At 43.2% G+C, this 144,179-nt stretch overlaps 2 protein-coding genes and 1 pseudogene across 2 annotated transcripts; 1 reads left to right on the top strand and 2 right to left on the bottom strand.

Annotated features, from left to right (window-relative positions):
• The first annotated feature begins 1,856 nt into the window (after positions 1-1,856).
• On the top strand, positions 1,857-44,063 carry LOC113898048. The gene is made up of 18 exons (XM_027550851.1): positions 1,857-1,908; positions 3,013-3,367; positions 15,083-15,114; positions 16,976-17,020; positions 23,286-23,327; positions 23,672-23,701; positions 27,275-27,319; positions 28,373-28,420; positions 28,581-28,627; positions 28,724-28,773; positions 29,299-29,516; positions 29,630-29,880; positions 33,184-33,318; positions 36,070-36,208; positions 37,598-37,651; positions 37,913-37,993; positions 40,489-40,758; positions 42,570-44,063. The coding sequence occupies exons 1-18, from the start codon at positions 1,857-1,859 to the stop codon at positions 42,587-42,589; spliced, it is 1,914 nt and encodes a 637-aa protein (XP_027406652.1). The 3' UTR covers positions 42,590-44,063.
• Positions 44,064-50,168: 6,105 nt separating this feature from the next.
• Positions 50,169-58,088, bottom strand: IL12A (interleukin 12A). Its single transcript, XM_027542487.1, has 7 exons — positions 57,353-58,088; positions 56,579-56,730; positions 53,340-53,453; positions 52,950-52,991; positions 52,832-52,873; positions 52,588-52,731; positions 50,169-50,861 (listed from the first exon to the last, which is right to left on the bottom strand). Exons 1-7 carry the CDS (start codon positions 57,366-57,368, stop codon positions 50,706-50,708), a joined length of 666 nt encoding a protein of 221 aa, XP_027398288.1. The 5' UTR covers positions 57,369-58,088; the 3' UTR covers positions 50,169-50,705.
• Positions 58,089-66,518: 8,430 nt separating this feature from the next.
• On the bottom strand, positions 66,519-76,456 carry LOC113898057 (annotated as a pseudogene).
• Positions 76,457-144,179: the final 67,723 nt, after the last annotated feature.

Here is a 144,179-nt window from a genome sequence, read left to right on the forward strand (position 1 = left end):
GTTATATATAGAATCTAAGTCAGTGAATCATTCTTTTCACTTTGTGCAAAACATGGATATTTAAAAATACAGGCAACATAGCCAGTATTAAGACTTTCATCTCTGTGAGAGATACCCAGGAGTGAATCAGAGACTGACGGATAAAACCAGACCGACCTTTCTCAACTCATCTTCTCATTTCACTGGAGTAACAGGTAGAATTGTTGACACTGTAAATTGTTTTCTCTCCTGCTTTTGCAGAATGAATACGGTTAAATGTACCTTAAACTGCAAACAGTGTGATTCTACTGCACTAACTATGGGATCGTATTTCCTTTGTATTATTTTTTTGCTGCATAACAAATTACCCCCAAATATAACAGCTTAAAACAACAAATATTTATTATTTCAGAGTTTGTGTGGGTCAGGAATCTGTAAAGGGCTTAGCTGGGTGGTTGTGGCTCAAGGTCTGTCATGAGATTGTAGGCAAGCTGTCTACCAGGGCTGCAATGGTCCAAAGACTCAGGTGAGGATGAAGGATCCAATACAAGTTCACTCACGTGGTTTTTTCAGGCTTTAGTTCATTTGCTTATCATATTGTATGGGCCTCCTGGAAGCCAAAAAAACTTCTGGAAGGTGAAAAGAGTCAAGTGACATAGTAACATTCGGAAAAGGGGACTTCAGATCTGGCAGATGCAAGGTAACTTCCGAAACCAGGGTCTGCCAACAGGTGCTATGTCGGGCCACCTGGGGAGTTTATGAAAAATATACCAGTAGTATACACATCCTTATAGTTAATAATACTGTATTATATATTTGAAAGTTGCTTAGAGATTATATCTTAAAAATTCTTGGCATAAGAACAAAATTTTTGTAACTAGGTGTGGTGATGGATATGAACTAGACTTATTATGGTGAGCATTTCACATATATACACCTACCAAATCATTATATTGTACATCTGAAACTAATAAGATGGTGTATATCTAAATAAAAAATACCTGTTCCTAGGTCTACTTTTTTTTTTTTTTCTTCTTTTGCAAGGAAGGTGAACTCAAGAGAGTTAAATGACTTGCTCAAATGCCCATAGCTAGAAAAGGGCTGAGCTGGGGCTGGAACTCAGGCTCATCTGGAAGTCAGAGTTACTGGGAGAATGTAGCATACCAGCCTGGCTCCCCTCAAACCCATGTGAACATGAAGCCTGCCTCTCCACTGACAGCCAGGCAGCCCTGTGTGAGTTTGTTATATAATCTGTATGAACCCCAGTTAGTTTATATGTGAAGAGGGTGTAATAGTTACTTTGTGCTGTTATTATGATGACTGAGATATTTTTTAATGCTCTCTTGCCAAAGAACACTAGGAATATTTCCTATCATTTTAAGAGTTGAATTTATTACTCATTGCACTGAGGGAAATGCATACCATGGGAAACCCTGGAGGTGTGTCAGTGAGAAGGTATTAGAAAATATTATTAAAGGATTTGTTTTTTTGTTAGCTGATTGCAGGGGTGCTCAGGAAACCAGAGTTCATTCTACAAATGTATATCTTTGTAAATCTTATTCTTAGAAGGGAAGACCAGAGGGAGACTGAGGCTATAATTGGCAAAGAGGCTCTAACTGGCCAGAATGGCTGTGTGTCCACTGTGGCTTGGACGATGTTCATATTTTGTCTGTGTTTAGACATGATTAAGGAGTCTTGCTCTTGTCTTCGTACATCGTGGTCACAGAGGGGCCTTGTCTGATGCTGATGTTCTTGTTCATGTTTATGTTAAACAGAAGAACACCAAGGCCCAGTGATAGTACCAAGGCCATCTCTTTCCCAGGTATAAACCATCTAGTCATAGTGCTGGACTCAACTGGTGTTCCAGTCACTGAGCCATGACTTTTATTGTGCTCTCCCACACTGTCAGCACTGGACCTCTGAGTCACAGTGAGACACATAGGGGTGTTCTGAGGTGGAGACATTTGGAGGAAATTAAAAGACAGATGTCCCTTCAAGCGCAATGACTCCTGTTCTTCCCCAGCTTCAGGCATGCTGCTGCTGCTGCTAAGTCACTTCAGTCGTGTCCGACTCTGTGCGACCCCATAGACGGCAGCCCACCAGGCTCCCCCGTCCCTGGGATTCTCCAGGCAAGAACACTGGAGTGGGGTTGCCATTTCCTTCTCCAATGCAGGAAAGTGAAAGTGAAGTCGCTCAGTTGTTCCCAACTTGTAGCGACCCCATGGACTGCAGCCTACCAGGCTCCTCCATCTATGGGATTTTCCAGTAAGAGTACTAGAGTGGGCTGCCTTTGCCTTCTCTGGCTTCAGGCATGACATGAAGCCATTTCCATGAGGTCAAGGGCATTTCAGCCTGTGGAGAATTTCAGAAAGAGAAAAGAGGGGGCTGCAAGGTAGAGGGCTGGACTCTGCCATAGCTTCCTTCCTGCAGTAGAGGTGTACTCTGCACTTACTGTCAGACCTGGGCTTGATGCTGTGTGACACCCACCACCACGTGGAAAATAAACTAGCAAAGGACCACGCTGAGAAACGGGGTAAAAGAAGACAGGGTACCACGAGGACCACTGGCAGTCTAAGCAGTGTTTCCTATACTTTTCTGAATATTGGAATCACCTGGATCTTTCTGGATCCCACTGCACTAATCGAATTCATCTGGGATACCACTCGGAGCATCGAGATTTTAAAAACTCCCTGGGTGATCAAATGTGCAGCAAACTTGGGAAATCACTGGTTTAGCCCATCCACCCTTATAGTTTAGGGTGGAGGGGCCGGGGTCATAAGGCTGTTTAACCATATGAAAGCTGCGGTCCCTCATTCTAGACACTTGGATTTAAATATAAAATCTGAAAATAAATTTCGAGGGGCTTTCAGACCCTAGGAAGAGAATCTGGGAATTCCTCGAGGGAGGCGGGTTGTCTCGTGAAAAACGCCCAATCAGGGTGATTTGAGCTCCCTGCAGAATGGCGCTGGCCCTGCTCTTTCACAGAAGCCCCGGTATTAGCGTCACCAAACCTAGCTCCCGCAGGGAGGTAAGCAGCCACCGAGCAGCCGGTGTGCGCACGTGTGAGAGTGTGCCCGCCGGCGTGCACGCGCGGGGCAGCCGGCGAGCGTGCGTTTCCGTTCGGGAGCCCGGGCGGCCTCCGGCTGCGGCTGCAGCAGCGTGCCCGGCGCCCCCTCCCGCCCAGTCCCCTCCCCCGGTGGCTCTCGCTCGCCCTCGTCCCTCCCCCAGCAGCGTCCGCCGCCTCCGGGTGCGGAGGGCAGCGCACTGCACGCGAACCCCTCCTGCAGGCGCCCGGGCGCTACTCGAGCGCCTTGCCCCGGGCGCGCCTGGCGCCCCCTCCCAGACGCCTAACGACGATGAGCCAAGACTCGGGGGTCGCGGAGAGCAGGTGAGCGCAGCCGCGGGGCTGGGTGGGGGCCGGGGTTTGGGAAGGAGGACGGGCAGAGCGGGGGTGGGGTGCGGCTGGCCCGGACATCGCCGCGTGGAGAAGGGGCTTTGCGGTCTTCAGCACCCTCTATCGTGGGCTCTGCTTTTCCCGTTTTCCGGACGGGGCGGGGGCTCCACTCCCGCCCCGGCATCCCCGCTCGAGCTGCACAAACAAAGCACCCTTCGGTGGCGGCGCCTGCCTGGCGCGGGCACGGAGCATGGGGGTAGCGACTCGCTCTCCAGCCCGGACTCCGATTCCGAACCCGCCGGCAGGCCCCGAGCGGCTGCACCTGGGTCGGGCGGGCTGCGCCGGGGTCGCGCGCAGGTGCTCGCGCGGGAAGCGGTGGCGCGCGGCTGCGAGGCCCCGGGCGCCCGGCCCGGAGGAGGAGCTATGGCCGGCGCTACTGCCCCCTGCCGTCTCGGCTTGCCGGCGCCAGCAACCCGGCCCTTCCGCAGCGGCGGCGCAAAGGCGGCGGCAGGTGGGCCCGATTTGTCCACATTCACCCGGCGGCAGCGGCTGCGGGCGGCGGGCCGGTGTGGAGGGGGCTGATCGCCCTGTGGCATCCCCTTTGCTCCCAGCGCGAGTGGACTCGCGCCCTTCCCGCCTCCGCGCTGACTCCCCGCCGCCCGGGCCGGCTTCTGCTGTCCTCGTCTGCTCCCATCTCTCAAGCTTCAGCTCTCCGGATCCCCTGCGTCCACTGCACCCGTGTCGGGGAGGACTTGGAAAGTTTTTCTGAACACCACCGGCGCTTTGGCCCCTTGACTTTCAAATGGTTTGAGCTGAGAGCGGGATTATTTCCGTAATCCCCTTTTGCCCATGCGTGAAACACCCCCATCATCCCCTTGCGCCCGTCATCCCTTCTACGCTCCCAGGGGGCCCTAATAGTGTCTTTAGCACAGAAGGCACGAGATCAACATTGCTTTTAGGATATCTCCTATTACTGTAAAGGTAGCCAATGCCTCTGTTTGTCATCAGCGTCCCACAGACCTTTAAAGGCAGCCTCTTTTCACGTGGGAATGTGTATTCAGAGCTGGTTTGGGCTGTAGTGGTCGAGTTCTCCAGAGCTCTCATCTGCAGAAGCAGACTTTTGGCATCGGATGCAGTTTCAGCACAAGACACGTGACGGCTTGTTTGTGAAATGTATCCTTTAGGTAATTCTCTCATTGCTGTAAGCACATGCCGGAAGCCCGCCCAAAACAGTGCAGAAACGCTGGGCAAAGATTCAGACTCTGCAGAGAACTTGCTTATGAGACAGTCCCTGCCACATCACAGTTTATGCACGATCAACTAGAGAATACGGAGCTTTAAAGTGTCTCACGACTTCAGTGTTTCGTGAATTATTCTTTGAACATTAGGCTTATAATCTTTTAGGAAGGAGGGAAGGATTTTTTTGTTTTGTTTTATGTGTGATTTTTTTTTTTTTTTCTTTTTGTCTCTGTTCTTTAAAACACTGTTGCAATCAGGAAGACAGTGTAGAAAAGTTTATTGTGGGGTTCTGCTGTTCAATGTCTTGACATTAGCATTAATAAAACCCCACTAGGACAAGAACTGGGTCCACTTGGGTCATCAAAAACACTTCCTTAGAGGTGGTCAGTTAGCAGGAAGACTTGCAAATGGTGGTTAAAGTGAATGTTGAATCAATCAAATACAGCAAAAGTAAAGTTTTGTTCCAAAAGAAAAGGGAAGTGAATTGAAGTATAGTGTGTGGAATTAGCATGCACGGTTATTTACACAAACAAAGCAGAGCTAACTCAACTTCTACCTACTCCTTCCTAGTTCAGTTCAGTCGCTCAGTCGTGTTTGACTCTTTGTGACCCCATTACTCTGAAATATGGGTCCTCCCTACCTCTTTTCATAAAAACTTGCTAGCCTGCAATTGCTGATCTTTCTGGTCTCTTCAGGAAGACTTACTAATGAGTCGTTTGCACATTTCAGTGTGGCACAAAGTCTGTACAATTGTGTGTCAAACAAGGGGGAGGTGTAATTCTCAGTAAACTGTAAAGCACCCTACAGGTGTTTGCTACTGTTACTTGTAATTTTTAGTAGCTGCCCGGTATGCCACTCTGATACTTAGTCATTCCCACATTTTTTGCCATTTAAACTGTTACTACTGATTTTTAAATACTAAGGAGGTCTCTATATCTAGGGACTTCCCAGATGGCTCAGTGGTAAAGAATCTGCCTGCCAATGCAGGAGGTGTGGGTTCAATCCCCGGTCCAGAAGAATCCCATGGAGAAGGAAATGGCAACCCACTCCAGTATTCTTGCTTGGAAAATCCCATGGACAGAGGAACCTGGTGGGCTACAGTCCATGAGGTTGAAAAAGAGTCGGATATGATTTAGTGACTCAGCAACAGCAACTTTATATCTAATTACCACATTGTATCTGTCATTTATCCAGTGAACCTTTTTTTTTTTTAATAGTGCAAACCATACACCAAACGATGTGTTAGATGCTGAGGATGTGGAATCCTTTGCTGTACACACATACACACCCCTCTTGTTCTTTAGTTCCCAAGAGTTATAAACGACTTACAAAGTACAACGTGCATGTGTGCTCAGTTGTGTCTGACTCTTTGCAACGCCGTGGACTGTAGCCTGCCAGGCTCCTCTGTCTGTGGGATTTTCCAGGCAAGAATACTGGAGTGGGTTGCCATTTCCTGCTCCAGGGGACCTTCACTATCCAGAGGTTGAACCTGTGTCTCTTGCATTTCTTGAGCAGCACAATAAAGCCATTAATTTAGGTGTGCATCAGAGCAGGGCTCAGGGAGGTGAGTAGAGAAGGGATCCCTTCATCTGGGCTGAGTAAGGGAATCACCCCACCCCATCCATTCCCAGTCAGGCCAGCTCTCCTTCTTGCCTGCCCTGGGCACTTGTGATTTCATTCTTTTCCCTCTTCTTCCTCCTCCCCTCCTTGACCCCTCACTGATAGAAGTGTTCCAGTTGCCTCCCTTCTCCCTTAAGCCAGCTCAGTTCCAGCTTTTCCTCCTGGTCCCACTTCCCTTTGGAGTACAGTATGCAGAGATTTCATTGACAGTTAGTTATAGGAGAAAGAAGGAAGTAGACCTTGAAACTGTTCACCCTAATTCCTATCACCCCACAGCTGCTATTTGGGCCATATCCCAAATGCAGTCATCTCTTCACTTTGCCCCCTACCACCCAGGCTCATTCTCCATTCATAAATGTGGCCCGCAAAGCTAAAGGCCTATATATTTTTCCTTTCCCAAGATGCTGAAAACCCTTCCGTGAGGTGTGTGTATGTACAGTCGTACAGAAAATCCAGCATTTTAAGTGTACAGCTGATAAATTATCACCAAGTGAACACATCTGTGTAACTACCACCCAGGTCAAGAAATAGAACCTGGCATCCTAAAAGCCCCCTTTTCCTTGTACTTTCCTATCCCTTCATCCCAAAGGGACCAGAGATAGTTTTGCTAGTTTGTAAACTTTATAAAAATAGACTCATACAGCATATGCCCTTTTGTGTCTGACTTCTTTTGTGCCATATTGTTTGTGAGATTCATCCTCTCAGTTGCGTGTAAGCAGTTTTGGATTCTCGTGGCTTACAGGACTCCATTTTAGGACGGAATCACATTTTGTTCATCCATTTTTCTCTTGATGAACATGGCAGTTGTTTCCAGGTTTTGCCTGTTACAACTAATGATGCGTGAATCCTTTAGCCTTTTGATATCCAAAAACCTACCTGTTTGACCACTATTTTTTTTTTTTCCTTCTGGTATAACTGAAGAAAAGGAAGGGAGGGAATAGATGAAGGAGCCAGCCTGGAGAGCCAGGCCTGTGGGTTTTCACCTTTGCTGGCACTAAATGTTTTCCAAAGCATTTAAGGCTGTGCTCTCATTCCGGGACCTGAACATAGAAGAAAAAAGTGATGGGATGGCTTACATCACAGGTGAACTGATTATAGGTGGTGGTTATGGGATGCTTAGAATAAAGGAAGCTGGGTGATGATGGGAAGCCTGCCCAGCTTGGGAAGTGTCCCTTGGGAGAACTGACAGCTGGTGGCTCATGACTCCCACATCTCTCCTCCACCTTCCCCCACCTGTCTGCCACTTTCCCCTATGGAGTCCTTGACCCCCCCTCCCCCACCTCTCCTCCCCGGCCCCAGCCTGGTCCCAGAGGGCTTGGAGTACAGGAAATCCTTCTGTCCCTATGCAAGGGGCTGTGTAGTTGGCTTCCAGACCTCAAGTCTGTGAAGACAGTTTCCTTGGAGTATGCTTTAAAGTTACCTAGCCTCCTGTGGGGTGTTTGTCATCTAGTACTACAACTTCTTGGGCAGGGAGGTCTGGCTTTTGTGGCCTGGAGACTGAGATTTTCTTTGGGGAAATGCTTGGATCTTTTGGGCTCAACATAAGCAGTTTCTGGCGTGCTGCGATTCATAGGGTTGCAAAGAGTCAGACACGACTGAGCAACTGAAGTGAACTGAACTGAGCCTGTGGGCTATCAGGGTTGCACAGCGTCAGACATTCCCCATGAGAGATGTTGACGACAGCAGATTCTGTAACCCTGCATTGTTGACTTCCTCCTTTGTGTTCAAACTTCAGATCTTCCCAAGAGGGAAGATTTAGAGACCACTCGGTGGACCAGATGATCTTTATTCAGCATCCTGGGGTTGCCATAGGCTTGGTTACAGAGTTGGAACTTCTCCACCTCCCTGTCTTTCCTCATCTCCTCCCTTTCTCCCTCTGATCACGCTTGCTTTCCTCCTGTTCCTGGATCTTGATCAGTTCCTTCCTGCCTCAGACAGAAGCTGTGTGACCTCTACTCCCCCAGCCCCAATTCTTCTCTTGCCTATTCCTGCTTGTCTTTTGTGGCTGAGTTTAAATGTCACTTCCTCAGGAAGCTGCCCCCCCTGCCACCCACCCCCACCCCAATTTTTCAATCTTAGACAGCACTTCCTTTCTCAGATGCAAGTAGACAGTCTTCCCCATCAGGCTGATGGGTTCTTGAAGCCACAGCGCCAGTTGCTCTATTCATTCATGCCTGGCACATAGTCCATCTGTTTTGTTAAATGGATGAATAGATGGCTAAACTAGGAGATCTGAGACAGGTTGTAAGATTGTCTCTGCTTCTAACTTGCTGTGTGATCTTGGGTGTTTATTAGTTTCACCTCTCCTAGAATGCATCTTTCCCTCTGTGAAATAATGCATCAGACTGGAAGATCTTTATAGGTTCCTTTCCGTTTCAGTTTTTTCTGAGTCTAACAGTGAGAGGATCCTGAGGGGTGGTAGCTTTCTCTGAAAATGCAAAAGCTGACCTTTCCATTGAGGTTTAAGTGGTCTTAAGTTTCATGCCTGTGTTCTTGGCATGAGAGCTGCATTCTTCCCAGTTCACCATAGCCTGCTCTGGGCTAAAATGATAGCTTATATTGCTTTTATTGTGCTCTTCCCACATCACATACATTTTATTTCCTGATCTGTCTTCTCTTCCGTTAGTGTGCCCCTTGGGACCAGGTTCCTGTGTCATTTTTATATCCCCTCCGCTCATCACAGCGGATTTCAGTTGATGAAAAGAGATCTGTATTATAGAGAATAGTATTTTCATCGAGTTTATTCTCTGGAAAGTATAACTATTTTATGATTATGCAGATTAACTTTAGTTTGTGACTAACATAAACTCTTTTCCACTTTCTTAACCCATTTAACTTTTTTTGACCTATTTCCTGAAGGTTGATAGGAGCTGAAATAAGTAAAACACTAGTTGGTTTCATTCTGATGAAGAGTTAGAGGAGGATTTGGGCCTCATCATAGGTTTGTGCGCATGCATGCTCAGTCACTTTAGTCGTGTCTGACTCTTTGTGACCCTATGCTATGTAGCCCGCCAGACTCCTCTGTCCATGGGCTTCTCCAGGCAAGAGAATTGGAGCGGGTTGCCGTGCCCTCCTCCAGGGGATCTTCCTGACCCAGGGACTGAACCTGTATCTCTTGTGGCTCCTGCATTGCAGATCGATTCTTTACCTGAATCGACCCATTATGGGTTTAATTATGCCTAATAACTTTTTATTATTTACTGCAAGGTGACTCTAGTTGAGAATTACCTTCACAGACAGTGACACCTGAGGAACAGAGACTAGAAAGTATTAAGTGTTTTGTCTTTACCTGCTTGGCAGAATTTTAGGCTTTTTGTTGTGAAATGTACTGATAAAAGCTTGGGCTCTGCAGTCAGATGGACTGGGTTTGTGGATAAGTTACCCAGCCTTATTTCCTCATCTGTGAAATGGGGATGATACTAGTTCAGCATCAGGCACTAAAAAGTTTGTTGCAAGGAGCCCATTGATGCCTGCCAGGTCCTTGGCTCAGGTTCAGGCACACAATAAATATTAAAAAAAAGTATTAGCTATTATATTATGGTTTAAATATAATAAAATGTTATATTAGTAATTATATTGATACATATTAATATATATATTATATGGTGTGCTGCAGTCCATGGGATCTTGAAGAGATGGACACAACTTGGCAACTGAACAACAATTATGGTTTTATTTTCACTTTAAGGATTGTTAAAATCTTTAACTGGAGAATTATTACTCATGGAGCCAGATTTGACTGAAACCCTTCTGACGCCTACTATCCACCTGTCCAGGCTGCAGTCAGGTGGGAGAAAGGCTCCCTCTGGTTGGATTTTACAGTGCCAAGATGCAGCGTTTTTCTCCCCCCACTAAGGGAAAGAGACCTGTACTAGACAGGGCCTGGGAGCTGGTAGGCATAAGGCAGCATTGACATTACACCCAGTCATCACGATTGAGTCGGGATGAAAATGTAAGGAATTTTAAAAGTGATACTTAAGTAAATGTCCACTTCCATTCCCTACTGATCTTCAGCCCCTAAATTACACTGGGAACATCTGGAATGGGTCCTCCCTCTCCATGTTTAGTTTTCCTTTTAACAAACCACATGGAAAAGCAGACAGGAAGAAGATGTGGGGCACTAGCATCCATGTGGCGTGTCAGAGAGGAAGAAAATCTTCCTCCACCCTTCTGGGTTCTTCTAGTCTAAGGATTAAATTGACATGTGTCAGATTAACAGGAGAAAAACAAACAAAAGTTATAATAACTGGTGTACATGGAAGAGGGGCTTCCCAGGTGGTGCTAGTGGTAAAGAATTCACCTGCCAGTCCAGGAGACCTAAGAGAGCCCAGTTCGATCCCTGGGTTGGGAAGATCCCCTGGAGGAGGAAATGGAATATCTCCAGAGTTCTTATCTGGAGAATCCCATGGACAGAGGAGTCTGGTGGGCTACATACAGTCCATGAGGTTGCAAAAGAGTCACACATGACTTGGCGACAACAGCCATATATGGGAGATACCAAGGAAAACTTGAGTAACTCTCCAAAATGGCCAAAGCCCTCACCTTGAATACCGGCCTCAGCAGGCAGACAAGGATGTTGAGGATGGGGAGACTCAGTTCTGGGAGGTCCCCAGGAAGAGCACAGTAAACCCTGGTGAGGTTGTCCTGAGATTTCTGTCCCTGCCCTTTCACTGATAAGATACAGATTTGGACTTCTTACACATGGAGATTTCCCATACAAATGTTAATGTTTCTTCCAAAAGGCTAACTCCTGCTGGGTTTTGAATGTTTTTCCTTTGCCTGCTGTTTCTTAGAGAATAACCAGCTTAAAATAATTAATATGCCAAAGAGACATATTTTAGGGTAGCAGATTCTGCTACCTCTAAAGCAGATTCCAGAGCCAGTGCAAGGGCTCTGTGGGTCCCCTGGGTTACTTCCTTCACTGGGCTGTGACTTTGGTGTTGCCCAGTGGGCGGCTCCTTCACCTCGGGCTAAGCCCCTTCCCCCATAACTGTTGGGTGTTTTGATACAGAGAGCTGACCCTCTACCCTGCAGCCTCATTTTGTGGTGAAAATAAAGGTTTTCCATAAAGGTTTTCTGGTTTTTAGCAGAAGTTCTGATATCTATGCACATGCATATACATCTGGAAATAAAGATAAACAGCTGTAGAAAGGGGACTATGAAAGGGACAGTCAAGAGAAGTTTGTCACTGTTTTAAGCAGACATATTTTGTACAGTAAGGATGTCTGACTCTTAATACATGTTCTCATCAGTCCAGTTCAGTCGCTCAGTCATGTCCAACTCTTTGCAACCCCAAAGACTGCAGCACGCCAGGCTTTCCTGTCCATCACCAACTCCTGGAGCTTGCTCAAAATCATGTCTATTGAGTCGATGATGCCATCTAACTATCTCATCCTCTTTCGTCCCCTTCTGCTCCTGACATCAATCTTTCCCAGCATCAGGGTCTTTTCCAATGAGTCAGTTCTTCACAGCAGGTGGCCAAAGTATTGGAATCAGCATCAGTCCTTCCAGTGAATATTCAGGATTGATTTCCTTTAGGATTGACTAGTTTGATCTCCTTGCAGTCCAAGGGACTCTCAAGAGTCTTCTCCAACACCACAGTTCAAAAACATCATTCTTCGACGCTAAGCTTTCTTTACAGTTCAATTCTCACATCCATACATGACTACCGGAAAAAGCATAGCTTTGACTAGATGAACCTTTGTTGGCAAAGTAATGTCTCTGCTTTTTAATATGCTGTCTAGGTTGGTCATAGATTTTCTTCCAAGGATCAAGTGTCTTTTAATTTCATGGCTGCAGTCACCATCTGCAGTGATTTTGGAGCCCAAGAAAATAAGTCTCTCACTGTTTCCATTGTTTCCCCATCTATTTGCCATGAAGTGGCAGGCTTCAACATTACGTGAACTCTGAACTTCCAGATGTTCAAGCTGGATTTAGAAAACACAGAGGAACCAGAGATCAAATTGCCAACATCCGTTGGATCATCAAGAAAGCAAGAGAGTTCCAGAAAAACATCTACTTCTGCTTTACTGACAGAATAAATTCTTCAAGAGATGGGAATACCAGACCACCTTACCTGCCTCCTCAGAAATCTGTATGCAGGCCAAGAAGCAACAATTAGAACTGGACGTGGAACAACAGACTCGTTCCAAATTGGGAAAGGAAAATATGTCAAGGCTGTATGTTGTCACCCTGCTTATTTATCTTATATGCAGAGTACATCATGCAAAATGCCAGGCTGGATGAAGCACAAGCTGGAATTAAGATTGCTGGGAGAAATAGCAATAACCTCAGATGGACAGATTACACCACCCTTGTGGCAGAAAGCAAAGAACTAAAGAGCCTCTTGATGAAAGTGAAAGAGGAGAGTGAAAAAGCTGGCTTCAAACTCAACATTCACAAAACTAAGATCATGGCATCTGGTCCCATTACATGTTCTCATAATTACTTTTAAATTAAAAGGTACAATGCCTGCATTATAAGAGTATGAGTCTGGAGAAAAACAATGCCATGGCTGGTCTGCTCTTGTATGCATTTTGTTGGGAACCATGTTTTAGTCTTTCTTAATGTCTTGAAACATTTCCTAATTTCAGGCTTACCACCACTCTCTGGCCTTCTGAGCCGGAGGTTAAGATTAAAAAATAAGAGGACTTGGGTCTGAAAATGAAAATGCATAGTTTTCATCGGACATGAAGCTTGGGAAATACCAAATACTTGGGAATGTTTATCAGAAAAAACCTTGAGTCAAGGAGGTTTTCAAAATCTGGAGGCTCCTGACTGACTTGACTGAAGAAGAGAAAGGAAGGGACTAGCAGTTCATCTGCTGCTTTGGCTCTGTTCTTCCTTAGTTTACTGTCACTGCCAGGATTGGGTTCAGCCGGTGAAGTGGTGGGGCGTGAAGGGAGACATGGTCCCAGGGGCTTTGAAGTCCTAATGGCCTAGGGTCAAGTGCTCCTTTTCTGTTTGTTAGCTGTGTGACCTCAAGGAAGTTAATGAACCTCTCTGAGCCCCAGTCTCTGCATTTGTCAAATGGCCTTCATAGGCTTATTGGGATGATTCAATGAGAAAATCCAGAAAGATTTTAAACACCCATAAGTGCAAATAACACCATTGTTGTTTTCTTCCTGGTTTTTCATTTATTCATCAAAGATTCTGATTTGATGGGCCCAGAAAAATGGTTTTTAGAAAGCTCTCTGAGAGTTCTAATGTCTTCAAGTCCACACCTTGTGATGAGCAGTTTGGGCATCATGGTGGAGGGCAGGGCTGTTATATGCACAAACTCTACGTGTCAGTGGGGCACACATAGCTGAGCTGCACACCTGCAAGGCTCCTGGCAGTGACTCTTTTCGGGGGAGGGTGCAGAGGGTGGTGTGTATGTGTGTGTGTGTATTATGCAGGGTGTGCTTGGGACACTGAAGAACATTCTCTCTGGGGGAGCAGGAAGGGTGGGTGACAAGGGAGCAGGGTGGGGGTCCATGCGTGCGGTGCCAGGAAGCTCAGGCCAGGAAGTAGTGAGAAGCCACAGAAGGGCAAAGACATGATATGGTCCTGCAGAAGGCAGACCAAGAGAGTGAGACAGTAATTGTTAGAGAGCGCGAGAACCAGTGAGAGAGAGAGCTTGCAGGCAGGCAGAAGCGGTGTGCAGCGAGGAGGGGAGAAGTTTGAGAGATGGGTTGGAGGAAGCATAGGAGGAGTCTGATTGTGCTGCTTGCCAAGAAAGGGGGAGCAAGAGTTAGTGATGACTCGGAGGTTCCAGTTAGGTGACCTGGTGATTCTATGCAAAGACAGGTTGGGAGGAGCAGGTTTTCTTGAAGAGGAGAGGCAAGGACTAGCTTGTGCTGACTGTATATAAAGTGCTGAAGTGACCTTCGGGCCTTAAGTACCTTGAAGTCAGGGAGGAGGCCTGGGAAGGGGTCAGTGATCAAGGATCTGAAGCTTTGGCCTGAAGGCAGGCCTGAGGCAGTGTGTGGAGGGTGCACTGAGGTGGTCCTGGGACAAAGCAAATTGCCAGGAGCTGATGGAGCTGGGAGATGAAGCACCTGGAGGTGGGAGAGGCCACCGAGCAGAGAGGAGGGAAGAGACCAGGTGAGGGGCGCTGGAAGCCACCATGGAGCCTGTCACGTGCTTCATTGAAAGGGAGGTGGTCCCTAAGGATGGAGAGGGCCCCTTGGCTTTGTCGGGCAGGGGTCCTCGGTGCCTCTAGCTCGAGTGGTTTCCATACGTGGGAAAAAGCAAAAGGCTGGTGGCTTTGAGTCTGGGAGAGGATGGGGAGTGGGAAACGGAGATGGGGAGTTCTCCCTTGAGACCTTCCGTGGGACTGAGCAGGGCAGAGCCGGGGTGGGGATGCAAACACCAGGTCAGGCAGTGGAAGGACCAGTTAATTGAATGCGGGAGCTGTCCAGGCCCTTCATTTCCCGGAAGTGCTCTATGGGAGGGAGGAGGCTGGAGAAGCAGGTGAGGAGACCTTGGAGTGAGTGGGCGAGCAGCCCTCTGTAGGAACCAGGAGGAGGGATTGGAGGCCAGTGTGGCGGGGCGAGGTGGATGGATGGGCTGGAGATGTGGGGTGTGGGGATTCAGCACAGTGACCCTGTGCGCGGTGCTGCTGGTACCCGGGGTGTGAGCAGACTGGCAGGGCTTCACCTGCACACTCCAAAGTCACCTCTATCCCTGTGGTTTTGAGTCCGGCTGGAGTGGGGAGTGAGGGGGCAAGAAGAGCCTTGAGGAGGGAGAGAGTCATTCCACCTGCCAACATTTCTGGAGAAACATAGTATGATCATTTTGAAGACTTTCATAATTATTTGTATAAAATTAGTATCCGTTTATAAAACTGTTTTTCTTTTCTTGTTCTAGTGATGATCACCATGGCTCTTTAGAAGAAAAAGGTATGAACTCTAAGTCAACGTTGAGTAACTGAAAAACTTAAGCTGCACTGTGTGGAAATTTTCATTTTTAGAAAATGATTTCTTTATTCATTTTATTTATGGGCTGCAATTGCCTCATTACATTCATGCAGTCACCAACTTACAGAAATGTGTTAAAATAATCAGTAGGTTAGGATGATAAGATAATGACAGTTTTTTAGAATTTTCTTTAAGATTATTTGTCAACAGATATTTAAAACAATGAAGTGTAAAGAATTCATACCTTTGTGGTTTTTATAACTTAAGAATAGAGAACAAATACTCTTACATCTCTTTCCTTTTAAACTCTGGCTCTAATGTTCTTTTTAACCTTATTTTAAATTTAGTAGAGTAAGAATAGAGAAGCATTGTCAATGGAATTCTATAATTGTTCTATGCATGAGTAGATATTTTCTTTAATACTTGAGTGTTATCATCAATTATAGATACTTAATGAAAATAGTAACACCTAATTCTGTCCCTGAAACTGGATCAAGTAAAACCTCTGCTGTTAAAAGAAGGTCATGGTCTAGGTTTAGGGGTTGCTGAGGCTTGAGTCCCTTCTCTCAGTTTCTCTCTCTGACCAGCAAAGTGCTGGCGCCTTCCTTACTTTGATATGGTCCTAATTTCATTTGTCTACTGCGTGGTCCTTCCTTGTCCTCACACTTGCTGTTGGCTAGGACATGGGTTTTCTCCTAATTTCTGCAGAGTGCCCATCACGTGGTGGACAGTAAGTCAGTGAAGGGACAGTAGTCTCTGCCTGCGCCGAGGGGAAGCAGTCAACCAGTAATCGAGCCCCTTCTGTTCACCAGCCTGGCGTGGGTGAATGTTCCAGACAAATGAAATGAAAGAGTGCTAGGTCCTGTTGCATGAGCCATCTAATTGAGCATGGCATAAATACGGATGAGGGGCATGGTAACTAAGTGGCAGTCCTTCCCTACACAGAAGTACTCTTGCTCTAGTTGATATTGTTGGTAACTTCTGCAACACTTACCCCTTCTTGTCCTTTACTATAATATCTCCATTCCCATGCACCTACACTGGCCTCGGGTCTTATCACTTCATAGCTGAATCTCTGCAGCAGAGTTTTAGACTCTCTGGAGTCTAATGCATCCTGAACAACAGTACCCCCCGCCCACCGCCCCCAAAGTCCACCAGCATCTTTGGGAACACCATGGCCCATTTCAGCTGGAAGCACTCATGTAATTCTCCCTGTAGGAGAAACACCCCCCAAGGCCAGCTCTTCTCAATTGCGTTTGAGGTCCTCCCTAGTCTGGTCCCAACTTACCTGGATCCTCACCTCTAACCTATCTGTGTCATTTCACTAAATCGGTGATGGTTGTTTGCATCAATTGACTGTTCAGTGGGAAAGGACTCTGAGTCTTTTCTATAGTAACACTATTGTCTGCTCTTCAATTACAAAATCTAAAACCAGGTGCTTTTTTTCCCTTTCTGGTGTCAAGTTACTTAATCACCAGGGATGTTTTTGGGGAGCAGCTAAGTTGATCAAAGAGTGCCACTCCTTTGGCACAGAACTAAGAGGTTGCCAGGGACCCAACCAAAGGCCATTATAAAGTTTATTGGCTTTCTGTTTGCCTTCTCTTGGAAAAGGCTTAAGGTTGCTTGGTCTAAATCTTTTTTCCTTTGAGAATATGGCCTTGCTTACCATTGGTAACTGGATGTTAATTTGACTTGCAGTGCTGCTTTGGGTTTAAAGACGTGATTTATAGAAGAGGATACTTCTGTTATTTTTGGTTTAGCAATATTTTACAAAAATGAACACAAACTTCTACTTTATCCTTGTATTTATACTACTAAACTTGATTTCTTTCTCAAAATTTAGATTACCCCAGCCCCAACCTAGATACTTCAGGGGACTCTAAATCAGGTAAGAGATATGATTAACATTGGTAAATGCCCAAATGAAATTTTTATAAAATAACCAATTCATCGCAAGATAAATAACAATTAATTTTTCTGTTTCACTTCAAGCAATCTGCATGAAAGATAGGAACTTTCATCTTTCTACTTAAAAGAGCTGATTAAGTTTTAAACTTTCATGGTTACTTAGCCTAGAGAAATCAGTAACTTAAAATTCGGTGATGAAGCTGTACTTAATGAAACTGAGAATTTATCTGATGAGGCAACTGGACCATTTTCTAGATTGGTTTCACTAACCTAATACAGGGTCCTCTGTGAGCCAAACCAGGTGGTGGATACTTGGCTGGGGTAGTCCTGGGAGGTTTCCCTGAGAAGGTGATGGTTGACTTGAACTCTGAAGGATGCATTGCGGTAACAGGGCAAAGGTGGGGACAAAAGTTATCTGAGTTCAAAAGACTTGCAGGTGTAAATGTCCCCATGTGGGAAAGTGCACAGTGCTTGTTTGTGGAGACTGAAGAAGGTCAGATGACTGGAATCAGAGAGCGAGGGGAAGGGTGGCAGGGCCAAAGTGCGTTTATAGAGACAGGTGGGGGCTAGATTGCATAGGACCTTTGGATTAAAAAATCTTTTCTCCACAGTGGATGTACAAATGCCCAATAAGCACATGAAAGATGCTCAATATTATTTCAGCGAAATACAATTCAAACCCACAGAAAGATGCCATTTCACAGCCACTAGGGCGGCTACAATGAAAAAGATAATAGCAAGAATTGTCAAGGATGTGGAGAAATTTGAACCCTCATACACAAGCTCAGCATTCAGAAAACTAAGATCATGGCATCTGGTCCCATCACTTCATGGGAAATAGATGGGGAAACAGTGGAAACAGTGTCAGACTTTATTTTTTTGGGCTCCAAAATCACTGCAGATGGTGATTGCAGCCATGAAATTAAAGATGCTTACTCCTTGGAAGGAAAGTTAGGACTAACCTGCTGCTGCTGCTGCTGCTGCTGCTAAGTCGCTTCAGTCGTGTCCGACTCTGTGTGACCCCACAGACGGCACCCCCATCCCTGGGATTCTCCAGGCAAGAACACTGGAGTGGGTTGCCATTTGCTTCTCCAGTGCAGGAAAGTGAAAAGTGAAAGTGAAGTCGCTCAGTTGTGTCCGACTTTCCAGACCCCATGGACTGCAGCCTACCAGGCTTCTCTGTCCATGGGAGTTTCCAGGCAAGAGTAACCTGCTGCTGCTGCTGCTAAGTCGCTTCAGTCGTGTCTGACTCTGTGCGACCCCATAGACAGCAGCCCACCAGGCTCCCCTGTCCCTGGGATTCTCCAGGCAAGAACACTGGAGTGGGTTGTCATTTCCTTCTCCAATGCATGAAAGTGAAAAGGGAAAGTCGCTCAGTTGTGTCCAACTCTTAGCGTTGTGATGGATGTACAGTTGTTGTTGCTTAGTTGCTCAGTCGTGTCCAACTCTTTTCGAACCCATGAACTGTAGCCCGCCAGGCTCCTCTGTCCATGGGGATTCTCCAGGCAAGAGTACTAGAGTGGGTTGCCATGCCCTGCTCCAGGGGATCTTCCCAACCTAGGGATCGAACCCAGTTCTCCCTCACTACAGGCGGATTCTTTACCATTGGAGCCACCAGGGAAATGTAAATATATGAAAAGCCATTGAGTTGTACACTTTGAATTGTGTAGTGTGCAGACTTCAATGCGGGAGACCCAGGTTCGATCCCTGGACTGGGAAGATCCTCTGGAGAAGGAAATGGCAATCCACTCCAGTACTCTTGTCTGGAAAATCCCATGGACAGAGGAGCATGGTAGGCTACAGTCCATGGGGTCGCAAAGAGTTGGACACGACTGAGCGACTTCACTCACTCACTCACTCAAGGTTGTTATAGAAAAATAAAAAAAGTTATATCAGAAGAAAAAAATCCAAAGCTTGTCATCCAGAAAAAAATCCATGTTTTCTTGAAAAAACTTAAGCTCAATTATTTCTGTGATTGAGAAATCACAGAAGTCACAGGGCCGTTCGTCCCGAACCATTTTCTGGGACTGTGGTCTTTGCATGCTTGATTTACTCCTGTGATTAGGTTTATGTGCAACAGAATATATTTAGGACGGACAAGTAGCAAAAGTTGTCCCTCTAATTTGTTTCCTTGCCCTTGTCATTTCTGAAAACAGGGCCACCTGGCAATCTTGTTGCCAGATGGGAGTTTTTATCTTTATATCTGGAAGATTAAGTGTATTTCCCCCTTTTTCATCAAGGTAATTTTGTACTGGTTTGATGATTACATCAGTTATCTTTATGAGGTTTCCGTGTTCCTAGTGACTAAAGAAGATTGGTCCCTAAAGTTGTGCTAAATACCCTTTCAAATAAAAAAGTAGGAGAATGATGGTTTCGTAATATGCAACCAAAATGAAGACTGGAAGGAGACTGTGCAAGGACCGCTGTCTAAGGAAGGAGGAGAAAGCCTGCTGCTGGCAGCAGTGTCTGAAATTGAGAGTTACAAACGTTTGAATGCGGAGTGTAGTAGATAATTCAGATTCTCGAGTGAGGGGAGAGACACTTCAGGTCAGAGTGGGGTGAAGCCTTCTCAGCTGGACGAAGGGAGGCTGGTCAGGAAGTGTAGGTGGGAATCCCCTGGCGGTCCGGTGGTTAGGACTCCACACTTTCACTGCTGAGGACCGGGCTGCTAGCCCTGGGAGGGCATGGGACTTGGGATTTCAGTTTGCCTGCTGCCACATTGCCTCTGTTCCCTTTCCCACCTTTCTGTCCTTCCTTTCAATTTTTTTTAAGGTTTATTTTTAAAAGTTTAGCCTATTTTTAGTGGAATGAAATGGGTCACAGGGGTGTAGGTTTTGTCTGGATCTAGGCTGGCATTCAGGACAGCTGGGTGTAGTCAAGGTGGAACCCATCAGGATGAGAAAATGAGAGAAAAGAAACTCAGAGTTGGGGGCTGTTTGCATGCTAGCTTCCCAAAACAGGGATCCAGCTGCCAGAGCTCTAACCTACACAAACGTGGGGAGGGTTTAGTGCTGGTGGTAGCAGGCTTGGGCTGGCCTGTCACTAGAGTTTAGGAGTGTGACCTGGTAGTAAAAACCGCTACCGCTTAAAAATCGTGACTACTGTGTATGAGGCCCCGGGCTGGTCACTCTCCACAGACATCTTATTTAGTTCTCAGATATGTGCCATGAGACAGAAAAATGGTCCTGGGGGCTTGAGGGGGCTTGCAGGGCAGAGAAGCAGAAATAGAATAAGGAGTCTTAGGCCCCAAATCAGAGGGAAGGTGAATTGAAGGGATGGCCCCAGACTCCACTTCCCAGGGACCTGGAGCAGAAGGTGGGCCTCACCTGGGGCTGGTCCAGGCAGAATTAATCCCTGCAGAGGTTCTAGGGGCTTCCTAGGTGGCGCTAGTGGTAAAGAACCTGCCTGTCAATGCAGGAGATATAAGAGACGCAGGTTCGATCCCCGGGTCAGGAAGATCACCTAGAGGAGGGTACAACAACCCACTCCAGTGTTCTTGCCTGGAGAATTCCATGGACTGAGGAGCCTGTGGGCTACAGTCCATGGGGTCTCAGAGAGTTGTACACGACTTAGCATGCATGCGCGCACACACATACATGCAGAAGTCCTAGATTGCAAGGGAATTGGCAGATAAAGACATGGTGGGGGCTGCTCGGTTCTTTAAAGCTGGGCAAAGCATCTCATGGAGCATCTCTAGGGATGGGTGCTAGGGGGATCAGGTGGTGAGACATGGCCTCAGTCCTCCAAGGCTCAGGCACCAACAGCTCAGCAAGCGGCCACTGCTTGACAGAGGGATATACGGATGGATCGGAGAGAGGCACGGCTCATCTGACTTGGTGGAGCAGAGTGAGTTGGTCAGCAGAAGTGACTGGGCTAGCTTCTCATGGATACCTTGGGGTCTGGAGGTGGGGTCTGGGGAAGGGCTATCCAGGCAATGGGATGGTGTGTCTGAGACTTGGAGGAAGGAGTCATAATCACGCTGGGGTACAGCTTGGGGAACAAGGAAGTGATTATGGTGGGTTGGTTTTAGTCCATGGTTCTCAGCCCTGGCTGTACATTCCAGTTATCTGGGGCCCTTTACCAAAAATGCTAGCCCCGATTAGTTAATTAGTACCCCCTAAGGAAGCCGATGGCACCCCACTCCAGTACTCTTGCCTGGAAAATCCCATGGACGGAGGAGCCTGGTAGGCTGCAGTCCATAGGGTCGCTAAGGGTCAGACACGACTGAGTGACTTCACTTTCACTTTTCACTTTTATGCATTGGAGAAGGAAATGGCAACGCACTCCAATGTTCTTGCCTGGAGAATCCCAGGGACGGGGGAACCTGGTGGGCTGCCATCTCTGGGGTCGCACAGAGTTGGACACGACTGAAGTGATTTAGCAGCAGCAGCAGCAGCAAGGAAGCCAGAATCCCAGGCATGGCTGTGTGTGTGTGGAAAGCTCTCTAGGTGGCATCAGTGTGCAGCCAAGGTTGAGAACCACTGCTCTGTGCTTCAAGCCCTGGAGGTCCAAGGCCGTGTCTTATCACTTTTGATTTCCCAGCCCTGTTTCAGTGCCTCGCCTTCCACTCAGGAATCATCTCATGAGGAACCTGCCTCCTCCTCCCCTTCTTCCCACTCATCCTGTCCATCACCAGGTCCTGGGTGTTAAACTGCTGAAGCAATAAGAAGCATGTTTGCACGTGAAACACCATGGTTAAGAATGCAAGTTCAAGCTAGATTACCCAAGTTGATATCTTAGCTTCAGACTCCCTGGGTGGAGAGTAGGGGTAGTGGGGTTGGTGGTGGTGGTGGTCTTACATAAGGAAATTAACTGACCTCAGCCTACCTCATTGGGCAGTTGTGAGGGCTAATGTGTTAACGTATATAAAGCTCTTACATAAATATATGTAAATACAGATATGCAAAATGAGTACATAAATGTAATTAATGAATACACGTGAATGAGTAAGTATATATACTGTATAGTGCCTGGCACGTAGTGAACACCCCAGAAAAGCTGCTCTTAGGGGCTATATTATTGTTCTCATCTTTATTCTCAAATCTTTTCTTTCCTCCGTATAGCTATTGCCTGTCCTTGGTTTTGGTTGTTCGCGTGTGTATATCGAGGGAAGATCTGAGAATCATATTAATAGCTTCCCACATACTTACTCAGGGGATCCCAAGCAGGGTGAAGCAGGAGGAGCAGTTGAAGGGGGTGGATGAGGGAGAGAGAGGTGCCTTGGTGCTTGTCTGCTCTGTCAGGAACAGGTCAGGGCACCCTTGGAGGTGGGGGTTGGAATCCGCTTTGGGAGTAGATGATAGGTCCTTGTGGGGCTCTCAAGGTAGAAAGAAGGCTGGGTGTGTGTGGGAAGTGGAGCCTGGGTATTAGTAGTTGGGTGGGCTTCCCTGGTGGCTCTGATGGTAAGGAATCCGCCTGCAGTGCAGGAGACTGGGGTTTGATCACTGGGTGGGAAGATCCCGTCGAGGAGGGCATGGCAACCCACTCCAGCATTCTTGCCTGGAGAATCCCCATGGACAGAGGAGCCTGGCGGGCTACAGTCCATGGGGTGGCAAACAGTCGGACACACAGTAGGGCAGATGAAGACACACAGAGGTAGGTGGAGAACCAGGATAGATGGGAGAGCTGTGTGGACAGGAAGGGCTGCTAGATGCCTTTACCGCTGGGAACTATGGATCTGTCCCATGGGTCTGGGGTTAGTGGGCCTTTGGGGACATCGGGGAAAGAATTCCAAGCTAACTGTGGGAACAGAAGCCTGATTGCAGTGGACAGACGGGCTGAGTTGGGGGTGAGGAAAGGGAGGGAACATTCTTGGGGTCACTCCAGAAGTAGACTCTTTGTCCTGTGCTTCAGGGAAATGGCATTTTGCATTACAGAATTCTGCACTGTTGTATCATTGAACTTGTGCATGGAACCTTCTAGATGCACAGTGCAGAGGCAAGACGGGAGCAGTAGAGGCAGGTCAGGCTGGATGAGACTTGGATGACACCAAATAAAGTGGTTATTGCAGCCAAAGTATGATTTGGGCTCATATTTAAGTAATTAAAGTATATTTCATCCAGCTCCAAAGAAGGATAAGCCTTCTTTTTCGTAAACCAGACTAGTTTGGGACTCAGTGAGAATGGAGTAAAAGGAGGAAATTAGTTGAGTTTGGGTCTGTTTTATTATATGTACAATTTAAAAAAATAGTTCCTACTTTTTTATTCATTGTGTGCTTCTGTGTATCCTTTTTTTTTTTTTTTAAGGTGAGGACAGCAGCTTTGAGAGCGGTTCTGAAGCTGAATCTGGTGAGTTATCTGTGTATGTTTTTCTTTAATAACAGAATTCTAGTTAAACATGGACACCTTTATTTTTATTTTACTGTAAAGCCCATGTCACTGATATTGCTCGAGGACATAGTAATTACAAGTGTCCTTTTGGTGACGTACCGAAGAGTACTTATATGGTAAATAATTTCTAGTTGGCAAGTAAAGTGGCAAAACAGGATGAGCTGAGGAAGACAGACAGGAAATGGTTGCTATTAGTGAGGCAAACACTTCACCTATTCTTCCATTAGCCTGTGTGTTTTTTTCTTAGTTGTCATATGAATTTCATATGACATGATTTCAACCTTTTTTTTTTTTTTCCGTAGATAATGAAGAGGCAAAACCAGAAAAAACAAGTGAGTATATCCTTCCTTCTTCTGACTTTCTTTTTTGTTACTGAAAGGAAGAAAGAAGGATAGGCTTTGAGATTTTTAAGTTGCAAGTGGCTTGTTTATGATCTTTTTCTGTGTCAGATTGGGTTCAACACTGGGAAATGAATAAGCATTTTGAAAATTTGAGCTCAGTACACTTGGAATACAAGGGGTGTGTTCCTGGTCTTCGTGTGCGGCTTTGCTCTGCGGTTCCCAAAGGAGAAGAGATTGAGGGACTGACCAAAATCTACAGCCACAGCCTCTGCTTCCTCCCGTGGTGGGCACTGCTCACAGTTAATCACAGACTAGAGTGTTCACTGCTGAAAATGTGGTACCATATGTGGTTTAAAGTTTCTGGCTTGCTGTTCTGGCTGTTTATGAACAACTTGAGTCATGAAACCACTGTAAAGACATAGATTCTAAATATAAAATTTGCTTTTGGGCCAAAGTTTTGTGAAGAACTTAAGTTGCATGACTAAGCTTTTATTTTAACTGATTTTATTATGCTTTAGGATTTTTTTCCCTCCCAGTTCTTAGACTATTATCTGCTTATGAACACAAATACTATAACAAGGCAGTCAGGGGGTGTCTTTATAATATTTTAAAATAACTGAAGTCTTTTCACTCAGAAATCTTGTATTTAATCTAATTCTCTCTGCAGTTTCCCAGTGGGGAATCCATGAAGGTAACTGTAAGCTCCTTGCAGTCATGTTGTGTATAGATAAGAACCTGTAGTTATTTCTGTATCACACTTGTGGAGTAGATGTCACCATCTGATACCCATAAGGAATAATGTATACCAGCCTTCCTACTTCCAATCCTCCTTATACATAATAAGGATTATTTCATCCAATTAAATGCAATCAGAAGTCCAGCCTCCATAGATTGGACTAGAATAGAAATGAAGTCAGAGGCTGTGTCTTGGGATCACTTCTTTGTTGTCCCTGGTTAATAACTGAGTAAATGGCCATGGAGACACTGGATCCAGAGGCAGGGCCCCCAGGGTCCTGGCAGCCAGGTTTGGCCCAGGGCCTCATCAGGGTGGCAACCAGGTGGAAGGCATTAGGAGTCCATGAGGCTCAAGCTAGGCTCAGATTTGGATGGGAGGCTGGAGTCAGTGCTGTCAGACAGGGCACATGTAGGTCAGGAGCCGCTGGACCTGGCCCTTGGCCATATGAGACACCTGGATGTCCAGGGCTGTCCACAGGGCCCTGCCTTTCCCCAAGGTTATTCTCTTTGTTAAAAGACCTTTTATCCTCCACCTTGGGGAAGAGGTCAAAAAGATACCCCCCATTCACCTCCATTCTGAGGTCAGATGGGAGGACCAAATAGGCTACCCTGGGTTGCTTGCTTCTCTGTGGGTGGGCCAACTGGCCGTGCAGGCCCACCCATCATCCTTCTGATTGGATATACCTTCTATTGTGAGCCCTGAAGTCACCTGAATCACATGGATTAAAGAGAAGCCGAGAATTATGTATTGGAGAGAAGTGCATCAGTTTCTCTGCTTTGGCTGGGAAGACCTGCTGGAAGACTGTGCTGGGCAGTTAGGCTTCTCTAACAACTTTCGTTTTCTCAGCTCCCCAGGCAAATAGCAAGACACAAAAACATGGTATGTGGATGAAATGCAGTGTAGATGATCAGATCAGATCAGATCAGTCGCTTAGTCATGTCCGACTCTTTGTGACCCCATGAATCGCAGCACGCCAGGGCTCCCTGTCCATCACCAACTCCCGGAGTTCACTGAGACTCACGTCCATCGAGTCAGTGATGCCATCCAGCCATCTCATCCTCTGTCGTCCCCTTCTCCTCCTGCTCCCAATCCCTCCCAGCATCAGAGTCTTTTCCGGTGAGTCAACTCTTCACATGAGGTGGCCAAAGTACTGGAGTTTAAGCTTTAGCAGCATTCCTTCCGAAGAACACCCAGGGCTGATCTCCTTCAGAATGGACTGGTTGGATCTCCTTGCAGTCCAAGGGACTCTCAAGAGTCTTCTCCAATACCACAGTTCAAAAGCATCAATTCTTCGGCGCTCAGGCTTCTTCACAGTCCAACTCTCACATCCATACATGACCACAGGAAAAACCATAACCTTGACTAGACGAACCTTTGTTGGCAAAGTAATGTCTCTGCTTTTGAATAGAATATTTAGAATTTTATTATGCTTTTTAGGATAGCGGCTGTGGAATAAGGTTGAAAGATTTTCTGGTGCAGGACTTGGATCGGTGTTTCAGAACCTTCAGATCTATGGTATTCTGAGTCCAGAATTCTGAATACGTTTAGTTTCTATTTTCTATTTCATTTTAATGCTGTTTTTAAAATCTGGTTCTGTCTTTCAACCCCTGGTCTCCATGTGATGTCCTGAGAGCAGGCAGCTTGTGTAGCAAGGACTGGAGCCAGGGTCCTGGGTGGGCAGAGAGGGGGTCCACTGCTTCTGGGCATTGGTGGTGGCCTGGACCTTCCACGTGTGCTCAAGATGCCTGTCTCACTAATGGGACTCATCCTCCCAAAGGTTGTTCAGATCTTTCAAATATAAAACCAAGTATTCAACACATTAGATCATCTCCCAAGTGAAGGGTTATTGTCTGCTTCAGAATTATTAATGTTTTTGAGTTTCACACATCACCATAGCAAAATAATAGCACTCACTGACTGCTTGCTGAGTGCCAGGCGCAATCCCTACCTATAATTTAATTTTCTGTCTTTCTGGGGAGTGGTATTACGTTAACTCTCATTTAACAGATGAGGAAAGTAATAGACAAAGATTTCATACGTAACTAAGCCTAAACTTATAAACCAGTATCTGGTGTAGATAATAGGAAGATTCACCACTGTTCCCTTTCATAATGTATTTTTGTATTCTGTGATTCTAGTCATTCAGAAAATGAACACTTACCAGGCCCTGGGATTACAGTCCTTGTGAAACTTACATTCTAGTGGGGAGAGAGACAGGAAGCAGAAACACTGAGCTTATCATGTGCGAGGTGGTGAGCAGTGCCCTGATGAAAATGAAAGGGGGAAGAGATGTGTCAGGGAGAGGGGTGGTACGTCATGAAAGCCTCTCTGATAAGGTGATATTTGAGCAGAGACGACAGGGATGTGACTGGGTGAGCAGTGTGAATATTCAGCCTGGGAGACGGTGAGTGCAAAGGGCCTGAGGCAGGAGCATGCTTTGGTGTGGAGAGTGGTTCAGAGTGACTTGAGGGCAGTAAATGCAGGGAGGCTGACCAGAGACGAGTAGTGGGGAGCCAATGGAAAGAGTCTACATGCTAAATCAGACACTCTTACAAGACAGTTACAGCTTAAACATGCCTAAAATCAGACATCAGTTCCTCTCTTACTGCTCTGCTCATCTCTAACTATACTAAGCTGAAGGGCTGATGCCAGTCAGGCTTTGTCTTGGGGATATCAACTCCAGCTTAGTTCCCGACTTCTGACCACTCTGAGGGACTCTTCATTGGGGCCTGCGGCTGTCCAGCCTGAGACACTGGTCTAGCCGAGGAGTGACTGGTGAAGAGTTTGTCCATGGCCACCTGCGCCCTGAGCTCTCTTTGTCTTCACAGATGGGAAACTAGGAGAGTCTTCCACCGAGGAAGCGTCTGCTCAGGGTAAGAGTGAGGCAGTGCCCTTGCCCTCTTATCTTCTCTGATGTATCCTGTTCACCCTGTGCCTGTGTGAGATGAGAGAGCTATTGTTTCAGTGTCAAAAGATCAGCTAAAGACTTAATGTGCCAAAGTAGGGTGCATGGAAACTTTCACATTCAAGCTTATTTTCCTGCTTTATACCAGGGGTCCCCAACCCCTGGGCCACTGTCTGGTACCATTAGGAGCCGGGCCACACAGCAGGAGGTGAGCGGTGAGCTAGCGAGCAAAGCCTCATCTGTATTTACAGCCACTTCCCGTTGCTTGCGTTACCGCCTGAGTGCCACCTCCTGTCAGAGCAGCGGTGGGACAAGATTCTCATGGGAATACAGACCCTACTGTGAACTGCCCATGGAACTAGGTTGCCCACTCCTTGTGAGACTTTAATGCCTAATGATCCGATTCTGCCATGTGATGTGTTGTATAAGTATTTCATTATATATCACAATGTCATAAAAATAGAAATGAAGTACACAATAAATGTAATGCACTTGAATAATCCCAAAACACCCCCCCCACTGCACCCCCTCTACCGCCCCCCGTCCTACCATCCCCCAGTCCATGGAAAAACTGTCTTCTGTGAAACCAGTCCCTCGTGCCAAAAAGTTTGGAAACTGCTGCCTTATACCTACAGCGAGACTCAAAAACGGAAAGTGTCTTGTATCACCGAATCCACTCAAAGAGATGTTTCATATACGTTTAAGGTTCCTGTTGGGCTTGCCCGGTGGCTTAAAGATAAAGAGTCTGCCTGCAGTGCAGGAGACACAGGTTCAATCTCTGGGTCGGGACAATCTTCTGGAGCAGGAAATGACAACCCACTCCAGTATTCTTGCCTGGAGAATCCCACGGACAGCGAACCTGGCAGGCCTCAGTCTGTAGGGTCACAAAGAGTTGGACACGACTGAAGTGATTTAGCACAAAGTTCCTATTGGTTGTGAAGCTGGGTGTGGGGGGTGGGGCTTAACTGATTTACCCTGTGACTGACTTATGCCAATACATGTGTGACAATATCTGTTACAGTTGAAGAATGGGAGGATAAAGAATTGCCCACACAGCATTATAATTCAGGTATGAATTTACATTCTCCAAAATAGTCTCATTATTGCTTGAGGGGTCCTATATCTTTGAATTTTGTGATATGGTCATATCATATATATTTGTCAAAAAAATTTTGTCCAAAAATGCCAGTCACATTCCTGTAAGTAAAATTTTTTTCTCTATCATTTAGAATCTAATAAAATCCAATCTCACTGTGAACACTGTAATGCTGAAAATGTAAGTATGTTTTTAATTATAAAGGATGATTCTTTAATTTGCTTTATTGAAGAAAATGACATTTACATATGTGTTATATCTGTGCTTTTTCTCCAGAAACACAATGAACTGGTGACCCCCAGGCTTCTTTCCCGAGGACAGTTTTTGTGAGTCATTGGGAATACAGGAGACATGATACCATTCGTAATTTATCTGTCTATGTAAAAATAACCCCAAGTTGGGGAAACACAAAACAGCATAACTTAACTTCGCACATTTTATGTACTTTCTTGGATTGTTTTCTTTATATATATATATATAATTTTATTTATTTGTTTTGGCTGTGCCGAGTCTTTGTTGCTGTGGGCTTTTCTCTAGTTGCGAGGAGTGGGGGCTACTCTTCTGTGGCACACGGGCTTAGTTGCTCCGAGGTAGGTGGGATCTTCCCGGATCAGAAATCAAACCCGTGTCTCTTGCATTGGCAGGAGGCTTCTTTACTACTGAGCCACCAGGGAAAGCGTTAGATTGTTTCCTTTGATTGTGATGCTGCTTCAAAATGTCGTGGAGTTCCCTCAGTGCTTTTGAGTGAAATTAAACAACAACAAAAAAATGAATTAAAAAAAATTTTTTTAAGAAATCCTCTCCTAAACAAACATCAGGACTTGACAGGTGTTCTTATCTATCCAATACAGGCTGAAGGTGGATGGAGAGGGAACTTACCAGTGCACGGAGACTGGTCTGATATTTGAGGTTAACGGGAAAGTTGATATCAAGTATTGCGTCTTGTCCTGGAGCAAATATTCAGACCTCATTGTGAAGCCCTGGGCCGTCGGTGGACCCTTGTTTGATGTTAAATGTGACCCGCTCTGTCTTACCTCCATTCAGTTTCCACATTCCCTCTGCTTGGGTCGTGAGTATTTGTTTGCTAAAAGTTTAATTGGCGTGTGCATGTGTGGACGTGTGAGAGTATATGTGCAACACATGCAATGCCCAGAACACTAATTCAGCTTCATGTGTTGACAGACCGAGATGCCAACATGACGTTCAAAGTCTTCCATGTTAAAAGTACTGGGGCCTCATTAGAATATACTGTGGACCATTCTGCAACCCACGTCAAATGGCGTGTGAGCTCTCTTTCTCCTGTGGGACCCGTTGTTCAAAGCGAAGAGACGGTATTCCACCACGGGGCAGTGATTCTGTACAAAGCCATCGACCATAACCCGTCCTTGTCTTTTCGAGTGTATGTAGCAACCAATAATGAATCCTTCATCAAGGTAAGGCCAATGAAAGTGAATACTAAATGTTGCATACTGTGTGTTCAGACTTTATACAAGGTCTGGGTGATGTCTGTTGATCTAAGATCCGGGTGTCTCTGTTGATTTAATTGTCTCCCTATGGTGGGTCTGATGTCATGCTCACTCACAGAAGTTATAAGATCAGTGCCAGGTCCTCAGAGCCATGGAGCATGGGTATTATACACCTGAACACCATTGGGAGGAGAGCAGATAGGAAAATAGCTCTCTAGAGGTGGGTGTGGCATGACCCAGCAGGCCTGGCCTTGGAGACGGTTGCCTGGAGAACAACCAAGGCCATCTGTTCTCTACAGCCTTGCTGCTGAACATGTGACTTGGGGACCAGGGAACCAGGAGCGGCTGGTTGCCATCAGCAAGGGTGCTCCTTAAAATGCCAAATCTCAGCACCACCCCGACCTGCAGACTCAGCGCCTACCCTGTTTAGTATTCCCAGGTGACTGGGACATTACAGTTGGCGAGGCACCTGCTCTGGATACACTGGGGGGCCATTTCAGGTCTTTGGGTCAAATGTAGGGAGACTGGAGATTCCTCCTTGGCTTAAAGCTCTGCCAGTAAGACACACCTCATTCCAGAGTAATTTTTTGGATAAAAGTTGACGTTTGGTTCATGGGTTCAACATTCTGGGTTTTGTAGCAGCAAATATTCATGAAGCACCCAATATGTTTAAGGTAGAATGACCTGAGGGGAAGGGTTTGGATATTTGTAATGGAACCTGTTTGCCAGAATGCAGAATAAATCTATGTTGTTTAGCCTAGGTTCTGAACTATATCATTGAAAACAGAGGATTGAATCTCCTTTTATACCCTGACTCACTGTCAATACAGTTATAATGACTTAGAGGTGGGTGGAACACTGACAAAAGATAAAGCAGTGACTCAAAATTATCCTTTCAGATTCAAAATCAGGGTTTAACAGATGTGGAAAAAAATTAAGCATTCAGTTCAGTTCAGTCGCTCAGTCGTGTCTAACTCTGCAACCCCATGAACCGCAGCATGCCAGGCCTCCCTATCCATCACCAACTGCCAGAGTTTACCCAAACCCATGTCCATTGAGTCGGTGATGCCATCCAATCATCTCATCCTCTGTCGTCCCGTTCTTCTCCTGCCCGCAATCTTTCCCAGCATCAGGGTCTTTTCAAATGAGTCAGCTCTTCACATCAGGTGGCCAAAGCATTGGAGTTTCAGCTTCAACATCAGTCCTTCCAATGAACACCCAGGACTGATCTCCTTCAGAATGGACTGGTTGGATCTCCTTGCAGTCCAAGGGACTCTCAAGAGTCTTCTCCAACACCACAATTCAAAAGCATCAATTCTTCAGCGCTCAGCCTTCTTTATAGTCCAACTCTCAACATCCATGCATGACTACTGGAAAAACCATAGCCTCGACTAGATGGACCTTTGTTGACAGAGTAATGTCTCTGCTTTTGAATATGCTGTCTAGGTTGGTCCTAAGTTTCCTTCCAAGGAAGCGTCTTTTAATTTCATGGCTGCAGTCACCATCTGCAGTGATTTTGGAGCCCAGAAAAATAAAGTCTGACACTGTTTCCACTGTTTCCCCATCTGTTTGCGATGAAGTGATGCCATGATCTTCGTTTTCTGAATGTTGAGCTTTAAGCCAACTTTTTCACTCTCCTCTTTCACTTTCATAAAGAGGCTCTTTAGTTCTTCTTCACTTTCTGCCCTAAGGGTGGTGTCATCTGCATATCTGAGGTTATTGATATTTCTCCCGGCAATCTTGATTCCAGCTTGTGCTTCCTCCAACCCAGCATTTCTCATGATGTACTCTGCATATAAGTTAAATAAGCAGGGTGACAATATACAGCCTTGACGTACTCCTTTTCCTATTTGGAACCAGTCTGTTCCATGTCCAGTTTTAACTGTTGCTTCCTGACCTGCGTACAGGTTTCCCAAGAGACAGGTCAGGTGGTCTGGTACTCCCATCTCCTTCAGAATTTTCCAGTTTATTGTGATCGACACAGCTATTGTAAAGTATACTATTTTGTGAATTATAATTTGAGTTACAGAATTTATATCAAGCTACCCACTCCCAGTGGTTTTAGGTTGTATTATTTGCATGCTTTAAAAATGTTATATGGATTATAACTAGCAATATGTATTAAAGTGTAAAAACTTTAAGTAATAGATTTTTTTGTTTCCTCCTAAGAAAGTAAAATATGCTTCCTGTAATCTCACTAAAGATAATACTTTCAGTTGGGAAAGTAGCCTTCAAAGTGGTATAAAAATAACTGCACCTAAAGTATAATTCTTGGAGGAGGAAATGGCAACCCACTCCAGTATTCTTGCTTAGAAAATCCCATGGACAGAGGAGCCTGGTGGACTATAGCCCATGGGATCACAAAGAGTTGGATATGACTGAGCGACTGAACACACATACATGTAAAGTAGAATTAGTATAGATTTGGAAAAAGCACTATTATTTAATGAACCTTATATTTTAAAAGTAAATTCAGTTAACTGAAAGAGCATTATCCAGACTTCCTGGGAAGCTGGGGTCAGGAGCTGATTACATCAGCAGATGTGGAGAAGGCTGCCATCAGGACAATGGAGAGCGTGGCATGGGGAAGGCAGGATATCCTTCCTGGCTAGTGTTTTATTTTTATGCCTTCTCCAGTTGATTTTTTTTTTTCCTGTGTAGGAAAAGATTTCCTTGAACTCTGTTTCAAGAAACCTAAATTTCATATTCAGCCATACAGCTACTTTACCAAGGGAGCTTGGGCCAGAGATTACATTCACCTCTTGGGGAGCATTGGAACAAGACATGTAAAATCGGGGTCCCCTCTAGGGCCACATCAGAAAGAGAGTTAATGACAGCAAGGATGGGGACATATCAAGTGTGGGGCAGAGACAAACTTTGAGTCAGCTGGAACCACTTCTAGTAAAAGAGGTGCTCTCTGTTCACATGATGGGTGTGGAATTAGTGCCCATGTGTAGTGCAAGTGCTCATGTAATGTTCTCAGACCCTTCAGAAGCAAATTGGTGGTGCCACACAGGGTGTAAGTGACACTTCTGGCTGTAGCGTTTTTGTGGGAAGAAGTTGGGCTACGTGACCGATGCGTAGAACAAAGATGTCTCAACTTCTGGGCCTTTACCCCTTGTGATCACTGTGGGACATCCTCCCTGGCTGTCATGTCTGTAGGAGGACGTGAAAATAATACAGCTGGCACACGCACTGCCCGGTTCTTGACTTCGACTCTCACAGTTGTTGGTGATGGATTTCAAAACCCAGACCTATTTCCACCTTTAGGATATTTCCAAGTCTGTAAAGCACTCCTCTAAGAAATTCATGAAAATCGACAAGCCTCCGGTTTGCCAGAAGTTGCTGCAGAATGGGAAGAAGTACAGGCTGATCAGTGAGCCAGAAGCTGAGATCACCCCAGAGGTAGACACTGTAAAAAATCAACTTGGCATAGCAGTGTGGGGAGCGTGTAGATTTCTTAGATACAGCATTTTGAAGATATTTAAAAATAATGCATTTTGTTCTCCTTTTTATTTCCCAGTGTCTAAGAAAGCAGTTGTTTTGTTAAACTTGCAGTTTATTCCAAAGATGCTGTTGAATTTCAGGGTTCATCTGCAGTCATCAAAAAAGTAGACTCTTCATTTCTCTTTCCCTTTGAAAAGGTTTTCAGTTTTCTTGCATTTTAAATTAAGTTATTAAAATAATTTTAGCTTCAAAGGAATACAAAACTTAAGTTTAAGTCATGCAAAGCATTAAAGGTTAATGGAAAAGAGTTGCTAATAAAGGATATTGGGCTTTTCCCACTGGAAGGCGTTTGAAAAGTAGTTATGGGAATAAATTGTTAGATTTGAAGCATTCACTGTGCACACCACGACACTTGTAAGCAATTTTGGCTTGTCGGAAATGACTTAGTTATTTTTAAAGTTTATTTTCATTATGTGCCCTGGGTGTATGCCATAGCTTATCTAGTCTGGACATCTGCATGGAAATTCCTTTTGTCTACCTCCTTTGTCTGTTTTGCAGTTTATGAAAAGTTGAAAACATGTTTTTTTTCCATTAAATTAAAAGTGGGAGGCAAGAGAGCTAATGGCAATGGTCCATATTGCGTTGTTTTATTATGTTGGTATTATCAGGGCCTTGTGCCCTGTAGAAGCAATCAGGTTGATCAGGACAGCCTTCCTTTTCAGTTTCAAAGCATTTCTGCACAAGCTTTGAACCATTTAGCCATACAGTAACACGGCTGAGGAAACCAGTGTGCAAAGCAGGCGGGTGCTCTGCCCAGCCACACATGTGAGCAGAGCTTGCCCACGGCTTTGACTACCTTGGCTCCTGAAGCTACCATCTCCCCACTGGGATCTGAGAGGTTGATTTTCATCCCTTCCACACGGATCAGGCCCCAGCAGGTGGCACATCAAGAGACTCATGAGACTCAAACTGCAGCCTTGTCTGGGCGGTGGGACTAAATGAGAAGGGTGTGCTTTTGAGTGTGAATTTCCCTGGGGAGCTTAAAAAAAAAATTCGGTGGCCTGGGTCCCACCTCCAGAGATGCTGACTTAATTGGTCTGGGAATGGCCCAGGCATTGGACTTGTTAAAGCTCCCACGGTGACTATAATGTGCTGCCAAGGTTAAGAACCACTAGGAGAGGGAAGAATACATATTGAATGGGTGGCTGTTCCCAGAAAGAGACCGAGGGGATCCCAGGAGTTGTTTCTTACAAAAGATGTTGATAGCTAGAGGGCTTTAAACGGTCTGCATTCTAGTCGTAGTTAGTCATGTAGTTAGTGCATAGACTGTCACTAACTGTGGGCTCCCTCTTAACCAAATTTCTGGCCTATAAAATGGGGATAATCTCCCAAGATTGCTGTAAGGATCATATAAAGTAATGGTTTGGGGCACTCCTGAGAGTTGTAAAACTCCGTGTAAATATAAGGTGTCTTATTAGTTTTATACCATTAATGATTTGCTTAACTGACATCAATGTGCCTATTACCAGCCAGCCTGATAAGAGCTAAAAATTAAAAAATAAGTAAGGCACAGTCTTTTCCCTCAAAGATGCCAGTGTGGTGCGGGATATGCTCCATTCATGTAGAGAAATAATGTTACTATAACGTGGTGTTCCTTTAGAGACGAGGACCAAGTGCGGTGGGTTTCCAGGAAGGCTTTCTCGTGGGTGCTGTTGGCTCTGGGCTTGGATTCCAGAGAGACGAGCTTGGGAGAGACGAGCTTTCCCAGGCTGTCCTGGGAGAGGTGGCCCCAGGTGCCTAAGGAGGGCACGGGACCCTGCAGCTGGGCTGAGCCCCAGGAGAGTTCTGGGGAAATGAACCTGGAGGGATTTAGGAGAGTGGGATTAGGGGAGCTGCTGTCTCAGCTTTGTAGACCTTGGTGACTGACCCTTGGAAGGTTAGGAGGATAATACTAGTGACTTGGAACAGAAAGGAAGAGGAACAGACTAAGAGCATTAGTTTGTGATGGTGACCGCCAGTGCAGTTCACTGATGTTTTTTTAAAGATGTATTTCTTGCTAGCCAGTCTGGAGAGAAGCAGAGGCACGGGAAGCCAGGAGACAGTCTGAATAGTGGTTAAGAGCTCAGACTTTGGAGTCACAGGCATGAATTCCAATTCCAGTTCCACCACTTAGATGTGGACTTGGGCAAATTCGTTCACTTCTCTGGGATCCTTTATGCATAAAATAGTGATAAAAGGATTTGTTGGGGGAAGGTGGTGTTCAGTGAGGGAATGTGGACACAACACTGCACGTAGTTCTGTAAATGTGAAATCAGTTGGACAGATCAGAGAATGATCTAAGAGAAAGGTGCTGAGGAGCTTAAAGCACCTGGGAGAGGGTGGCTGATGGTTGAGCACAGGTTCCATTTGGGGAACATGAAATGTTGGAAGTCAGGAAAGGGCCGAAAAGTTACACTTTGGAAAGCAAGGGCCATGGGACTAGAAGCTTCAATGAGGTGGAAAACAGTTCTCACTAAGAGTAAGGAGGGGCTGAAAGCGGGAGAGTGAGAGGAGGTGTGGTTAAGGAGTGGATTTACAAGGTCAGAATTTCAGTGGGTGTCCACTGAAGCACTAACCCTTCTCATTGCCTTTATTCCTTATCTGATGTTTTATGTTGTTAATTAATGCAACTTGTAAATTTAAGAAAACCACTTTTTTTTTTTTTTTAAGGAAATTGAATTTGTGGATGGTTCACTTTTAAAATTGAAAAGTTATATTGAAGTGTATCTGGAGCAACCAGTGGAGTTTAAATTACTCTTGGTTGAAATGGATTCTGAGGAAATTGTATGGAAAGCAAAACTGAGAGAGTGTGAGTATCTTGTATCTTGAATTAAAACTCTGTTTGGCAGGTGGGGGGTTGGGGAGGGTTGGGGGGAGTGGCTCGGGTGGAAAGCAAATAGAGTACTCATCTGTCCCATCATCATAACATCAAAAAATTTGATTAAGAGAAGCAGAGGCCCCAGTTCTTGGGACAGACGTGCCGGCTCTGGTTCTCAGGCCCGCACCGTCAAATCCCCACACTCAGCAGGTGCACAGAGCCCATATTTGCTATTGAGGCTTTCTACTCCAGAAATAAAACCCAATCTAATCCATTTGGGATTCTGTCCTAGGTTAAGCCGGAAGCTTTTGTATAGGTGTGATTCCTGTTCTCAATATTATACCCTTAAATTAGCCAGTTTGAAACAGGCCCTTTTATCCAAACTACAGTTACTTACCCAGAGGAGTCCTAGTTTTGGGATTCTGTATTGGGGATTGTATTATTTAATTTGCTCAAATAAGTGAACCTGAAAGATGTTACTTTTTAATCATAGCAAATGCCTCAGTAATAAAGATATTTAATATGTAGCAACCTGAATAACAGATGTTCTTCCAGACTAAGTCTCTTTGCAGTTTTAAAGACCACCTTTTAAGACTCTTTTTAAAACTTACTTAATAATATTCTGCCTCATAAGATGGTTCTGGTTTCTATTATTTTGGGGAGGCCTATCCTAACGATGAACAGAAATTGCCCATCACTCATAAGATGTTTTCACTCAAGCGACCTGTGGAAGGCCTGCCCAACATGTAGGCATCTGTTAGAGCAGGGCTGAACTCATGGGGCAGGTGGTGTCAAATCATAATGAAGTTTCTGCAAAGAACCCACTAAGTATATATAATGATAATACATATATGAGATTCTTTTACGATTTGTGCGTGTGTGTGTGTTAGTCGCTTAGCCATGTCTGACTTTTTGTGACCCCATGGACTGTAGACCACCAGACTCCTCTGTCCATGGACTTCTCCAGTCAAGAATACTGGAGTGGGGTACATATAAATACACTTAAAATTTAAAGATGTTATTTATTTTTTAAAAATGTTTAAGGCTTCCTTCTCCATATGGCACATGATGTCAATGTTCTATTTATAGTAGTTTTAGATTTAGAGAAATATGGAAGGAATGACATTTCACCTGACCTCTGGGTGTGGCAGATACCATGCCAGCAGTGTGCAGATGACTGAAATATGGGAGACACTGGTCCCACCAGACATGCTGGAAGGAGTTCAAGCTCAGGGTATTTGCATACATACCAAGTTAAAACCCGCATTTGAATTTGAGAGAGATTACCAAAACCCTAGAGCTTCACGTGCTTTCACACATCGATGCTTTAATTCCAATTTCATACCACTTTTCCAACTGCTGCTTATTGTACCTTAACAGGTGACTGGGTTCAGCATCATCAGAACCAGAACATTTCAAAAAGCAGCACAAGTGGTAAGTGCTTGTAAGTGGACATTAAACTCGTCTCTTCCTTCCATCCACTAGAATTTTCATTCTGCTTTGCAAATCCAGTAATGTTCAGGATCTGTTAAGTGTTCCATAACTCTTAATTATCTGAATGAGCTTTGAATCCTTTTTTAATTTGTTCTGTCAGAATGATGATTTTAAAATGATTTTTTAAAAGTTCAGCTTAAAGATGGGTGGATAATAAAACCATAAGGGAAAGCCAATTTGTTGTTGTTTTTTTTTTTAAAGGTAACAGGCGACGAAAAATGAGTAGCAGCTTACCTGATGAGATGGTCTATGATAAAAGAATGAAGCAGATTGACAGTTCAGGTTTGTAAACATGTCCTCTGTGGCTCTCAGTCGCTTCCTCTAGTCTCCCCCAGGATGTTCATCTGACACATGTTCTCCTTGGGTCAGTCTTCCTGGAGCCATATCCCAGGTGTGCCTGCTCTCCCCCTGGGTCCAAGCTTCTCGGGCCTGGATAAAGGTCCTAGGTGGTCTGCCCCAGCCTACTTTTCCACCTTGACTGCCTCCTCCTCCCGTGCACTTGGTGAAAGTAGAAGTGGGGTCAAGGGAAGGTCTTGCAGCCTGTAGGGTCAGTGGCCGCGGCTTGTCCATCTCTGCACTTCCTACAGCACTGAGCCTGCGGCCTCTAATGTAGAAGATAAAGAGCATTCACTGAAGAAGTGAATAATGAATGTCCGTGTGTGCATTCACTGGCTTCCCAGTTATTCACTATCTTTTCGGGGAGGAAGCCACCAGCTCAATTATTAGAGATAAAGGTCAAGTTAATTTCTTCCATTTAAATGGCAGAGACCAAGGCTTGGTAGCTGTGAAAATACAGTAGAGATTTAAGCACTTAACAACAGTACTCCAAGGAGCCAGAAGATGGAGTATGTACCTCAAAATTCAAGTCCAAACTGAATTCACAAATTGAAGTTAAAAAACCCAGACTCAAATTACACAAGACAAGATCTTAAGGCTTTGGGGGCCTCATGTAGATGAACCCTTTCATCAAAATACCTTTTATTATTGTAAGAAGGTGTGAATCTAAAAGCAGATAAACTCTATAGACTAAAATAAGATGTTATCCGCTTGGAGTTGAAGAGGATGGTGTATGTCTGATTTTACTGTTTGTCACTAGAGAATTGTTTATTATTTCTATTAAATGAACATCAAAATAAATGAGGCTCTGGAATTATTTTTAAAACCTAACCAAATTGGGATACATATTCTTTCAGTTTTATTGAGATATAGTTGACAAATAAAAACTGTATATAAGTACACAATGGGATGCTTTGATGTAAGCATACACTGTGAAATATTTACCAATCGAATGAATTAGCACATCTATCACCTCACACAGCCACCTTTTTTTTTTTGGTGGTAGAACTCATAAGGCCTTCTCTTAGCAAATCTCAAGAGTACAGCATAGTATTTATTATTAACTGTAGTCATCATGTTGTATATTAGATCCTCAAAAATTATTCACTTATAACTGAATGGGACACATAGGAAAATTTTTTCCTTTTTTGCAGTTATTTGGCTATTTAAAATTAGCTCCAAGAACAAGTAGCTAGACATAGAATAAAATGATCAAATACTACCTAGAAAATTAAGGATTTCCAGCCTTTTTAGAGTTGACAATGTGGTAACAAATAAATTAATAATGATTTACTTTTGTTTAGGTATTTTCACAACATTTTTAAAGATACTGAGTCACTATCCTGATAGTTTGAGGCTCAGCATATCACCATATTGCTTTTTAAAATATAGTCATCTCTTAACTCTGAGTCACTTTGAGATCTTGTTAAAATTTAGATATAGAATCTGACACAGTATGTTTGGAGATGATCCTGAGAACTTGAATCTTTGATGGATGGATTCCCTGTGTGGTTTCTCTTGTAGTAGTTTTAGAGAGGAACACAAGCCACACGCATTAGAAGACCACTAGAGGGCAGTGGCCATCCTTTAGAAACCATTCTTGAGTTAAGGGGGTTAGGGTTCAATAGAAATGTTAGGTTCCCTTCATTAGACTATTGGCTCTAGATGAGCAAAGTGTTATGGTTCTGGAGGAGGGGCAGGAAGGATTCTTCCTCACACTCTTCTCATGGCACCTCCAGGGTTTGTAAGGCCTGGAGGATCCTTAATGAGACTCTACACCTGGTGAGCTTTGCTGCATCATAGCACAACCATCTGAAAAGTGTGAGCATAGAAAACCCAGCTGGGGCTGGTATTTTGTATTGAGGCACTGGTTTGTGTTGGTAAACATAATCCCTTCCAGAATGATGACATGGTTTCTTAGTGAACAACAGATACTGATATTACAGACACTGTGCCCCTGACTTTTCTGTGGAATATGCTCTTCCCCCTAATGCCAGGAGATGGCAGAATGGAGACTGCAGTTAATATCTCTTGCTGCCCTCTTTAGTGACTACTAAAGGTAGCACTTTGTATGTGAAGATGCAGAGATGGGCAAGGGGAAATGTATATTTTTCTTTTTGAGCCACGTAAATTATTTTTGATGCCTGATTTTTTTTTCCCTCCAGCCTAATTTGTGCAGCTTTGTAAAACAATTTCATTCCCTGAATCACTGAATTATCCTTGTGAGCATTATATCCCAGTTCAACCTTATGTGTAATCATTCCCTTTGGTTCTTCTAATAGTTTGGAAAGCAGGGACTTTTTTGGCACTTAAATTTATTTTAAAAGCAGTTAAAGTTTCAAATCATGGTATCTTTTTTATATAAAGAGAATACATTTTCATTGTCAATGACTATAAATGAAGTGTTGAGAGGAACTGCTGAATTCTTCATGTGCTTTTAGATGGGGTGAAGACTAAAACCCTAACAGACACGCAGTTGTTTAACCTTGCTGAGAAGCTGGGGAAGGAGTGGTTAAAGATTGCTATTGCCAACCTGAAGCTGAATATTAGCGAAATCGATGCTATCCGGGAGAAGGAAGACAATGTTACGATCAGTAAGTTTAAGATGCTGAAGAAGTGGCAAGAAAAGGAGCAGAATAATGCCACAGCTCAGAATTTATGTAACTGCTTAAAAAATGTTGATTCAGTTGAAGTCCAAGATGTGCTGAGAGGTAAGCAGAAAATTATCTTAGTCATTTACTTGGGGTCAAGCTGTGTCTTTGCAAATAGCAAATTTATACTCTAGAAGGTGTTAGTCACGTCTAAGCTCAGGTTCAGAAGATTGCGCAAATGCTCTGCAGTAAGCATGTGGGTCATAATCTAAGTAAAGATGATTCACGTGTGGCATCAGAGGAAGCATTTGAATACCGTCTCAAGTGCTGGCTAGGTTTGTGACCAAGCAGATTTGTTTTTTTTTTTTAAATTGAAGTATACTTTATATATACAGTAAGGTACAGGTGTACAATGTAGTGTTTCACAATTTTTACAGGTTATATTCTATTTACAGTTATAAAATACTGGCTATATTCCCTGTGTTGTGTAATATATCTATGACTAAGCAAATTCCTTACCTCGCATAAAGCCTCTATATTCTCATCTGTCAAATGGATGTGAAACTCCCAATGTCCTAGGTCTCTTGTGAGAATGAAAAGAGATAATGCATATAAAACTCTAGGTTCAGGCAGTGAGACTCCGGCAGGAGTAGATAATGTCCTTTGTTGTCGTTCAGTTGCTCAGTTATGTCCGACTCTTGCAGACCCCATGAGCAGCTGCATGCCGGGCTTCCCTGTCTTTCACTGTCTTCTGGAGTCTGCTCAAACTCGTGTCCATTGATAATGTCCTTAACTGGAGACCTAACTGGAAGCCTTGAGCCTTCCAGACTTCCTGTGGTATTGACGCAGTGCTCCACTTGGTGGCACTAGTGAGCCTCCAGCAGCAAAGATGGGAACAGAGCGCTAAAGGGAGTTGTTTCTGGTCTCAGTCCAGAAAACCACAGGGTTCCTTCCTTTGTTTTGAAGCACTTCTTTTTTTTGTGGCTTGACTTAGCATATTGTTAGACCCGAGGTCAAACCAATTCACAACTTGGATTTTTATTAATATGTATTGTTACCATGATTAACAAATGCTGTGTTACTTCTCAGAAGCAAGTCAGAGAGAGGTTTTTATTTGGAATTCTATTCGGACTTTTTGTTCCTTAAAGAATGTAAAAGTGTGTCAGCCACCCCAAAAGCTTATATGAAAAGTTAAAGTCTGGGGTGACCGCCCAGGATGATGTCAGGTGTGGAGGGTGAACTTTCTGAACGCCCCCACCAGTTTGGATGCAAGAGCTGCAAGGCAATAGAAGAGCCAGTTTCAATATCAAATTTCTTTTTCTTGAATATGTTGAAATTATGTAAATCACTGAGGCCCACATGTGGAAATCTCCCTATTTGCATATAGGCACTTCTGCCTATCAACAGTACTGGCCTCTGCTGTGATAAGGAAACAATCATAGCCTTGTCCATCAAAGGAAGGTTTGGAAATCTGACCATCTCACAGATCCTGTAGAATGAGTGGTTGTTTTGTTTTTATCTGCTCTTGACTTCGCTAGACGCCTAACTTGGCGCCACATAAAGCTGAATAAGGATTTGTGACATTTTTTGGCAGTGAAATGGATCATAAAACCTTACTAGTCCAATTTGTCATTGAATAGGAGAAAAATCTTCAATAAGTTACAGACGAACAAAAAGCCAGAAATTTTCCAGTGTTTTCTGCCCTCCTGTAGTCAAAATATCTGGGTGATTGGCTGAATTTTGTGTCTTTATCAGGGCATTTTAGTGTCTTATAACTGCAGCCTTAAAAAATTGCACTGGTTTATCTTCATCTCAGGAAAACCCAGCCACTCTAGCAGTTCCTTTTTTAAACGGACAAGTGACTTTCTTTAAACGCATGTGCTCTTTCCCCACAACAATGAATCCCTGAATTCGTTTCTCTCCCTTGTTAGGCTTCTTACAGGAAACGTGAGGTTTGAAAGATGAGCTGGAAGAGGAAGCCTCAGGAACTCTGCCTTCAAAGACTGTCTCCGTGGTAATAAGGCACAGACTTCGGGACCTAGAGCTACACAGCCTGTGGAAGCAGCTCCTTTCATAGACCGCTTGCAGCTCACATTATTCAGGGGCAAAGGGAATGTGAAATATTTGGAAACCTTGAGGAAGGAAAAAAAACCTCTACAATATCAAGAATTTTTTTTTTGTACCTTCCACTCTCACCATCCCACCCGGCTTCCCCACCCAAACACATACACTTATAAAGGGTGCCTAAAATGACTCAACAGCAGTCAGGCGAGAAATGTGGTAATTTTCCTACTGGAGTCTGTGAACTATGAAATTCATATCAAGCGTTTGGAACATTTCTTTTTAGCAATTAAGTGGTGGAGTACTTAAATTGCACCAATTTCACTTAGCTTTTTTTCCTCGTGTCATTAATGATAAAGAGAGGTTCCTGTTCTTTTAGCTCCCATACAGTCAGATACCCATGTGCTGCCGGGTCCAGTATGTCTTTTTATGTGAGGTGTGATTTCCGTGTCTTATTACTAACCAGTCTGGCTGGTGGTCTGTTAAACCATTAAATCAATCATGTTACCTGGCCCAAGGGTCATTAGAAAGGATTAGAATCCTCTCCCCATCCGTGTTGGTGCAAACACTCGCAGGTGGTGGCCTCATCTCACTGGGGAAGTTCACCTGGGTCCATCGTCAGAGTCCCTGCAGATTTCGTCAACCTTCTGAAATCACCAAACACTGCATTTCTTGACCTTGACCCTGGATTGTTTACTTCTGGGAGGGTTGTGGGGGGCGGGCAGTGCGGGAATGCCACTTAGAAATGGCCTTAGTCAGGACCAAGGAACATTGTCATCTCTTCTCGAAGAGGACTTGCCCCAGGGAATCATGGGCCATATTGGCTCTTGTTAATGGGTGAAATCTTTGTTTTTTTAATATGTATAGATATTGTCGCTCTCCCAGAATCATGCGTGTGGTGATTAACATTTTGGGTATGTTTTGTTAACTTATTTGAAGAAACTATAAATTACCATTAGTCTCCTGTTGACAGTAGCTGGAGAGTAAATTCAATCTTAATGAATTAATCAGAGAAACATACTTTATAGCTTTGCCTGTGAAGAACAAATTCATTTTATAGGGAAGAACGTATTGATATTATTAATGATCAGGGATCCAGTGGAATTCAAATCAGTGTCACTTTATGAGTTTTTATTTTTAATTGCTCTATATTTCAGGAAACACATGGAGTTTTAACATTCAGAAGTGTAAAATACTTAAAGGTCTTGAATTTTTTAAGTGTTTATTATTTTTTAAGTTGTTTTCCAAAGAAAATCATAATTTCAGAGGTGCTTTGTATATAAGCTGGTTTCCTAACACTTTCCAGCCTTTTTCTTACAGTGGATAAAGGGAAGAACAATAAATATGCATCTGTACAGTGCAAATATGTCTTCTTTGTGTTATTATTTACTTACACATTACTTTTTAAAGCATGATCTTCCTTGATTGTTATTATCTTGGCTGTTCGGGCATTAGTTGGTTTTACTCCCAGACCCAGTTCTTGGAGTAAAGTTGAGTGAGGGTAAAGCAGGGGCAACTAACCCAGGAGTTTTCACAGATTCAGAAGCACCCCCACATCCCATAACCCTTCTCCCTCCAGGAATGACTCCAGGAATGAGTGTTCTCCCACCTGTGCATGGGAAGGTACGTTTATATTTAAAACCAGGTGTTTTCATAATGAGCTCCTTACCTGTGTGTCTCTGTAACAGGATTTTCCTGCACATTTGGGACATGTTTTGTTATTTTGGGGGGTGCTTTAGGGGACAGGCTTTCTCCCCTGCTTTGTCAAGTGGAAGTGTTTTCACTCCATTTTCTAAAGAGGACACCATCTTTGCTGAATTGAAGTGTGTTCTCATGAGGATGGTTGTTTTCAGCAGTTGGTCCAGCCTATTGCCATTGCTGGAAGTCCTCAGGGTGAAGCAGCCTGCTGCTTGCTGAAGGCAGAGATCCCGACTGCTGGGATTACATATCTTCCAGCCTACACACCGGGGTTTGAGCATTTCTGATAATGGTTCTGTGGCTGCTGCTACTTAACAGAGGCCCTGGGGTAGAATTCTGAGTGCAGAGTTCTGACATTCTTCCTGCTTTTTTTAACTGAGACCTCCAGCCTGGAGCCTCCAGAGGACTCATGCAATTTACTCCAATCATGTTGTAAATTCCTAGTTACGCAGCCTGGAGTTAGGCTGCCATCTTTATTCTGCAGAAGTCCATTCTTGCTGTGTGCTTTAACCTTTGACATGAGTTTCATTTTTAGAAGGGGGTCTTATCTGTGCATTTATAGCAGTGTTTTGTTTTCAAGCAAGTTGGGAAATCTAAAAGATGGTTTTGTGACATAAAAACTGCAGGGAGGGGCTTGGATGAGTTCCATGTTTTCTTTAGCTGGAGGAGCCTTTTGTGAAAGGAAGTCCACCTGGAAGCTGCATTGGTGAAACATTCGGAAGTGGCACTGCTCTGGTTTGGGGGGTTACTGAGGGCTGATGCAGGGTTGTTGAGGCGCCCTGCTGGACCCCTGACTGGCTCCTGGTGAGCAGTGTGTGAACCAACCATTGAGATGACTGCCATTGAGATGACTGGGTCTCTCGTAGCTTGTATCTATGACATCTTCAGTGGGAAATAACCCCATTTCCAGTTCACTGGTAATACTTCTGTGGCACATTGCTCCTGATGGACCACAGAATCCCAGACCATAGATATGTCAATTACTTAAATCATCCACCCAGAGCATGTGACAGCTGATGCTCCATCAGCCCGGGTTCTGGAAGAGAAGAGCAGAGCAGAGCCCCCAGCCTATCCACAGTGAGTCTGTTCCTCAAGCAAGAAATAGACCTTTGTTTTAAGCCAGGAATCCAAAACTAGGAAGAGCCTTGGTGACTTTTACGGGTGTTCTCCCATTCTGAGCAGGTATAATTGTTTTGAGCCAAGGGAACATATGCATTTTATAATTTTTTCGTGTGGTTGGAAATGATTTGATTTTTAAAAGACCTTCTTATTTATTCATAGATTAAAAATGAGAAACGTGGGAACTCATGAAAATTTGCCTTTTTCTCTCTACCATTTTTAAGTGCCAGGGCCTAAGTACACAAATACATGAGTGACACGACCTTTCCTGTACTTGCTTCTCTCACAGTGTAGTGAGGGAGAGAGAAGCATAAGTAACTTTGATGCTTTTTGCATGGTTATGATGACTTACTGTGACCTGAATTATTGTTTAGTTGCTAAGTTGTGTCTAGCTCTTTTGCGACCCTATGGACTGCAGCCCACCAGACTCCTCTGTCCATGGGATTTCCCAGGCAAGAATACTGGAGTGGGTTGCCATTTCCTTCTCCAGGGGATCTTCCTGACCCAGGGATCGAACCCATGTCTCCTGTGGCTTCTGCATTGCAGACAGATTCTTTACCACTGAGTGACCGGGGAAGCCTGTGACCTGATTATGAGAAGCAAAGGGTAAGGTTGCCAGCACAGGCCAGAACCAGGCTGCCTGGGCTCAGATCCCAGCGTTTACTACTTACTGAGTAAGCCTCTATGGTCCCTTGCTTTATTTCCTCATCCATAAAAAGGGGAAGGCAATGGCGCCTCCTCACAGGGTTTTTGAGAGGATTCTGTACATTTGTGGTATAAACACTTGTAGAAACACTCTTGGTACGTAGTAAGCGCTGAGTAAGCATTAGTCCTGTTGCTTCTAGAAAAAAGTTACTTGAGTGTATTGTCTCTGATATTACATTGATGTCATAATTTATACTCATAATTTTAATATCATACTAAAAGATACATACAAATAACTAAAAGTTGTGAGTTGTTCTGACCTAGTACATGTCAACCGAAAAGCTGATACAATTCAATTTTTGAAAAATATGGTTGGACTTTCTTCCTTATTTAAAAGTTTTCTCAGTCAGCTCAGACTGCTACAACAAAATACCACAGACTGAATGGCTTAAACAACAGAAGTGTGTTCCTCAAAGTTCTGGAAGTTGGGAAGTCCGAGATCAGGCTGCTGGTGGATTTGGTGTCTGGTGAAAATTTTCCCAGATTTGCAGCAGGTCACCTTATTACTGTGTCCTCACATTGGGGTTGGGGGAGACCTCTCCAAGTCTCTTTTTTTTTTAAATTTATTAACACAAGCCCCCCCCCCCCTTTTTTTTTCTTTTGCCACACTGCAAGTCACATGGGATCTTAATTCCCTGACTAGGGATCCAACCTGTGCCCTCTGCATTGGAAGGCGGAGTCTTAACCACTGGACCACTAGGGAAGTCCCTTCAGAGTCTCTTCTTGAAGTAAAGTGAAGTCGCTCAGTCGTGTCCAACTTTTGTGACCCCATGGACTGTAGCCTACCAAGCTCCTCTGTCCATGGGATTTTCCAGGCAATAGTACTGGAGTGGATTGCCGTTTCCTTCTCCAGGGGATCTTCCTGACCCAGGGATTGAACCCGGGTCTCCTGCATTGTAGACAGACGCTTTACCGTCTGAGCCACCAAGGGCACTAATCCCACTATGACCTAACCTCCTAAAGACCCCACCCCGATACCGTCACACTGGGGATCGGGGGTTCCATATGTGATGCAGACGTTCAGTCCATGGCAGTATTGTAGATGCACTTTGCCTTAAAACAGGAAGCCACAGTTATGTTAGCTGGAACCAACCGTTTAGTCCTCAAACAGGGACAATTGCGTGGCCCAGGTGACACAGCCACAGGGACTTCTGGCCTCTGTCCCTTCTGGCTTTAGACAAAGCTGGTGTTCTCCCCTTTTGACTCCCAGGCTTTCTTTCCCCATTAGGGTGTCTAAGGCCCTTGTGCATCTCTGAGTTGTAACACACCCACCTGTGGCTCTCTGGCCAGATCTCTCCGCAGAACTGACCCCTTTTCCCCAAAGCTCTGGGCCTTCAGTGGGGCCTCTGTCAGCTGTTTTTTTATGTTAATTCTCAGACTCAGTCGTTCTTATTTCCTTTTAAAAAAGTGATCTGTTATCAAATTTCTCTAATAGGCTAGATCCGAGGCCTATTTTTAGGGGGGCCCTCAGTCTTCCTAAGTTACCTTGTTCCCCACCCTCTGCTCTGAGAAGGCAGAACCCTGCTTGTTTGCCATCGTGTCTTGGCCAGACAGTCTCCTCTGCTTGAATGCCCCTAGTGGGCAACTGCCCTGGCAGGACAAGGCATCACTGAGGTCTTCAAGCAAATGATCTAACAATTTTAAAACCTTGATGTTGAGTGCAGACTAGAGGCCAGCACTGTACTGAGTCATTCAGTCCTCACAATAGCGCTGTGAAATAGGGCTACAGTTTCCTGAATTTCACAGATGAAAATAGTAGCAAAGAGCAAACCCATTTGGCCCATCACCAAACCTAAGGGCTAATAATCATAATCAAAAATTGCTTCTATTTATTGTGTACATATTACATGCCAGGTGCACTGGTAATGCTTTGAAGGAGTCGCTCCATGTAACCCTTGATCTGATCCTTTGAGGTAGGTTCTAGTATTATCTTCACTTTTTAGGGGTCATGTGCCACACAGCTTACAGGATCATAGTTCCCTGACCAGGGACTGAACTGGTAGCCCTGGCAGTGGAAGCACAGAGCCCTAACCATTGGACCACCAGAGAAGTCCCTATCTTCACTTTTTAGAAGAGAAAATGGGTAAGGAGAGGTTAGAACAACATGGTCACATCATACAAGTTGTAAATGGCAGACTAGGCTTAAATGAGAAAAACCAGAAAACTGGTCAAGTTTTGAAGTGAAGAATGGACTTTGTTGTAAAGATGTTTCTTGGGCTGGTAATGTTTTTGAAGGATATGTCATGGCAATTTCTGGAACCAAGGAGATACCTGTGATCCTTTGTATAAACCCAGTCTATAGCACAGTTGACAGTCTTGCCTGTCCTCATTTCCAGGCGCAGACAACCGGCCAGACAACCTTGCCATTCCAAGGAGGGGCTGGGATGGGATACGGGCAACTCAATGGTGCCAGTCCATCAAAGCCACTGAGCTCTTGCCATGATCAAAGCCAGCCACCCCAAACCTAGTACTCAGAGGCAAGAAACTCCTATCTGTGAATTACCTGCTAGCCATCCAAGCTTGAGGAGGAGTCCCTAAAGAAGAGGAGGCATGTGATGGGATCTTAGCTTGATGATTTCTATCCGATTGTACATCAATTTGGCGGGGGGAGACTCTGAAAAACGAGTACGTCTCTCCACAGGTGAGGACCTGGGGTGGCCATATACACTCCCCTCCCTGTTCACTGGGATACGAATTGAGTTCTGAGGGGAGGACTCACCTGAGAAAAGATAGGGGGGACAGGGGCGGACTCTGAATAGTCCATTCTTGATGGCCTTTTCATATTAAGGAGGAATGTGATTAACAGAGTTCGAAAATTACATGGTATTCCATCAGGTAAATCTTTTAAAATTCTCATTGTTTAAAGAATTAAAAAGCACATCTCTCAAGCCAGAGCAAGGCTATTATCCATGTGGTTTGGGCAGGAGTTCTATATAATTTAAAGCGAAGGGAGAGTTTTTCTTATTGTAATTTAGAAACAGTTCTCCCCTGAGAGACCAAGGGGTCACAAAAATTAGAATAATGTAACTAGAAAGCCTCTTAATGATGTTTTTCCCAGTTGGAGGATGTTATTATGTATTTGGCTAATGCACAGTATGTTACTGAGCTGTGGTTAATAGGGAAAAACATTTTTATGTGTTTTCGAGTCAGATGTTGAACAAAAATAATAAAGTATATACTCACAGGCTGTAACTTCACTCAAATGGCCTCAGAATTAAAATAGATCAGGCTTATGAGGCTCTCTTTAAAATATGAGATTAAAGGACTTCCCTGGTGGTCTAGTGTATCCCTGGTGGCTCAGAGGTTAAAGCATCTGCCTGCAAGGTGGGAGACCCGGGTTCAATCCCTGGGTCGGGAAGATCCCCTGGAGAAGGAAATGGCAACCCACTCCAGTATTCTTGCCTGGAGAATCCCATGGACGGAGGAGCCTGGTAGGTTACAGTCCACGGGGTCGCAAAGAGTCGGAGACGACTGAGCGACTTCACTTTCACTTTCTTCTTCTGGTGGTCTAGTGGTTAAGGATCTGCCTGCCAATGCATGGGACATGGGTTCGATCCCTGGGTCTGGAAAGATTCAGATTACATGCCACAGAGGAACTAAGCCCACACTCCCCAACTACTGAGCCTATGATCTACAACAGGAGAAGCCATGGCAAAGAGAAGCCTGTGCACTGCAGCTAGAGAATAGCCCCCGGTCACTTGCTGCAACTAGAGAAAACTCACGTAGAAACCAAGACCCAGCAGAGCCAATAAATAAATAATAAAATTTTTTAGAGATGTTACAAAAATAAAATATGGGATTAAAGGAACTAGTAAATGGGCAAGGATGTTGTGGCATTCTTTCCAAGGTGATGTTTTTCGAATTTCACCAGTTTTCCGTTTTCCCACAATGTGTATTTTAGCACTCAAAGCATTCCAATCACATTAGAAAAACAGAATTACTTTTTTTTTAATTCATCCATTTTATTTTTAGAACAACATAAGATATATCTCAAATCCACTTGGGCAATAAATATCTTAATAAATATAACATAAATAAATATAAATTAGTTCACACCCTTTCATTAACATAAAATTATATAAATAAATACTTTAAAATAAATTATGTTTGAGTGTTTGTTTCTACAAACACTTTGGTACTAAAATAGCTTATAATTCCTTACTCTTCTTTTAAAGCGGAAAAAAAAAGAAAATATGTTCTGTGAGGACATTTTCCCTCATCAATTTGCTCATCAAAACTTATAAAAATAACTTATGCCTAGTAAATATGAATAGACTTGATCAAAAGAATCATGTGGATAGAACAGTCACATTCTGCAAGTCTGGAGAGATGACTCATGGAAACAAGCATGAGAATTCTGTACCAGCTTCAGTAGGGACAGGTCCAGCCACCCCCTCCCCAGTTCTTAACCTATGCCCTATTACAATCTCTTTGGTTCCAATTGTTCTAAAAATGATTTTAAGGTTAGGAGAGACCTCAGCATTCTAGGAAGAACTCAGATAGCTCATCATTCTGTCGATGGTCACCGCACGAATTCTGAAGGCGTGAAGAAGGATGCAGAGCTTGACTTTTGTCTTGTAAAAATCCAGTTCTTTCAGGGAGGGTTTCTGTGGCACAGTCTCACTGTCGAAATTCAGGGCCTAGGAGAATAAATATTGAGCATGACATAGACGGTATTCCAAAATTAAAACGTTCATCTGTAAAAACGGGTGAAGCCAATACACGTCTCAGAGCCTGCAACCCACTCCCTCATTGCTTCTCCTAAACCCAACGCAAATCCACTCCCAGCCAGATGGGCAGGCAGAACCTGAGAGAAGAAGTGCTCATTATCCAAGCACATGGATCTTCAGTGAGCCCTGAAAAGACCCTGAAAGCTATTTAGAAAATCATCAGTGGGAGTTGCATTTTAGAAAGGAACAATTCTGTTAAGAGACATCTGCTGTGATATCCAATTAATTTTTGTTCGTTACATTAAGAAGCTATGTCCTTTTCAGAACAGGGAGGTGATGGATTGCTACTGATCGGAAACTGTCAGTATCAGACCTGCTGACTACAGATAGTCGTGTGAGAGTATATAAACCTGGCACTGGGTCTCCCAGTTTGAGCCCTTTAATTTGACAACACAACGCAAGACCATGTGCGTGCAGTTGCTCAGTTGTGTCCGACTCTTTGTGACCCCATGGACTCTAGCCCATCAGGCGCCTCTGTCCATGGGATTATCCAGGCAAGAATACTGGAGTGGGTAGCTATTGCCTCTACCAGGGGATCTTCCTGACTCAGGGATAGAACTTGGGTCTCCTGCATTGGCAGTCAGGTTCTTTACTGCTGCGCCACCTGGGAAGCCCATATATTTGCACAAGGATCAGCATTTTTGCTTGTACTTCCTCACAAAGAGCCTAAAAGAAATGTAGAGTGGGTCATCACCCCATTTCAGAGGGGAAGAAACTGAGGCACAGAGGTACAGAATGTTTGGGCCTAGTTGTCTGATTTCTGGTGGAACTGACTCCATTCTTGGTCCTGAAAATAAAATATCATCTACAACTGTCTAGATGGTAACATTCTTTGATACTTGCATGATGTTCACTGCTTTTCAAACAAGTAATTTAGCACCCCCCAAAAAAAATGAATGAAATAAAAATAAATTTCTTTTCAGATAATCATTCTTGACACTGTATTTATCCCATGCCCTGGTCACCACAGCAGCACCCTGCTCTTTCTTAAGTGGTTATTTCTATGTTTCATATTAGCATCCTGTGTTCTGGTTATTCAGGAAATTACAAAGCAAGTTCTTGTCTCTGAGTAACACTGTGGACGTCCCCAGGTGATAGGTCATTTCTCTCTTCCATCCACATTTTGGTTCCGGATGGGTCCTATCCAGGCACTAGACTAGTGTGTCTTTACTAACAGTATTTGCAGATATGCATGCTGGCCCCTGTCATGAACATCACAGAGGTTTTTGAGATGTGTGAGAAGATGAGTGTAGTGGAATCCCCTTTTGGAGGTTTAAATCCTACCTCTGCCATTTCCAAGCTGTGTGACCTCGGACAAGCGAACAACCCTCTAAGCATGGGATTCCTCCTTTCCACAGACCCCATGTGGTTGCCGTGGGGACAGCACACGTATGAACATCTTTGCCCAGAGCCTGGGGCACACCGCATGATCAACAAGCAGGAGGCTGCTTTCCTTCATGTGATCGGCTCATGTTGCCCTCTCACTAGAGGGCACCCTAGAGACTGTCTCCCCTACTATGTAGCTGGCTTTGAAGGGGGCATTTCAGGCCTCCCCGAATCCAGGAAGGGCTGACAGTAGAGCCCTTCATCAGGGACCCTGGCTGGCTGTCTCAGCATGAAGGATGGGAGGCCTTACCTGCATCAGCTCAGCAATAGCTGCCAGCATGTTCTGGTCTAGAAAGATTTGCCTCTTAGGATCCATCAGAAGCTTTGCATTCATGGCCTGGAACTCCACGTGGTACATCTTCAAGTCCTCATAGATACTTCTAAGGCACAGGGTCTGGGTGATACAACGAAGTGGGGAAGGAACCATTGAGATGGGCTAAAAACATCCCCCCCTACCCCAATGCTGCATTTGAAGAAAGATTCTTGTGTCTTACTGTCATAAAAGAGGTCTTTCCAGAAGCCAGACAATGCCCATTCTAGAAGAAAAAAATAATGAGATATCAATGATATGAATTCATAATATGAGCTGAAACCTTCAATTTTCTGACTTACAGTTATAAAAGAGGTCTCTCTGGAAGCCAGGCAACTCTCATTCTAGAGCAAAAAAAAAAAAAAATCACACATCAAAAAGATACTAATTTTTAATATAAATTTTTTGACTCCTCAAACATATCAAATTTTTTCACTGTGGTAAAAAACACATAAAATTTATCATCTTAACTATTTTAAAGTGTATAGTTCAGTAGTGTGATGTATATTTCACACTGTTGTAAAAAAACACATATTTTTACACATTTTTGTTTCAAATTGAACTTCTACAATGGGGCGTGTTGACATCCCATGAGGATAGAGCCCAGAAGCATGCACATTTTTGGAAGAAGATGAGGTCTGATGCACAGTCCTTAACCATGTTATAAGCTTTGGGAGGAAAATCCTCTATACCGTGGCTAATTCCAGTGGTAAACAGGCCTCCACTGTGCTGGTTTTATCTTTGGTGATATCTTCATGATCGATCTCCTCAGAAGTGCAGGAGTAAAATTCTAGGGTTTGTCTGGCCTGTAAAATATATAAAAAAAAACTCAGCTTATGATATTAATAAGGCACCAGGCTCCCCATAATGCTGGCACCAAAGCAAGAGTTGGCTGCCTTTGACCGCCATCTCTGACCTGTAGAAAATTCAAGGTCTTCATAAGACCAAAGAAACAGGTCATTGACACTCTCTCCCACTCCCTCCTCTCCTTTTGCTTATGACATGTTTCTCCTGATGATATGTTTCTCCGTTATGTAAATACTACAAATCATTTCAACAGGCTGTGCTAATCAGCCTCTACACCATGCTGGGACACTTGCTTCTGGTGAAAACAGTTTTTTTTCCTTTTGGCAAAGCATCTGTGTTTTATGAATATCTTTTTCAAATATAGCTTCTAGAGGGGGATTGTTAAGGTCACCACTTGACGGATATAACAAACATGCAACCATGAAAACAAGTGGAGATTTAATGTGTGGTATATACACACACACATCATCTTACAAGCATGCTGAACATACTTATGAAATTTAGCTTAAGAAGTCAATGATTTGTTGATTGAAGATCGAGATCATTTTTCCATTCAACAAGCCTGATATATGCTATGCTAGGTACTAAGGAATGTGACAAAGAAGGGGACTGTATTATTCCCGCCAGGATTCCCAGTTCAGCTGTGGAGACAGGCCAGTGCCCAAATGACCAGGGGACATGCCAGCAGGTGAGAAGGGCTGAGTTGAAGGGTCAGAAGGCTCTGAGAAGGGCGTGGAAAGAGATGAAAAGGTTCCCCAGAGATGGGACATCCTCAGAGGAGGGGGATCGTCAGGCAGAGGGAACAGCATGGGCCATGAAACAAAGCTTGAGAGTACAGGACACGTGTGGGCAACAAGTAGCAAAGCTTTCGACCCTGTCTGCTGTAGGAAGAAAAATGCCCCCGCCAGAGATATCCACCTCCCAATCCCTAGAACCTGAGACTGTGTCACGTTATGTGGCAAAGGGGAATTAAGGTTGCAGATGAAATTAAGGTTGCTAATCAGCTGACATTGAAATAGATTATCCTGGAGTGTCTGGGTGGGTCTAGTGTAATCTCTGGGTCCTTGTAAATGGAAGAGAGAGGGTGGAGAGTCAAGGTCAGAGAGATGAAGCACGAGAAAGACTCATTTGTTGGCTTTGAGGATGGAAGGGGGCCACCAAGGAATGGGGGCTGCTTCTAGATGCTGGCAAAGGCAAGAAAATGAATTCTTCTCTAGAGTCTCCAGAAAGAGATACAGTTCTGCTGACACCTTAATTTTAGACTAGTGAGACCCGTTTCAGATTTCTGACCTCCAGGGCTATATGATAATAAGTTTGTGTTGCTTAAAGCCATTAAGTTTGTGGTAATTTGTTACAGCAGCAATACAAAATGAATACACTGCTCCTGGAGGCCTGAGCAGGTTGTAAAAAGTTAGATTTGCAACTACACTGCAACAATAAAAAGAAAAAAAACTCCAAATAAGACAATAGTTTTATTTCTGTGATAATTGCGTTCCTTTGGGCTGCAGTCCATGGGGTCGCTAAGAGTCGGACACGACCGAGCTACTTCACTTTCACTTTTCACTTTTATGCGTTGGAGAAGGAAATGGCAACCCACTCCAGTGTTCTTGCCTGGAGAATCCCAGGGACGGGGCAGCCAGGGGGCTGCCGTCTATGGGGTCATACAGAGTCAGACACAACTAAAGCGACTCAGCAGCAGCAGCAGCAGCATTCCAAAATGAAACAGTAACTATCTATTATTATGGCATTGTTAAAAAAGATGAATCTATGAAATAGTGCCTGGCATACAGTAGGCACTCAACAAGTACTTTTTAAATGAAGAAATGAATAAATAGAGCAATATATATATATATATATATATATGAAATGTGGGTCCAACTGTTATAGTTCTTCAAATATTTTCAGGAGAAGCTAGAAATCTGGATTCTTATATGAAAGGTCTACTTTTTCAATGACGCCAAACTCAAAAATTAAAATAAAATATAAAAGACACTGACCAAACTTTACAGATCTGTGGGCTGGATACGGCCTCTGAATCACATGCATTTGCTACCTCTGTTTTCTCTACAAGTAGCCAGCTGATTTGTTCTGGCAAATTTGACACATGAATCATACTAAAAAATCAAATTGAGTTCTGTGATCTTCTGACCTTTGGTGCTGCCTCAGGGAGTAGAAGAGTCAAATTTTTCACATGAAGTATCTATTTAAATCAGAGCTCCTAAATTTTACCCATATCATACTTTTCTTTAGGAATCAAAGGACTTATCTCTGTAGTTTTCACTTGGTGAGCTGCCTTTTTAATTAAGATGGATTGAACTGTAAGGAACAGCAGTCAGCTCATTATAAAAGGTTGGAGGTGGGGAGAGTTCGTTAAGGAGAACTTGTGGCACTGAGCTTACTTTAAGATATTCATAAAGCAACAAGCTAGAAATATTCAAGAAAGATTTTCTAGAGAGCAGGAAGGTCAAAGGACATCTTTTAAAATATCAGTTGAGGCTGTTGCAGCCAAAGCAATAGATGTTGGAAAGTTTTTAAAGGAAGAAGAAGAAACACTTTTTGCATTAAAATATGAAAGCTAAAAAAAATGACTGAAGCTTTAAATAAAATTAGATAACTCGCCCCCTAGAAAAGGAAGCCTGGACATGCACTGTCATAAGCCCCCTGAAATGTGTTACTCTAACAACAAACAGCCATCAGACTGGAAGCTGGCGAGGACTGTGTGGGGCAGGGCCGATTCATCTTTGTAGCCCCCGGAGCACAGAGGCCGCCCCTAATAACAGTTTCCTGGATTGATACGTTGTCAGAGGAAGAGTGTGGGCTTGACACAATTCCATCTCTGTTGGCAGGCTACAGGGAACACTGTAAATATCCACTTTCCTCTGTGTAGGCACAGCCAAAACGAATGCCATTGTAATTTATGACCTCTCCTGCCTTCTCTGGAGACACAATTTCATTGAGACTCTTTAGCTAATAGTTGGGCCATTTGTAAAGTTCCCTCTTTCTCTCTTGACAGCTCCTGATTAACTTCCACAATTTCCCTGCAGTTCCTTCAGGTGACCAGGAGTTCAGAGATGTCCCTTAACTAGAGAGACTGCAGTGGGAACAAGGACAATGAAAAGCTCACCTTCTGTAGCGTGTTGCTGACAGCCCTCAGCAGGTTTTGGGAGTAGTCGAGGCAGCTCCTTCCTGGGCTTGCTGTGGTGGTGGGGAGGCTCCTGCCCAAACTGAGGTGGGGCAGGTGGTGGAGGAGAACCAGGGTGGATATGAGGAGGAGGCCTGCAAGGGAATCCAGGGGAAGAATGAGCAGGCTGGCCTCCACCTTCCATCTCTTCTGGCCATGTCCACCCATCTCCTTCTGGGCACCAACCTCCCACTGATCTTCTTTCAGCAACTGAGAGATGATGAATTAAGCTCTTGAAGGTCAGTGCTCTGTTCTAGGGTTGGAAACCAACTCACAGACACTATCACCTTGTGAGTTCAGACCAGGGTGCAAGGCAGAGTTCACCCAGAAAAAGTCTCCATTTCAGGAGGAGGGAAAGTGAGGTCAGGTGGGGAAGCCACCCAGTGTTTTGGAAACAGTGGGTAGACACAGCCTTGCTTTGAAGCCGACTGGCTGGGATCTGTCCTCTTAATGGTGTCGCCAAGGGAGCCTGGGCAAGAAATTATCCTGCGGGGCCTCAGTTTCTCATCTGTAAAGCGGGCATAATACTTAGCGCCTGGGGCTGTTCCACGGTTAAAAGAGAGGATGTCTTATAGGGCGCAGGATAAGCCCGCAGTGTCTCCCTGCGTCCTTCCTCCTCTGCACGAGATTGCGGTCTTCCAGTCTCCACGTAGCCCATCCCAAGTTTCTGCCTCCCGGCTGCGGTCCCCCAACCAGAGCGCTAGGCTGGTTACTCACTGCGAAGCGGGCACATGCTGAGCGGAGCGGCGGGGACGCGGAACCGAGCCGGCAGTTGGACGCAGACCGGTGCACGCGGCAGGTGAGGGTGGTGGTTGGGAGGCCAAACCAGGGGTCACATTTTTATAATTGCCCGAGGCGCGGCAGGACTTTCCCGGGACTCTGATCTCTTGCTTGCTTTCTCTCTCTGTCTCTCTCTACATCAGCTTCTCGATGACACGTGGAGTCTAGCCCGCGGGACTGGAGCGCTTTCGGATTAACTCCCCGTGCGCCCGGCCGCAGTCGTTCCGGGACGGCCCCGCCGCCTCCGGCCTGGGCCAAAACGAAAGTGAAATTCGGCGCAGCGTCGCGGCGCAGGGTCCCCGGGCAAGCCCGACCCCTGGCTCGCCCCCCTCGGACGCCCCCCGCCCCCAGCTACCCAGCCCTGGCCCCGCCGCCCCGCAGCGCCCCCTCCCGACGGAACACCGAGTAAGGCCACCCCCTGTCCACCCAAATCTAGGATGAGATCGGACCTCTCGCCTAGTTCTGGAGGAGAGTAGGCAAATCATTCAATTATCATTCATTTTTTTCATATAGTCCACGGTGTGCCAGGGTGACACCGAGGGGCATCCAGCAGTGAACTGGTCACTTTCGGCTCACTCCCACACCAAATCTGACTCAATGTGTTTTATTCCTGGGTACCATCTAAAATACAAAAAGGGATGAAACCAGACTGGCTATGCAATAACTACTCTTAGAAAATCCAGTTTCTTACAGTGTCCAGGAGAGAATCGTTAGAGTTTAGTGGGATGGATGTACAGAGTCCTGGGAGGAGAGGTCGGAGAAACGTCATCAAGGAGCATGCAATTGAGGAGGCAGCAAAAGCGCCCAGAAGGAGGGAGCTGCGACTTGATTGTTGACAGGTGAGTAGACATTAGACCGCTGCGGGTGAAAATGGGATGCAAGTTCTAGGTCGAGGGAACAGGGCTCAGATACACGGTTGGGGAAGGTAAAGGAAGGGGGTGATCTAGCAGTCCTGTACGGGGTGTGAGGTTGGAAAGGGTGAGGGTGCTGTGCTGTGGGGGTAGTAGGGTCCCTGCTGGGAAGTGTGCATTCTTCTGAGAATAGTGGGACGCAGTCTAGGGTTTTAGGCAGGAGATGCGGTTGCATTTGCATGATGGGAAAATCAGCAGTAGTGTGGACGATGGGGGCTTCCCTGGTGGCTCAAAGGTAAAAAATATGCCTGCAGTGGAGGAAACCTGGGTTCAATCCCTGGGTTGGGAAGATCCCTTGGAGGAGGAGGGCATGGCAACCCACTCCAGTATTCTTGCCTGGAGAATTCCATGGACAGAGGAGCCTGGTGGGCTACAGTCCATAGGGTCACAAAGAGTCAGACATAACTGAGTGACTAACACATACATACACACGGGGGATGGGTCCCAGGGGTCAGGAGTGGAGGGCATGACCAAGCCCTATTCAGATTGGAGCCTCAAGGGTGGGCAATGGAATCCTCAGGGTGGGGAGGGACTAAGACTTGGTAACTCCTCAGGTGAGCAGGATAGGAAGGTGCTGAGGATGGCTGAAGAGAGGTTGTTCTGGTTCCTGTGCAGGGGTTACTGTAAGAGGGGAGTGAGTTTGGAGGAGACACTGAGAAGTTCCATTTTGGATGTGTTGGGTTTGAGGTTCCTGTGGGACTTTTCAGTTCACTCATTTCTACCATGAGCGTTAGTCACCCTGGGTATGTATGAAAGGGAAGGGTGTGTTTGATCATCCACTCAGAGCCTCCAATGGATCTGACTGCACTATGGCCCCAGGACTTCAGTGTCCAGTGTCCACCTTTAGGCAGATGCACTCATCTTGTAGAGGGATAAGCCTTCTGGAGTACAGGAGAGAAGAGTGGCGCTTCCTCTGGAACCCTGTTGAAGTCTGGATGGATGAGGTCATAGTAAGCCTTGAGATGTTATCGTGAATGCAAGGCAGGGCCAACCTTTACTAAAGATGTGGTGATGAAACCAATTAGGAGAAAGCTGTGTTAACCCCTTCTCTGATTCCAGCTCTCTCTTCTGTTGGTATCAGTCCCCTTAGTAGATCATCTGCTATGAGATACTCACCATAGGGACTTTTAGATGTAAAATGAGACCAACAGTTGATCTCTAAGGCTCCTTCCAATGCTGTGGTCTTTGAATTACCCCTTGGGGATAGAGAGCAATGGATTGTCAGAAACAGTTGCATCTGCAGGTTGTGTGAAGCAAATAAGGGGTACTGAGCTGTACTGTTGCCATAGGGATTTAGGATGGAGTTATGTGTACTTAAAGTCACCCACTCCAGTGTTCTTGCCTGGGGAATCCCAGGGACGGTGGAGCCTGGTGGGCTGCTGTCTATGGGGTCGCACAGAGTCGGACACGACTGAAGCGACTTAGCAGCAGCAGCAGCAGCAGCAAAGTCAAAATGAAGTCAAGTTTAGCTGAGCCATTTCTCCCTTGGAAGGGCTGTCTCCTATGAAAAAGAATTTCTGCAGTATAAATGAACATCAGGCCTATGCTCAGAATGGATTCTTGGCCACCAGACATGATTTCTAACCTGTACTTTAGTGAAACAGTTCTCTGATGTGCTGCACATTCTGTAGCCAAGATAAAAGGACAGACTTCTTCTGAGATAACATTAATGTTCTATAAGAGACATTCTTTGGCCATGATCGCAATTACATGGTGTCTAGCACTATATTGGATGTCTTGGCCAATGAGATAAGGAAAGAAAAAGAAATGAGAGATTTAAAATTGGAAAGTGAAAAAAAAATAATAAATAAAATAAAATAAAATTGGAAAGTAAAAGACAAAACTCTCATTATTTACAGTTGATATATAAAAAAGCAACAGAAAGAATAGATCAAATACTAAACTAATAAGAGAATTAATCTGTATGAACTCTATCTATAAATTTCATTGGATACAAATACTAACTTTCAAAAATCAACCAAATTTCTCTACATCTGTAACAACCTTTTAGAAAATATAATAAAAATAATGTACCAGATAATAAATAGACAGTAATAAAAAGAAGATACCATTCACAATAGCAGCCAAACTATAAAGTAACTGCCTGTTGATGGGGAAGCAGTACAGTGGTTAAGAATATGGACTTTAAACTGTTTGAATCCAGGTTCTGCTAGTTACATGTGTTCTTGTGCAAATTACTTATCTGTCTGAGCTCAGTTTCCTTATCTGAAAAATGATGATAATAAAGGTACTGTAGGGTGGTTGTGATTATTACATGAGTTAATGTAAGCATAAAATCACCATTGGGGAAAATTCAGTCAAGAACATAGAGTGATTTAATTTAAATGGAAACACATAACCTTGGGTGGAAGATCTTAAGATATAAATAAATAGCTCAAGTCTCTTTTAGTTAATTCACATATTCAATGCAATCCCAAAACAAATTACAAATAATTTTTCTGAGGAACTTAATAATAAGCCTAATCACAGTACTCTAGCTTTGGGGCTTCCCTGGTGGCTCAGAGGTTAAAGTGTCTGCCTCTAATGTGGGAGACCTGGGTTCGATCCCTGGGTCAGGAAGATCCCCTGGAGAAGGAAATGACAACCCACTCCAGTATTCTTGCCTGGAGAATCCCACGGACGGAGGAGCCTGGTGGGCTACAGTCCATGGGGTTGCAAAGAGTCGGACACGACTGAGCGACTTAACTTTCACTAACTTTCAAAATATATAAGAATAAAAGCCCATGAATATCTAAGTTAAACCTGTAAAGAAATAATAGAGATAGGCAAATAGTCCTACCAGATATAAAGATATAGTTCAGAGCAATAGTAATAAAAATAACATTTGGCAATAAGACAGTCAAATGCACCTTTCAAACAAAATAGAAAATTATAGACAGACTCGTATGTATGTATATTTAGTATAAAGGTATGATGGCACTTAGATCAATCAGGGAAGCATGGATTGTTTAGTAGAAAATTTTATCATACAGAAGTGGAGCCACTTAGAAGTAGGTTAAAGACTAAATGTGAAAAGTAAAATTATTACAGTAGTAGAAGAAAATGTAGGACACTATCTTCATCATTCAAGAGTGGGAAGGACTTCTTAAAAAAATAGGAAAGCCCCAAGTCGTAAGTGAAATACTCAAATATTTGATTACATAAAATTAAAAATTTCTGTAGTATGATTTCCTGTTAACTATGGACAAAGTTAAGAGATAGCTGACAGACTGGGAGAAAATATTGTGCAATGTCTAAAACCAACAGGAAAGTATAGAAGGTACAGAGGTACAGAAGACTAAAAGTCAGTAAGAAAAAGAAACCCCAGTGACGATGGGCAAAACTTATGAACAGGCAGCAATATACAGAAAGGAAACCTCAAAGGCTAACCAGCATCATGAGATGCTCAAATATAGTATAATCTGAAAACTACAACAGTAAAGAAGAAGAATATATCACTTTGACCTTTTAGACCACCAAAAAAAAAATGAGTACATTGGACACTGACAAGTGTTGGTGAAAATGTAGGATCCTAGGTTCTTTTATATAATGCAAGTAGACTGATGCAGCTATACTGGAGGGCATTTTGGCGTCTGGCTTCAGTTGGATTAAGTATATGCATACCTGATTATCCAGTGTTTGCATACCTGATTATCCAGTGTTCTAGCTTGGGTATACATCCTAAAGAAATATAGATCCCAAGGTCCATAAAAGGGCATGTATGAAGATGTTCATACATGTTAAGTCATTGGTTGTAGTGGTGGGAGTTGGAGACCATCTAGCTGCCCACCAGTGGGGAAATGAATAAATAGAATGTGAGGGATCCACTTCCTGGAGTATTCTGCAACATTTAGAAGCAGTGGACTAGATGTATACACATCAATATGAGTATATCTTTAAAACATGATACTAGGTAAAAACGTAAAGATAAAACCAGAATAAGATCTGTGTATAATACTAGACACAGACAGTTAAACCTCTTGCAGTCAGGTTTGTTTAGGAATACAAAAAAATTGGATTTTAGAAAAAGAAAAGGCAGCATCTCATGATTGAACACAATATTTCTGCAGCCAAATGTAGGAATGGGTTACATTAAGTGGATAAAGGCTACAAATAACCTCATGTCCCATGCATCAGATTTTACTAAGTGAGTTTAAGGAAAAACTTTTGGGGTCCAGAGCTGTGAGGTTTCAGAATTGTGGATAAGCAATTGCAGACTTGTGTTTACTGTAATGAGAAGAATATATTCAAAATGGTACATGTTATACAAGGACACTTGCAAACAAATGAAATGTGTTAAACACATTAGGATAGATCCCACTGAGGAGTGATGGGATGAGGAATGGGGATAAAAAATATATATAAATATAAGTATGTGTGTGTGTGTTAGTCTCTCTGTCGACCTTTGCAACCCCATAGATTGTAGCCTGCCAGGCTTCTCGGTCCATGGAATTTTCCAGGCAAGAATACTGGAGTGGGTTGTTTGCAAACTTTAATTGTAGTTTGGTATACTCAGATAGTTTTTCTATTAGTCATTCTTTTCCCATTGAGTTTGAGCAGTGGACCAATCTGAGATCTCATCTAATAGATCCATCACTGGTAATCAGAGGTCTTTTCAGATATTTGGCAGAATGTTTTAAGGTCTTGTATCACTGTTTCTCAGCTGGACGTGGTCTTGTTCCCCAGAGGACGTTTGGCAATGTCTGGAACAGTTTTTGGTTGTTATAATGGGGACAGGGATTGCTACTGGCATCTAGTGGGTGGGGAAATGATGCCACGTGCTACTCAACATCCTATAGTACACAGGATGGCTTCTCCCACCCCCAAACTGAAATAAGTTACACTGTCCAAATTTATCAGTAGTGCGGGATACCTGCAGCTGTACCAAAAAATCAGTAGTTGCTCAGACTACCTGCCTTTGTTGTTATTCTCCTTAGAAGACAATTTCACAGTCATAGACTCTGAACTGAAGACTTAGCACTGTATCTTTGGTGCCATGATTTAGAGTAGCATTCCATTCTTGGAAGAAGTGAGGTTCCAAAGAGGTTTGTGATCTGTGTGTCAATGTGAATCTGTAAGTAGGTATTGTAAACATAACATAGTGAGGACTCTGCTGTTAGTTTTCCTGCAGTTCTATTCTATAGGGATCATTGAATTTGACCATAAATCAGCTGGTGTTCTCACGCCCCACCTGACAGAGTGGGGTTCAGTACAGCTCTGCTCCTGAAAGGTGACCTGTCAGGGTAAGAAGCAGAGTCTTATATTCCTGTTATGTGCCAAAGAATTGATGCTTTTGAACTGAGGTGTTGGAGAAGACTCTTGAGAGTCCCTTGGACTGCAAGGAGATCCAACCAGTCAATCCTAGAGGAAATCAGTCCTAAATATTCATTGGAGGGACTGATGCTGAAGCTGAAGCTCCAATACTTTGGCCACCTGATGTGAAGAACTGACTCATTGGAAAAGACGATGATGCTGGGAAAGATTGAAGGCAGGAGGAGAAGGGGGATGACAGAGGATGAGATGGTTTGGCATCACTGACTCGATGGATATGAGTTTGAGCAACCTCTGGGAGTTGGTGATGGACAGGGAAGCCTGGTGTTCTGCAGTCCATGGGTCACAAAGAGTCTGACACGACTGAGCGACTGAACTGAACTGAACTGAATAGACAAGCCTCAGGCATGACATGTTAATGAGGCTGGTTCTATGGAGCAATTTTGTTTTGGCAGTGAAGTGTTTTAGCAGCAGGGAGAAAAGTAGTGAGCTGAGCCAGAAAGACTGACTTTGCATCTACGATCAGAAGACCTTAATTCTAGCTGCCTTCTGCTACTTGGTAGCTGTATAAACTAAGACAGGCCACTGCCTTTCCTAATTTTCATATCTGCAAAATGGAGATGGTAATGCCTGGTTGCCTAGTTTAGTCATGCGGATCATATTATATAATCAATCACCAGGTAAGTATTTGTAAAGTTGAAGAGAGTCATCACTATGAAATACCACTACACAGTGACAGGAGTAGTTAAGATTTTTGGATTAAGACACAGGGTCACTAGTTTCTTCCACAGCTGCCTCTTGGCAGTCGTTTAAATGTTAAGTGGCAACTTCCCAATGAGGGGAAAGGGGAGTCCTAAACGTTCATAGTATTGTTTCTATAGGCAACATTTATATGTTATCATACTGTCTTAAATAACCTCAAAAATACTGACAGTGGTCTTCAAGAAAAAATTTCCAGGAAAGATGTTATTATTGCTCATTGGTGCTCCAGAATAAAGGTTTTTATGAATATTGTTGCAAATTTTTCTGCATCTTGAGACAGTTTAACAAACAAACAAGCAAAAATGATATGGCTCCTGGCCATCACAGCCTCATGCCTAATGAGATCACCTGATGCTTAGACATTAAAAAGAAAAATATGATAAATTTGATTATATAAAGAACAAACATTTCTACAACAAAAGGATACCATAGATAACATTTAAAGACAAATAATAACCTAGAAAAAAAAACATTTGCAACAGTATGTGACAGATCAAGGGCTCATCTCCTTAGTATATGAATATGAATATTAAAAAGAAAAAAGTCAACAATCCAATAAAAAATGGGCAAAGAATATGAATAGACATTTTGAAGAAAGATATAAATTACTTAGAAACATATGACAAATAGCTGCACTTAAAATTAGATAAATGCAAATTAAAATGATTAGATATGGTTTTTAGCCTCACACTTCACAAAACTAAAAAGTTTGATGATTTATAGGTATGTTGAAATTGGTTGCCATATTATGTTGGAGGGAGTGTAATCTAGTGCAATCTATTGGAAGCGTTAGTTGGCCATAGCTATTAAAATTAAAAAAAATACATATATACTTTTTCTCAGCATTTCTATGTCCAAGAATTTATCCTATACACTATTTGCACATATTAGAGAAGGAAATGTCAACCCACTCCAGTATTTTTGCCTGGAGAATCCCATGGACAGAGGAGCCTGGCGGGTTACAGTCCATGGGGTCGAAAAGAGTTGGACACAACTGAGCAACTAACACTTTCACATATACATGAGGACTTATTTCCATTGAAAGTATTATTTTTAATATCAAAGACCTAGAATACTCTAAATGTCCATTAATAGGGCTTATTTCATTAAAAGACAGTTCATCTTTTCAATGGACTCTTCAGTGTAGCTTGAGTTAGATTTGTATGTGTGATAGGAACAACCTTCATTATATGAAAATTCATGTGAGGAAATTCCCTAGCAGTCCAGTGGTTAAGACTTCACCTTCCAATGCAGGGAGTGTGGGTTTGACCCCTGGTTAGGCAGTTAAGATCCCCCAGGCCTCGTGACCAAAAAATCCAAAAGACATAAAACAGAAGCAATGTTGTAACAAATTCAACAAAGACTTTGAGAATGGTTCACATTTGAAAAAAATCTTGAAAAAAATAGTTATGTGAAAAATCAAGGTTCAGGGACTTCCCTGGAGGACAAGTGGTTAAGACTCCACACTTCAAATGCAAGGTGCAGTGGTTCCATCCCTGGTCAGGGAAATAACATCCCACGTGCTGTGAGCCATGCCCCCCAAAAAATTAAGGCTCAGTGTCCACTGTGTAGTATGCTTCTGTTTGTGCAAGGAAAAAGTATATACATATATATTTATACACACACATATGTATGTACACATAGATGTCAGTATAGTATCAACATAGATCTACATTCATAAGAGCATAAAAAATCAATGACCATTTCCACTAGAGAAGGAGATTGAATCTTTAAAGTACAGAGAAAATCTGATTTTTTGTTTGTTTTCTTTATTGTTTGAATTATTTAACATTCAAATATATTGCAGCTTTATTTATTTTTGTTTTGCTTTATTTGTCTTTTAAAAGATCACCTACTGGCAGGTGAAGTGAACTTCCCAGAGAGCTGCTGGGCCCATTCTGATAGCTCTTAAAAGTTTTTTTATTGAAACATAGTTGATTTACACTGTTGTATAATCTCTGGTGTTTCTCAGGTGGCACAGTGATAAAGAATCCACCTGCCATTGCAGGAGATACTAGAGACTCGGGTTCCATCTCTAGATTGGGAAGATCCCCTGGAGAAGGAAATGGCAACCTACTCCAGTATTCTTGCCTGGAAAATTCCATGGACAGAGGAGCCTGGTGGGCCAGAGGTCCATGGTGTCACAAAGAGTCGAACGTGACGGAGCACACATGCGCATGTATTCCGTCCATTCATTCATCCATCCATCCCTTTATCATTTCAGTCTGTTTTGAAGAGTATTCTGCACATGTGCTACACATCTTTCGATCTTCTCTTTTAACTATTATGTGACTCACTTTCTTTCACTGGCTGGAGCCTTTCTAGCCTCTGGCCTGGTACAGTGGAAAGAGCATGGGCTTTGCAGAACTGGTTTAAAATCTAAACATCCATCACTTTCTGTTTTCTTTTTTAATTGCAAAGTAAGTTTATTGATGACAACTTTATATAATTTACTCCCTATATTCGATGTTACAAACTTTAGGGTCTTTGAGATATGCAGGATCCTTATATGTAACTGGCATAACTCCCTATATTTGAGCTCTCTTAATTCTTTTTGTGATTTCTTTGTTTCTTCCCACAAAGACCTGTTATGTGCCTCCCATAAATGCATCCAGTAAATGGAGACATAAACTGGGATAAAAGCTGTATATTCTTACAATCTACACGGTTTCCACACAAGATATAATTTTTCAGAGGCTCTTTATGAGGATTTTCCATTGGAGCAGGCAGATCCTCCTTGCTTGTTATCTGTTTATATTGTGAACAACTTCTTCACAGCACTGCACGAGTCCCGGAATTTGTGAGGCAGACAGCAGCTGTCATGAAATGCGTCACCTTTCTCCTTCCTAGCCTACTGCAAGAGCTACCACAGAGGCCATGGTCCTTGCTCCTCCCCTTCCCTCCATCGTTTTCTAACTGTACAGTTTTCGGTTATTTCATTAACTTTTCTGAACTCCTATAAAACAGGAAGAAAAACACCTACCTGCTGGGATTGTTGGGACAATTTGTTGGGATCATGTACACACAGCTGGCCAATGGGTGAGGCCCTGTAACCCAGCAGCCTTGCCCTTAGTATGTTAGCATGTTGATAGTTTCCTTTTGTGGGGCTGGTTTCTAAACAGTGATTGATGAGGTTTTAAATAATCCCTGGAGGGCCATCACAAGCCCTATTCTTCAGTGAGTAGAAGGGCTGAGGTTAGTGTTTTGATGCTGTATGGCCCCTCATGTGGAAGGAAACAGATTATTCCTTTTTTTGTTGTCTTAGTTAAGACAATCCTTTTTTGATTCTTAAAAAACAGTGAAAATTTCTCAACATACAAGACCTGAAAAGCAGGCTAGCTAGTACTAGCTTTTTTAAAGTCTCCAAATAGTCATTTTTATAGTTTTATATAGTCATTATTCATGTTTATTTTCCAGTGTTTTTTATTCCTCCACATTTTTATGATCTTATACCAGAGATAATTGTTCTTTCTGCCTAAAGGGCTCCTATTAGATTTCTTTGTTTTAAAGCACAGGTCTGCTGGCAACAAATCCTCTTACTTTTTGTCTTAAATGTTTTTATTTCACCTTAATATTTGAAATATACTTTTGCTTGGCCGTTATTTTCTTTTAGCATTTAGAAGATGTTATCCCAGAGTCCTTTGACTTCCATTACTTCTGTTTCTCATTGTTCTCCTGAGGGTAATATGGAAGATAGTCTGACTGATTTTAGGGAGGATTTTCTTTTTTTGTTTTGTTTTCTTGGAAATTTGGTTATGCTATTCCTAGATGTGTTTTCCTTTGGATTTATCTTGCTCAAGGTTTGTAGTACTTCTTGAATCTATAACTTGATCCCTTTAAATCTATAACTTGATCCCTTCAAATTGATTTTGAAAAATTCTCAAATATTGCCCCTATTGCTCCAATTCAGTTTCACTCTAGAACCCTTCTGGAATTTTAATTACACATATGTTCAACCTTTTCACAATGTCTTACATATCTTTATGCTATTTTCTGTATTTTTCACCTTTTTCTTCTTTTTTTGATTTGGATGCTTCCATCTGGATATTTTCTATTAACCAATCTTCTGAATTGCTAATGCATTTTTCATCTATCTAAACTGTTGTTAAATTCATTTACTGAACTTTAATTTCATCTGTCTAAACTGCTATTAAATTCATTTATTATATTTTGCAGTTTGGGAATTTATATTTGGCTTTTTATTTTTAATACATAGATTTCAAATCTCTGATGAAATTCTCCATCTTGTCATCTATTTTCTTGAACATGTTGATCACAGTTATTTTGCATTCTGTGACAGATAATTCTAGTGTCTGGATCATCTCTGTATCTGTTTCTATTGTGTATTTTTTCTCTTGCCCCGTCCCTTTGTATGTCTGGTAATTTTTGATTGAATGCCAGACATTGCATATGAAAAGTTATAAAGACTCTCAATGATGTTAACTCTGGCAAATGGTCAGATTAAAAGCAGAATACCTTAAACTAATAAGGGAATAAGCTGACTTGAGCCTGGATTTTTAAGCCTTTACAGGGCTGATCTGCATCTCAGAGATCAGATCAGATCAGTCGCTCAGTCGTGTCCGACTCTTTGTGAACCCATGAATCACAGCACGCCAGGCCTCCCTGTCCATCACCAACTCCCAGAGTTTACCGAGACTCACATCCATTGAGTCAGTGATGCCATCCAGCCATCTCATCCTCTGTCGTCCCCTTCTCCTCCTGCCCCCAATCCCTCCCAGCATCAGAGTCTTTTCCAATGAGTCAACTCTTTGCATGAGGTGGCCAAAGCACTGGAGTTTCAGCTTTAGCCTCATTCCTTCCAAAGAAATCCCAGGGCTGATCTCCTTCAGAATGGACTGGTTGGATCTCCTTGCAGTCCAAGGGATTCTCAAGAGTCTTCTCCAACACCACAGTTCAAAAGCATCAATTCTTTGGCACTCAGCCTTCTTCACAGTCCAACTCTCACATCCATACATGACCATACGAAAAACCATAGCCTTGACTAGACGAACCTTTGTTGGCAAAGTAATGTCTCTGCTTTTGAATATGCTATCTAGGTTGGTTACCCTTATTTCTAGAATGTAGTTCAATCAGTTCCACTGAAAGCAGGAAATGTTTACAAAACCCACTCTGCTTTGCTAGGCTCTGAGTGCTAATGTTTATTTATCCAGCACTATCGTACTGTCATTCGGAGAAGGCAATGGCACCCCACTCCAGTACTCTTGCCTGGAAAATCCCATGGATGGAGGAGCCTGGTAGGCTGCAGTCCATGGGGTCGAGGAGAGTTGGACATGACTGAGCGACTTCACTTTCAATTTTCACTTTCCTTCATTGGAGAAGGAAATGGTGACCCACTCCAGTGTTCTTGCCTGGGGAATCCCAGGGATTGGGGAGCCTCGTGGGCTGCCATCTATGGGGTCGCACAGAATCGGACACGACTGAAGTGACTTAGCAGCAGCAGCAGCAGCAGCATGGTACTGTCATTAGCTCTGTTTAGTTTCTCAGTCTCTTAATAGCCTTTTGTTCTGCCTCTCTAACTCTTGGTCTGCTCTGCTTACTAATTCGCAAATATGTAGAGGTAAAAACTAGATAATTCTATTTAAATCAGTTCTCTGCACTTTTTTCCCCTCCAAAATCTTAGTGTCTCAAGTCCTGGTTGTTTCAGTGGCCCTGAGCTTCAATATTTGTCTCTCCAATGAGTCTGCCAAAACTCCTGCTCACCTTTTCTGCTTTTCAAAAGCCACTTTCTGCTCAGGTTCTCTATCCTCTATCCATTATGCATGTGAGTCAACAGATACTCAGTAGGGATTGTAGAATGTCAGGTTTGTCTTAATGAGTTTGCCTTCTTTTAGGGATATTGATTTGCCTCTTGAAGCCCTGGCTACCTCAGTGGCTCTTCAATGTTTTCAGACATTAACATTAAAAAAAATTTTTTTTTAGTTCTTCTAGCTATTTTCATGGGAAGATTTTTTTTTTTTTTAACTACAAGCCAGCCTGCCATGGCTAGAAATAGAAACCAAATAGCCCTTTTAAATACATGGTCTGCTAGGCATTCCAAAGTTAAAGCTTAAATTCAGAGTGATTATGACAATGGATGGACTTCTTCTTTTTAAAAATAATATACTATCCTTGGCACTAGAAGAGCTGTGATGAACACAGAATAATAGGAATGACCTTTGGGACTTCCCAGGTGGCGCTAACGTTAAAGAACCTGCCTGTCAATGCAGGAGATATAAGAGATGCGGGTTAAGATATAAGAGATCCTTGGGTTGGGAAGATCCTCTGGAGAAGGAAATGACAGCTCACTCCAGTATTCTTGCCTGGAGAATTCCATGGACAGAGGAGCCTGGCAGGCTACAGTCTGTGGGGTTGCAAAGAATTGGACATGACTGAAGCTACTTAGCACAGGCTCCCCTGGTACCTTAGCTGGTAAAGAATCCACCTGCAATTCAGGAGGCGTCAGTTTGATTCCTGGGTCAGGAAGATCCCCTGAAGAAGGCATAGGCTACCACTTCAGTATTCTTGAGATTCCCTGGTGGCTTAGTGGGTAAAGAATTGGGTTTGATCCCTGAGTTGGGAAGATCCCCTGGAGAAGGGGATGGCTACCCACTCCAGTATCCTGGCCTGGAGAATTCCATGGACAGAGGAGCCTGGCAGACTACAGTGTATAGGGTGGCAAAAAGTTGGACATGACTGAGCAACTTTCACTTTCAGTTTTCACTTAGCACAGCACAGCATATGACATAGGTATTATCATCCCCATTTTTATAGATGAGGAAATTGAGGAACAGGACATCTTAGTGAGTCACTGAAAATTATATTTAGCAAGGAACGGTACTGGGATTTGAATCTATGTGGGCTCTGATATTCTTAGCAGAAGCTTAGAACTTTAAACAAGGTCTTATTATTGAGAAGGTAATATGATAATCTTTCTTTCTCTTCTGTAACAGGTAATGAGAAATATACAGAGAGACCTTTACACCATAGCATCCTTCAGGAACTCATTGCATCCTTCTTTTCCATTTGTATCCCCTGCATGCCTTGCCCAGAGATGGGCACATGCAGAATCACAATAAAACCTTTTGATTTCCAGGTTGGAGCTGAGATCTGAAGTTATGTTTTATCATTTGTCCTGTTGCTTTTCTTATGTTACTGTTAAGAATTCAGCAACACACATGGCACTTGAGAAAATGAATTTTAGGGTTACACCGTATGATTGTGTAGGCCAAAGAGATAGTTTAGAGCAAAATCTACCCTGCGCTTTGCTTGTCAAACTAAGTGATAGCCACTGCAGCAAGGAGGAAGGAGTACCTTTCTCTTACTCAGATTCTGGACAATTCCAAGAATTTTTCTTTGTCTATCTCACAAGAAGCATTACCCATCTTTTTTGGCCAAACCAGTTGGACAGAAAGACGTCTAAACCCAACTGCTTGTTATCATATACTTCTGTTTATTTGGGACCCACTGCAAGGCAAATTTACAGGGTCTGATAACACTGATCTCAGAGTAGGGAGAAGGAAAATAGGGCAGGAAAACACTGGCCGTATTTGTACTTCAGAAAGGGAAGAGTTGAATCAGTTTTCTGTCCCGAGATGCTACCTTTGGTATCAGACCAGAGTAGATTTCCAGAGAAGAAACTCCAGGTGAAAGCAGCAGTCAGGACCTTTTCTGATATCCTACAATTTCATTTCCTCTGTTGTTTTCACAGCATGAAATGCCCCAGTGTTTCTCTCCTAACCAATGGTGTAAATTTACCCAGTGTCAAGGAACTTCAAAGAACTTGGTGGTGGTACTGGTTTAGTCGCTAAGTCGTGTCCATCTCTTGCGATCCCATGGACTGTAGCCTGCCAGGCTCCTCTGTCCATGGGATTCTCCAGGCAAGAATGCTGGAGTGGGTGGCCATTTCCTTCTCCAGCGGATCTTCCTGACCCAGGAATCAAACCCAGGTCTCCTGCATTGCAAGCAGCTGATTTACCAACTGAGCTATGAGGGAAGCCCAAGGAACTTAAAACTGTATATTTATTCTACTGATAGTAATAGCCTTTTAGACAATGGACACAGAGCACTATTGAGCAGTTTCTCTCCATCAGCTGAGAACCAATGTTTCCACACCCAGTAAATATTTAGCTCTATAGAAAGATTAATCAAATATATTCCCATAAAGCACTTGAAATTGATCTATTTTGGATTAAATAGAGCTAAACTAATTTCCTGCAGCAATTTTAGGACATCTATCTAATAAACAAGTTTCCACAATTGATTTCATTTATTAATACCTTGGGATCATCTCAACTGAAGAGTCTGAGAATAGTCAAATAAAAAACTCACAGAATTCTAAGCAAAGTTCCAGCGGACCTTTCAGATTATTAAATAATTAGAAAAACTTTTTCTTTGTTAAGTTGTTCAGGGACTTTTTTTTAAAAAAGACATTGATCTCTTCTGAGAGGCTGTGACCAAAACATAATAGATTGAAGGTTATGAAGTCTGTTTATAATGATGAATTACAAGGCTGTTTATGTTGATTCCTTCTCTTGCTGGAAAAAAAATCCAAATTTGAGCCATTGACCCTTAAATAAATATTTCCCTTGGAATAATAAAGAAAAACATACCATTGTTAAAATAATGTATAGAGGGTAGATAACACCTTTCAGTAGACCCTTTTTGCTTCCAGGTGGAAACCAAATAGGTGAGTATTTTTAGAATACTGAGGCTTTGTGTATGGATACAATAATTGAGTGACTTCAGCTATTTCAACAGGGAAGCTTGGTACTTTTTATGACTGTGTTTAGGGGATTTTGCACCCAAATATTGCTCTGGCTAGCAGTAATTTGGGGAAGGGTGATGTTACTGGTTACTGGTAACATTAACTACATGAGAGCTGCTAATATTGACTACCTGATACGTTCTAGGGCCTGTACTAAGCAATTCTATGTTATTTAATTTAACCCTCACAGCAACTCTTTGAGCTAGATAACCATTACTATCCCTGATTTACAAATGAGGACACTGAGCTTTAGTGAGGTTAAATAACTTCCCTAAGATAGTAGAGCTGGGATTTGAACCCAGCATCTCTTTGCTACTCTCTTAAAATGCTGTGGCATGAGCGGGATGGTTGAGAGTAGTGGGAGAGTCTAAGTTAATATAAACTTTTTGGAAAGCAGTTTTGAAATACTTGTCAAAAGACTCATTTTTTGACCAAGTAATTATACTTCTGAGGGTCTAGTTTAGGACATTGTTTAGAGATTTAAATAATGATTATGTATAAGGATATTCACTGAAACATTATTTATAAGAGTTTATAATATAGATTGAAAACTACTGTTCTCTAGCCCCTATTAATTGTAATAGACACATAATATAAATTATGACAAAGGCATAGTTGGAACATTGTGTATCTTTTAGTAATAATATTAAAAAATGTATTTGGGGGAAAAAGTTCAGAATTTGTTGTCAGATGAAAAAGAGAGATGTAAAACTATACATATATAGTATGATCATAGTGATGTTTAGAAAGGAAGGAAATCCAGCAAAATGTCTTCTGTGAATAATGAATTATGAGTAGTTTTTATTTTCTCCTTTATGCTTTTTGATATTTAAAATATTTTTCTAGAATGAGTACAAAGTACTTTCATAACCAGAAGAAAATACTATTATTAATTTGTTTAAAGAACAGTAAATTAGCCAACATTGCAATTTCCATTATCAGCAAATCACCTTTCTTCTTTGAATTAAAAAAATTTCTTTTGCTCTTAGTCTTATTTTTTGCTGTGCAATTTCTATACTATCACTGGAGAAGAAATCCTTATCCCAAGCAGATAATTACCTTGGGAGAGAGTAAAGCCCTGTGTTTACTCAAACCTTGCCCTAAACACTGTCTGTGGGTGCTCTCCTTGTGCTCACTCAGCCGTGTCTAACTCTTTGTGACCCCACAGGCTGGGCCCATCAGGCTCCTCTGTCCATGGGATTCTCCTGGCAAAAATACTGGAGTGGGTTGCCATTTCCTCCTCCAGGGAATCTTCCCCATCAAACCCATGTCTCCTGTCTGCTGTCTCCTGCACTGGCAAGAAGATTCTTTAGCATTGAACCACCTGGAATCCCTAAAGTATTTATTGGGCTGCTCTGGGTCTTAGTAGTGGTATGTGGGATCTAGTTCCTGGACCAAGGATCAAACCCAATCCCCCTACATTGGAAATGTGGAGTCTTATTAACCACTGAACCACCAGGGAAGTCCCAAGCTCTCTTTGGACACATTTAAATCCCCTGAACCTTCCCAGAAGATTGTAAGGAGACACTCAAAGGCAGGGCCCAGGGAACTGTAATCAAAGTGCATCAGAATTGAAGAACGTGGTCAGAATGTGTCCCCTGAAACTGACACTAAGCAAAATAATAGGATAGAGCTTCTTCCTACAAAGTAAAGGTGCCTTCAGAGAAAATTTGTGAATATTCTTTTGTTTATCCAGTATATATTTATAGATCACCTTCCATGTTAAAAATTCTGTGTTAGGAGGACTTGGGAAAGTTCATATGGATTTAAGTCAGCTGTGATGAACCCATGTGGCTGCCTGAGTTTTTATTAAGATGATAGAGGTCTCCGATCATGGGAGCAGGGAATCTCTCAGCTTAGTTAAGATGCCAGCAAAAGGAGTTTTCAGATCTCATTGAAGTTGGGAGATATCCTAAGACTTCATAATAAGACCTGCATAATGGACGCTTAAATCGCTTTCCATATACATAGTCCTACATGTGTTCCATTCTTGCCAGACCCTAGTCATAAGTGGGAAAGTGGAGTTGGGAGAGGGGAAGAAGGAATGCAGACATCTATTAAGCAGTGTTTAGTGAATAGAAGACGAAGCAGTGGTAAAACACAGCTAAAACAGACCCAGTTCCATCTTTCTTCTCCTTTTAATAGTCTCAGGCTAGAGTCTCATTCCTTTAGCCAAGATCATAACGAGTTGGAACACCTCTACAAGTGCTCATCCCTAATTCTCCGGTCTGACCTGGCCACCTCTCCATCTGGATTTCCCACAACGCTCCCTCTTATTCCAGTCTCTCCAGAGACACTGGTTTTTTGGCCATGATGCATGCCAGCCGTGTTCCCACGTCAGATGTTTTGGCTTTCCTGTTCCCTCTCTGTACTGTTGTCCCCACAGGCATGCACATGTCTGATATCATGTCTCTTCCTCATAGTCCCTTCCCCACCATCTTATGTAAAACACTCTATTTCCTCCCCTGACCCCTGGGGCTCTCCACCCCGCTACTCAGTTTTATTGTGCTTTTGTAACACTTACCACTATTTGACAATATATGTTTAGTTGTTTGTTTATTGTCCTACATTAGAATGTACATTCCATAAGGGCAGAGACTTTGTCCATTTTATTCACTCTTGTATTTCCAGCACATAAAACAGTGTTTGGTACATAGTAAGTGCTCAAAAAATAGTTATTGTGTAAATGAATAAAACATACTTTTCTGGAGGGTGGTTTGGGAATATGTGTCAAAACATAAAATGATATATACCTTTGACCTAGCTAATCCAACTTCTTTGATTTGTATTAAGGAGATAATCATACAGTTGAAAAATAATATACACAATGAGGTTAGTCACAGGATTGTTTAGAGCAACACACAGAATAAGAATCCAAATATCCATCAGTGGAACACTGTGATAGAGGCAAACTGATTGACATCATTATATGTAGATCAATATTTATCAAAATGGAAAAATGTTTACAACGTATTAGAGGGTGAGGAAAATTGACTCTGGAAGAGCTTGTATGGAATAATTGCATCTAATAAGATTCTATCATATGTTGTATGTATCTGTGTATAGAATAATGTGAGGGCAAGTATTCACCAAAATAATAACAGTAATCTTGGTGGCTGAGAGTGGGATTTGGGGTAATTTTTACTTATCCTGTATACTTTGTGTATTTTTTAAAATAAATGACTTTGTATATTTCTGAAACAAATTTAAACAAAGTTAACAGAGCTGTTTTATAAAGTTTTTTCTACTTCAGAGTCGATTTTAGTTTGCCCTGTGTCACAGTAGCACCCAGGTGACTGACTCGCGATGCCTGAGGAAGTGCTGCAGGTTCATCCCGGTTCCTGCAGGAGTGGTTCGCTGAGCTTCTAGATGTTTTAGTGCCTTTTCTGCATTGCCCTGCCACTGCCCTAATAAACACTCTTTCCTGGTTACACGGCCCTGATAGCAGCTGCCCCCTATTCCTGCCCCCTCCTGTCTGTCTTCTCCAATGGAGCAAACTACAGTGGCTCCCCATGACCCACAATGGACCCCACACTCTCGGCTGGTCATCCGGAGCCGTCCGCACACACAGCCCCAGCTTCTTTCCCTGACCTTGTCCTCAGCCACTCCATTATTTTGCCATTTCATCTGCCTGGTGTCTTGGGCTGTGTCCTAATGCCCGCCTTTCTTTTTCTCTGGAATTCCTTCTCTTTTGGCCCATCTCACCTTTGTCTTTTTCAATCAAAACCCTACAGAATGACCTTCCAGAAAAACTATGGTACCTAAAAATCTGTATTAATCCTTTGCCTCTTAGGAAATGAGTTTCTTCTGGTTTACGTAATGGGTATGTATGACTGGTAAGCTCTTTGAAGGCAGGAAGTGTGTCTTAAGCTTCCTCACATTATGCATTGAATCTATTTGTTTATTCATTCAGCAGATTTTTGTTAAGCACTTGCTGTATACATGACCCTGGGCTAGGTTCTTCTTCTTTTTTTCTGTGATAGGTTCTTGAAGAGAACAGTGAACACACAGGAACTTCTAGTCCAGGATGCCACTATGGAGGGCCTTACTCGTCTTCCGTCTCTGGAGTGATAAGCTTCCTTATAAACTGCACATCTACCGGTAATGCAGATGTGCCTTCAACAAGGGAATGGTTTGTAAGGAAGAGGGATCAGTAACTTACACTTGATTCTCTCTATTATCAATAAGGACTAACAGAAAGGTTTTTGAAAAGAAATAGTCTCTTCTCTTGGTCCTTCAGGCACTACAGACCCTAGACTGTATAGAAGGAAACCTTCATCAGATTTCTTTTTTTTAATATGCATTTGGCTTTTTGTTATTACTATGTTTTAATAGATATTTATTTATTTATGGCTGCGCTGCATCTTCGTTGCTGGGCGAGGGTTTTCTCTGGTTGCAGCGAGTGGGAACTACTCTCCATCGCGTGTGTCAGCTTCTCATTGTGCTGATTTCTCTCACTGCAGAGCGTGTGTTCTAGGACTCATTCAGTAGTCGTGGTGCATAGGCTTAGCTGCTCTGAGACATGTGGGATCTTCCTGGATCAGGGATCCACCCTGTGTCCCCTGTGTTGGCAGGTGGATTCTTAGCCACTGGACCACCAGGGAAATCCTCCATCAGATTTCTTGATGAACAAAGTCTACTGAACCAGGCAAGCTTCCTGCTGAAGAGAGGACTGTCATAATACTAGAAGTGAGATCCTGAATGTTCCCAGACCTTTATGAACTGTCAAATGGATCATTCTAGGATATAATTTCCTCTGTGAACTGGAGCAATTATGTAATATTATACCATGTACTTCCTAAGTTTTTCATGATATTAGAAACCATGAGGTTAAATCTAAGAATGTTGAGTTTACTGTTTTTTTTTTTTTAATTTAAAATATAAAGTTATTAGATTTCTCTGGCAGCCCAGTGGTTAAGACTCTGACCTTCCATTATAGCCGCAAGGGTTCAATCCCTGTTTGGGAAACTAAGATCCCACATGCCTCACAGTGTGGTTAAAAAAAAAAAAAAAAGTGAAGTTATCATCAATAAGTTGGAAAAGTTGCAAAAATATGAGTAAGAAATCAAAGATCTCAGCAGCTAAATTAATGAAATTCACACATCTCAGTACTTACCCTAGGTGTTTTAGGGGGATTCTTGGTCAATAATTCCCCTTGCTTTGCCAGGTCACAAATTAAGTTGTTCATTCATTTTATTGAGAAGTGAATGAAAGATTCAGAACTCTCAGAGACAAACATAATTTAAAAGGCATTTTCAATAGAATCCCTTTTGCTGTCTACTCAAGGTAACATTAAATATTGATCAGTAATGTTATTGCTAGATTTTTTTCCTTTTGTCTCAAAGGTCTCAATGGGTATAGTTGCCTAACCCCTTTCTTTAACCAAGATGATTCTCAATAGACATCCAATTACGACATTTCCTTTCTCATTTAGACACTGAAAAGTCAACATTATTTTAATAGAAATATCACAAAGTAGCCTCTATCTGTAATTTTTCAAGACACAGAGCAAATGTAAGATTTTTCAAAGGTATCTTTTTTCTTTTTCTATTAGGAAAAATGGAAAGAGGACTATGCATTATCTTTAAAAAAATTTTTTTGTTTTTTAATTTTTACAATATTGTGTTGGTTTCTGCCATACAACAAAGTGAATCAGCCATAATTATACATATATCCCCTCTATCTTGAGCCTTCCTCCCTTCTCCCCATCATACCCCTCTAGGGCATCACAGACTGGGCTCCCTGTGCTGTATAAAAACTTCTCATCAGTTAACCATGTATCATTACACATGATAGTGTATTTTAGGGCTTCCTTGGTGCCCAGATGGTAAAGAATCTGCCTGCAATACAGGAGACCTGGGTTCAACCCCTGGGCTGGGAAGATCCCCTGGAGGAGGGCATGGCAACCGACTTCAGCATTCTTGCCTGGAGAATTCCATGGACAGAGGAGCCTGTGGGCTGCAGTCCATGGGGTGACGAAAGAGTCAGACACAACTGAGCATAGCACTGCAGAGTGTGCATATGTATATATATATATTGATGCTACTTTCTCCATTCGTCCCACTCACTCCCTCCCTTTCCTACTATGTCCACAAGTTCATTTTCTAGACCTGAGTCTCCAATTCTTCCCTGAAAATAGGTTTATCAATACCGTTTTTTCTAGATTCCATATATATATATGCATTAATAAACTGTATTTGTTCTTCTCTTTCTGACTTCACTCTGTATAACAGGCTCTAGAAAGATGTAAATATTGGTGTTCTTTAAGAGACAAAGGTCAATAAAATAGACAGTTCTCTGGATCAGTTTCCTAACAATGTGGGTTGAAGCAGCCAGGGTGGGTTTGGTGGCTATGTGGGATTAGGGACCAGTCTTCTTCAATCTTCTTGCTACATCATGACATGCGGCTTCTACTCTGTGGGCCAACAGGACTGTTCTGGCTTTAGTCAGCACATCTGCATTTCAGCTGGTGGGAAGGGGATAGATGGAAGGAGAGAGCACACTTCTTTCTGTGAAGGGTAAAACCCCAAATTTGCGTATATCATTCTCATCATTCTACTTATCTCCCACTGGCCAAAACTTAGCCACATGGCTATACCAAGCTACAAGGGTGGCTAAGAAATATCAACTTTACTTATGTGGCTTTATGATGAACTAAAAACTCTATTCACGTGTAAGAAGATGAGAATGGAAATAAGGGGAAAACTGGCAGTCCCATTCCCATGTATAAACAAGAAGGGAAAAGAAAGGAAAATGAAAATTGGGGACGTTAAGAAAGGGAGAAAGAGAAGGAAAAGTCAAAGGTTGTTTTGGTAAAGGCAGACTATATTTTACGGTGTTTTCTTATTTGCTGTTGTTCAGTTGATTCTGGTTGTCCAAATTTATTTCTCATCACTGCAATTTGCAATGCTATATAACAGACTTAAACTTCTTTTTATCTCTTTTTAGTAGCTCTTAATTATGGAATTCCTTTCAAAGAATAAATATTTGTGGGTGCTTTCTTCAAACCTGAAACTGTAGTAGGTGTCAGACATACAGTGGAGAATAAGAAAGATGAGTCCCTACTTTCCAAGAATGATATGAAAGCATGAGGTGGGGGAACAGATACTAATTGAGTAATGGAAAAGTGATGAATGATAAAAATGAGGGGCACAGGGGGCTATGGTAGCATAGGGGTAAGCACCCAGGCTCTGCTGGGGAGGGAATGATTTCTCCTCTTAAATGTCTTTTGAGTAAGACACCCATATAAGCCTATTAGAATGTGAAACTTATTTTTCACCTTCAATTATTTCACCTTTCAATTATTCTTTTGATCCCAAGAATGTTACATGTGAGCATGCTAAGTCGCTTTAGTCATATCCGACTCTTAGTGACCTTATGGACTATAGCCTGCCAGGCTCCTCTGTCCATGGGATTCTCCAGGCAAGAATACTGGAGTAGGTTGCCATGTCCTCCTCCAGAGGAGCTTCCTGACCCAGGGATCAAGCCCATCTCCTGCACTGGCAGATGGGTTCTTTACCACTAGCACCACCTGGAAAGCCTAGAGGCTAAATAGTCAAGTCCATTTAATTGAACGCGCATATTAAAAAGCAGAGACATTACTTTGCCAACAACAAAGGTCTGTCTAGTCAAGGCTATGGTTTTTCCAGTAGTCATGTATGGATGTGAGAGTTGGACTGTGAAGAAAGCTGAGCGCTGAAGAATTGATGCTTTTGAACTGTGGTGTTGGAGAAGACTGTTGAGAGTCCCTTGGACTGCAAGGAGATCCAACCAGTTCATTCTAAAGGAGATCAGCCCTGGGATTTCTTTGGAAAGAATGATGCTAAAGCTGAAACTCCAGTACTTTGGCCACCTCATGTGAAGAGTTGACTCATTGGAAAAGACTCTGATGCTGGGAGGGATTGAGGGCAGGAGGAGAAGGGGACGATAGAGGATGAGATGGCTGGATGGCATCACTGACTCGATGGACGTGAGTCTGAGTGAACTCCGGGAGTTGGTGATGGACAGGAAGGCCTGGCGTGCTGCGATTCATGGGGTCACAGAGTCGGACACAACTGAGCGACTGAACTGAACTGAATGAAACAACCACGTTGTCAGTATCTACTGTGTCTGAGATACTGGACCAGGCACTCTGGGGGCTACAAAGGAGAACAAGAGAGGGTCTCACATCTTAAGTAGCTCTAGTGAAGGAGACAACAGTGCAACTCAAGGCATCGTGATCAAAAGCTACAGTAGAGATGTCCATGAGGCCTAAAGGGGAAGGCGGATGAATGTTAACTTGCTGTGGGCTCAGTTTCAGGGAGAACATGGCATGCTAGCTGAGCCTTGAATACTGTGATTTGATAGTAGGGTCTTTTAGGAGGACACAGCTGGAACAAAAGGCACAAAATGCAGGGTATGTTTAAGGACTGACCTTTAGTCAAAGGTAGCTGCTGGAGTGCTGGGGACAGAGGGCTGTCATGTGACCCGAGACATGGAAGGTTAGAATAGATGCAGGGAGGCCTGGGTCACAGCACTAAGGACTTTCTTCTGCAGGCCAGGGGAATTTGATAATCAGTTGTACTCTGCTTTTAGATGCTGACCACAGAGAGGGGAAATCTGAGGCAAGAAAGCCAGAAAGGAGGGCTTTATTCTTTAAGTTTATTTTTTATTTTGGGCTGCACTGGGTTTTCATTGCTTCACGGGCTTTCTCTAGTTGTGGTGAGCAGGGACTACTCTGTTGTGGTGCGTGGGCTTCTCCTTAAGGTGGCTTCTTTTGTTGCAGAGCACAGGCTCTAGAGCACGTGGGCTTCAGTAGTTGTGGCTCATGGACTTAGTTGCCCCTCGGCATGTGGGATCTTCCTAGACCAGGGATCAAACCCACGTCCCCTGCATTGGCAGGAGGATTCTTAACCCCTTGGACCACCAGGGAAGTATGAAAGTTGGGCTTTAAAATGTAAGGATGAAGGAGAGAGGCCTTAGTGAGGGGGCTGAGCATCTGTTTGTATGTTTGCAGGAGTGAAGATGGGGAGGAGAAGCACAGAGGAGAAGAAAACTCTGAGGTTTTAAACCTGAGCGATTGGGAGGAGGTTGCTGACATTTAGTGCTTCAGGGAAGAAAAGGAGACAAGAAGTGTTGGCTAAACACTCCTGGCTGTCTACCCCAACAGCCATGTCACTGCTCTTCACAGAGCCTGATTTTGTCAAATGTCAACCATTCTCAGCCCTTTAAGAGTGTCCTGATTGGTGTAAGCCAGTCAGCTCAAGGCATTGCCCCTGCAGACTGTCAATGGTTTAGGGGTGGACATGGGACTTAATTGGCCCTGCCCTATTGAGTGCATATTGCTGGTTTGGGAACGCACACTTCATGTACCAAGTGCACAGCAGAGTCGGGTAGCTAGACACTGAGATGGAAAAGGGAAGCCCCAGGGAACTGAAAAGAACAAGATGATCTTAAAGAAAAAAGAGCTGAGAAAATCAACCCCATCAGGTTGTTTATGAACCCCCTCACCCTTGATCTGTACATGTATAGACCTGGCCCTAAATAGGTTGCTGAAGACAACTGAGAACTGAGCTATGTGACAGGCCACCATGCTGGTCTCACACTGGTCCCTGGATGGCACATACAGTAGCCCTGCAAACTCAGAGAATTCAACTGTCATTACGACTGCAACCCACAGAGGACTGGTCAGAACCTGTGACCTGAACCCAACCAGATCAATTGCCTGCTAAGACAGAAATATAAAAATGCTCCGTAGGATTTAAACAAGATCCTGAGCCTCATTACCTAACAATCAAAATATCAAATCTACAATCCAAAATTGCCATCATACAAAGAAACAGGGAAATGTCAACTCATAGGAGACAAGGTAAGTGACAGAAGCCAACAGATTTTGGAATTATAACTTTAAAAAATTATTTATTTATTTATGGCTTCACAAGCCTTCTCTAGTTTCAGAGAGCCGAGGCTACTCTCTTGCGGTGAGTAGGCTTCTCATTTTGGTGGCTTCTCTTGTTGTGAACTGTACATGGAACAACAGACTGGTTCCAAATAGGAAAAGGAGTATGTCAAGGCTGTATACTGTCACCCTGCTTATTTAACTTCTATGCAGAGTACATCATGAGAAACTCTGGGCTGGTGGAAGCACAAGCTGGAATCAAGATTGCCGGGAGAAATACCAATAACCTCAGATATGCAGATGACACCACCCTTAAGGTAGAAAGTGAAGAAGAACTAAAGAGTCTCTTGATGAAAGTGAAAGAGGAGAGTGGAAAAAGTTGGCTTAAAGCTCAACATTCAGAAAACTAAGATCATGGCATCTGGTTCTATCACCTCATGGCAGGTAGATGGGGAAACAGTGGAAACAGTGTCAGACTTTATATTTTGGGGCTCCAAAATCACTGCAGATGGTGATTGCAGCCATGAAATTAAAAGACGCTTACTCCTTGGAAGGAAAGTTATGACCAACCTAGATAGCATATTCAAAAGCAGAGACATTACTTTGCCAACAAAGGTCGGTCTGGTCAAGGCTATGGTTTTTCCAGTGGTCATGTATGGATGTGAGAGTTGGACTGTGAAGAAAGCTGAGCGCTGAAGAATTGATGCTTTTGAACTGTGGTGTTGGAGAAGACTCTTGAGAGTCCCTTGGACTGCGAGGAGATCCAACCAGTCCATCTTAAAGGAGATCAGTCCTGGGTGTTCATTGGTAGGACTGATGTTGAAGCTGAAACTCCAATACTTTGGATACCTGATGCAAAGAGCTGACTCATTTGAAAAGACCTTGATGCTGGGAAAGATTAGGGCAGGAGGAGAAAGGGATGACAGAGGCTGAGATGGTTGGATGGCATCACCAACACAACAGACATGGGTTTGGGTGGACTCCGGGAGTTGGTGATGGACAGGGAGGCCTGGCGTGCTGCAGTTCATGGGGTCGCAAGGAGTTGGACATGACTGAGTGACTGAACAACTAAAACAGAGATTCTCAGTCCTTTTTCACAGTATGGTCCTTGAAGAAAATGATAATATCTGTAAGATATATTGGAATAAACCATAGGAAGGCTGGAGGCAATTTTCTATAGTTTGGTGAAAAATTTTAGTGTGTTTTTATATTATATAGTTATGAAGACCCAGCACAACATAAATAAATAATATTTTTTAAAAAGATTATATGCCTGAAAGAGTTATCAATATCCATTTGTGTTGACTTTTTAATGATCATCTCTTATTAGTCAATATGAATGAGAAACTTTGTTCATATAATTTGTTAATTTTAAATATTTAGTTTTTAATTTTTAAAATGTATAATAGTTGCCAAGAGAATCTAACAGCTTTTTATTCTTTCATAGGCAAATGTGATACTGAAATTTGCTGTGATGATGCAAATAGATTTTTCAAATCAATGTAGCTTTTTCGTATTATGTGCTTCAAAGAAGTGATGAAGCTCTTTAATGTGAAGAAAAGACTGGTGTTATCTGAGCAGTTACCTTGCAAGTAGTTTGAATGTCATTAAAAGAATCCATTGGCACAAAAATGTGGCTGCATCTCCTGTGTGTCAGGACCAAGACTTCAAGCTGATGACTGGTGAAGTGCCTGCCCTGAGCCTCTTTGGGTTGTGATCTGGGCCTGTGGGCACTTGGTACCGAAACCCCTCCAGCAGCTCCATGATCCCAGGGCTACAAGGCAGAGATGTGCTCTTGCCTGGCTAGAGGGCACCCCTTGGATTGGTTTAACAGATTGGGACAAAGCAAGGAGTGTGGGATGTGGCTGGTTGTGCTCATTGCTAATAGTGATCTCATAGTCAGAATTGTTCTGCTTGGGACTCTCTCTTGAGTCTCCAAGGAACCTCTTGATTGTAGGTGACTAGCTACAAGTGGCCGCATCAGACCTTCCCTGACTGCCGCAGTCAGTGTTTTACAGAGCAACCGAGTCCCACTCTCAGTGCAACAGTGGATGGCACGAAGCACACCATGGAAAGCTCCAGTCTAGAAAGCCCAAGGAAGAAAATATTGACATTAATAAAAGAGTGAAAAGAATGACTTAATATATGAAAGCTACACACATATAGGGGCTTCTCAGCTAGCTTAGTGGTAAAGAACCCACCTGGCAATGCAGGAGATGCAAGAGACACAGGTTCAATCCCTAGGTTGTGGAGAGCCCCTGGAGTAGGAAATGGCAACCCACTCCAGTATTCTTGCCTGGAGAATTCCATGGACAGAGTTGCCTGGCAGGCTATAGTCCACGGGGTCGCAAAGAGTCAGACATGACTGAACGACTGAGGACACCTGCATACACGCACACATGCACATATATATTAAGATAAATATCTGAAAATCACTGGATTTTCTATTTACTAACAATAACTAGTGATGAAACATAATGGAGAAAAATATTGCATTCCCAATAGCAACAAAAGAGATGAAATAGCTAGGAATAACTTAACAAGAACTATGAAAGATTTATATGAATAAATGACAAGATTTTACTACAAGATATAAAAGAAGGCTTCAATAAATAGAACCATACTGTGTTCTTGGATGGGAGAACTGAATATTATAAAAAATGTCAATTTCCTGCCAAATTAATTTATAGTTATAATATAACTCCAATAAAAATCCCAATAGGGTTATTTTTGGAATATGACAAAATCATTCTAAAATGCAGCTGGAGGACAACAGGCAATAGGAACTACTATATTTTGAGAAAGCAAAACAAAACAGGTGGATGGCAGAGAGGGATTAGTTTTCCCAGAAAGTGAAAGACAACAGAAGAACAATAACGCTTTCAATTTGTTTCCATTACTAGTATAGTTTAGTGAAACAGAATAGATAGGCCAGAAACAGACCAAGGTTCGATCACTGGGTAGGGAAGATGCCCTGGAGGAGGGCATGGCAACCCACTCCAGTACTCTTGCCTGGAGAATCCCATGGACAGAGGAGCCTGGAGGGCTACGTCCATAGGGTCTCTAAGAGTCCAATGTGACTGAAGCGACTTAGCACAGCAGGGCCTGAGTTCACGTGATGATATGATGATGATAAAGATGGTGTCACAGAAAGGACTCAAGTGGAAGATTCTCTGATGAAGAGCGCTAGATATTTATTGGTGTGGACAGGAGGGGTGGAGAAAGGAAGGGAGAGAAACTCTTCCTAAATGTGTGTTTCTGTGCACAGAGTCTTCACCTCGAGTCCCATGCCCCACTTCTCTCCTGAGTCCTCACTTTCTCCTTCCTAGAATGAGAGGAGGGAAATACTTCACGATGAGTTTGGAAGAGAAATAGAGTGTTAAGTGGCTCAGGCTCCTCCTCTCTTGGATCTGCTGGGCTGCAGACTGCTGTTCTGCCCTTTGCTCTGTGGCCTCTTATTGAGGAAGTTCTTGCTCCTGTCTGATGGGAATTCACTGGGGTCTAGCACAACCTGCTTCCCGGGTGGTGCTAGTGGTAAAGAACTTGCCTGCCAAAGCAGGAGACATAAGACATAAGCAGGTTCTATCCCTGGGTCTGGAAGAGCTCCTGGAGAAAGGCATGACAACCCATTCCAATATTCTTACCTGGAGAATCGCATGGACAGAGGAGGCTGGTAGGCTACAGTCCATAGGGTCTCAAAGAGTCGGACACAGCTGAATTGACTTAGAAGGGCCTGAGTTCATGTGACTCCAACAGTTTAGTCCAGGGGTGAGGTGTATAAACAGGTTATTCTGGCTGTTTATCTAAAATTACATGTTCTAATCAGCTTTACCCAGAAAGAAAGAAGACAACATCTGGCTGCATTGTGCGTTGTGTCTTTATCTCTTAATAGGTTTCCAATTCATGATGGGGAAAAGATATTATTTGTTGGTCCATCTAAAACTCCAAAACTGGACCAAATGGTTGACTGATTGGGGGAAAAATTCATATCATAGCACATGCAAATATATGAAGATTAGCTTTTATAAATGACAAACTATTAGAAACAAAAACTGGAAAATAATATAAAATGTCTGGATCAGAGAAGACTCTCCATGGTTACAAACAAATGCAAAGATCCCAAAGGCAAAGATACAAAGCTCTAACAAGATTTAAAAATGGTGTGTACATATTAAGAAGAAAAAAATGAATGAAAAGGCAATTTTCAAGCCAGAAAATTATTTCTAGCAAACATTACACACAATTACTGCAATAGATTTCTCAATAACATAGACAAAATGACCAAGAACATGAATATCTCAATGGATGAATGGGGAGAGATATTCAATAGGCAATCCACAAAAGGAAAAGTACATATAGCTAATGAATATGTGAAAAATATCATATTCACAAATGATCAAAGAGATGCAATTAAAGTGAAACACTATTCTTTGTGTATCCAGTTGAAAAAAATGATAAAACAAAAATATTAGTACTGGTGAGGGTATAATGAAGTGATCACTGCAACTAATAGGAACATAAATCAGTACTATTTTTCTGAAAAGAAATTTGGCTACATTTATCATGAGTCTTAAAATGCTTAGGCCTTTTGCTCCAATAAATCTAGGAATCTACCGTTAAGAATTTGCAGAAATGTCAAATAAAGATTTATGTGCCTAGGCTTTTATGATAAATGGAAAAACATATGTTATGTCCAACATTAGTGAAAGTAAATACATTATCATAGAATATTATATGACCATCAAAATTAATCTACAAAGTACAAAGTGCTTTAAAATTACCTAAGAAACTAGAACACATCAACAACAAACTTAAAACCCTATTAAAACAAAATCATTTAAGTCTGCTTGTGAGTAGATTTAAAATTCAGCAAGATTGCCTAAGTTAGAAGTAGGTGAGGGAAAGAGGACAGAAGAGTAGGGACAAAATAGAGCTGGAAAGAACCTATTACAAAAATGAAAACAATTGCTCAAATCTAAACATTGGCTGGGGTTGGGCAACAAGTCTGACTCTACACAGATACAAAAGGGAAAGATGTTTTGGAACACCACAGTGTGGAATTTGCTAGGGAGGCAACTTGAGATAAATACAAAGATTGTTGTTGTTTAGTTGCTAAATCGTATCGAACTCTTTTATGACCCCCATGAACTGTAGCCAGGCTCCTCTGTCCATGGGATTCTTCAGGCAAGAATACTGGAGTGGTTTGCTGTTCCCTTCTCCAGAGGATTTTCTTGACCCAGGGATTGAACCCATGTCTCCTGCTTGGCAGGTGGATTCTTTACCCCTGAGCCACCTGGGAAGCCCACAGAGATCGTTAGTCATGATTAAAGTCACATATGAGTTCAGCAATATGATTTTGTGGAGGATCCCCTTGGCAGGCCTCTGTGATTTTTCTCCAGCGACTCTCAGCAGCTTGAAAATAGCAGAAGCCTCAGCATCAGAGGCTGAGAAAATGAGTGTTGGGTAGATTCAAGTTTGAAAATGGACACAATGAAGGTGGGAGAAAACTAGGATGGTAAAAGTATCTGGGGTGCTGGGTTGAGAAATCACATTTATTCACTCAACAAAAAGTTGCACTTTTTGACACATACTGTGTGCCAGGCACTGTCCTATTGATTCTTGGATACATCAGTGAACATAACTTTAAGGTCTCTTTATATGAGAGTGGGTGGGGAGAGGGCACAGCATAAATAATAATCACAATAGCACTGCTGTGCTCAGTCGGTCTGACTCCTTGTGACCCCCTGGGCTGTAGCCCGCCAAGCTTCTCAGTCCTACAGTCCTCCAGGCAAGAATATTGGAGTGGGTTGCCAGTCCATTCTCTAGGGGATCTTTCTGACACAGTGATAGAACCCTGGTCTCCTGCATTGCAAGCAGATTCTTTACCATCTAAGCCACCAAGGAATCCCCAATAATCACAAGACATGTGCATAATTAAGAACAACAGAAGTGACTGGGCAGAGTGTAGGGCATTGGGAGTGTGGGCTAGGACGGGGGAAGGGTGTGTGATCCGGCAGTGAGACTTAGTGGGGGTGAGGGGTGAGTCAGGAAGATGTCCGGACCACCAGGGTCTGGAACAGGCAGTGAGGAAAGAGGGATGAAACAGGGACCTAGGTCTTAGATGGAGAGAGTGAGAAGGTCTGGGCACAGTTCATGTGGGAAAGAGAGAGAGAAATCACAAAGCTGTCCCAGGAGTGGGGAATTCCTGAGCTTGGAATTTTAGCTATTCACAACTCTTAAGCTCATTTTCCTTACAGAATTATCAGTATGTTAAGATTTTCCAGTTACTCTTTTCTTCCTTTGTTTCTTCTTGTTTGACTTTTATAATGGCTGAAGAATCTTTACTTAAATGTAGGCTAGGTTTTCCCCCCCTCAATTTTGGTTTAACGAGGTCAGAACAAGTCAGAAATTTCCAAGCAAAAACCTGATGTCTCCAAACATCTTGAGAAGAATTTAGAAGACTGGTGGAAAATGTGTGGTTAAATTGTTAGAAAACATGTTGGAAAATAATCAAATAAAAATAGATAATTATTCACTTTAGAGGATATACAAAACAGTACAGGAAAGGGCATATAAATCATAGCACAACTTCTGACTCAGTTTGAGTAATGTTATCAGAATGAGTGAGCAAGAGGAACTCAGTAAGGGGGAGGCAGCGGTCAGACCCCACTCAGACCCAGTGCCTGGGAGCTGTCTGAACCATGCACAAAGGGGAACATGGGCCAGCTTGGCACCAAACCGAGAAAGGGTCTGACTCTCCCCGTATGACCACCACTGGCCTGCCACCCTTTACAGAGATTTCATTTGCTTGCTAAAGAATTGGTCCAAAATGGCTTGCAAAAAATATCCCAGCAGGCTCTTGACAAACCCCCAAATGGGATGGGAAAGAGTTAAACAGGATTGGATTGTCAATAAATGATATGTAAGAACATCAACATAAAAAGCTTTCCTGTCTGTCTCAATTATTTAATCTCTGACAGTTCAGATGTTTATCCTCCCTGTCCCAGTGTTAATAAACACTGACATCTGAAGTGAAGTGAGCTGTTTCTACATCCTTCAGAAATGGAAATGGAGGTGTTGAGGGAATGTAGATGAATTCAGCTCCTTTTTAGTTGTTTCCTGCAGGAAGTTGGTCCAAATAACCTGTGACATTACCAGAAATAGGAGAGGTTGCAAGGTTTTTTTACATGGAGTGAGGATTCCAGGGGGAATGATCAGAAGTTTTCTTGGAAAAAAAAAAAATGATAATGGAGGGAGATGGTGAAAGATATTCTAAGGAATATAGAATTAAGAATATGTGAGATACCAGAAACTAAGAGAGGCTTGCCTTATGGACTATGGTTTAGGGGTATAAGGAATTATGGTATTAACTAGTCTCTAGCTTCCAGAGAGGAAAGGCAAAGACCCTCAGTGATATCAGTCTAATAACTGGTCACACTTAGAGACTGGGGCTACAGGCACCACCTTTACCAGTAATACAGCAAAGTTCTGCGAATCCATGATTCTCTGTGATCCTGGAGGCTCCTCTTCCTGCAAGGTTAGGAAGGGAACTCTTTGGTTCCAAGACTGCTCATGTCTTGCAAAAATTAGCAGTGATGCTCAATGGCTTGGAAGTCTCTGTGTAGTCATTGTAATTTGGGATACTGTCTATGATAGGAATAATGAACATCACCCATTTAAAAAGACTGTATTCATTTTATCATTTCAAGTAGTTCTAGAAGTTTATAGTTATAACTTTGTTTTATTTCACATCATTGTGGCCCCTGTGATGTATGAAATGCTGAAATTCAGAGAGAAGACAACCCTAATTATGAATTTCCCTAAGGGAAAATAGGTCATGCTTTTTAACGTAATTACAGCTATATTAACATATATGTGTGCTCAGTCATTTCTGACTCTTTGCGACCCTGTGGACTGTAGCCCACTAAGCTCCTCTGTCCATAGGATTTCCCAGGCAAGAATACTGGAGTGGGTTGCCATGCCCTTCTCCAAGGGATCTTCCTGACCCAAGGATCAAACCCATGTCTCTTGAGTCTCCTGAATTGGCACACCAATTCATTGCCGCTAATGCCACATATACAGAAAGAAAATCCCTAAGAAAACACATCAACTATTGACAGTGAATTTTTAATTGTACGTGCAGATGTTTCTTTGGTTTCTAAAATGTATACAATAAGCATAAATTATTTTATAATAAAAAACAACAAAGGTTGTCTTGGAACAGAAACAGAACTTTCTTCTCTGCAGCTGAATCAGAACAATTCCCAAATTCTCTGTCATGTGGGATAAGAATGCAATTTTAAAATAGAAAATACTGAAGAGTAAGTTCTTGGGATGTGGGAGGAAGTGTCTTCAGTTCCCACGTGTTGGAAATAAGGTCAAAAGCTAGCAGTTCACAGGAAATGTAGCTTCTGTCTTGTCTATAAGAATTTGGTTTGCCTGGAAGTAGTCACCCATCAGTTGTAAGCTACCCCAGATTTATGAAATCCAGAAAAAACTTTGATTGAGTCACTCACTTTGTCTGGAAGGTTCTTCTGGATAGGAGCCCTGACCTTGTCTTGGTACTGAAAACCGAGAGAGAGAGTGCAAGCCTAACTTTCTTCTTGCCTCAGTCTCACTTTATAGATGCACTTGATGGAAACATGTTCTTCAGGTAAAGTGTAAATATTTTAAATACTCATGGGTCAGACATTACCAGTGCTTTAATTTTTCAAACATTTATTTATTTTTGGCTGTGCTGGGTCTTCATTGTGGTATGCAGGCTTAGCTGCCCTGCAGCACACACAATCTTAGTTCCCTGACCAGGGATTGAACTTGTGTCCCCTGCACTGGAAGGCAGATTCTTACCACTGGACCACCAGGGAAGTCCCCCATCACTGCTTTCAGATCAGCTTTTGGAAATGAAAATTTCAAAATTCCATTTGGTAAGATAGAGGGTTCTACTTTGGTTCCCTCCAGCAATTCAATGAACAGCAGTTGAACAACCTGTACAGTTGACTTGGCTCTGTATCGTCCCAGTGATTTTAGGAGAATCACCTTGGTCTCTGCTTCTGACATCTGGTTGCTTGCCTTCCAGATGACCCCCAATATTTCCTGCCTCCTCCTATCCATACCCTTGGATAGTCCCCTCCCACTCTGTACCAGGTAAATAAATGGGTATTTTAGTGTATATTCTATATGCAAGAAACTGAGCCTCAAAGGAGTTAAGTACCTCGGTTAGTATAATGGGCTAAAGCTGATATCAAACCCAAGACTTAGTTCACCTTCTCATGATGCTGTTCCTTGAAAGGAGAGGAAATGAAATGAATGAAATCGGGTGTTTTCCACTGATTCAAATGGTTGCTCACAGGGTTAAGCAGTGCTCTCCCACCCAGTGGCAATATACAAACACATATTTACCCTTCAAAATTCTTTTCAATTAAATACATTAATAAATGATGAGTAACATCAAGAGGCATGTGCACCTTGCCTCCTGTCCTCCTCTGTCTTTTTAATTAATCAACCCACCCCCTCTTATGTTGGTACCGAGATAGATTTACATAATATCCTTGTTGCCATGGCTGATATTGCCCTTTGTTAGTTAACTTTTAAAGGGGGAGTCGTGTAAAAGCCTGTAAATGACCGCATGAATTATGCATAAGGGCTCAACTCAAGTCATGCATATAAAATGGGCATTAAGATTGCAACCTTTACTATCTTATTCTTGTACAAAGATCTCCACACAGGGCTTGCTAGCCTAGGTTGCAGCTCTCTCCTGGCACGAAATGGAGTTTGATTTATTGGTTTGAACTAATTTACAAAATGGAGACCAGTAACCAAGAAAATCAAGTTGTATAAACACAGTTGGCATCTGGCAAATGATAATTATACACTTTTTAAAGTTTCCTTGTACCTTGTAGAACATTATATAAAACTCTGTGGTCACAGTGAGTGATGGAATTTAATTCCTTTTCCTCTTGCCCAGCCAAGAAGAACCAGTTTGAGACTGGTGAATGTATATGCTGGAAAGTTCAGAAGGTACTAGAGGAGATTCATATTCAGACCTCATCTCCTATTCTCCAACCTTAATCTCTGTGAAGCCTTTGAAGATCAAACTGAGGGACAGTCCATTGCTAACTTTAGAAAGATGGTGATACAGTTAGTTCAAACCCATCTTCTCACCAAATGCTTAGGCTCTTAAAGATTCAAGGATACCTCACCAAGGGTGTCTTGTCTGTTCTTTTGTCCGAGACTCTAACTAAACTCTGGGCTTCCCAGGGGGCGCTAGTGGTAAAGAACTCGCTTGCCAATGCAGGAGACACAAGAGATGCAGGTTTGATCTCTGGGTTGTGAAGATCCCCTGGAGGAGGAAATGGCAACACACTCCTGTATTCTTGCCTGAAGAATCCCATGGACAGAGGAACCTGGTGGGCCATGGTTTGTAGGGTCACAAAGAGTCAGCCACAGCTGATTGACTTAGCATGCACACTAACTAAACTATAGCATGGCCTGTTGGAAAAGGGCATCCCTACATGGTTTGATTGGATCTTGTTTGGGAGAATTTGGTTTTGTGTTTCAACCTAAGTATAGCTTGTTGATGCTTTCTGATGATGGTAATGGAAAAATCAAGATTTGGGTCAGCTGGTAAGCATGCCTAGTATAAGCCATGGCCATCCTCACCAGGCTTCCTGTCCCTTATGTGGTCTCCCTGCCTCCCTGCTCACTCCTGCCCATTTCCACACAGGAGCTGAAACCACCAATGGCTTCCTGTCACACTTAGCAAAAAGTCTAAGCTGCTCACCCTGGTCTGTGATGCCTCTATGATATGGCCCCGCCTGCCTTTCCTAACTAATTTTATACTACCCTCCCCTTGCCCATCACTTTCCAACCCCTGTTTCTTTTCAGTTTTTTGAACATATTAAGCTTGCTTCTACCTTTGGCCTTGTTCCTTTTGCCTGGAATGACCCCAATGCCATATCATTGCCTTTCCAGCTCCTTCCTGTCATTTCCATTTCTTATTAAAAGTCATTTCTCTGGAGCACCCTTCCCTGACCACTCAATCTGAATTAGTAATTTGAGCACATAACTTGGTTTCATTTTCATCTTATTATGTCCTGAAATTTCCTTGTTTATCCAATCTATTTTACTGTCTGGCTTTCCCCTACCAAACGATAAGCTCCAAAGGCAGGAACCTGCTTTGTAGAACTGCTAGTGGCTGGCACTAGCAAATGAATGAATAAGTGCCTTTGCTTTTGTTTGCATCATCATTTTGGAAAAATACATTGGTCTCTTTTGATTTGAATTGAGTTCAATCGTTTTGTAAAAACTAATCTTTCCTAGTTAAAATCAATTCATAGTTTAATAAAAACAACTACAGGAGCCAGCTCAGGCTTCCATAAGTTAGTGTGGGGCTTCCCAGGTGGCTCAGTGGGTAAAGAATCCACCTGCAATGCAGGAGACACAAGAGATGCCAGTTCGATCCCTGGGTCGAGAAGATCCCCTGGAGGAGGGCATGGTAACCCACTCCAGTATTCTTGCTTGGAGAACCCCATGGACAGAGGAGCCTGGTAGGCTATAGTTCATAGAGTCACAAAGAGTTGGATATGACTAAGCACACACCTCTCACATGTATAATTCAAATCTCTGACTCAGATACTTGCAAACACCATTCAAGTTACAAAGACTGGTTCTGAGACTGTGTTCCTTTGCCTTCATGAGGGCTCCAAGGACCCAACATAAGTCCTGTGTTTTCCGTAAATTTACTGACCCACAGAATTGCTGTCCTCCTCAACTCCCTCCTCCTTTTATAGTACTGAGTATTCCACTCATCATCCCTTAGAGATGATAATTAACTATTAGATAATCTCTGCTCTATTGGGGGGTGGGAGTTGCAGGTAGGTTGTTAACTCTTTGAAGATGGCATGAGGGTCTTTGTCCCTTTCTTTCTCCTGAGCTTCTGTCTTAGACCCTTTCACACTGTGCTTGTCCTATGAATAGACTGTTGACCTGCAGAACCCAACTCCAGCGGCTTTTCCTCCAGCTTTGTTTATTTTTAAATGACTGTCAACTCTTAGCAGTGGTGGAGTCCCAGGACAGTGTGCCCCTAATTTGGTCATGGCCTATGGCAGCAGGCAGGGCAGAGTTCAAAGTGGGGATTGAATAGTAGAGTGCTTCCCCTTTTACTTGTGGTTGAGAACACTCAGTGAGTGAAGTCATTCTTAGCTAGAAATGGGTTGTAAAAAGGCAACAACTAGATTCCTTTATCTCCCAGAATAGCTTTTCCCGAAAGAGGGAGATCTTTGCAGCTGAGATAAAACCTAATTTTAGCTGATGCTGCTGGGCATCAGTTGGGCACCCTGGACCATGACATTCTCCCTCCATGGCCAGGGACCCATGAGCATCCCTTGCCAGATAAATGATGATGCATTAACAACAGGCTCCAGACATCTTCTTCCCCTGGAAAGTGGTTTGAATCTTGGAATAAACCATAGTATAAAGTCCTTAGTATAAAGATACGTGTCGCCGTCCATGGGGTTGCAAAGAGTTGGACACGACTGAGCAACTGAACAACAATAAAATGGTGAAAATCTCACTTTTCTTCACAGCAGACAACACTTCCTCTCTCTGTAAGAAAACTGCTACTCTTAAGTGATTCTTTTTTAAAGACATTTGGCAGGAGGGTGGGCATCTGAGTTATAATCTTAGGTCCTGGCACTGCCTTCTAAGGAAGGTGCATTCCAACAATTAAAAAAGCACAAGGACAATTCCTTCCCCCAGTTCTTTCTCACTGGCAAGGTGTTTCTTCTCTCCTACAGATTAATCCTTTCATCGTAAAAGCCTTTCTGCCTTTCTGTACTGTACTTTTATTAAAACATAACTCTCCCTGACAGGGATGGACCCAAAGATGTCCATCAAGGGATCGTTATGGAGGTGGTCCTTCATGTACACTGCTTGGAGTCCTGTAATAGTATAACAATCCTATAGTATAGAATTGACCACACTACTTTTTTCACGATTGTCATCCCACCAAGTAGACAGGGACCCTAGATAGCAGACACCTTATCTTAGCCATCTTTTCACCCCCAGGGTCTAGTCCAGTGCCTGGCATACAATGGGGCCTTAGAAACATTTCTGAATGAATGGCCAACAGTGTTAGATGCTTTCAAGTCTAGAAGCCAGCTGAGCCGAAGAATAGCGCACAGATGCTGGCACAGGGTAGTGGGGAGGGGGTCTCCACAAACAAAGGGAAGAGGACCCCAAGACTTCAGAATCGTTTGCCTGTGGTGACACACAACACAGACGGTAACAAGGAGAGCTGCCTCAGTAGGGAGAGAGTGAAGATTCTTGAGAGATGCCTCTGTCCTACTGACAAGCCCAGGCCCCTCCTTCTGTGACTGTGACGACTGACTGAAGCTGTTTCATCTCCTCACTCATCAGTAAAATTCTTCCTTGGCTACAGCATTTGGAGTGCGAATTCTAAAGATAACCCTGGGAACGACACCTTCACTAAACTGAGGGAATTAATCTGGGCTTCAGGATGGGCTGTGCCTGAGATAATGGCAACTTGATTTTCTCAGGTCAAATCTCCCCCTGAAAGGCGAAAAGCATATTTCCTTGCCGACTCCATGCTGAGGGCTGAGGCTGGTAGTGGCTGCTGCCCGGCCACAGGACGGTCCCCGTGGTGCATAGGATGATAGAACAGTGGGCCCCTGTATGGCCACCCCCACCCCATGGCTTCCCACGTGGAGTGAGGCAGGATCCTGGGGGCTTGGCTGAGATGGATTATCCCCTAAAGCACAGGACAGTCAGTGCCACATAGGCATTTCAAAAAGAGTTTGCAGCATGCTGTCAAGATGCGTACTTGTCACCGAGCGGTGTCTGGGTTCCTGTGGCAATTTTCTGGCTAGGAGCTATTGCTGCTTCTGTCATGACAACCGCAACAACTAATCTTCTTAGGAAGCACTTAGTTTGCGCGAGGCATAGTTCTAAATGATTGTGCATGTACATGTGTGCATGTGTGCTCAGTCCCTTCGTTGTGTCCACCTCTTTGAGACCCCTTGGACGGTAGCCCACCAGGCCCCTCTGTCCTTGGGATTCTCCAGGCAAGAGTACTGGAGTGGGTTGCCGTTTTCTTACTCCAGGGGAATCTTCCCAACTCAGGGATTGAACTCTCTTCTCTTGTGTCTCCTGCATTGGCACGAGGATTCTTTACCACTACTGCCACCTGGGAAGCCGCAGGTGATCATTCGTGTATGAATTTACCTAATCCTCATAGCACCCCTGTGAGGCAAGACTATAAGCTTCCCCGATTCACAGATGGGAACAGATAAAGATGGGCACAGTTTCAGGGCTGAACCTTAGCGGTCCTTTTCCCATTTGAGAGTAATGTTTGTACAACAAGGCTGGGCTTTTGGGTTTCCCATATCAGGGACTCTCTGTCTGACTGGTTCCACCTCCTGGCTGTCTGCCCTCCTTGTGGGACCCTTACCTTGACCTTTCATTTCCACTGAATGTCTGACAGTCAATTCTGAGTTCTGTCTGAGTGCCCTGGGCCCATACCACAAACCAGCCCTGCCTCACCCCAGCACATAAAGAGCTGGCCTCTGGAATCCCTGCCTGGGGTCAGATGGGTGGTTCCACAGGCTGCCAGGCTCCAGAGGGAAAGCACATGGTGGGGCAGAAACACCAGGTCCTCTTGGGAAAGCAGACATCCAGCCACGGGCAGGGCTTCCTATGGAGGCAGAGGAAGCCCATGGATGTTCCATTTCTATCATCGGGAGTGCTCTCCAGCTGCTGAGACTTTGGAGGACAACCTCAAGTCCATTGCATGGGCATCAAGTATTCTGATATTGGATGGAGGACTTCCTTAAAATTGGCCTCCTCTGTTACTGTCTGCCTTTCTTCTATACAATCTAAATCTAGACTAACCTCCTACTTGTTCTTTTAGACTTTATTTTTTAGGTCTTCACACACTTAAAAAATACATATTCATTTATTTGGCTGCCTCAGTTCTTAGTTGCATCACATGGGATCGCCGTTGCAGTGCTCGGACTCTAGTTGCGCTAGGCAGGCTCACTGGCTGTGCAATGTGGACTTAGTTCCTCCGAGGCCTATGGAAACTTACTCCCCTGGGCAGGGATCGAACCCATGTCCCCTGCATTGGAAGGCAGATTCTCAACCATGGGACTACCAGGGAAGTCCCTTCATAGACTTTTTTAAAGAGCAGTCTTAGATTCAGTGCAAAACTGAGTAGAAAGTACAGAGCTTCCCGGTCTATCCTCTTTCCCTGTGCATGCCCTTCTTTCCTCCACTATGAGCATCCTGCCCCAGAGAGGTACATCTGTTAAAATCAGCGAACCTAGAGTAACACACTGTGATCCCCCAGAAGCCATAGCTTACATTAGGGTTCACTCTCAGTGTTGTACAGTATGGGTTTAGATGACTATGTAATGATATGTGTCCATCACTAACAGTATTGCCCTAAATATCCTCTGTGCTCTGCCTGTTCATCCCTCCCATGCCCTTAACTGTTGGCAACCACCAATCTTTTTATTGTCCCCAGAGTTTTGCCTTTTCCAGAATGTTATAGAGTTGGAATGATTCAGCGTGAAGCCTTTTCAGAGTCAACCTTCTACTTTTCATCTTTCTATTACTTCCTTTCTCAGACCCTTTTCAAATTCAAGGTTTGGGTCCTTGGTCGTCCTGGGTAGTCACATAGTGAGCACAGCTGGTGGGGCATCTACATAAAGAAAAAGACCGGGGAACACAAGGGATCTTCAATGGCCAGAAATTCCCCTCCCACTCTACCTTCAGTTGAGACTGCCCTTTCGGTTAAGATGTTGAAGTTCCCTGTTAAAATACAAACGTAGTATCTGAAGGGGTGATTATTATTAAATTATTAAACAATAACATTCTGACTCAATAGCTAAAGGATAACAAGAATCTGGGTGAATGTGCCCAAAAGGTAGGGCTTCTGGGAGCCAAGGAACTAACTAAGGAGTTTCTTGGGTTTGTGTAGTTGCACAGTCTTGATACCTGGAAAAGTGGAGAAACATAGAAAAATGTGTTGGCATCATGGAAGGAACACACACTTGGGGGTCAAGGAACAGAATAAAGTATTCCCTAGTATCTTAGTTATCTGTTTCTATGTTGCAAATTACCCCCCAAATATAGTGGCTTGAAACAATGAATATTTGTTATCTCACAGTTTCTATGTGTCAGAAATTTGGGAGCCACTTAGCTGGTAGGTTCTGGCTTACCGTCTCTTGTGAACATGTAGTCAATATGTTAGCTGAGGTTGCAGTCATCTGAACACCTGACTGGGTCTAGATCCTTTTCCAAGGTGGCTTACTCACAAAGCTGTTGCTAGGAGCCTCATTTCTTTGCTGCCTGTTGGACAGGGGCCTTAGTTCTCTCCACAGGGCTGCTTGAGTGCCCTTACAACATGGTCACTGACTTCCCCAAGGGTGATGAGGTCAAACAGGGAGAAGGCCACAATGCTTTTTATGACCTGGTTACTATACAGTCATTTCTACCATATTCTTTTTTTTATTAAACATCAGTTACTAAGTCCATTTCAGGCTGAAGGAAAGAGGAATTAGTAGACTCTACTTCTTTTAAGAAGGAGTTTTGGAGAATCTGTGGACATATTTTAAAACTTCTCTATTTTTTTTATGCTATATATATTTACATAGCCTGAACTCTTGGAAAAGTGGAGAGATAGAGAGAAATGTGGTATAGTGGAAAGAATAATCTATTTGGCATCGAAGCCCTGGTTTGAGTTCTGGCTTTACCATTCACCAGCTGGTGACTCCTAGGAAATCACAAGTACTCTGAACCTTCCTTTTCATGATCAGAATTAAGTGGACAATATGCCTTCCTTACAAACTGCAAGCCTTGTAGAGGCTGAGCATGATGTGTGTGAAAATCTATTTGTACATCATAAAATGTTATGCAGATTTATGCTGCTTTTATTTTTTATTATTATTATTTTTAATTTGGGCCACTCTAGTCTTTGTTTCAGTGTGTAGGCTTTTTGTTGCAGTACGTGGGCTTGTTTAGAGCATGGGCTCTAGAGCGTGGGCTCAGAGGTTTCCGTGCCAGGGCTTAATTGCCCTATGGCATGTGGGGTCTTAGTTCCCCAACCAGGAGTCAAACCCATAGCCACTGCACTGGAAGGTGGATTTTCAACCACTGGACCACCAGGGAAGTCCCAACTTACTCTGTTTTTATATTCGGGCTGGCTTTACATGTGGTAAAGCAAAATTTACCCTCTTCTCTTGTGGGCAGAACCCAAATATCTGCCCCTTTCTCATCATAAAGTGATGGTCCCAGAGTTCTTATGCAGTTTTCTTTCAGGATCAGGGTTTTAGGTTTCAGGGAATTCATGGGGTTAGAACTTCTTGTTACTTACCCTTTCCCAAATTCCGCCGGAGGCCTGGGTGAAACATTCTATGAAGACAGCAGTCCCATTTCTTGTAGAAACAAGTGGAAGACATCTCTAATTAGGATCAGACTCCAATTCAGAAAACAGATGCATTTTTGTACCAACAGAACATTTTATTTACAGCCGTTTCTTCCTATTGCTAAGCCATGCTTTATTTTCTGTTTTGTTTAGTAATGTGGTAGCAAATTTTCATTGAAATGATATAAAAACAAATTTGTGTGTTGGGGATGGTATAATTTTCTTTCCTTTAAACTCATTTCCATTGGTTATTGCAGGTCAGGTCCATTTTTAAAAGAATTGTTTGAGTCATTAAGCACTGAAAAATGTAGACCTTAAACAACAGACTGGTTCCAAATAGGAAAAGGAGTACGTCAAGGCTGTATATTGTCACCTTGCTTATTTAACTTCTATGCAGAGTACATCATGAGAAACGCTGGGCTGGAAGAAGCACAAGCTGGAATCAAGATTGCTGGGAGAAATATCAATAACCTCAGATATGCAGATGACACCACCCTTATGGCAGAAAGTGAAGAGGAACTAAAGAGCCTCTTGATGAAAGTGAAAGTGGAGAGTGAAAAAGTTGGCTTAAAGCTCAACATTCAGAAAATGAAGATCATGGCATCTGGTCCCTTCACTTCATGGGAAATAGATGGGGAAACAGTGGAAACAGTGTCAGACTTTATTTTTTTGGGCTCCAAAATCACTGCAGATGGTGACTGCAGCCATGAAATTAAAAGACGCTTACTCCTTGGAAGGAAAGTTACAACCAACCTAGATAGCATATTAAAAAGCAGAGACATTACTTTGCCAACAAAGGTCTGTCTGGTCAAGGCTATTTTTTTTCCAGTGGTCATGTATGGATGTGAGAGTTGGACTATGAAGAAAGCTGAGCACTGAAGAATTGATGCTTTTGAAGTGTGGTGTTGGAGAAGACTCTTGAGAGTCCCTTGGACTGCAAGGAGATCCAACCAGTCCATCCTGAAGGAGATCAGCCCTGGGATTTCTTTGGAAGGAATGATGCTAAAGCTGAAACTCCAGTACTTTGGCCACCTGATGCGAAGAGCTGACTCATTTGAAAAGACCCTGATGCTGGGAGGGATTAGGGGCAGGAGGAGAAAGGGATGACAGAGGATGAAATGGCTGGATGGCATCACCGACTCGATGGACATGAGTTTGGGTAAACTCTGGGAGTTGGTGGTGGACAGGGAGGCCTGGCGTGCTGCGATTCATGGGGTCGCAAAGAGTCGGACACAGCTGAGCGACTGAACTGAACTAAAGGCTTGTAATGATGCCAAATGATGTGCTTGTTCCAAGGGACCCTGTGATTTCCACCTTTATCTCCTAAAAGCTTCCCATGTTGGGAACGATGTTGGAATTGTAAAAGATTGTAGACGTTTAGATTTTATGGAGTAATCAGTGAAATCAGTTTAAGCAGTGTAGCCATTCAAACAGGTATCATCCAAAATATTGTCTAGATGGACGGTTAAGAGGGAAGGAAATACCTCTTGAAAACTGGAAATGGGCTCCTGCAAAATTCACTGTAATCTTTATTTTTCAACCAGGCCAAAACTACCAGCCAATCAGGACTTTCCCAGTGGTCCAATGGTTAAGAATCCGCCTTCCAAAGCAGGGGAGGCAGGTTTGACCCCTGGTTGGGGAAGTAAGGTTCCACATGCTGCAGGGCAGCTAAGTCTACATGCCTCAACTGAGACTCGACACAGCTCCCCCATCCCCCCACCAAAAAAACTACCAGCCAATCATGTGTGGCTTTCTCTGTGAGATGACTGAATGTGACTCTATTTTTTAGGGTCTTGGTCCACGTAACATTTCCACTCTTCTGGGACATGATGGACCCAAGCAGACTGAGCCCAGATTATTTTTAGGACAAGTCTCCCCTTCAACCCAGTCACAGGGGATTCCCGTTATCTCAAGGTACTTAACACTCGTACAGTAAAGTCAGTTTAAATTCTCTAGAAAGTATTTAATAATGGATGAGAGATATATTTTTTAACCAAAAGATTGGCTAAAGTAGAGGAAGATAGGGATGAGTAGCTGGAATCAAGATTGCTGGGAGAAATATCAATAACCTCAGATATGCAGATGACACCACCCTTATGGCAGAAAGTGAAGAGGAACTAAAGAGCCTCTTGATGAAAGTGAAAGTGGAGAGTGAAAAAGTTGGTTTAAAGCTCAACATTCAGAAAATGAAGATCATGGCATCTGGTCCCTTCACTTCATGGGAAATAGATGGGGAAACAGTGGAAATAGTGTGAGACTTTATTTTTTTGGGCTCCAAAATCACTGCAGAGGATGACTGCAGCCATGAAATTAAAAGACGCTTACACCTTGGAAGAAAAGTTACAACCAACCTAGATAGCATATGCAAAAGCATATGCAAAAGACATTACTTTGCCAACAAAGGTCGTCTAGTCAAGGCTATGGTTTTTCCAGTGATCATGTATGGATGTGAGAGTTGGACTGTGAAGAAAGCTGAGCACTGAAGAATTGATGCTTTTGAACTGTGGTGTTGGAGAAGACTCTTGAAAGTCCCTTGGACTGCAAGGAGATCCAACCAGTCCATTCTGAAGGAGATCAGCCCTGGGATTTCTTTGGAAGGAATGATGCTAAAGCTGAAACTCCAGTACTTTGGCCACCTCATGCGAAGAGTTGACTCATTGGAAAAGACTCTGATGCTGGGAGGGATTGGGGGCAGGAGGAGAAGGGGATAACAGAGGATGAAATGGCTGGATGGCATCACTGACTCGATGGACGTGAGTCTGAGTGAACTCCGGGAGTTGGTGATGGACAGGGAGGCCTGGCGTGCTGCGATTCATGGGGTCGCAAAGAGTCAGACACAAGTGAGCGACTGAACTGAACTGAACTGATGGCTCCAAATTGGAAACGATTCATTTTCTATACAAGCCCCTTTCTTCACTATGGCAGAGATCGCCAGTTGTTAAAGTGGCAGAGTTTTCCCTTTACTCTCCAGAATTTACAGAAACATGCCTCTAGTTTTTATTGAATAATTAAACTTCAAATATGTATTTATTTATTTGGCATGCCAGGTCTTAGCTGTGGCCCACAGGGTCTTTGATCTTTGTTACAGCACATGGGATCTTTAAGCTATGGCATGTGAACACTTAGTTGCACCATATAGGATCTATTTCCCTGACTAGGGATCAGACCAGTGTCCCCTGCATTGGAAGCATGGAGTCTTAGCCACTGGACCCTCAAGGAAGTCCCATGCTTCTAGTTTTTAGCTGGACACAAGGTCATCCAACATCACTTGCAGCTCCGTACACTGTGTACTGAAGTTCTGGGTGGTGTTACGTTAAACAGAAATAGGGTCTGCACTTCCCAGGAAGTTTTCTTGAAAGGTGGAGCTCTTGCTCCTCCCCTTTTCCTCTTCTAGTGACTGGAATGCAGATATGATGGCTAGAACTGGAGATGTCATCTTAGATTGGGAGGTGGTTTTAGAAATGGGAACCACATACAGCAGAGTCATAGAATAAAAATAGCCAGGCCTACCCTTTAACTCCACACATCCACTGAAAGTTTGTCCAGCTGGCATCTTGACCTTACCATGTTGCCTCATGATGCTGTGACCATAGGAACAGTGTTACCTGGTGGTTAAGAATGCCAGCTTCCCAAGTCAAGTGATTTGGGTTGAAATCCTGGCTTCACCATTTACTAGCTGTGTGACCTTGGGCCAAAATGGCAACCCACTCCAGAATTCTTGCCTGGAGAATCCCATGGACAGAGGAGTCTGGTGGGCTATAGTCCATAGGGTTGCAAAGAGTCAGACACGACTGAAGCAATTTAGCACAGCACATGATCATGTAGTTCAGTTCAGTTCAGTCGCTCAGTCGTGTCTGACTCTTTGCGACCCCATGAATCACAGCATGCCAGGCCTCCCTGTCCATCACCAACTCCCAGAGTTCACTCAGACTCACGTCCATCGAGTCAGTGATGCCATCCAGCCATTTCATCCTCTGTCATCCCCTTCTCCTCCTGCCCCCAATCCCTCCCAGCATCAGGGTCTTTTCCAATGAGTCAGGTCTTCGCATGAGGTGGCCAAAGTACTGGAGTTTCAGCTTTAGCATTATTCCTTCCAAAGAAATCCCAGGGCTGATCTTCAGAATGGACTGGTTGGATCTCCTTGCAGTCCAAGGGACTCTCAAGAGTCTTCTCCAACACCACAGTTCAAAGGCATCAATTCTTTAGTGCTCAGCTTTCTTCATAGTCCAACTCTCACATCCATACATGACCACTGGAAAAACCATAGCCTTGACTAGATGGACCTTATGTAGTATCAAGTGACAAATTCCTCCCATTTTGCATACTGGTACATTTTAGGTCAGAAATTTAGATAGGGCATATCAGGACAGTTGGTCTCTGCTCTCTGGTGTCTGGGGCCTTAGCTGGAAACTAACAGGCTGAGGGGGTAGCTCTGCAGCTGGGGGCTGACATCATCTGAAAGCTCCTTCACTCCCACTTCTAGCTGTTGAGGCTGGCTGGCAGCTGGGACCTCAGCTGAGACTATCAGCCAAAGAACTGCACACAGCCTCTTCATATGGCTTGGGCTTCTTCTCTATGGTGGTTATACTCCGACAGCAAGTGTCCTGAGGAAGCCAAGTGGAAACTGGATCACTTTGCTGAAAAAGTGAAAGTCGCTCAGTCATGTCTGACTCTCTGCAACCACATGCCATGTAATTCTCCAGGCCAGAATGCTGGTGTGGGTAGCCTTTCTCTTCTCCAGGCAATCTTCCCAATCCAGGGATCAAACCCAGGTTTCTCACAGTACAGGCAGATTCTTTACCAGCTGAGCCACAAGGGAAGCCTGCTTTGCTGATCTAGCCCCAGAAGTCACACAGCATTTCTTCTGTAACATTCTGCTCATTGAGACAGTCACACAGCCCTTCACCCCCACCCCCAGGTTCTAGGGGAGGGGAGATGGATGCCAACTCTGATGGGGAAGTGACGAGGTTCTGGAAGAGCATGTGTGCTTGGAACTATTATTGGAGCTAATTTTGGAAAAGAAAGTCTGCCATACTGTCTCAAGCTTCTTGTTCTTCATCTGCAAATGAGAATAACCATATCTAACCTCATACGGTAGCAGAGACACTGAAAATATGTAATCAGGAGTATAGCCTGGACACTTACCAATCACAACAGTCACCAGCATGAAACCTTTAGTCTAGAGGACAGTCCTGGATGTCCCCAGAGAAGAGAAAGGCTGGAGAGAAGGTTGTGAACATGGGGAGGAGGGCTGTCACTCAGTGGTCCCTGGGCAGTGCATATTTTACCAACCAGTAAAGAAGATTTCGGAGAAGGCGATGGCACCCCACTCCAGTACTCTTGCCTGGAAAATCCCATGCACGGAGGAACCTCGTAGGCCGCAGTCCACGGGGTCGCTAAGAGTCAGACATGACTGAGCGACTTTGTTTTCACTTTTCACTTTCATGCATTGGAGAAGGAAATGGCAACCCACTCCAGTGTTCTTGCCTGGAGAATCCCAGGGACAGGGGAGCCTGGTGGGCTGCTGTCTATGGAGTCGCACAGAGTCAGACATGTCTGAAGTGACTTAGCAGCAGCAGCAGTAAAGAAGTATTTCAGTAGCTTAAAAACCTACTGAAGGCTGAATGTCAGCTCTGCTCGTAAGGTTGTTTCGAGGGTTAAATAAGACACATGTGCTTGGCACATGGTGAATAAACAGAATAGACAGCAGCTATTATTGTTATAGATGGTTTTGGTACTTTTCCATTCTAACATGCAATGTGAAGACTAAAAGCTTAAAAACACGAGACCTCTCTGTAATGTTTCTCTTTCCTTTAACATGAGGACTCACTGTCTTTACCTCCCCACAAGCTTAAAGGCCCTGTGAGCATCCAAGGTCTTTAACAAAACAAGTGGATGACCTTTCAATGGATAGATTTTTCTCAAGAAATAAGGAGCCTGTTTTTTTTTTTTTTTTTCCTTCTTACTGGAAACCATGAGTCAATGACAGCATTGCTCTGTTTAAGTCTCTGCAACAGTTGTACAAAGCTTGAGATTTTCCTCCATGTTTTGGTTACACGTTGTCTGTGAATTGACCTGGTGACGGAATAGAAACAAAAGAGCATTGCCCGGCTGTCATTTCAGAAGGGATTTCTGTGGCTTCATAGAGAAGTGTGCTTTGCACCATGGAACCTCGTATCCTAAATTTAGAATAGGCTGAGAGAGACAGTTCAGAGCTGTAGTTCCTCATAGCATAGGAACCTTCTTTAATAGTGAAATTAGGCTTCCAGAACCTGACTCACTAGCACATTTCCTGGACATGAAAGAGCTCTCCAGAGCTGGGCTGGCAGATATCTGAATTCTCTGGAAAAAGGCTGAGTGATGGTGAAGGATTTTCCACAATGCTGGGGAGCCACATTTTCTTCCACATCAGCTGAGAAGGTTCAAATGAAAGCTGATAAATGCTGACAGGAAGGAAAGCTAACTTTAGCTTTGAGCAGCTACACAGCCGTCTAGGCCAGAACACCCAGATATCTCCTTTGTTCTGTTCCCTGAGCCACTCCCTAGTTCTCTGGGCTGCTATTCAGTGTGTTTCTGCTGCAGGAGTAGGCTCCACACTGTTCCTGCTGGCGTCTGATTAGGACCTGTTTCAGCCATGGTCTTCTCCACCCTGAGGCAGTCTCTGGGATGCTATGAATGTTGGGATTTCACCCTGTGTGGATTGAGGTGTGTGTGCTCAGTTGCTCAGTTGCTTGGTTGTATCCGACACTTTGTGAACCCTGTAGCCTGCCAGGCTCCTCTGTCCATGGGATTCTCCCGGCAAGTATACTGGAGTGGGTTGCCATTTCCTACTCCAGGGGATCTTCCCAATTCGGGATTGAACCCACATTTCTTGAGTCTTCTGCACTGGCAGGTGGATTCTTCACCATCTGAGCCACGTGGGAAGCCTGTGTGGACTGAGGTGGGAGACAGTAAGTCCCCCATAGCTCCTGAATTAGTACAGGAAGGGTGCTGTATGACACTAAACTCCCTTGGGCAAAACTGGGGGACTGCTGAAAGGCAGTGTGTACGTGGCACCCGGAAATTTCTTTCCTCGCCCGTCTTCACTGGTTTCCGGTCTGGCCCTCCACCATCTTCTCAGGCCTCTAGGTGAGCTCCTGGGCCATCAGGGAAATCCTGGAGTGGCTGAGTCTGCCTCTACCCATTCCTTCTCTGTTTTTCTTTTTGTAGCCCAAACACGGAACCCTTCTTCCTCTCTCAGGTGTTATTTATTTGCTTTCACAGGCAAATAACTGACCTCTTGGCAACACTCACTGGGGCCACCATATATGAGAAGTGAACAGGTATCTCCTAGATCTTTTACTGTGACCTGGAGACCTTCACTTAACCCCGTTAATCAGAGGAAGATGAATTTTAATTGGGTTCTCATCCAGTCATCTACTATGAAAGCAAATTTCATTAACCTCTTGGTTAATGAAAGGCCTTAACAAAGCTACATGTACTTCACCTAGCTGATCTTTACTGATAGCAGATCCATTCTCTTTTATTTATTTATTTATTTTTTATTCAGCAAACACTTACCGAGTGCCTATTGCATACAGGGCACTGAGTTGTGGGGAGGCAATGACAGTAAATATGACAGAGGCATCCCACTTTGGTGAGAGACAAATGAAGAGATGAGGTGGGAGCAGAGTGGGGTCACTCATTCAGCCTGGGCTCACTGGAGTCTGCTTCCCAAACTCAGCACCCAACTGGAAACATGATCAGAAACTTAAGACCGTTGGAAAGCTTTTTCAGTGGGTAGGATAAAGTGTTCAGGAAATAGTCGCTCGTGTGTTTTCTCAGCTCCTGAGAACCACGGAGAGGGAGGGGATCTTGAGGACACATTGAACAAACCTGGAAGGCTCTCAAATGTCTCCAGTGAGCCCAGCTAGGTAGGCAGTAAGGAAAACTTTGGAAGGGTTTCTGTTTAGTCCACTCATTGTGGAAACTCAATAGTCTACATTTTGAAGAAACTTTTTATTTCGAAGATCAAAGCCAGTGTTTCTCAAGTGTTTTTAGAGTAGGATTTCTACATCATGTTCCAGTAACCCTATATATTTAAAAAATGATTTCTACCTGAAAATTGGTTCACAAAACAATACTTAAACTATGTGAAATGCACTCTATTTTCTCTCTTTTTCTTTTTCCCTTCTCTTCCCTTCCTCTTCTCCTTTCCCTTCCTTCCTCCCTTTCTTCTTTCTCTGTTTCCCTCCTTCTCTCCCCATCTCCCTCTCCTGCTGGTAACTACCCACTAAAATAATTTAACAGATAAGTAATGAGTTTTTAATGCCCACCTCTAGAACCCTGAGGGCTTCCCTGATAGCTCAGTTGGTAAAGGCGTATCTTGGGCTCTGCCCATCATGTCTGCAAGAAAGGCACTTAGAGGTCAAGGTGGGAGCCCTGGCTGGGACAGGAAGGCTTGCCAGAGCAACATTTTGCTCTGCACAATTGAGTGAGTTTATTTTTCTTCCTGTGACTCATGAAGCTTTCAAGATTGGCTACAGCAGGTCTTGCTGCACCATAGAACAACTTTATTCTATAATCCTCAGAGCTTTCTGAACCCAATAAATCCAAACACTTGGAAATGACTTCAAATTGTTAATTGGAGTCATTTTAGAGACGTCAACATCAGAATTAGTTCATGCTCATAAAGAATACTCAGCTCACATTTAATACTTTTATTTCTTGAATCTGAGTAGTTGTTAGAAAAACCCTATTCGGCGTGGTTCAGTGGCTGGGGTTCCTGCCAGAAGTCAGGCATGTCACTAAACAGAGGGTGCCCCAGTTGGTTCATCCATTAAATGGAGGTAATAGGGGAGCTCCCTGATGGTCAAGTGGTTACGACTTCACCTTCCAGGGCAGGGGGTTCAGGTTAGGGAGCTAAGGTTACATATACCTTTCAGCCAAAAAACCAAAACATAAAACAGAGGCAATATTATAACAAATTCAATAAAGACTTAAAAAGTGGTCCGCATCAAAAAAAAATCTTTAAAAATAAATGGGGTCAATAAGTCCTGCTTTCATAAAAGTGTTGTGAGAATTAAAGGGTAGCAGGCTGTCATGATCTTCACAGAATTCCTGGCTTAGGGCAGATGCACAGCGGCAGCTGAGGTTCGGTAGTGCTGCCCTCCAGCACGCCGACTCCAAACTCATCGCCTTATCCACCTTGCTCAGGTCAGCAGTCCCTGCCCATAGCTCTAGGAGAGGGTTTTGCTGAGATACATACTAGGCATATTGAGATTTCTTTGTTTAGATCCTGCTTGATTCCCCTCCCCACCGCCCCCAAACAACCCGCCTCACTTGTTGGAAGATAGGAGAGCACTTGACTACAACGAGGAAGTGAAACTCTCCACTGCTTTTCAGGAGGATGCATAAGTGAGGCTGTCCCTATGCATGAATATGCAGTTGTTCAGTCAGTCCGACTCTTTGCGACCCTTTATTGACCATAGCCCGGAAGGCTCCTCTGTCCGTGGGATTTTCTAGGCAAGAATACAGGAGTGGGTTGCAATGCCCTTCTCCAGGGGCTCTTCCCAACCTAGGGATTGAACATGGGTCTCTTAAACATCTCTTGCATTGGCAGGTGGGTTCTTTACCATTAGTGCCACCTGGGAAGTCCCCAGACTTCCCATAACTATTTTTGTGGGGATGTCCTCTATGCAGAAGACCCCCCCTTAAGGGAGAGACACAGACAAGACTCCTAAATGCGACTGAGTTTGGATTAAAGAGTGACAACCATGATCTGTGATTTGGGAAAGGGGAGAATGGGGACTGAGGGGGATTCCATGGACAACTGAAACCTGGAGAGCATTTACTATAAAACATTTATTTTGCACCTACTGTTCACACTATCCCGTACCAAAACACACAGACCAGCAAGAGCTTGCTAACTAATTGAGAGTTAAAATACATTTGTAGATTAACTTTCAAAACTGACAAGAACTCATGGGCCACTGAAGAATGATGCTCCATGCCTATTACTTTTTGTTACAATGTGTAATGCACTCTGGACGTTTTCCAGACAGGCGCCATGGAGGAGGCTGGACTGAAGCTGAGTCCTCCTAGGGATAAACTCCAGATGAGTGAATAGGATGGGGGGAAGGCCATACAGTGGAAGAGAGTGCTTTGGGGAGAAAGTGAGTGTCCCAGTGGGGGTAGAATGGAGCACAGGGGTGTGCACATGTAAGAAAAAAGATTGAACAGTTAGACAGGAGCCAGATTGTACTTGCTACCCAAGGTGCTTTTATCCAGCTGTTTCATGTTCAGCCTTTCACCAGATTGCTAACAAGTAATGGAAGGACCAGGGCTAGATTAACGTCAATCTATGGTCTAAACACAGACCAACAATGATGCCTCCTTGGGTGGTCCATTACTTCATTTTTTTTTAATTTTTTAAAAAATAAATTTATTTATTTTATCCATCACTTCAAATAAAGGATCTGTTACATAAATCAGTTGAGGAGTTAAATGCTGGTCAGACCCAGCCCTTCTGTTTATGCTAGATGGAATGAAGTTCTTGCACTGTGAGATGGAAACAAATGAGCTATCTGATGACACCTTCAAATCAAACTTAAAATTTAGTCACTTGGTGGGTCAAAGAAAATTGTTTTTAATGATTTTGACTGAAATTGAGCTTAAGTGGATAATGACAATTACAAAAAATTCAACTCGGGTCTAGAGGGGCAGTGAAGAGTTAAGGGCCTGAGCTAGAGGTGCCCTTTCCTTTGGGCAATGAAGGACATGCTAATTTTTGCTTCATATTTAATGCAGGACTAGCGAGAACAAGAAAAAGAAAAAAGGGCATGGATACTTCCCAGGCTTATGTAAGGTTAACTGGGAGGGGATGGCTGTGAGCATATTGAGGCACTTCTGTCCCCAGGTCTGACCCAGGATCTGTCATATAGAATTTAAATGAACAAACATTTATTGACCGTCTACTATGTGCCGGTTTTCAAATCAGCAGTAAATAAATGACCAAGACTGACCTTCCTTGAAGGTCTACTCATAACCTGGTGAGGGAGGCATGCAGTGAGTAGGTGAAATATACTGTGATCACAAATAAGACAGCCCCATCACAGACTCAATGGACATGAACTTAAGTAAACTCTGGGAGACAGTTAAGGACAGGAAAGTCAGTCCAAGGGGTCACAAAGAGCCAGACGCAACTTAGCAACTGAACAACAAGGAAGTGGTGTGTGGGCTGCCTTTGGAGGAGAGGAGAAAGCAAAGGGTTTTTGCTAAGAGGACAATAAAAAGCATTTTAGGCAGATCTGACTCTTTGAAGGAGATCAATGCATACTTGTTCAATGAATGAAGGCGTGATTAAAGAACATGTACCCAGGCATAGCACAATGCACTGGCATAGGGTAATACACATACAATCCAGAGAGAGAGAGTGCATCATTTGTAGTAAGTTTCATATACAAGGAAACACTAAGAAAGCCAGTCCTGACCTAAGATGTGTACTGCTGCAGAAGTTGTTGCAAATGGTTCCCACGTACACCATCCTGGTAGAGAACTAGTTAGTTAGATATTTTGGTTGGCCCATCAATAGAAAGACATCAAAGGAGCTATGAAAGGACAGGTGTCCATAATTCTAGTGAAATGATTGGCTGGATACCAATACAAACTCCAGGTTTTATAGGTTTATATCTATATTTTATACACATATTATGTATATATTTTATATGTATATGTATGGCTATGTTTTGTATATGTATGGATATGTATAAATATGTATGTATATGTAATGAGGCTTCCCAGGTGGTGCCGTGGTAAAGAATCCGCCTGCCAATGCAGGAGACTCGTTTGATTCCTAGGTCAGAAAGATTCTCTGGAATAGGAAATGGCAACCCACTCCAGTATTCTTGCCTGGAAAACTCCATGGACAGAGGAGCCTGGAGGGCTGCAGTCCATGGGGTTGCAGAGAGTCAGACATGACTGACAACTGAGCATGCACACGACGCATGTATATATAATATGTATATATCTTATGTACAAATTGGAGAAGGAAATGCAACCCACTCCAGTGTTCTTGCCTGGAGAATCCCAGGGACGGGGGAGCCTGATGGGCTGCCGTCTATGGGGTCGCACAGAGTCGAACACGACTGAAGTGACTTAACCTTAACCTATGTACAAATACATTTTTAGGAGCAATATATGGAGCAATATAGAATCACATTATTCTGCCCCATCCTTCCCAAGGTGGATTGTTTCAGAGTCAAGAGGTCAGCCAGATGCACAGGGATGGAGCACTGCTAGTTTTCCTAGGAAAGGACTGGCATTAACGGCCAGGCTCATAAGAATGCGCGCACATTGTTGTTTTCTATTGCCTTCTATTTTACTTTCCTTTCTCTCCTCAGAGTGTGATCAGGAGGGAGCAGAGTTCCAGGAGCACAAAAAGCAGAAAAGGACAGGTAGAGTCTCTCTCTCATGCTGCCAGGTCAGGGTGGGGACCTCTCTGCAGCTCTAAGGACCAGCTAGGTAGGCAAGGCCTTCAGGGGCTTTCTAAGAGTCTTTCCCCTGATCTCATGACCATGTTTACCGTGTGCTTAGTTGGAACCTTCTCCCCCCCGCTAATAATATGCCTTGTATTATGTAATAATGTAATCATATAGCCCCCATCAGAGCACTAGTATTCATATCATCTCATCTGAAACTGACAGAAGCCCTTGTTCTGTGCTTTTTACAGATGCAGCCCAGATCTCCACACTATAAAAGGCCTCTGCATTGAACAAGCCTGTGTGACGTGGCCAGGAAGCCACAGGGAGATGCATATGCCAATACACATAGAAATAGGGCTCCTTTTTTTTTTGTAAAGAAAACAGACTTCATTTTTCCCTAGTGCCACTGAAACTAAATGCTTGAGCCTGTTTTTATATGCAGAAATATCCCCAGTGCAAAAAGAAAGTTAATTCAAGAAGCAAATGTCTACCTACAGGTATCTGAAACAAACATGGTCAGGTAATCCAGATTTCAAAGGAAAAATCCCAATTGCTAATGTTTAGTAATTGTATAGCTGATTTTATATTAATATAAAACGCTAAATTTCTTTGAATTTTGCCTCAATAGAGATGTGTTGTGTGACACTAAATGTGAGACACAAATCATATAATGATTTATTATCAGCTTTTATGTCCTAATTTTTGTTTTTGAAAAATGGAGTCACCATTCTTAAAGGAAAACAGTATCAGCCTTCAAATTAGTGTCCTAAAGTAGACTGACCCCAAACTGACTTCATCAGGAACCGGATTGGTATAAGGCAGGGCTATATCTTCAGATCACGGCAAAACTCAGTGATGGACACGGGGGTACACCCATCAGAGCAGTGTGAGGCTGAACCACATAGGGACTGGTCCAGAGCTCCTTACCCTGCCTGTGCCTTCCAAGAAGGTTTGCTTCCAGATATGAGATATAAGCCAGACTTACAGGTATAAAGAGATAGAACCCACGGCTATCAGAAAAAAAAGGGATGAGGGGTTAAACAGATCACTGTGGTAAGGCCATTTGTCCATTATGCTAAAGAATATCAGACATTAAAAAAAAATTTTAGAATTTTATATTTGTTCCTAAATTTTTAAACAAGTTCTTAAACTTGTTAAAATTATGTGTGAGATAAAAATAAGTTGGTTCTCATAAGAAAGAATGCCATTTTACTATTTGTAGCAACATGGATGAACTTGGAGTGGAATAAGTCAAAGACAAATGCTGTATGGTATCACTTATATGTGGAATCTAAACAATACAGCAAAGTAGTGAATATAACAACAACAACAAAAAAATGAAGCAGACTCACAGATAGAGAGAACAAACTAGTGGTTACCAGTGGGGAAGGGCAATAAGGGGTGGAGGAGCGGGAGGTACCAACTGTTGGGTAGTCTCAAGAATGGATTATACAATATGTGGAATATTGCCAATATTTTATAATAATTGTAAATGGAAAGTAACCTGTAAAAATGGTATTAAAATGTTTAATTTTTTTAATTTTTAAAAATTTAGAAGTTTTCCAAGTGTACAAAAACAAAATTGGCTCTGAGTGAAAATATGAGAATCACTATGGTGAGGAAGGTATGTAAACTTCAGGGCAAAGCCATGAAATAGATGTTTCTTTTGGCTACTCTAACACCTTTCCAACTTCATATTTTCTGTCTGCTCCTGATCAGTAATTTCATGGTAGATAAACTGTTGTTATAATTAACTGCAAATACATATAAAGCATAGGTGCATGAAAAGTTGTAGCTTCTTTACATTTATTGGCTAGGCATTTATATATATATATATATATATATATAAATTTTCAGGCAGACAGAATTATGCTTTGACATCTGTATACACTAAAAAGTGATCAACACAATAGACCACAAGTCTTTTTACTATCCATCACCAAACAGCTGACCTCCTTCAGCCATTTCACCCACTCCCAATCCCCTTCCCTTCCAGTAACCATTAATCTGATCTCTGAGTTTGTTTTTGTCTTGTTTGTTCATTTGTTTTATTTTAGGTTTCACATATGATTGACATCATATGGTATTTGTCTTTTTCTGTCTGACTTATTTCACTTAGTAACTTCAGGGTCCATCCATGTTGTTGTTAAAGGCAGGATTTCATACCTAGTTTCTGCTGAGTAGTATTCTACTGTGTATGTACCACATCTTCTTTATTCCTTCATCCACTGATGGACACAGGTTGTTTCCATAGCTCGGCTATTGAAAATAATGCTGCAATGAACATAGGGATGTATATATCTTTTTCAAATGAATGTTTTTGTGTTCTTTGGATAAATACCCAGAAGTGGAATAGGTAGGCCATATGATAGTTCTATTTTTAATTTTTTGAGAAATCGCCATACTGTTTTCTATAGTGGCTGCACCAATTTTCAGTCCTGCCAACCACAGATGAGGGTTCTCTTTTCTCCACACCCTCTATAACATATGTTATTTCTTGCTTTTTCAGTAATAGCCATCCTAACAGGTGTGAAGTGATATCTTACTGTGGTATTGGTTGGTGTTTCCCTGATAATTAGTGACATTGAACATCTTTTAATGTGCCTGTTGGCCATCTGTATGTCTTCTGGGAAGAAAAAATATCTATTCATATCTGCTGCCTATTTTTTAATTAGATTTTTGTTGTTGTTGAGTTTATGAGTGACTCGGGTATTGTCTTAGCATTTGCACAAGGCAGGAGGAAAGAAATGTCTCATGAAGCAGGAAAAATTGAGGCACAGCTATGTTGAATGCTATCTGGCACTCCAACTTGTAGGAAAAATAACCTTCGATTTAAAGCTATTGCATGAAAATCATACTAACGTTAAAACTTTAGGTACTCAATTTTAGTTGAATCAGGTAATTTCGGCCAGAAACTAGCAAGAGCAAATCACCAAAGAGACTATTTCTTGGCATTCAGCCAATCACTCAAGATCTTTAATGCATATGTGTCCTCTCAAGGGCCATCATACTTTCCTGTGGTGCTCCTTTGGGAGACTTCATAAAAAACTGATTCCACAGCTAGGAAACTCTTTTTTGTGGTTTGGAGGAAAACATGCATTATGAAAAATAGTCATTTATTTTTTAAGTAGCTTTGGCTTCAAAGATATGACTGGTAAAAACAGTAGATAAATCACATTGGAGGGGAAAAAGAAAATAGGTTATCATTTCCCAGACCGAGCTCCTCTGTGTAATAGTGTCCCCCGAGATGTTGATTGGTGTTTAGTGACAAGTAAGAGAGGGATCCCTTGTGGCAGTTCTGAGCCAATTGTCACCCTCTTGGAGATTTGTAATGCACATCAGCACTTTAACAGTTTTGAGAAGACCTGTAGATAGTATTTAATTCACATATTCAATCAACAATACTTATTGTATATTTCTTGTGCGTCAGGTACTTTCTGGGCTTCCCTGGTGGCCAGTGGTAAAAGAATTCGCCTTCCAGTGCAGAAGACTGGGTTGGGAAGATTCCCCTGGAGAAAGAAATGACAATTCATGCCTGAAGAGTCCCATGGACAGAGGAGCCTGGCAGGCCATAGTCCGTGTGGTTCCTAAGAGTAGAACATGACTGAGCAACTAAATACCAACAACAAGTACTTTCTAGGTACTGAGACAGGGTGATCAACTTAGCCCCAGCACTCCCCCTGCTTACATTTGACTATGTAATCCTGATGTTAGTGTAATCCACTAACAGGGCTTGTTGCTAAAAATGCCATTTATGAGATGTTGGCTGCGTCTTCCTGAGCTTATGTGAGCCTCCAGCCAACAGGATTTGGAGGCTTCCTCCCTCTTGAGAATACAAACTTCTTCAGGGAGATGAACTGTGAAGCTGACAAATAACATTGGGTGGGATTTGCCCATAGACTGTCAACTATGAAACCGAAGATGAGATGGTAAATGAACTTGGGCTGAAACAAAAAACAAAACCAAAATTTCAGGACAACTGAGTCATCCATCCAGAGGCCCTGTGGAGACTCCAGGTTTGAGGCAACAGAATGATATCTTAGGAAACCAGACTCAAGTGGGAGGGCTTGAATCCAAATGTGAGAAAAGCCAACAGTTCTTGAAATTGTTGAGGCCTGTTTATCATCATTTTTATAAGGCACCTATGACCTTGGCCAAGGGGAAGGAGGGGACTTTTAAGGACAGAAGTGATAGCTGAGAGAATGTGGCTGCTCATATGAAATCTTGTGCTTTACTAATGATCTCATATTCTGTTCAACAGGGATCAATAGTTGTTTGGGAGCTCCTTTGAAAACTAATAGCTAAAAAGATAAAGTCATAGGATCAGTGAAAAGTATGTGTGGCCTTGAAACACACTCTCCCAGATTCTCTGCATAGCTTTGGGAGCAGAGGATAACAGTTGGGGAAGGGTTACAGGACTGAGTGGCTAGTTACGTGTATATTCTCATTTTTCCCCTGTGGATCTGAAAAGACCTTACTCACATCTTCCACATAACTTTTAATATATCTGATGACTGTTATCAAGTGCCCTGCTCCGCAAAGCCCCACCAGCTTCCCCAGGCTTTTCTTCTTCAGTCTATTTATTCAGACAAAAAAACGACCTCAATTTCTGTAGCCTTCCCACACAATGATCACTTTTCCAGCCCATTTATCATTTTCATTGATCACCAAAGAGTCTCTTGGTTTCCAAACTTATTTAGAATCCGGACTTCCCCAGAACTGGTCCATGCAAGTCCATCTGCATCAAGAGGCACTCTCGTGTCAAAGTCCAGGGCCTGGGTGGACTCCAAACCCCACTTGAGATGTGGTGTTAGAGGTGAGAAAATGTGCTTCCAGGGGGCAATATTTATTTCACATACGTCTCTAAAAATAACTGCTAGTTTCTTGCTTGAAAAAGGATGTTCAATCAACACATGGTTATATTTACATGTCAAATTTTCATCAGTCTTTTCACAATGGCCTTTCAAGGGAAAAGACTGATGGGAACTTTTGAACACTAAGACCTCATTTCTTTCTGAGGGTCTTCTGAGGATGGAGCCCAGGCAGACCCAGAACACTATGCTCCTGAATCATTACTTTATGGGACGACCCTGTGGGTTCAGTGATTGAGAATCCACCTTGCAATGCAGGAGACATGGGTTCCATCCCTGGTCAAGAACTAAGATTCCCACATGCTATGGGGCAACTAGAAAGTCCATGAGCCACAGCAAAGACTCAGCACAGCCCTACCTCATCCCCTAAAAGATTTCCTTGGTGGTGCAGTAGATAGGAGTCCCAATTTATCTACTGCCAGTGCAGGAGGCTAGGGTTCGGTCCCTGGTCTGGGAAGATTCCATGTGCTGTGGAGTGGCTGGGTCATTGCGCCACAGCTGTTGAGTTTGAGTTCTCGAGCCTGCAAGCTGCAACTACTGAGCCCAAGTGCTGGAGCTCTTAAAGCCTTAGTGCCTGGAGCCTGTGCTCCACAGCAGGACAGGCCACAAGGATGAGAGCCTCCTGCACTGCAACGAAGAGTGGTCCCCCACTCGCCGCAACTAGAGAAAACCCGTGCGCAGCAGTGAAGACACGGTGCAGTCAGAAACAAAATTGAAAAAAAAAAAAAAAAAAGAATTATCTCTTTCTGTCTTGGAGACCTGCCTCATGAAACCCTCCTTCTTGCATAGCAAGAGGAAATTCCACTCACCCTGACTCCACTCACATTTGTGGGATTTTTCATTTTCCTCTTTCCGAGGTAACTGTCTTTCTTCCAACCAACCCACTCCATGTTGGCACCTCTTCTTTATTTTGGTTTCTCAGATAAATGAAGGTCCTGCTCTTACAGGGGGCCCCACCCCCACCCCATGAGCTCACAGGTCTCTGCCTCTCTCACTTCTCTCCCCATTACTGCTAAGCCCTGTGGGTTTTTTAAACCCTCAATATTGAGTAACGAGACTCTGTCAGGGTGGTTTGTTGTGAGAGTAATGCTGTTTCTGGTGAAAAGGCTCAGTATTTTGGTCTTGCTGTTCATACCTGCTTGAAGCCAAGAGAAAATGAATGTTCCTGTTTACCCTTTTATGAGAAACGCCCACAAACGCCTCAAACCTCTTCCTCAAAGGCCCTGCTCTGGTTCCCTCTGGTGTTCACTTTCGAGAGGGAGTCCCTGACCTTTATGGAACTGGCTTCAGTGAAGAGCTTCTACCCTTTGAACATGAGTTAGGAGTCTCATTTTCCAAGAGCTCTGTTTGACTGAGATCTCTGAATCCCTCTTTAGAATTCAGCCCAGTCAGATCCCAGGACTTCTCAGTCTTAGTTAAAATGTCCAACCTTTACTCAAGCCAGAGCTTTGACCCTCCTCCCTGTGGAAGCTGGGGGAGGAAAGCCTTTCAGAGGAAGTGACATATGAGCTGAAGGGCCAGGTCACTTGAATCATAGCCAGAGGAATGACGAAGGGTTAGCCAGACATACTCTTGCTTACATAAAATCTAATCAAGGCCTCGATTGTCTTCATAAATCCAACTTTGACCTTGGTCTACAGCTCTCTGTAATCTCTCCAGCCTTTCTTCACATTCCATGACCATCCTCTACACATATTCTTCACAACATTGATTTCTCGAAAGCCAAGGGCTTCCTCTCGTGAAGGCCTATGCATATATTCTTTTCTCTACCTCGAATACTTTAAAAAAGAGATTTATTTATTTTCTGGCTGTGGTGAGTCTTCATTGCTGCGTGTGGGCTTTTTCGAGTTGTGGTGAGTGGGGGCTACTCTTCTTTGTGGTGCGAAGGCTTCTCATTGTAGTGACTTCTCTTGTTGAGGAGCACAGGCTCTATGGCACGAGGGTTCAGTACTTATGGCTCCTGAACTCCAGAGCAAAGGATCAGTAGTTGTATGGGGCACAGGCTTTGTTGCTCTGTGGCATGTGAGATCTTCCAGGAGCAGGGAACGAACCTGTTTCCCCTGCATTAGCAGGCAGATTCTTAACCATTAAATCACTAGAGAAGCCCCTCAAATACATTTTCACCCATTTCTCCTTCCTCTTGCTTCTGCTTAGTTCAGTTCAGTTCAGTTCAATCGTTCAGTCATGTCTGACTCTGCAACCCCATGGACTGCAGCACGCCAGGCCTCCCTGTCCATCACCAACTCCTGGAACTTACTCAAACTCATGTTCATTGAGTTGGTGATGCCATCCAACCATTTCATCCTCTGTCGTCCCCTTCTCCTCCAGCCTTCAATCTTTCCCAGCATCAGGGACTTTTCCAGTGAGTCAGTTCTTCGTATCAGGTGGCTAAAGTATTGGAGTTTCATCTTCAGCATCAGTCCTTCCAATGACTATTCAGGACTGATTTCCTTTAGGATTGACTGGTTGGATCTCCTTGCAGTCCAAGGGACTCTCAAGAGTCTTCTCCAACACCACAGTTTAAAAGCATCTATTCTTTGGCGTTCAGCTTTCCTTATAGGCCAACTCTCACATCCATACATGACTACTGGAAAAACCATAGCTTTGACTAGACAGACCTTTGTTGGCAAAGTAATGTTTCTGCTTTTTAATACGCTGTCTAGGTTGGTCATAACTTTCCTTCCAAGGAGCAAGCATCTTTTAATTTCATGGCTGCAGTCACCATCCCCAGTGATTTTGGAGCCCAGAAAAATAAAGTCAGCCACTGTTTCCATTGTTTCCCCATCTATTTGTCATGAAGTGATGGGACCAGATGCCATGATCTTCGTTTTCTGAATGTTGAGATTTAAGCCAACTTTTTCACTCTCCTCTTTCACTTTCATCAAGAGGATCTAGCTCTTCTTCGCTCTCTGCCATAACGGTGGTGTCATCTGCATATCTGAGGTTATTGATATTTCTTCCGGCAATCTTGGTTCCAGTTTGTGCTTCCTCCAGCCCAGCATTTCTCATGATGTACTCTGCATATAAGTTAAGTAAGCAGGGTGACAATATACAACCTTGATGTACTCCTTTCCCTATTTGGAACCAGTCTGTTGTTCCATGTCCAGTTCTAACTGTAGCTTCTTGACCTGCATACACATTTCTCAGGAGGCAGATCAGGTGGTCTGGTATTCCCATCTCTTTCAGAATTTTCCACAGTTTGTTGTGATCCACACAGTCAAAGGCTATGGAGTAGCCAATAAAGCAAAAGTAGATGTTTTTCTGGAACTCTCTTGCTTTTTCAATGAGCCAATGGATGTTGGAAATTTGGTCTCTGGTTCCTGTGCCTTTTCTAAAACCAGCTTGAACATTTGGAAGTTCACAGTTCATGAACAGTTGAAGCCTGGCTTGGAGAATTTTGAGCATTACTTTACTAGCGTGTGAGATGAGTGCAATTGTGCAGTAGTTTGAGCATTCTTTGGCATTGCCTTTCTTTGGGATTGGAATGAACACTGACCTTTTCCAGCCCTGTGGCCACTGCTGAGTTTTCCAAATTTGCTGGCATATTGAGTGCAGCACTTTCACAGCATCATCTTTTAGGCTTTGAAATAGCTCAACTGGAATTTCATCACCTCCTTTTGCTTTGTTCATAGTGATGCTTCCTAAGGCCCACTTGACTTTGCATTCCAGGATGTCTGGCTCTAGGTGACTAATCATACCATCATGATTGTCTGGGTCGTGAAGATCTTTCTTGTATAGTTCTGTGTATTCTTGCCACCTTTTCTTAATATCTTTTGCTTCTATTAGGTCCATACCATTTTTGTCCTTTATGAGCCCATCATGCATAAAATATTCCCTTGGTATCTCAAATTTTCTTGAAGAGATCTATAGTCTTTCCCATTCTATTGTTCTCCTCTATTTCTTTGCACTGATTATTGAGGAAGGCTTTCTTTATCTCCTTGCTATTCTTTGGAACTTCGTATTCAAATGGGTATATCTTTTCTTTTCTGCTTTTCATTTCTTTTCTTTTCACAGCTATTTGTAAGGCCTCCTCAACAGCCATTTTGCTTTTTTGCATTTCTTTTTCTTGGAGATGGTCTTGATCCCTTCCTCCTGTACAATGTCATGAACCTCTGTCCACAGTTCTTCAGGCACTCTATCAGATCTAATCCCTTGAATCTATTTTTCACTTCCACTGTATAATCATAAGGGATTTTATTTAGGTCATATCTGAATGGTCTAGTGGTTTTCCCTACTTTCTTCAATTTAAGTCTGAATTTGGCAATAAGGAGTTCATGATCTGAGCCAGTCAGCTCCCAGTCTTGTTTTTGCTGGCTGTATAGAGCTTCTCCACTGGATCATCAAAAAAGCAAGAAAGTTCCAGAAAAAACATCTATTTCTCCTTTATTGACTATACCAAAGCCTTTGACTGTGTGGATCACAATAAACTGTGGAAAATTATTTTTTTTTCTTTTTTTTTTTTGGAAAATTCTGAAAGAGATGGGAATTCCAGACCACCTGACTGCCTCTTAAGAAACTTGTATGCAGGTCAGGAAGCAACAGTTCGAACTGGACATGGAACAAGAGACTGGTTCCGAATTGGGAATGGAGTACGTCAAGGCTATATATTGTCACCCTGCTTACTTAACTTATATGCAGAGTACATCATGAGAAACGCTGGGCTGGAGGAAGCACAAGCTGGAATCAAGATTCCTGGGAGAAATATCAATAACCTCAGATATGCAGATGACACCACCCTTATAGCAGAAAGCAAAGAAGAACTAAAGAGCCTCTTGATGAAAGTGAAAGAAGAGAGTGAAAAAGTTGGCTTAAAGCTTAACATTCAGAAAACGAAGGTCATGGCATCTGGTCCCATCACTTCATGGCAAATAAATGGGGAAACAGTGGAAACAGTGGCTGATTTTATTTTTGGGGCTCCAAAATCACTGGGGATGGTGATTGTAGCCATGAAATTAAAAGATGCTTACTCCTTGGAAGGAAAGTTATGGCCAACCTACATAGCATATTAAAAAGCAGAGACATTACTTTGCCAGCAAAGATCTGTTTAGTCAAGGCTATGGGTTTTCCAGTGGTCATGTATGGATGTGAGAGTTGGACTATAAAGAAAGCTGAACGCTGAAAAATTGATGTTTTTGAACTGTGGTGTTGGAGAAGACTCTTGAGAGTCCCTTGGACTGCAAGGAGATCCAAACAGTCCATTCTAAAGGAGATCAGTCCTGGGTGTTCATTGGAGGGACTGATGTTGAAGCTGAAACTCCAATACTTTGGCCACCTGATGCAAAGAGCTGACTCATTTGAAAAGATCCTGATGCTGGGAAAGATTGAGGGCAGGAGGAGAAGGGGACGACAGAGGATGAGATGGTTGATGGCATCACCGACACAATGGACATGGGTTTGGGTGGACTCTGGGAGTTGGTGATAGACAGAGAGGCCTGGCGTGCTGCGGTTCATGGGGTCACAAAGAGTTGGACATGACTGAGCAACTGAACCGAACTGGTAGAGCTTTTCCACCTTTGGCTGCAAAGAATATAATCAATTTGATTTCGGTATTGACCATCTGGTGATGTTCCTGTGTAGAGTCTTTTCTTCTGTTGTTGGAAGAGGGTGTTTGCCATGACCAGTGTGTTCTCTTGGCAAAACTCTGTTGGCCTTTGACCTACTTCATTCTGTACTCCAAGGCCAAATTTGCCTGTTACTCCAGGTGTTTCTTGATTTCCTACTTTTGCATTCTAGTCCCCTATAATGAAAAGGACATCTTGAGCTTCCTTGGTGGCTCAGATGTTAAAAAATCTGCTTAATTAACCTTCGCTAATTCTTCAGATCTTAGATTAGATATTTCTTCTTTCAGGAAGCCTTCCCTGATCACCCAGTTGACGCTATGATCTGTAGCCCTGTACTTGTTAGTCCTTGTGATTGCTTGTGTCCCCTCTGGACTGTGAGTTCCTTAAAAGCAGGGGTCATATTTGCCTTATTCACTCCTTGATCTCTGACATCGGCACAATGCCTGGCACATAGTAAAGGCTCTGTAAGTATGGGAACAATGATGGCCTGAAAGCAATTGTGAGATCCTGAAAGCAGCTGGAGTTTGGAGTCTTTTCAGACCAGTTTCCCTGAACTGCAGGAGAATGAGAGGTGCTGATGCTGATGCAGCTGGGACCTGGAAACATCAGCACTGAGGAAACCAAAGTCTGTTCCTCTCTGGCAGCAGGAAGGAGCTGCGAAAATGTACTGATGTGGGGGAAGAGAGTGTCTTTGCAAGCACGAATCAAGGCTGGCAGGCTTGAGGCCTCTATCTGGATGCCACAGGTCTGCTCTTCCCAGGGCCAGCTGGAGTGCTTTGCCTGGCAGCCCTCTGCAGGGGGCTTTGATGCCACATTTCACAAGCTGCCTGGATCCAATCAGCAGATCTGTCTCAACACATCTGTTGACGTTCTTCCTCTGAAATATCAGCCCTCACTAAATACTGATGATTTGTCCTTTCAAAGTCAGGTCAAGGGCAAAGGAGGCCAAAGGATTTGAGAGAGAAGCGGGGAGAGGACTTAGCTGGGAGGGAGGCCAGAGGTACTGTTTTCTTGGTCTCCATTGCCTTGGGGCTTTTCTTTGTGACCAGAGATGCTGGGAAACCAACCATGCCAGCCTGACTAAGGGCTGGAAAAATATCAAAGGACAAACTCCTCTCTGGCGTGTCCTTAGAGTTGTCACTGATAGCATCTCTGCTGTCTGACTCAAGACAGGGCCGGATCTGGCCTGCCAGATGACTGGGGGAACGTCCTCACCAATGTGGGGAGAAGGCTTGCAGCCTGGCAGAGGGGCCAGCATCCTACTCTCTGCTCAGTAAGGTAGGTTCAGAGTGTGGATGCTGAAGCTAGACTATCCAGGTGTGAAGCCCAGCTCTGCCGTTTCTTCCTGGCTATGTGATCTTAGGGCTTCCCTTGTGGCTCGGTGGTAAAGAATCTGCCAGCCAATGTAGGAGACGCAAAAGACTCGGGTTTGATCCCTGGGTCAGGAAGATTCCATGGAGTAGGAAATGGGAACCCCCTCTAGTATTCCTGCCTGGGAAATCCCATGGACAGAGGAGCCTGGTGGGCTACAGTCCATGGCGTCGCAAAGAGCCGGATGCGACTGAGCACGAACATGTGATCTTAGGTACATTACTTAAAAGTTCATTTTTTGTTTCATACCTATTTCACATTTTGTTTTCCGTCTTCCTAACATCCATTTTATTTTGTATTATGTATAAAAATATGGAATACTTCAAGAATTTTCATGTCATGGGCAAGGGCACACACGCCATGATAATCTACTCTATATCTGGGCAGAGCAGGACCTGATGGTCCTTGCAGCCCCACCATGTCCTCTGCCTGCCTTTTGCAGTGGAAAACTTTAGTCAAAGAGTCAGTTTAATCAGAGAAATGAGGACATGTGCAAAAGTGGAAGTGTTAGTCGCTCAGTCTTGTCTGATTCTTTGCAACCCTATGGACTGTAGCCCACCACGCTCCTCTGTCCATGGGATTTCCCAGGCAAGAATACTGGAGTGGGTTGCCATTTCCTGCTCCAGGGGATCTTCTCAATGCAGAGGACATGTGAAAACAAAGGAAAACTGTCAAAGGAGACCAAATAATAATAATGTACTCATTAAGCATAGTCAAGGACTTTTAGTTCCTTCTTAAAGACTATTGATAATATTCTGGTCCATATCCTGTGAGCTGTCTTAGAGCTACTGAAACCCCAGGTGGAAGAAGTTAACTACCTGATGACCAGACTATACCCATGACATAAAGTGCCACAGTTCCAAGAACTGGCCTCAAAGAAATGGGAACAGATGGACCCTGGAACTGAAGATTAACTGTACCTAACACAATCAAGATGATGCTGTTCAGACCACTGATAACTGGTTTGAAGATGACTGTCAGAGTCTACTGTGCTGCTTCTGCATGTAGTCCCCCTACCTCACCCCACTTTCCAGCATCTGAATTAAAGCAAACTTTCTTTTCCACCAACCTGGCCTGTTTATTGGCTTTTGAGCAGCGAGCAACTGAACACCACACACCTTGTGGTAACATGTCGTTCCAATTTTCGTATATATGCTGTCGAAGTGAGCACCTATTTCACGGTTTTAAAGTCTTTAGAATACTGCCTGACACCTAGCAAATATGGAAGCAGCATTTTCACTTGTAAAATTGGAGAACTGGACCCAATGAACTCTGAGAATCCTTTCAATATAAAATTCATAAACACTAACATTGTAAATCAACTATACTCAATATAAAATTAAAAAAAAAAAAAAGCAGCTCATAACCTGCTTGAGTTCAAGTCCTAACTCCACCATATGGGATTTCTCAAGGTCAGGGACTGGCCATACCGGGGTCAACTTTGTCCTCTCCAAAGGGCCTGGGCCAGTACCTGACACATAGTAGGTATTCAGGACATTTTGAATGTGTGTATGAATTGTTTGGTGGGGATCCTATAAAGAGGAGTAAAGACTTGTTATGGGGACTTCTCTGGTGGTTCAGTGGTTAGGACTCTGTGCTGCCAATGCGGGGGAGTGGGTCTGACTCCTGGTTGGGGAACTAAGATCCCACAAACCACTCTACATGGCCACAAGATAAAAAATAAAATAAAGATTAAAAGAAGACTTGTTATGAAGCATAAGTGCTGCTCTAACAACTGGACTAACTGCTCAGGAAGGGCCCTTCATGAAGGGGATGAGGCCTTCTGTCCTAACAGCTGGATTTGTGGTCTTGAGGAGCTCTGAAGCCATGAAGAAAAGAGAACCAGAATTTGGGGGGCCCAGAGAAAAAGAAATTTGTGAGGAAACTCACAGTTCTCTATGGTCTGGGCCTTGGACAGGGAAACTGGCTCCAGCTGACCTGGAACCCAGCTGTCCAGTAGAATGGTAAAACCAGTGGCCCTGCTCTACTCTGTTGTGTGCCTGGGGGCAGAGCACATGCTATGTCCAACAACCAATTTTAATAAACCGGTCAGTGAATGTTAAAGCCTTTCTCACAATATGGAGAGAAGAGATGGCTGCATGCATGCTCAGTCGCTTCAGTCCATGTCTGACTCTTTGCAACCTTATGAACTGAAGCCCACCAGGCTCCTCTGTCCATGGGATTCTCCAGGCAGGAATGCTAGAGTGGGTTGCTGTGCCCTCCTGCAGGGGATCTTCCCGACCCAGGGACTGAACCCACATCTCTTACATCTTTTGCACTGCAAGTGGATTCTTTACCCTCTGGGTCACCTGGGAAGCCCAGAGACGACTAGTCGTTGTTCAGTTGCTCAGTCGTGTCTGACTCTTGGTGACTCCATGGGCTGTAGCACGCCGAGCTTCCCTGTCCTTTCCCAGGGATGGCTAGATGCATCTCTCAATATATTCTCTCTTCCTTTCTAAGGAAGTCAAATTACGTAACTTCTTCACAGAAATGTTTAGTTATGGAAATGGTTTCAACATACTTTTCCATTTGCAGAACACCTCTGCAGGGCAGAACCCTTCCTTCTGCCAGTTTTGGAGATTCGATTCAGAGTGGTTGCTAAGACCACATAACTAGGTGATCTCAGATTTGCAGACTGTGAATCTTGTTGGTTTTCTCTCTCCTTTGCCTCCCAGTGTGCGCAAATCTCCAGATTAACATGAGACCTTTGGAATGATTGAATAAGGAAGAAATCTGGAGAACACATATGTGGGGTGCTTGTGATTATGGCTCCAACGTTCAAGCTGACACCACTGCTACTGTTTACCGGAGACAGAGCATGAGGACCCAGCGCTGGCTGGCACAGCTGCAAAAGGTGTTCAGGTCACCCATGAGTGAGGCGTTTAAGAGGGCGCTGGCTACTGAGACAAGGTAGATGTTGAGATCACAGTAGGCAAATTCTTCTATAGGAGGGAAAGCATTAGTTCTTCAGCTTGTTGCAAGATGTTGATATTTAATGCCTTCATAAAGAAAAACATAACTATATCACAAATTTGTTTCACGAATGTATTTCCCAAATGTTTCTCAATATAGTTTCTTTTGTAATGCTGTGTATTTTATTTTATGCATTTAAAAACCTTAAAGCAATCTATACTTTTACCAGGCTATTAAATGATGCAAAATAGGTGAAGAATTCTTGAGCTGGAAGGAGATATATGTGAAACTAACCAAGTTTAAGCTTCAAGGTCTCTCACTTTACCATGCTTTTCTGGACTCTGTTCCTAAACTTCTATTTGTCACTTTTTATTATTTTTTTAAATGACTCCAACATTTGTACATGTTTCACACTCTACGGTACAAAACTTTTATCCACAAAGCATTTAGCTTGGTAGTTGGCACATTGTAGACATTCAATAGCAATTTTTGGTTAATAGGTTCTGGGAAATTTATCATTCTTTTGGTATTAAATCCACTGTGGTTTATTATACTTACTGATGTTCAGATTTTGATCCTTTTTTCTTGGCCAGTAAGAACCTCTTCATTTTGGCTTGTTGTTTAATCGCTAAGTCATGTCCAACTCTTATGTGATGCCATGTACTATAGACCACTAGACTCATCTGTCCATGGGATTCTCCAGGCAAGATTACTGGAGTGGGTTGCCATTTCCTTCTCCAGGGATTTAGCCTGCATCTCCTGCATTGCAGGCAGATTCCTGACCACTCAGCTATCAGGATGCCCCTCAATTCGTTAACTGGGTCCTTTTATAAAATTGTATTTTATAAAAATATACAATGCACATAGAAAATGTACCTATCATTCAGAGTATAACTCACTGAATTTTCACAAATTTGGTTCTGGGAAATTTAAATCATCCTCAAAGTGTATCTTGAAATCTTGCAGACCACAGCTTGATCTCTTCCACTCTCTGTGAGAGTTAGCGTGTGGGTGGTTGGGGTACGGAATGACTACCAAAGTCAGCTTGGAGGGCTGTGGGATGAGAAAAATATATTTGAGATGCAGAGAAAGCCCTGGAGGAGAATGTATGCAATTACTTCTCATCTGGGGCCTCTAGCAGTGCAGACATAGGTGTCTCTAGAGTGTATCCTCTTAAGTTTTGAAGGAAGATTTGAGAACTTGGTTTGAGGATATGAAGCCTAGCATGAGCAGAGAGATCTTTTACATTTCTTCACAAAATCTTCACCAGGCAACTCCATACCCCATGCCGAGCATTGTCCCAGGTGCTTAGGGGCTATAAAGTTGATGCAGGCACAATTGGGTGCTAGAGTCAGGATTTGAACCCAGGCCTTCTGACTCTCTGTTTTGTATTCTAAATTAACACTATGTTGTCCAGTTAGAAAATACACAAGTCAGCCTGGAGCAATTAAGAAAGGCTTCTAGGAAGAAGTGTCATTTTTGAGCTGAGTTGAATTCAGTAAGTGAATGAAGAAGGAAGCCTAATCTAGGGAAACTAAACAAAATGTTCAAAGGCTAAAAGGTGTAAGGAGAGAAAGGCATATTCAAGCAACAGCAAATTATGGGGAATGGCAAAAAGTAACAATAATAATGATGAAAGGAGGGTAGAACATGCATAGGAAGTGGGAGGAAATGAAGCTGGGGAATAAAGTGGGGCCCAAACCATAAAGAATTTTAGACTCCAAGCTACTTTGCAATATGTCTTAATGGCATTGATCAGTGGCTAATGTTTCAGGCAGGATGGTGGCTTCATCAGCACTGTGATGCGGGATACTGGGGGATCTTCCAGGACAATGTTTCCCAAGCCCAGTTGTTTACCTACTAATGTAATCATTTTTTCTTCTTTGAACCCACTTTTTGTCTAGCCTTCCTCACCATGGTAAATGGTACCCACAGATTTCTGTGCCTTGGGTCAAATATCTGTTAGTCATCCTTGATTCCTTCTTTCCTGCACCATCTCCATCCAACCCATCAACAGTTCTTTCTGTTCTGCCTCTAAGATGCATCCCAAGTCTATTCATTGTTCCCCACAGCCATCATCTCTGGCATGGATGACTGTATTTGCTTTGTCATGAGGTTCCTGCCCTCTTGCAATCTAGTCTCTGTGTGGTAGCGAGAGGGATCTTTGGGGAAAAATCAGATGTCAAACCCCTCCTTCAGTTCAGTTCAGTTGCTCAGTTTAGTTCAGTTCAGTCACTCAGGCATGTCCGACTCTTTGCGATCTCATGAATTGCAGCATGCCAGGCCTCCCTGTACACCACCAACTTCCGGAACTCACCCAAATCCACGTCCATCGAGCTGGAGATGTCATCCAGGCATCTCATCCTCTGTTGTCCCCTTCTCCTCCTGCCCCCAATCTCTCCCAGCATCAGAGTCTTTTCCAATGAGTCAACTTTTTGCATGAGGTGGCCAAAGTATTGGAGTTTCAGCTTTAGCATCATTCCTTCTAAAGAACACCCAGGACTGATATCCTTCAGAATGGACTGGTTGGATCTCCTTGCAGTCCATGGGACTCTCAAGAGTCTTCTCCAACACCACAGTTCAAAAGCATCAATTCTTCAGCGCTCAGCTTTCTTCACAGTCCAACTCTCACATCCATACATGACTACTGGAAAAACCATAGCCTTGACTTAATGGACCTTTGTTGGCAAAGTAATGTCTCTGCTTTTGAATATACTATCTAGGTTGGTTATAACTTTCCTTCCAAGGAGTAAGCGTCTTTTAATTTCATGGCCGCAATCACAATCTGCAGGGATTTTGGAGCCCCCAAAAATGAACTCTGACACTGTTTCCACTTTTTCCCCATCTATTTCTCATGAAGTGATGGGATCAGATGCCATGATCTTTGTTTTCTGAAAGTTGAGTTTTAAGCCAACTTTTTCACTCTCCTCTTTCACTTTCATCAAGAGGCTTTTTAGTTACTCTTCACTTTCTGCCATAAGGGTGGTGTCATCTGCATATCTGAGGTTATTGATATTTCTCCCAGCAAACTTGATTCCAGCTTGTGCTTCTTCCAGCCTCAGCTTTTTTCAGTTGTTCAGTCATGTCCAACTCTTTGCGACCCCATGGACTGAAGCATGCCAACCTTCCCTGTTCATCACCAACTCCTGGAGCTTACTCAAACTCATGTCTATCGCATCAGTGATGCCATCCAACCATCTCATCCTCTGTCGTCCCCTTCTCTTCCCGCCTTCAGTCTTTCCCAGCATCAGGGTCTTTTCCAATGAGTCAGCTCTTCCAATCAGGTGGCCAAAGTATTGGAGTTTCAGCTTCAGCATCAGTCCTTCCAATGAATATTCAGGACTGATATCCTTTAAGATGGAATGGTTGGATCTCCTTGCAGTCCAAGGGACTCTCAAGAGTCTTCTCCAACACCACAGTTCAAAAGCATCAATTCATCAGAGCTCAGCTTTCTTTATAGTCCAACTCTCACCTCCATACATGGCTACTGGAAACACCAAAGCTTTGACTAGACAGACCTTTGTTGTCTAGTAATGTCTCTGCTTTTTAATATGCTGTCTAGCTTGGTCATAGCTTTTCTTCCAAGGAGCAAGCATCTTTTAATTTCATGGCTGCAGTCACCATCTGCAGTGATTTTGAAGTGCAAGAAAATAAAGTCTTTCACTGTTTCCATTGTTACCCCATCTATTTGCCAGGAAGTGATGGGGCCAGATGCCATGATAAGTTCAACACTTGAACTTTAAGCTAACTTTTTCACTCTCCTCTTTCACTTTCATCAAGAAGCTCTTTAGTTCTTCTTTGCTTTCTGCCATAATGGTGGTGTCATCTGCATATCTGAGGTTATTGATAATTCTCCCAACAATCTTGATTCCAGCCTGTGCTTCCTCCAGCCTGGCATTTCACATGATGTACTCTGAGTATAAGTTAAATAAGCAGGGTAGCAGTATACAGCCTTGATGTACTCCTTTCCCTATTTGGAACCAGTCTGTTGTTCCATGTCCAGTTCTAACTGTTTCTTCTTGACCTGCATACAGATTTCTCAAAAAGCAGATCAGGTGGTCTGGTATTCCCATTTCTTGAATAATTTTCCACAGTTGGTTGTGATCCACACAGTCAAAGGCTTTGGCATAGTCAATAAAGCAAAAGTAGATGTTTTTCTGGAACTCTCTTGCTTTTTTGATGATCCAATGGATGATGGCAATTTGATCTCTGGTTCCTCTGCCTTTTCTAAATCCAGCTTGAACATCTGGAAGTTCACAGTTCATGTACTGTTGAAGCCTGGCTTGGAGAATTTTGAGCATTACTTTTCCAGTGTGTGAGATGAGTGCAATTGTGCGGTAGTTTGAGCAATCTTTGGCATTGCTTTTCTTTGGGATTGAATGAACACTGACCTTTTCCAGTCCTGTGGCCACTGCTGAGTTTTCCAAATTTGCCGGCATATTGAGTGCAGCACTTTCACAGCATCATCTTTTAGGATTTGAAATAGCTCAACTGGAATTTTATCATGTCCTCTAGCTTTGTTCATAGTGATGCTTCATAAGGCCCACTTGACTTTGCATTCCAAGATGTCTGGCTCTAGGTGAGTGATCACAGCATTGTGGTTATCTGGGTCATGAAGATCTTTTTTGTATGGTTCTTCTGTGTATTCTTGCCACCTCTCCTTAATATCTTCTGCTTATATTAAATCCATACCATTTCTGTCCTTTATTGTGCCCATCTTTGCATGAAATTTTCCCTTTGTATCTCTAATTTTCTTGAAGAGATCTCTAGTCTTTCCCATTCTGTTGTTTTCCCCTATTTCTTTGCATTGATCACTGAGGAATGCTTTCTCATCTCTCCTTGCTGTTCCTTGGAACCCTGCATTCAAATAGGCATATCTTTCCTTTTCCCCTTTGCCTTTAGCTTCTCTTCTTTTCTCAACTATTTGTAAGGCCTCCTCAGACAACCATTTTGCCTTTTTGCATTTCTTTTTCTTGGGGATGGTCTTGATCACTGCCTCCTGTACAATGTCACAAACTTCTGTCCATAGTTCTTCAGGCACCCTGTCTGTCAAATCTGATCCCTTGAATCTATTTGTCACTTCCACTGTATAATTGTAAGGGATTTGATTTAGGTCATACCTGAATGGTCTACTGGTTTTCCCCACTTTCTTCAATTTAAGTCTGAATTTGGCAATACGGAGTTCATGATCTGAGCCAAAGTCAGCTCCTGGTCTTGCTTTTGCTGACTGTACAGAGCTTCTCCACCTTTGGCTACGAAGAATATAATCATTCTAATTTCAGTATTGACCATCTGGTGATGTCCATGTGTAGAGTCTTCTCTTGTGTTGTTGGAAAAGGATGTTTGCTACGACCAGTGTGTTTTCTTGGCAAAACTCTGTTAGCCTTTCATTCTGTACTCCAAGGCCAAATTTTCCTGTTATTCCAGGTAGCTCTTGACTTCCTACTTTTGCATTCCAGTCCCCTATAATGAAGAGGACATCTTTCTTTGGGTGTTAATTCTGGAAGGTCTTGTAGGTCTTCATAGAACCATTTAACTTCAGCTTCTTCAGCATTACTCGTAGGGGCATAGACTTGAATTACTGTGATATTGAATGGTTTGCCTTGGAAATGAACAGAAATCATTTTGTCATTTTTGAGATTGCATCTAAGTACTACATTTCAGACTCTTGTTGACTATGAGGGCTACTCCATTTCTTCTAAGGGATTCTTGCCCACAGTAGTAGATATAATGGTCATCAGAGTTAAATTCATGCATTCCCATCCATTTTAGTTCGCTGATTCCTAAAATGCTGATGTTCACTCTTGCCATTTCCTGTTTGACTACTTCCAATTTACCTTGATTTATGGACCTAACTAACATTCCAGGTTCCTATGCAATATTGCTCTTTACAGCATCGGACTTTACTTCCATCACCAATCGTATCCACAGCTGGGTGTTGTTTTTGCTTTGGCTCCATCTCTTCATCCTTTCTGGAGTAATTTCTCCATTCTTCTCAGGTAGCATATTGAGCACCTACCGACCTGTGGAGTTCATCTTTCAGTGTCCCATCTTTTTGCCTTTTCATACTGTTCATGGCAAGAATACTCTCAAGGCAAGAATACTGAAGTGGTTTGCCATTCCCTTCTCCAGTGGACCACATTTTATCAGAACTCTCCACCATGACATGACTGTCTTGGGTGGCCCTACACAGCATGACTCATAGTTTCATTGAGCTAGACAAGGCTGTGGTCCATCTGTTGAGTTTGGTTAGTTTACTATGATTGTGGTTTTCATTCTGTCTGCCCTCTGATGGATAAGGACAGACCCTCCTCACATCCCTTAAGTAACAGCTTCTCGTTGCCCTTGGAACAAGATCCAAGCTCCTCACGGTGGCCATCAGAGTCCCAGCCCATCTCCAGGAATCTCAGACTTAGTTTACTCACCCTCCTGTTTGCAGGCCCTGGCCAGCTGGCCCTCTGAAGGTTTATAGGACTTGCCAGATTCTTCCTGACTAATTATTTTGACTTCTATTTCCTCTTCCTAGAAAACCCTTCCCTGAGTGGTTCCAGTCACCTACTTCTCGTCCACTTTCCAGCCTAAATATAATTTTTAGAGGGGCCTCCACATACCTCTTAAAGTTATTCACTATCACAACACATGGGGCCTTTCTGTCATACTTCATTAAAAATAAAAATAAAAGAGACTTCCCTGGTGGTCCAGTGGTTAAGAATCTGCCTTTCAATGCAGGGGACACAGGTTCCATCCCAGGTCAGGGAACTAAGTATGATCCTACATGTCATGGGGCAACTAAGCCCAGGTGCCCCAACTATGAACCTGCAACTACTGGACTCATGCTCTGCAACCAGAGAGTCACATCCTGCAGGAAAGATCCTGTGGGATGCAATGGAGATCTCATGTGCTGCAACTAAGACCCAACATGGTCAAATAAATTAATTAATGAAAAAAATAAATTAAAAAGTCTAATCTTTCCCATCTAAATTTGGTTTATTATGCTTACTTGTTTGAGGTCTGTCCTGTCCTGAGAGAATGCCTGTCCTTCACCATGGTGCCCCTTGGCCTCCCACAGAGGCTGGAGACTGGAGAACTCAATAAGCATTCGTCGACAAAATGACCAAATGAATAAACCAGTGTAATTTACTCTTTCAGAGCAAGACTTCTTTCTTTTCTTGCTCTCTCCTTCTAATAACGGAGATGATGCTGAGTGAAAAAACAAAAAAACCAGCTTATTCCCCCTCAGTTCAGTTCAGTTTCTCAGTCGTGTCTGACTCTTTTCGACCCCATGAATCACAGCACATCAGGCCTCCCTGTTCATCGTCAACTCCCAGAGTTTACTCAAACTCATGTCCATCAAGTTGGTGATGCCATCCAGCCATCTCATCCTCTGTCGTCTCCTTCTCCTCCTACCCTCAATCCTTCCCAGCATCAGGGTCTTTTCCAATGAGTCAACTCTTTGCATGAGGTGGCCAAAGTATTGGAGTTTCAATTTTAGCATCAGTCCTTCCAGTGAACACCCAGGGCTGATCTCCTTTAGGATGAACTGGTTGGATCTCCTTGCAATCCAAGAGACTCTCAAGAGTCTTCTCCAACACCACAGTTCAAAAGCATCAATTCTTTGGCACTCAGCTTTCTTCACAGTCCAACTCTCACATCCATACATGACCACTGGAAAAACCATAGCCTTGACCAGACAGACCTTTGTTGGCAAAGTAATGTCTCTGCTTTTGAATATGCTGTCTAGGTTGGTCATAACTTTCCTTCCAAGGAGTAAGCGTTTTTTAATTTCATGGCTGCAATCACCATCTGCACTGATTTTGGAGCCCAAAAAATAAAGTCTGACAATGTTTCCACTGTTTTCTCATCTATTTCCCATGAAGTGATGGGACCAGATGCCGTGATCTTCATTTTCTGAACATTGAGCTTTAAGCCAAAATTTTCACTCTCCTCTTTCACTTTCATCAAGAGGCTTTTGAGTTCCTGTTCACTTTCTGCCATAAGGGTGGTGTCATCTGCATATCTGAGGTTATTGATATTTCTCCCAGGAATCTTGATTCCAGCTTGTGCTTCTTCCAGCCCAGCGTTTCTCATGATGTACTCTACATATAAGTTAAATAAGCAGGGGGTGACAATATACAGCCTTATGTACTCCTTTTCCTATTTGGAACCAGTCTGTTGTTCCATGTCCAGTTCTAACTGTTGCTTCCTGACCTGCATATAGGTTTCTCAAGAGGCAGATCAGATGGTCTGGTATTCCCATCTCTTTCAGAATTTTCCACAGTTTACTGTGATCCACACAGTCAAAGGCTTTGGCATAGTCAATAAAGCAGAAATAGATGCTTTTCTGGAACTCTCTTGCTTTTTCGATGATGCAGCAGATGTTGGCAATTTGATCCCTGGTTCCTCTGCCTTTTCTTAAACCAGCTTTAACATCTGGAAGTTCACAGTTCACGTATTGCTGAAGCCTGGTTTGGAGAATTTTGAGCATTACTTTACTAGCGTGTGAGATGAGTGAAATTATGCAGTAGTCTGCGCATTCTTTGGCATTGCCTTTCTTTGGGATTGGAATGAAAACCGACCTTTTCCAGTCCTGTGGCCACTGCTGAGTTTTCCAAATATGCTGGCATATTGAGTGTAGCACTTTCACAGCATCATCTTTCAGGATTTGAAATAGCTCAACTGGAATTCCATCACCTGCACTAGCTTTGTTCGTAGTGATGCTTCCTAAGGCCCACTTGACTTCACATTCCAGGATGTCTGGCTCTAGGTGAGTGATCACACCATCGTGACTATCTCAGTCATGAAGATCTTTTTCGTACAGTTCTTCTGTGTATTCTTGCCATCTCTTCTTAATATCTTCTGCTTCTGTTAGGTCCATACCATTTCTGTCTTTATTGAGCCCATCTTTGCATGAAATGTTCCCTTGGTATCTCTAATTTTCTTGAAGAGATCTCGTCTTTCCCATTCTATTGTTCTCCTCTATTTCTTTACATTGATCGCTGAGGAAGGCTTTCTTATCTCTCCTCGCTATTCTTTGGAACTCTGCATTCAGATGCTTATATCTTTCCTTTTCTCCTTTGCCTTTTGCTTCTTTTCTTTTCACAGCTACTTGTAAGGCCTCCTCAGACAGCCATTTTGCTTTTTTGCATTTCTTTTTCTTGGGGATGGTCTTGATCACTGTCTCCTGTACAATGTCACGAACCTCCGTCCATAGTTCATCAGGCACTCTATCAGATCTAGTCCCTTAAATCTATTTCTCACTTTCACTGTATAATCATAAGGAATTTGATTTAGGTTCTTCCCCCTAGTCTCCTCTTTTTCCTTGGCCAAACTTCACTTACTGGTTATGAAGATAAATTTCTGATGCTATTTTTTTTCCCTAAGGCACTCTTCAATGTGCTGACTGCTGAGGCCTAAGGTGATAGCTTTTCATCAAGTCTAGGAGGTGTTGCCTGCCCCTGCCAGCCAGAAAACAACACCAAGTCAGAGCAAGAGAGTAGAAATTAAGTCAGCCCATCACTCCATGCAAATCCCAGAGTAGAAGGGACAGGAAAGCCCATCTTGGGCTCAGCCCCTTTGTTGTATAAATGAGCAAACTGAAGCCTCAAGAAATCAAGGAAACAAAATCTTGTCCTGTTTCTCCTGACTGTCCCCTCATCGCCACCTCTGCCTGCCCCTAGTAAGAGCCTGGATCTGCATGAGGTCATCATTCTATGGTCTGTTCCTCGCAGGGTCTGTTCTGATAGAAATGCGGAGGGCTGTGTTGTCAACAGCCTGCTTGTCCTTCTTGAGCAGTTAAGGATGCCTGACATCTTGGAGAGTCCTCCACAAATTTGGTTCCACTTCCATGAATTTAATGAGACTTTATTTCATTGTTAACCCAAGTCATGCCCTAGGGGTTAATGATGTTTCTAACTCTGTGACTTACAGTGTAGGTGTACAACTTTTCTTCATGAATCTTTAATTTACTTCTTGCGAGATCTGAGGCAGAGACACCGCAGGCAGCTTGAGAGTCTCACATGACTCAAGTGTCTCATGGACCTGCAGGTATGCTCTGTTGAACTCCCACAACTAATTTGAATTAGTTATCAAGATTAAAAATTGGGTAATTTTATACAATAATCTGAGATACAGCCTCTCCTGGAAAAATACAAATACCCAGAAGATCTGGGCCACAGTCGTTCATGGTAATAGTTGACTGGAACTGGGACGAGGTCACCTCACGTAGACCTGGGGACACTCCCTCTTTTAATGCAGAGTCACCCCCACTCTCAGTTGCCTTACATACAGCTGGCTTCATTCTTTTACCTGCTCAGCTGTTAATTTTTCCTTTTTTTGAGTGTGCAATCCCTAGAATAGCTTTTCCACAGAATTCTGGATCCTGAGGTCTACTGTCATGGTCATGATGATGTAGACCTTCACACAGCATGTCCCAGCCTTGGTCTTCCCAAGGCGGAAACAGCTCCCAGGACCAGGGCTGGTGCTCTGCACTGGCGTGTGGTTATTAGGTGCTTTCGCCAGAACAACTGTGAAATCTACAGCAAAAGTTAGTCCAGAGGGATTTGGAGGAAGAATGCAGGAAAAACTCAAGATAAAGTGTTAACTATTTTAAATTAGGAAAAGGACAGGTTCAGAGAGACTTCCCCCCACCCCCGCCATACTCATTTACTGAATATTTTTAAAGGTCTTACTATATTCCCAGTACAAAGAGCTAAAAATATAGGTCATTCCCATCCACTTTCTACCATTACTATCTGCTTATGGTCCTCCCACTCTTCTAAAGTAGCTCTCTCAAAGGGCATTCACAGTTCCTGCCATGGACTGAATTTTTCCCCCAGCCACCCACCCAAATTCACATTTTGAAGACTTAACCTCCAATATGATGATATTGGAGATGGAGCCTTTGGGAGGTAATTATGTTTAGGTGGGGTCATGATTGTGGGCCACCAGATTGGTGAATTTATAAGAAGAGATGCTAGAGAGCCCCCCTGCCCACACCCCACACATTACTATGCTGTGTGAGAAGACAGGGAGAAGAGAGCTGTCTGCAAACCAAGAAAGAACTCTCATTAGAACCTCACCATACTAGCACCCTGACCTTGGATTTCCAGCCTTCAGAACTGAGAGAAAATGAATTTGTGTTGTTAAACCACTCATCTATGATATTTTGTTAATTTGGGTATTCTGCAGCCCAAGCTGACTGAGGAAGGGGGAAGTTCCATCCTTGATCTTATCCCTTTTGCTCTGATGCTTTTTTCCTGGGAAATTTCATCTTTTTCTAATGGTTTCAAACTCTTTCCTGAGCTCTAAACCCGTATCTCATTCCTCTGTGTGTGTGTGTGTGAAGTTGAGTTGTGTCCGACTCTTTGAGACCCTTTGGACTATAGCCTGCAAGTCTCCTCTATCCATGGGATTACTCAGGCAAGAATACTGGAGTGGGTTGCCACACCCTCCTCCAGGGGATATTCTTGATCCAAGGAATGAATCCGTGTCTCTTACGTCTCCTGCACTGGCAAGCAGGTTCTTTACCACTAGCGCCACCTGAGAAGCCCAACACCACCATCTCCGCTCACAGACATGTAAACCACAAAGACTCAGATAAACCACTGCACTTCTGCCCATGAATTGATCTCCCTCCTATGATTTTGTTTATTCTTGTCACCACTGAATCTATCTTTCAACCTAGAAACTTGAAGTCATATGTGATATATTCATGAGATGATTGTTTTCCAAGCACTTACTATGTGCCAGGAATTTGTTTAAATGCCAAGGATACAGTAATGTGTAAACTCCCCCGTCCTCATGGGGCTGCCATTCTGGGGGGCTGCTCCTGCCGCCATGTCATGTTGGTTTCCGTCCTTGGCGCTTAAAACCTCTTCAATCTGACCCTCCCGATTGCCCTGTCCGTCACCCCTGCTGCTTTCCTCATACTCTCATCACCTCGTACCTGGATGCTTCATGGCTTCCTAACTGGCCCCTGATACCAATCGGCTGCCACCAGCCACCAGGTTGACCTAGAAAAGATCAAAACTACTCCACAGCCAAAGACTCTATCTCCCTTTCCGCCAAGGAAAGGAACCCTTTTGTTTGGCTTAAGGCACATTTTCTTTCCTGATCTGGCTTTTTCTGACTTCTCTAGCATTTTTCCTATGAAGTACGCAATATACATGGACTAGTACTTACGGTGTAAATAATCAAGGTGAACTTTTTACCCTTCCCCAGACACGTCAGGTTCTTTCCTGATGTTTCATTATCTTTGCATTCTCTGTTCCTCGACCAGCAGGGTCCTTCCTCTACCTCTTCTTGGCCTGAAGTTTGAAGAGCCAGTTCATTTTTTAAAAAGTTATTTTGGCTGTGTTGGGTCTTCGTTGCAGCATGCAGACTTCTTTAGTTGAGGGTATGGGCTTAGTTGTGGCATGGAGGATCTTAGTTCCCCAGCCAGGGATGGAACCTGTCCTGCCTGCACTGGAAGGACCAGGGAAGTCCCTTGAAGAGCCACCTCAGATACTATGTTCTTTCTGAAACTTGCTTAATTTTTCAAGGTTGTTTTCAAGGCTAGTTGCTCCTATGCCTTTCCTCTTCCCTTCCAAACTCCCACAGAACTCTGCTGGTGTACCATTGAGATATTTATTAAGTTCTACTCTTATTATCTATCTGCTTTGAGGACAGGATCTACATCTATTTCTAAATCTCAACACCTGCATTTGCCACATCATTATCAAAGATGCAATCTCCCATCTCAAAGAAACTTTCCCCTGATAGAGAAACCAAACCTGGGTGCACACATCTGGGAGTCCATGGTAAATGCTGTATAATGTGAGATTTGTTCCTAAGTATCTCAAAGTGTTTGCTGATTTGTGAGGAGGAACTTTTTATCATTATACCTTTTAATTCATTTCTTCTGGTGGGTTCCATAGGACTGTGCATTAGTTTCCCACAGCTGCTGTAACCAATTTCTGAAAGCTTGATGGCTTAAGACAACAGGAATCTATTCTCATGGTTCTGGAGGCCAGAAGCACACAATTGGTACCACTGGGTGGAGATGAAGCTGTGCGCGGGGCTGCTCTCCCTCCAGAGGCCCTGTGAAAGGATCAGTTCCTCAAGCCTTCCAGTTTCTGGTGGTTGCTGGTGTTCCTTGATTTGCGGTTGCATCATTCTAATCTTCAGGGTCAGTCTTCACATCCTCCTCTGCTTTGTCTTCATATTGCCTTCTCCTGTGTGTATGTGTAACCTCTCTTCTGTGATATAAGTGATTGTATTCAAGATCTACCTGAATAGTTCAGGATCAAATCCTCACCCCAAAATCCTTAATTTAATCACATATGCAAAAAATCCTTCTCCAAGTAAGACATTTATTAAATTCCAGGGATTAAGACCTGATATTACTGGGGGCCATTACTAGGCCTAGTAAAGAATGTTTCGCTGTTGGTGTGTTAACCTTGAATTCAGAAACTTTTAGTGTTTGTATGAAGAGTCACCTTTTCTTATACAGGCAATTAACAATTTTGTGTTTTCTTACTGATTCAAAGAATTTTTTTTCTCCTGGCTGTGCCATGTGGCATGTGTATCAGAGCTCCCTGATCAGGGATTGAACCTGCACTCCCTCCATTGGAAGGTGAAGTATTAAACCTCTGGACAACCAGGAAAGTTCCTCAAAGAATTTTATTCTTCCTTTTCATTTTCTCTCCCACTTTCTGTGCACCTCCTTCTTTGCATTCTTCTTCTTTTTCTTTTTTTCTATTTTACTTTGGTCTTATTTTCTTATTTTTAAATAATTCAAATAATTCTTTTCCTTTTGTGTTTGTAACAGCTTTATTGAGACATAATTCACATACAGTTTACCATTTCAGTTGTAAAAGTCAACTGAAACTATCATCCCTGGTGGCTCAGTGGTAAAAAATCTGCCTGCCAGTGCAGGCAGACACAGGAGATGGAGATCGAACCCTGGGTTGGGAAGATCCTCTGGAGAAGGAATTGTCAACCCACTCCAGTATTCTTGCCTGGAGAATCTCATGGACAGAGGAGCCTGGTGGCCACAGTCCATGGGGCCACAAAAAGTCAGACATGACTGAGCATGCATGCATGCAGCTACCATCACAATCCATTTTAGAACATTTTTCATCACTCCAGAAAAAATACTACTTATCCTTGAGCCATCCGTCCTCAGTCTATACCTCCCCACAAGCCAAGTCAATGGTGCAACCTTTAGCTTTTCTTCTATGTTTCAACCTTCTCTCTCTCATTTCTGCTTCCTGGGATCTTGTTCCAAATAAACTATTTATATGCAAGCCTGTGTCTCAGGCTCTGTCTCAGGAAACCCAGAAGATAGTTTTGTCTGAAAAAATAAGTTGGTAGCCTTTTTTTAAAAATAAAAATTCTATAGTAGTTATTTTTTCTTTTTTATTTAAATTTTTATTTTTTGGCTGTAGCATGTGGGATCTTCGTTTCCCAACCAGAGATAGAATCTGGGTTCCCTGCATTGGAAGTGCAGAGTCTTAACCACTAGACCACCAGGGAAGTCCCTCTCACTTTTCTTGGTCACTGTAGTCAGGACTTTATTTATTGTCTCTTTGAAGGATTGGCTTTTAGTTTTACTGATCATCATTAATTTTTGCTTTTGTATTTATTTCTTTTTTCCTGCTTTCTTTGAGTTTGCTGTGCTGTGCTGTGCTGTACTTAGTCACTCAGCCACGTCTGACTCTTTGCCGCCTTATGGACTGTAGCCCACCAGTCTCCTCTGTCCATGAGATTCTCCAGGCAAGAATACTGGAGTGGGTTGACATTTCCTTCTCCAGGGGATTTTCCCGACCCAGGAACCAGGGTCTCCTGCATTGCAGGTGGATTCTTTACCAGCAGGAAAGCCCCTTTCTTTGAGTTTACTTTGAGTCAAATGCTTCCTGAGTTAACTCATTTATTTTCTTAAAATAATACATGAGATATTCCAAACACCCAGAAAGCCAAAAAACACTCCCCATTAATATATATGTAATAAACATCAATGTAACTAAAATCTGGGAACAATTCTGCACCTAATTCCAGTGTGTGGGAATCTGGGAGGAGGGTTTCCCACACCAGAACACAACTCTCCAACACCAACTGAGTGTTCAGCAATTCAACACAATTCTTATACTCTCCACTTGGAAAGAGCATCAGATTCTGCAGGTTAAGGAATTCAGTCTCATAAGAATGCCCTCTCCACCCACATTGCTTCAGATGCTGCTTGTGCATCTGACTATAGATGGGAGTTTCAACAACACCTTCCTTAGGTTTGATTAATTTCCTAGAGCAGCTCACAGAACTTAGACATTTCACTTACTAGATCACCAACTTATTATCAAAGGCTATAACTCAGGACAACTCAGATGGAGGAGATGCATGGAGCAAGGTATAGGAAAGGGCTCAGAGCATCCTTGCCCTCTCCTGGCATACCACTATCCCCCAATATCCACGTGCTCACTGATGTGGAAGCTCTCTGAACCCTGTCCTTTGAATCTTTGGTTGGTGGTTTAGTCGCTAAGTTGTGTCCAACTCTTGTGACCCCATGGACTGTAGCCTGCCAGGCTCCTCTGTCCACGGGATTCTCCAGGCAAGAATACTGGAGTGGGTTGCCATTTCTTTCTCCAGGAGATCTTCCTGACCCAGGAATTGAACTAGGGTCTCCTGCATTGCAGGCAGATGATTTACCAACTGAGCTATGAGGGAAGCCCAAAAGCTGGCTTGTCAGGAGTGGGATTCGAACCCATGCCTCCAGAAGAGACTGTGATCAGAATACAGTGCCTTAGACAGCTTGGCCATCCATCCTTGAGTCTTTACAAGGGTTTCCTTAAGTAGTTATGATTGATTAACTCATTGGCCATTGAAAATTGATTCAAGTTTTAGGCACCGCCCCTTCCAGGAGCTCAAGGGGTGGGACTAAAAGGTCCAACTGTTTAATCCTTTTGTTGTTATTCTCTGGTGAGAAATCTCCCATCCTCAGGTGATGCAGGAACTTTCCAAAAGTCACCTTATTAACATAATAAAAGACATCTTGATCGCTCTCAACACTCGTGAAACTCCAAGGGTTTTAGGAGCTCTGTGCCAGAAACTAGAAGGAAGATCAAATATATATTTCTTTCTATAAATCACAGTATCATACCTAGATTTTAAGAATCAGATTTTTTTCACTTATTGACTAAAGACTTCTTATTTATTAATAAAAGATTTATGACTACGCATTTCCATACAAATATGACATTCATTACACCTTGATTTTTGTTGTTTGGATTATCTTTTGTTTACCAATATTTTGAATTTTTCTTGCAATTTCTTCTTGTATTCATACATTATTAGAATGATGTCTTTAAAATCCCAAGTGTATTTTCTCCCTGTCTTTTCATATTGATCTCTAATTTTATTGCTCTGTGGACAGAGGATATTAAATCTATTCTTTTAGATTAGTTGATACTTCTTTTATCGATTTGGAAAAGATGCTTATGACATATTGTTGAGAGAAAGCATCATGTTAAAACTGATTGTACTGGGGAGAAAAAGTGTGTACATGCTTGCAGGAAGAAAGGGAATTT

The sequence above is a fragment of the Bos indicus x Bos taurus genome, chromosome 1, assembly GCF_003369695.1.
Source record: "Bos indicus x Bos taurus breed Angus x Brahman F1 hybrid chromosome 1, Bos_hybrid_MaternalHap_v2.0, whole genome shotgun sequence".
Classification (NCBI taxonomy): domain Eukaryota; kingdom Metazoa; phylum Chordata; class Mammalia; order Artiodactyla; family Bovidae; genus Bos; species Bos indicus x Bos taurus.

Bases quoted from the DNA above. Each gene is read 5' to 3' on its own strand.
- IL12A (XM_027542487.1), bottom strand. The intron at 53,454-56,578 runs GTGAGCTTTTCA...TATATTTTACAG, and splicing joins TCAGCAACACGCTACAGAAG to GCCAGACAAACCCTAGAATT. The intron at 50,862-52,587 runs GTAAGGCCTCCC...TTATTCTCCTAG, and splicing joins CTATTGCTGAGCTGATGCAG to GCCCTGAATTTCGACAGTGA.
- LOC113898048 (XM_027550851.1), top strand. From the start codon at position 1,857: ATGACTTTTATTGTGCTCTCCCACACTGTCAGCACTGGACCTCTGAGT. The intron at 36,209-37,597 runs GTGAGTATCTTG...GTACCTTAACAG, and splicing joins GAAAGCAAAACTGAGAGAGT to GTGACTGGGTTCAGCATCAT. The intron at 40,759-42,569 runs GTAAGCAGAAAA...CTCCCTTGTTAG, and splicing joins AGTCCAAGATGTGCTGAGAG to GCTTCTTACAGGAAACGTGA.